The sequence below is a fragment of the Dromiciops gliroides genome, chromosome 1 (genome assembly GCF_019393635.1).
Source record: "Dromiciops gliroides isolate mDroGli1 chromosome 1, mDroGli1.pri, whole genome shotgun sequence".
NCBI classification, from domain to species: domain Eukaryota; kingdom Metazoa; phylum Chordata; class Mammalia; order Microbiotheria; family Microbiotheriidae; genus Dromiciops; species Dromiciops gliroides.
The window spans coordinates 65023191-65126403 of NC_057861.1; the positions used below are offsets into that span (position 1 = coordinate 65023191).

General features: G+C 41.8%; 2 protein-coding genes across 2 annotated transcripts; one reads left to right on the plus strand and one right to left on the minus strand.

The window, feature by feature from the left end:
• The first annotated feature begins 813 nt into the window (after nucleotides 1-813).
• CHAF1A (chromatin assembly factor 1 subunit A) lies at nucleotides 814-58616 on the plus strand. The gene is made up of 15 exons (XM_043975551.1): nucleotides 814-1054; nucleotides 3863-3913; nucleotides 6996-7840; nucleotides 30923-30979; nucleotides 35099-35328; nucleotides 35727-35787; nucleotides 40361-40429; nucleotides 41542-41768; nucleotides 42910-43078; nucleotides 43484-43564; nucleotides 43737-43829; nucleotides 51081-51339; nucleotides 52760-53250; nucleotides 55222-55318; nucleotides 57368-58616. The coding sequence occupies exons 1-15, from the start codon at nucleotides 1003-1005 to the stop codon at nucleotides 57469-57471; spliced, it is 2886 nt and encodes a 961-aa protein (XP_043831486.1). The 5' UTR covers nucleotides 814-1002; the 3' UTR covers nucleotides 57472-58616.
• Nucleotides 58617-67421: 8805 nt separating this feature from the next.
• UBXN6 (UBX domain protein 6) lies at nucleotides 67422-85017 on the minus strand. Its single transcript, XM_043977271.1, has 11 exons — nucleotides 84831-85017; nucleotides 79009-79172; nucleotides 75423-75487; nucleotides 73469-73597; nucleotides 72060-72157; nucleotides 71055-71130; nucleotides 70420-70504; nucleotides 70043-70262; nucleotides 69814-69944; nucleotides 69451-69596; nucleotides 67422-68191 (listed from the first exon to the last, which is right to left on the minus strand). Exons 1-11 carry the CDS (start codon nucleotides 84911-84913, stop codon nucleotides 68063-68065), a joined length of 1326 nt encoding a protein of 441 aa, XP_043833206.1. The 5' UTR covers nucleotides 84914-85017; the 3' UTR covers nucleotides 67422-68062.
• Between the last annotated feature and the right edge of the window lie 18196 nt (nucleotides 85018-103213).

Genomic DNA, 103213 nt, shown 5'->3' on the forward strand with positions numbered 1-103213 from the left:
ATTCTACAGATGAGGAAACTGAGGCAAACGAAGTTAAATGACTTGCCCAGGGTCACAACGCTAGGAAGTGTCTGAGACCAGATTTGAACTCCTTCAGTCTTCCTGACTCCAAGTGAAGCGTTCTACCCACTCGATACCCAGCTACCCAATGGGTGAGAAGTCCTGCGTTCAAATCCAACCAACACTTGTTGATAGCCTAAGCTTGGAAATGTCGCATAACCGCTGCCTGCCTCAGTTTCCCCATCTATAAAATGGGGATAACGGTGGCGCCTATTTCCCAGGATTGCTGTGAAGACAAAACCTTAAAGCCCTATATAAATGCTAGTTATTATTATCGATAGGGAGTCCCCGGAAGGACTGCGCCGTTGAAAGATCAATAGGGCAAAGGAATGCAAGGCCCGCGTCAGAAGCCTTAGTTGACTTCTACAATGCTCGCAGCGAACCCACGCACTCCACTGCAGCACACGCAACTGCACTACGCGTAAGTGGCATCTGGACGTCTAAAGGTCCTGTTTCACTCCAGGAACGCCCGCCCCTTCTCCAGGCTGTCCAATCCCGAAGCTGAGCTTTCACGTTGACGCCTCCGTCAGCCAATCATTGGACACCTCCTCCTGGGCTTTGAGCCAGCTGTCGGATGATTTATCAAGCGGTGGAAGAAAGAGCCCTCCGCCCTCCCTTCAGGAATGTCAATAGGCCGGAGGAAGAACTTGATCTCGCGAGGTTGCCTCCTCTCCGTCCCGCCTCCCTGTTCCCTCCCCAGGGGCCCCTGAGCGGGTCACGTGGCGGCTTCTTGCCCTATCAGCGGGTCGCATGGTGGGGTCGCCGAGGTTCCCGCCAAATACGAGCCGCGGCGGCTGGAGCAGCGGCGCCGGTGGGCGGGCGGGAGGTCGGGCGAGAAGCAGCCGCCGCGCGGGCCCTGCTTCACCGCCGCTGTGGTCGCTGCTGCCGCTACCGCCGCCGCCTGAGGGGAACCCGCTCCCGTGCGTCGCCACCGCCGGGGCGATGCTGGAGGAACCCGAGAGCCCGGCGCTCGGCCTGAGGGGGGTGGTGACAGGTACGGGAGTGGCGGCGGCGCCTCTCGGGCCCGGGGAGCGGGCGGTGGGGGAGCGGGGAGCGGGGCCTGAGCGCTGCGCTGGGCCGTTGGGGGAGGGGGCCGGGGCTCGAGGCAGTTGGGGGCCGGAGCTCCCCCGCTCGCACCCCAGGATGCCGAGCCCAGGTGGAGGGCGTTAGGGCCCTCCTGGGCCAACCCCTTCTAGACTTACAGATGGGGAAACTGAGTCCCAGAGAGTAGAAGCGGGAAAGACAGGATGCTGATAATGGGAGTTGACATCTAGAGCTCTAAGGTTTACATACATTATTCATTCCTACCTGAGCTTCGGAACCACACTCTTGGCTGTTATTGTCTCCATTTTACAGATAAGACAATTGAGGCTTGGAGAGGCAGAGGGTTGCCCAGCTAGTGAGGGTCCGAGGTAGGATTCCAGCCCAGGTCCATTGACTCCAGGTTCAGCATCCCTCCGGTTAGGCCACACTGGCCCTAGAAGGGCTTACCTGGAAGGTCATTTAACCCAAGCCCCTCATTTTACAAAGGCATAAAGCCCAGCCTCAGAGAGGAAGGTGCCTGGAAGGAATTTGAGAAATAGGCTTGTCCAGTCTCTCTGTCCATTCTGTAGAGGGGATAATTGGGCCAATAAGGTGAAATATCATATGGGAGAAAGACAAAATATGTACAGAGATCACTTAGTCCAGCAATTCTCAAAGTGTGTTCTGGGGACCCCTGGAGGGGGTCTGGGAAGTGAAAAACTTATTTTCATAATAATATTATTTTAATTTATGATACAGTAAATATCGCTAGCTATAACCCACATAAATAAAAGCTCTATGGGCAGTCAAGAATGATCTTTAAGAATGTAAAGTGGTCATGTAGACCAAAAGGTTTGAGAACTGCTTTGTTTTACTGAAGATATAGATACTGTAATATTGTGTATCATGGTTTCCAGTGTATGTCATATCTCCCTACTGGACTATAAATTCCTTGAGGATAAGGTCTTACACTTACTCTTGTCTAGTGCCAATGGTTTGAGGGTGGAGAGAGACTGTGATTTCACCAGCACCAACGTTATATGACCAATCCTTTGTAACTTGTAGTCTTAGAGAGTGGCTTGGGGCACTCAGAGGTTTAATCGACTTGCCCAGGCTCACACAACTAGTTTGTGTTTGAGGCATTTCTTTCTTTTTGGGGGAGTGGGGGGGGGCAATGAGGGTTAAGTGACTTGCCAGGCTGGATTTGAACTCAGGTCCTCCTGAATCCAGGACGGGTGCTTTATCCACTGTGCCACCTAGCTGCCCCTGTGTTAGAGGCATTTCTTGAACCCATCTTCCTGACTGAGGCTGGCCCAATATTCACTGTCTCTCTAATCAGTAAGCACCTAATGTTCTTAATTGAATGAATTTTAATAAGTTTTTGTCATTAGGGTTGTTGGTGGGCCTAGGTGATGCTGAAGAGCTAGCTGCCTGAGGCAGCCAGTATTTAAATAGCAATTTGGGTAAATTATCTCTCTTGGGCCTCATAGCAACCCAGTAGAAGAGGTACTATAGATGTTATTATCCCCATTTTAGAGATGAGGAAATAGGCTTAGAGAAGTTAAGTGAAGCCTTATTTGAACCCAGCATTCTCCACCATTACATCTTTGATAATTCAGTGAAATTGTTGATATCCTGTGGAAGCCAGCTGGCACAGTTCTTCTCTTTCTGTGGATGAATGTTGTGAAGGAATACAATTTGAAAGATGAGGTGGCTGAAAATTTCATATCCCTGAGCTGAGAAGAGATAAGCAGAAAAAACTTTTTGTTTTGATGGTATTAGTATCATGCCATATTGGACCTCATTCATTATGCATTAATACCTTCTTCATTCCCTTTGGATACCTAGATGAAAGAGGATGCTGATTCTGGGTCTGCTTTTATCATTTAAGCCTTGGAAGGAGGGTTTTGTTTTGATTCCATGGATAGCCAGCTAGCTGGTGCTTGCTGAATATCATAAAAGGCTCCATCTAATTTTCTGTTTTGTTTTTAGCAATAGTGCGTGTATTTTTCAACTTTTTGTGGTGAAAATGTGGTGTCAGTTGTCCATTGGCATTCTATTGTTCTGAAACTCTTCGGAAACGACATAATTAATTGTCTTTAAACAATAAACAATAGACTTTGAAGATTTTGTTAGAGGAGATTGATAACAGTCCGGTTTGGGATGATTTATTTAGGGTTAATTTGACAGTGAATGTTTTTCTAGAGCTTTTTCATTTTAGTTTGGTATATACTTCATCATATCAGTTTCCAAGCAAGGAAACTGAGCACACTACAGATATTTGTTATTCTCATAACATTCTATGAAATTGTATGCCTTCCTATTTTATAGATGTGAGAAGTTGAAACTGAGGCTCAGGGAGTTTTTTTGTCCTTAGAAAAATTAACGGTTATATAATATATATTTTTTCTTTTCCCAGTTCAGCTATATTACATTAACATACCACATTATCAAAGTATTATAGAAGTCATCCTAAATATGTATATTCATATCTCCTTGTCTAATTCCTACCTCTTCTTCTAGATGGAGCTCAAGTTCCAGTCCTTCCTTGAAGCTTTCCTTTCTTCCATAGTAATCTACTCTCCTGAATTTTCGAAGCACATATTTTCTGGACCACTAATTTGCTACTTATGTTTTGCCTTGAGGACAGCTTAGTTTTATGCTTTGTATTACTTGTAGTTGTATCTATACCATACCTTGCATACATCAGGTGCTTAGTAAATATTTGCTGATTGATTTCAATGTTTAGTAATTTATTTTTTGGTGCCTTTATTCACAGCCATGGAGTGCAAAGACAGACCAGCTTTTCCAGCCAAGAAATTAGTACAAGGTAAATTATTGGGATGGGATAAAGAATCAAGTTTGAAACTTTTTCTTTATTAGTATCTTTTAATGTAAATCACTGTGACCTATTGTTTAACTGTTATACATACATAGATGCATACACACATACACACTCATATATATTCCTCCTCTGGTAAACTGGACTTACAAGCTGCTTATAGGAGGAGGCTTCTTATTGGGTCTTTAATGTTTTAAACAAAGAATTCAGTTTAAGAATATCTCTTCTTGGGGCAGCTAGGTGGCACAGTGGATAGAGTACCGGCCCTGGAGTCAGGAGGACCTGAGTTCAAATCTGGCCTCAGACACTTGACACTTACTAGCTGTGTGACCCTGGGCAAGTCACTTAACCCCAATTGCCTCACCAAAAAAGAAAAGAAGAATATCTCTTCTCTTACACAGAAATGGTTTGCTTACCCCGTAGTCATATTTCAGGCAACTTTAATTGCCTGAAAAATGGTGGAAAAGTTCATAAAGTATCATACACTTTATTCTGTAAGAGAAGACCATAGATACTTTCCCACCAGATTTAGTATCATATGTAAAATTAATGTTTCTGATTTATCAAATTTTATTATCTGGTTCTTCCTAGCAATTTTAGTTCTCCAAAGATTAGTGGATAATTTTTATTGAAAGGATATTGCTACTAGAAGGAAACACACTGATAGCAATGAAATGTTACATCTTTCTGTGTGGAGGGAGACAGAAGTACTTCTAACAAAAAAAGCCCAGTAGTCTAATACCATGTACTGTAGGGATAAACAATACATTTTATTTCCTCCCATGTACTCTATTAACCAGCTACCTGGCCAACTTCTTGTTCCTTGTTCTTGATACTAATATCTTCTTCTTTTTGGTGGGGCAATGAGGGTTAAGTGACTTGCCCAGGGTAACACAGCTAGTAAGTGTCACGTGTCTGAAGCTGAATTTGAACTCAGGTCCTCCCAAATTCAGGGTCAGTGCTTTATCCACTGTGCCACCTAGCTGCCCCCAATACTAATATATTCTTACTTATACTTGGAATACTTTGACTCCTCAACTCTGTCTCTTAACTTACCTAGTCCTTTCAACTGCTAAAACCTTCCCTGATAAGATAACCTTCCATCTACTCTGTATATTTGCATGTTCTCTCCTTTCTTAGATGTGGACTTCATGAGGGTAGAGATCATATATTTGCCTTTTGTTATATTCCCAGATTTTAGCTGAGTGCCAAGATCATAGTAAGAACTTATTGAATTCTTGTTGACTTAAGTACAACAATTGATTATCTATTGAAGACTCTGGGGTGTCAAGGTTAAATTGTTCTGAGTGTACTGTATTGAGACACTGAGTCTGTAGTATATTTGAGAATGATTCCATTAAGATGGTTAAAAAAAAACCCACATGGGGCAGCTAGGTGGTTCAGTGAATAGAGCACCAGCCCTGGAATCAGGAGTACCTGAGTTCAAATCCGGCCTCAGACACTTGACACTTACTAGCTGTGTGACCCTGGGCAAGTCACTTAACCCCAATTGCCTCCAAAAGGGGAAAAAAAAAATTAAAAAAACCAAACCCACAGTTTAAGATGTCTGTTGTTTGGAAAATATATCTAAAAAACTCATTCTTTAAGAATGCTAGATAAAATTTAAAAATAGCTCCTATGTTTATAGCACTTGAAATTTACAAAGTGTATTCTTTATAACCTTGTGAAGTAGATTGTGCAAATATTATTATCCTCATTTTTACAAATGAGGAGACTGTGAGTTGAGCAGGTTAAGTGACTTGTCCACAGTCATAGCTAGCATTAAGGCTTGAGACTCAGATACTCTCTCTCTCTTAGGCCTCACTCAAGACTAAATTTATTTTTCATAGCAGCTGGATCATGTTCAAGGACTCATCTGTAAAGAGTAGGTAGAATTTGTGATAGACGAATGTGGAGTATGAAAATTATACTCTTACATATGTCTTCAGTTGATCCAGAAAGTCTCAAATTTTTTTGGAACTCTGAAATAACCTTGTTAAAGGGTTGTCAGCATTCTTTTTCAGGACAAGCTTTGATGGTAAACTAGTAAGAAAAAAGTATTGCTTTTTTCCCTTCACTTTCTCTTCCTTTTCTAAGTTTGATAAAGTCAATAATTTTAAAGGCAATAACATTAAGTGACAATAAAATAAAATGCAAACAGCGTGGCATTTTGTACCATTCACCATTTAGCTCCAACCTATCTTTCCAGACTTTCTGTCATAACCCTTCATGTACACTATGATCTCTCCAAATTGGTTCACTCTCTGTAACCTGGAATGCTCACTCCCCACACTTCTGCCTTTTTAGCTTCAAGGCTCAGTTTTGGTCCCATCTTCTATCAGAATGAGGCCTTTGTTTAATCCTCCAGTTGTACTTTTCTTTTTTAGGTTGCCTTGCATTTGTTTCTCAGTTATATGTCCCCAATAGAACATAAACTCCTTAAAAACAAGAAATGTCTTGTTTTTGGCTTTGTATTCTGAATGTTTAACACAGTGCCTGCCAAAGTGTTTGTTGAGTTGTCTTGGCTTTTTTTTTTTTTTACTCTTAATGTCTCAACATGATCCCATAATCCGTAGAACTTTAAGGGTTTCAAGTGTTTTCCTCACAATAACTTTGTGAGGTGGGTAAAATAGGGATTATCGCTCTGTTATTGAAACTGAGGCTCAAAGGGATGAAACCATTTTCCAAAATTCACTTGCTAGGAACTAAACGGAACTATAATCCTGGAACCTTGATCTTCTGATTGCATATCTGGGCCCTTACTCACACACAAGATGGCATATAGAGAACAGTGTTGAACCTGGGTTCAGAAAGACCTGAATTTAAATTCATCTTGCTCTAGAAATTGACTAGCTGTATGACCCTAGGCATCACTTAACCTCTTTCAGTCTCAGTTTCCTCATCTGTAAAAAGGAGATGATAATAAATAATAGCACCTATTTTCACAGAGTTGTGGTATGGGTCAAATGAAATAATATATATAAAATGCTTTGAAAATTTTAAAGGGCTATATATATTATTACTACTTACTAAATGGTAGTTTTTTGGTTTTGGTTTTTTGCTATTTCAGCTCGATTGCCTTTCAAGAGATTGATTCCTGTACCAAAGGAGAAAACTGATGGACACTCAGATAGCAAGAAATCAGGTTCTCAAAGTGTTTCTGTTGAAAATAAAGTCTCTGATTTAGATACACCTTTGGAGAACTTGGAAACTGACTGTCAGTTGAACTCTGGAGTGGAGTTCACTTCAAAACTTGTGAATGGGAAGGGTCCATTAGATAACTTTTTAACAAGAAAGGTGAAAAGCCAAATTGACCAACCACTGGTCATAATTGATTTGACAGAAGACTCTAATGACAGACTGGTCAGTTCTATGGACCACAGTAAATTAAATTCTGAAGCATTTTCATCCAGAGAGACCATAAATGGGATCAGAGAAAAAGAAGACAAAGCTCTGATGGGGCCATCAAATGCCATTCAGAATCACAAGGTGGCAATATCAGAGAAGGCCAGTTCCGAAGATTCCACTGTAACACATAAGAATGAAGTCTTGAAGGATGAAGACTCAAAGAAAGGCTCATTCACATCCCTCCCTGAGTTGATACATCTTCCAAAAATGTGCTCAGAAAAGAAGCAGGACAGTTGGAGTAAAGTCGAGGGTATCCTTTGTAAAGGGAAGGTGCCTGTAGTGGTCTTGCAGGATATCCTGGCTGTCAAATCACTTCCAGTGGCATATTTGGATGAGAGCATTACCTCTGAAAGTGAGGTCCTAGAATTATGCCCTGAAGGTGACTCTGTACTTAGTCACTCCTCACTGAGCTCTCCCTCTTCCACTAGTTCACCTGAAGGACCATCTGTATCTGAGAAAAAGAGAATCAATATTAGTCCTTTATCTACCACCACACCTGTACATAAGGTAAGTATCTTTCAGTATATTTCAAAAAAAGCCTTTAAAAAACCACCATGCATTGTGGTGTGCTAATCACTGGCATTGAGGAGACTGTTCTAAGTGCCTAATTTGCATGTAGTTATTGCCAACTCAATTAGCTGTGGGTAATTGGCCTGAACAGGTACCTCAGAAACCTCATTTCAGATACTGGCTTCAATCTATTTCAGCAGAGTGGCAGTTAAATAAAAAATAATTCACTTCCTGTCCCTTTCCTTATGGAATTTGCCGACAGGAACTGAAATGATTAGAAACTGTCAGAGGTAGGGAAAAAGAAGAACACAAAACTTGGATTGCCTTGTCAGCTTTATGAATTCTGTAGCATCAATTTTAGTTATTTTGGCTGCCTGTTTAGAAACTTCTAGCACATTTCTTATTTTTTTCTCTTGTCTCTTCAGACTAGTTTTGAAAGGCCCCAGAAGTACTGCTTCTGTAATGACATTTTATATGTCTGTTAGTTATTGATGATGGCCTTGTTAGCTCATTTAGTTGTCTTCTTGATAGCTTTCTTTTATTGTCATTTAGATAAAGTTAATAGAAGATTTTGAAAAATGACTAACAACTCCTTTTTATGTAATGATTTATACCTCAAATTGGATATTCATATCATGCTGTTTGTTTAAACAAAAAAAGTTAATGTTGCTGAAACCTATCATCTTAAATGGCTCTGTTTTCTTATTTCTCCCCCAAATTATTACATTCTTTGGCCTTTTTTCAGCTTGTATCTTTGTGGTTTCTTTCCTTTTATCCTTTTCTCAAGGGGTATGGTAGTAAAGAAGGAATACGTTTTTTCTTGCTTTAAGAAAAAGATTTATTTTAAATTTAACCTTAAACTGTAACAAAATCAATTAACTTTGTAAATATTTACATTTAAATAATAATATGGATCTCAACACATAAAATATCTATAACAGCATGTCATTTTCTTCATTTGGAGTTCATTGTAGTTTTTTAAAATCTGTTTATATCACACCTTTTCCTATTAATCAGGTTGAGGTGGTTTTTTTTCCTTCCATTTTTTCAAATGAACGTTTAGGTTTGTATTTCCAAGAATGACTTTCTTTAAAAAAAAAAAAGTTCCTCAAACATCAATCAGGAATGGTAGAATATTTCCTTATGGCCAAATGATCGTAGGGGTTTTAGTATGATTTTAGAAAATAAATGCTGTAATTTTTAGTGTGAACATTACCCCTAGTGCCTCTATTTTTCAAGGGAGAATGACTCACCAGAGATCAGTTTATTTCAAAAGAAAGGATAAAGGAAAATTCTTTGAAATTTTAATGTTCAAAAAAAATTTTAATGTAAAGCTCTGGGATTTATATTAAATTCCTGTCACAGATGTATTTTATAAATATCTAGTGTTTTTAATAAAGTCTGATGTCAGCCATCTTGTTTTGTAAAGCACTTTGCATCCATTTGTAGACTTATCAATTATTTGGATTTTTTCTAGGCTACTGTGGGAGAACTAATTTATCACATGATGTATTGCATCCAGTGAACACTGAGAAAAAGAAATGTACATATCTTCATTTAAATAATTTACTTTTGATTCCCATTTCCTCTCTACAAGATTCTTTTTTACATTGAGAACACCAAAAATGGTATCTTTGGTGTAGAGTAATGAAGTAAACATCTGACCTTGTCAAATGCACAAGTACTACAGAAACATTACCAATTATATGAATGAATTATTATGGATTTAGGAATTAATATGCTACATCTTACATAGTTTAAGTGCTGGAGATGTAATTTCTCTTGTATTAAGTACAATCTTTTTCTTTTTTAAATAGTATTTTTTTCTAATTACATGTAAAGATAATTTTCAACATTCTTTTTTATAAGATTTTGAGTTCCAAATTTTTCTCCCTCCCAAAGACAGCAAGAAATCTGATATAGATTATAGATTTACAATCATGTCAAACAAATTTCCACATTAGTCTTGTTTTGAAAGAAGAATCAGAACAAAAGGGAAAAACCATGAGAAAGCAAAAATAAGCCCCCAAAGTGAAAATAGTATGCTTTTATCTACATTCAGACTCTGTAGTTCTTTCTCTGGATGTGGAAAGCATTTTCCACCATGAGTCTTTTGGTGGAATTATCTTTGATCGTTGTATTGCTGAGAAGAACTAAGTCTGTCATAGTTGATCATTGAACAATGTTGCTGTTACTGTATACAGTGTTTTCCTGGTTCTGCTCACTTCATCATGTACAGTTTTGAAGCTTAATTTCACCTTTGAATTGTTAATTTTAATTTTTTTTGTGATGCTCTAGGAGAAAATTCTAGTAGTAATAACATTTTGATTTTTCCACGATCTCATTGCTGTGGTTATCTTTTCCACTATTGCAGATTGTAGTTAATTAATTATTATTATTATTATTATTTTTTTTTTTTAGTGAGGCAATTGGGGTTAAGTGACTTGCCCAGGGTCACACAGCTAGTAAGTGTTAAGTGTCTGAGGCTGGATTTGAACTCAGGTACTCCTGACTCCAGGGCCGATGCTCTATCCACTTCAACACCTAGCTGTCCCTCAGATTGTAGTTAATCCATGTCTTCTCATCCTCTGTTCTTCTTCACTGAGTCTTTTTTGTAAATTTTCCTTAGATCTACCCAGGGTTTAGAGGTCTTTTTTTCGTCTTCTTAATATTTTTTTGTGGATTGGGTTGTCCATGTGCTATTTTGTTGCCATTTATTTAAAAGTTCTCCCCAAATAATAAGTCTTTTAACTAATCTGGAGGCTATTATAGAAATATTACCCTAGATACTGAAAAAGTAGAACTTTGTTTAGAAGTAGGAAGTTTGGAAAAACACCCAAATTCTAACTTTGAGGTTGAGTTTTTTGTTTTTGTTTTTGCGTGAGGCAATGGGGGGTTAAGTGACTTGCCCAGGGTCACACAGCTAGTAAGTGTTAGGTGTCTGAGGCCGGATTTGAACTCAGGTACTCCTGAATCCAGGGCCGGTGCTTCATCTACTGCGCCATCTAGCTGCCCCCTGAGGTTGAGTTTTAAAAGAGTAGATAAAGGGGCGGCTAGGTGGCGAAGTGGATGAAGCACCGGCCCTGGATTCAGGAGTACCTGAGTTCAAATCCGGCCTCAGACACCTAACACTTACTAGCTGTGTGACCCTGGGCAAGTCACTTAACCCCCCATTGCCTCACCAAAAAAAAAAAAAGGTAGATAAAGAGCAAGAAGGCCTCATTGATTAATGTTTCTGGTAGTGTCTTCCATTTGACAATTGTATCTACCCCATGTGCTCAAGGAAAACTTTAGTTTTGGCAACCTGACTTTATTGCTGGGGGGTTTTACTAAATATAATGTGATTTGGCTTAATGGATAAAGCCTCAACTTGCTTTGTGTTGATTATCATGAAGACTCAGTTCTTGGTATTGTATTTCTGGTATTGGAGTAAATAAATTAATTCCTTCAGCCTGACTCATTTTTACAAGATGTGTCCCACTTATCTCAGTTTAGACTTCAGGCTCCTGTAATCTCTTCTGTTTTTTCCTCTTCCCCTCCTTAAACCCCCACCCCCTCTTTTTCTCAATCTGCTCTTCAATGATTACCCCAATTTTAGTCAGCTACCTTCTGAAATTAAATGTTCTGAATTTACTAGAGTGTATTCCTTCTTCTAACACTTACCTCTCCCTTTTTTCAGTCCATCTAAAATTGATCCTTTTCCCTAACTTCTCTATTTTTGTTGAGGGAACAGTTAAGCAGGTTCCCAGCTTTTAACCCTTCACTCTCACCCCATTTCTCTAATTAGTAACTAAATCTTGCTTTTCTGCCTCCATATTTTTCCTATCCTTCCTCTTTTCTTCAGTCATACTACTCCCACCCTAGTTCAGACCCCCATCACCTCTTCTTGGACTGTTGCAGTAGCATCATATGTAGCCTTTGTTTCTATTCACTCCTATCCTAAATCCACAGTGTCAAATTAATATTCCAAAAGCATCAGTTTGACCATGTCACTCCCATACTGCTTGTTATCTCAAGGATAAAATACAAACTCCTCTGACATTTAAAGCTCTTCACAATCTGCTTCTAGTATCTTTCCAGCCTGATCTACACATTTACTCCCCCTCATTCCCTCTTTGTTCCACCCAAAGTAGCCTGCTTATTGTCTCTATATGAGATTCCGTCTGCTGCCCCCTCGTGCCTAGAATACTCCTGGACTCTACCTCCTAGGCTTCCTATCTTCCTTCAGAACATATCTCAGGTACCTTCTAGGAGGCCTGTCCTAATTCCTCTTCAGTTATTAATGCCTCAAGCCACTCCTACCTCCCAATACATTGTACTTATTTAGTGTAGATTTTGTATATACTTATGTGCATGCGTCTTTTCTCAGCATAATAATACAAGTCCCTTGAAGGTAGAGACCTTTTCTGGTTGGTTAGTTTGTTTTGGTCTTTGTGGTCTTAGTACCTAGCTAAGTGTTTGGGGCATAGCACGTGTTCAAATGCTTATTTAATTAAATTGAATTGCACTCCAAGAAGCAAAGAGTATTTGGACTTAGCAGTTGGTGCGGGAGCTATAGTTACCTTCCCAGAAGTAGGACTGTGCTTCCCATATGTCTGTAACACTAGGTGTGTTTGGGAGCTGGTTCTATTCTCCCTATCAACTACCCCCCCTCCCCCAGTTGTTCTATTTCCTAATTTGTAGGCTGAAACCTACTGAAAGCTATAGTAACCTTTCCCTACCTACTCGAGAGCACCCATCTATCCTGGGGCATCATGCATTGGAGTTATAATGTCTTAGCCCCTTCATTATCATCACCTGGGTCTGGTGCCCCCTTACTCATCAACCAGCTATATTCCCTCTGACTGGAAATTACCCTCGTCTCAGTGGGACTCATTCGGTATCAGTTCCTGTCCATAATTACCTCCAAAGGTAGAGGAAAGAGGGAACTACTCTGACCCCATTTGGGGCCCTTATATTAGTTTTCCCATATCCCAAAATCACTGGCACCATTCTCTGCCCAAGGCTGACCAATTCTGGTTCTCTGGCATCATTCCTTCCTCACTTTGGAGCAAGAGAATTTGTTCCTCTCCCAAACAGCTGACCTTAGTCTGTTTTCCCTCCACTTCTATTGTTCTTTTTTTTTTTTTTTTTGTTAGGCAATTGGGGTTAAGTGACTTGCCCAGGGTCACACAGCTAGTAAGTGTTAATTAAGTGTCTGAGGCCGGATTTGAACTCAGGTACTCCTGACTCCAGGGCCGGTGCTTTATCCACTGTGCCACCTAGCTGCCCCTCTTCTATTGTTCTTATATCTGCTTTTTGCAGGTTTTCTTGCTTTGTTTTTAGCTAGTTTTGTGTAGTATCTCTCTTTCACCCCTATTTGTTCTAATCTGCTCTGGACTTTGAAAGTAGCCATCTAAATTTGTTAGAATTGTATGTAAAATAAAAACAAAGAGACTTTTTAGAATTCTGTGTGAAATAAAAGTAGACTGGTTCTCTTAGGAGTAAAATATATTAACTGAGAGTCTCTATAGTATAACTATGGATCTCTATAGAGTCTTGTCTTAACACAACAAATCATTGAACTTTACCACAGGCTTGCAAAGCCCTTGATGTAGCATGTCTGTTTTGATCCTCTCACTAACCCCCTGAAATAAGCTTTATGGGTATTAGTATTATTAGCTTTTGTCAACTGGCTTCTGACCTCATCACCAAACTGAAACTGTTCTCTTATTACATGATCTTTTAATTGACACACCTGATAGTGTTTTCTCAATCCTCATCCTTCTGGACCTCTTTGTGGTATTTGAAAAATGTCGAACACCATCTTAATTATAATTTCTTTGCAGATGACTTGCATATCTATTTATCCAGCTCTCATCTCTCTTCCAAGCTCTAGTTCCATATTACTAACTGCCTAGTGGACATCACCCTACCCACCCCCTTTTACCTCCCTTCATTCCCAATTCAACATGTCTAGAACAGAATTCATCTTTTCCCCCAAAACCCACCCTTCTACCAGACTTTCCTATTCTCTTGAGGGTACTGTCATTCTTCCAGTCTCCCAGGTTCATAACCTTGTTGTTATGCTTGATGCCTTATTCTTCTTCACCTGACATATCCAATCTTGTCAATCTTTTTGCCTTTACTTCCTCTGCAACGATTCTTGAAACTGCCTCCTTCTCACATAACCACAACTTTAGTTAAGACTATCATCATATCTCACCTAAACTGCTGCGATGGACTCCTAATTGATCTCTCTCAATCCGTCCTTTACTCAAACCTATCATCCACATAGCTGTCAAAGTGATTTTCCTTAAGGGTAGCTCTGACTGTGTAATTCCCCTACTCAGTAAACTTCAGTGACTCCCTCTTGCTTATAGGATAAATATATAAACTCCTTTCCTTAGTTTTTTTTTTTTTTTTTGCGGGGCAATGGGGGTTAAGTGACTTGCCCAGGGTCACACAGCTAGTAAGTGTCAAGTGTCTGAGGCTGGATTTGAACTCAGGTACTCCTGAATCCAGGGCTGGTGCTTTATCCACTGCGCCACCTAGCCGCCCCAGTTTTTTTTAATCATAAAAATATTTTATTATTTTCCAGTTAGATGTAGAGATAGTTTTCAACATTTGTTTTTATAAGATTTCTAGTTTTAAATTTTTCTACCCCCCTCCTTTCCCTTTCCCCTCCCCAAGACAACAAGCGATCTGATATAGGTTTATATATGTACATTCACATTAAACATATTTCGGCATTAATCATGTTGTGAAAGAAGAATCAGAACAAAAGAGAAAAACCTCAAAAAACAAAAAAAAAGTAGAAACAGTATGGTTCAGTCTGCATCTAGATTCCATAGTTCTTTTTTCTGAATGTGGAGAGCATTTTCCATCATGAGTCCTTTGGAATTATCTTGGATCATTGTATTACTGAGAAGAGTTAAATCTATCATATTGATACTGTGTTCTGCTCATGTCATTTAGCATCAATTCATGTAAGTCTTTCCAGGTTTTTCTGAATCTGCCTGCTTATCATTTCTTATAGCACAATAATATTCCATTATATTCATATACCACAACTTGGTTAGGCATTCCCCAATTAAAGGGCATCTCCTCAATTTCCAATTCTTTGCTACCACAAAAAGAGCAGCTATAAATATTTTTGTACATGTAGGTCCTTTTCCCTTTTTTATGATCTCTTTGGGATATAGACCTAATAGTGGTATTGCTGGGTCAAAGGGTATGCACAGTTTTATAGCTCTTTGGGCATAGTTTTAAATTGCTCTCCAGAATGGTTGGGCCAGCTCCACCAACAATGCATTAGTATTCCAATTTTCCCACAGCTTCTCTAACATTTATTATTTTCCTTTTTTGTCATATTAGCCAATCTGATAGGTGAGGTGGTACCTCAGAGTTGTTTTAAATGTGCATTTCTCTAATCAATAGTGATTTAGAGCATTTTTTTCATATGGCAATAGATAGCTTTGATTTCTTCATCTGAAAACTACCTGTTCCTATCCTTTGACCATTTCTCAAATGGGGAATCTTTCTTTAGTTTTTAAAGTCCTTTACAACTTGCCCCACAGGTGGGTGGAGTATATTTAGACAGAGGGCACAGGTGTGAGTTGAATATGAAGGGATGATATCTTTTTTTAATTATTATTTTTTTATGGGGCAATTGGGGTTAAGTGACTTGCCCAGGGTCACACAGCTAGTAAGTGTGTCAAGTGTCTGAGGTCAGATTTGAACTCAGGTACTCCTGAATCCAGGGCTGGTGCTTTAACCACTGCACCATCTAGCGCCCCCCCCCCCTGCTTTATTCTTAATAGCAAAAAATAACCCTCTGTCCAATGACTGTGGTATGGCTGAATAAACAAATGCATCAGAGAATGGTTGTACCATGAGCAACACTAAGAAAGACGTTGATAAATTATAGAGTATCCAGAGGAAAGCCTCTAGGATGATGAAGTGTCTTGAGTCCATGTCATATGAAGGCTGTCTGAAGAAAGTGGGAAGGTCTAGCCTGGAGAAGAGAAACTAAAGAGGGATAGGATAGCTATCCTCACACAAAAAAGGTAAAAGTTCCTGCTCTGGACGATTGTTGGCCTGCCCACAGGGTGTTATGCCCACAGGCTGGAGTGTTAACAGAGTAAGTGTTGCTAGTAGCTCACTGCTCAAAGAATCCAAGCAGGCAGCAGTCAGTGAGTGAAGGTGTCTTTATTCATCTTCCTGAAGATGGGCACTCTTCTGAATGTGCCAGAGAGTGCATTGAAGTAAGGTCCTGCACCTCTATTTATACCACCAAGGGGAACCTTTCAACCAGTCACATTATACTATTTTATAATTCCTTATTTGCGCACTATTTCCCTTTCTACATACAGCATAATGGTAACAACCAATCAGATTGTACCAAGCAGACCAATCACAATACTAGAAACTAGTCAGGTGGTACCAACCAACCAAGCCGATTTTACAAACTATGATACTAGACCATAACCTATTCTGGGCAAGAGTGTCCCCTCCTCCTTAGAACAATGCTTTACATTGCAAAAGTTATTTACATAACTTTTCAAGAAAGAAAACCTAAGTCAGGGTTTGACCAATCAGATTGTAGCAGTTGGCCAATCAGATTGTAACACTAGGCCCCAACCTTATTCTGGGCAAGAATGTCCCCATTCCTTACTAAACTGGTGCTTGTGTAAATATAACTTGTCCAAAAACCCCCCCTAAAACCCAGGTCAGGGCTTGAACTCCGAGTTACCTGGGGATCAACTTGGGTGCCTCAAGGTGACCTCCCAGCCCAGCCTGATTCCCACAAAACCCAGGCCCTGCTTGGGCCTCAGGTCCAGGAGCCTCGGCTCCTCAGAGCCTAGTGTGCCCGGCTGCCCCCTACTGGGATGTTTGGGCGACAAAGCTGTAGGGTCTGAAACCAGACTCACTGCCCCATGGGCTCTGAGAAGAGTCCAGATATGGTCTTTTGTCTCAGATTGAAGGTTTACATATTTGGAGTTGCATAGGAGGTAAGAGGCCATTTAGTCTAATTCTTTGATTTTACCTGTAAGGAAACTAAAGGCTAGTTTGTGTTACTTCAGTAGTGAGTGAGTGAATGAGTTCGGATTTGAATCTGGAGCTTCTGATTCCAAATTCAGTGTTTTCTCAGTCTAGCTCTGCAATTTCTTTTATTTGAAATCTCACCTAATAGTAATCATATTCATTATTATTGTTGGGTCATTTTAGTCATGTCTGTCTCTTTGTGATCCCATTTGAGGTTTTCCTGGTAAAGATCCTTGTAAAGTTTCTATCTGTGAGGTGGCTAAAATTCTAGCTAGACTGTCTAAAAATCTAATGAGTGGTCACCAATAAATTAGAAGCTTTAGCAAGAGCATATTATTGGCCACCACTCATTAGATTTTTAGACAGTCTAGCTAGAATTTAAGCATTTATTAAAGACCATAAGAATTTGGTGAGGAGAAAGAGGCCAAGATGCCTTCATCTATCTATCTAAGGGAGCCAGCATCTCAGCTCCACTCCTCAGGAGGTCCTGGTGAAAGAGAGAGAGCCTCACCCCTTCTTTGTCCTAGAAGCCTCTCCAACAGGAAAAAGGGCTGTCCACATACACACAGCTCCAAGCTAATTGGCTGGTAGCTCTGATTGACAAGTCCCACAGGTAGTTCTATAGATGTAACTTCCTGACACAAAAGTCACATGGTTTCTAAATCACATGCTTTCTCCTCATGGTGGAGCTTCCCTACAGTATCTCTACAGTAGGGAAGTGCCAAACCAATTCTCACATTCTAGAGTGGTTTGCCATTTCCTTCTCTACCCTATTTTACAGATTAGGAAACTGAGGCAAACAGGATTAACCGAATTGCCCAGGGTCACACAGCTAGTAAGTATCTGAGGCCAGATTTGAACTCATAAAGATGAGTATTCCTGACCTCAGGCCTGGCATGCTATCCTAGCTACTCAGTAATCATATTTATCATGTCATTAATTTGAGTCATAGTAATGTATTATAGGAAGTTCACTGGATATGGGATCAGTTCTATTTGCTAGATTGTAAAATCCAAGGAGGCCAGGACCATTTTAATTTATTTTTTTGTATCTATTGCCTGGCATGGTACATTGCACATAATGTAGTCTTTCTCTCTGGGACCCCAGCTTTCTTTACTGTAAAATAAGAGGACTGAATTTTTTTGTCTAAAATGTTAAGTATGAAGTTGTCTAAAATAATATATGTATCCATCTTTTGGTATGAAAATAGGTTTAATATCCCTTATTTTGCTTCAGAATTTTCCTGACCCTACTTTATCCTAAATACTATTGCATTTGTTGGAGCCTCGAATCATTATATAGATTTACTCATTGTTCTGTGGCCAAATGATTTTTCACTACTTCATACCTATTATGGAAGTGTTAGGTATTGTAACGATTGGAATGACGCTACCTGATGGAGACTTACTGTAGAAGAGTTCTGCCCATGAAGCGAAGGTCTTTGAGGGCAAGACCAGGAGTCAGGAAGTGACGCAGGCTAGTGGGAGGAGGAAGGAAGAGACTGGCGCTCAGTCTCGGGGCTTTTTCCTCTGGACTCTGGCGGAGAAGGGAGCTAGAAATGTGCTCTCCCTTTAATAGATAGGAATCTAGGCCTTTCTCTCTCTCTTTACCAAATTCTTATTCTCCTTAATAAATGCTTAAAAGTCTAACTCTTGCTAAAGTTTATAATTTATTGGCGACCACTCATTATATATTTTAGACAGACTAGCTAGAATTTTAACCCTTAACAGTATAGAAAAGCCCTTAAAATAGAGGGGCTTAACCCTAATTTTTGTGTACTACTTTAAAATATTTTGATTTTGATAACTATATTTCATTTTAATTGATTTCTTTTTTTTTCTTTTTTCTTTTTTCTTTTTTTCTTTTTGCGGGGCAATGGGGGTTAAGTGACTTGCCCAGGGTCACACAGCTAGTAAATGTCAAGTGTATGAGGCCGGATTTGAACTCAGGTACTCCTGAATCCAGGGCCAGTGCTTTATCCACTGCGCCGCCTAGCCGCCCCCTAATTGATTTCTTTTATAATTGCTTTTGTATTTTATTTTACTAATTTAAAAATATTCTGAGAAGGATATTCATAGGTTTTACCAGATTGCGGAAGGGGTGCATGACTTGAGTGGGGGATTAAGGAAGAACCCCTGAAAAGATCATCCCCAGCATTTCCCAAATTTATGGTGCTATTCAGTTTGAGACTGTGGTGCCCTTGATACCTTGTCTAAAATAGAATAAATTTTCTTTTAAAAGACTTTTTTTGCAGTTTTGTTTAAAGTATCTTCCTAAATTATTCAGTGTCACGAACTTCAATGAGTCTGTGCACTGTGGCTATACTTGTTTCTCTGCTACCAGATCCTGGTCATGACACCTGGGACCTTGGGCTCTGATAGGTGAGCTTTTTGCCTTATCTTGCTAGGAACCAGGTCTCCATTTCCAAACTATGTTTCTGCTTGCATTAAACCTCCTTTTCCCTTCTGATTTGCCTTTATGTGTTGTCTTCTCTTTTGGAATGTAGTTGAGAATAGAAAGTCTTACTGGTTTGTATTCTTAGTGCTTACCACATAGTAAATATTTTTAATGATTGCTTTTTCATTCGTCATTTTGGGTATGCATATAGATTGTAATGCAGACATGTTTTTTCATCCTGTGATTCTTTTATCTATGTCTTGTCTTAATTCCTTCATAGAGGGTCCATCTATAGTGTTAGAGGCTTTCTCCTAAGTCTTTAATGTGTACTAGTTTTGGTACCAAAGTCAGATGGTGAGGTACTTCCCTCTTTAAAAAGAGTTAGCTGGGGGACGGCTAGGTGGCGCCGTGGATAGGGCGCGGGCCCTGGATTCAGGAGTACCTGAGTTCAAATCCGGCCTCAGACACTTGACACTTACTGGCTGTGTGACCCTGGGCAAGTCACTTAACCCCCATTGCCCCGCCCCCCCAAAAGAAAAGAGTTAGCCGACTACATGTACTACATTGATTTTGCTGTTTTTCTTTGTTAGGAGGTAGTGTTCTTTAGTGAGGAGATTATATCAGGAAATGACTAATTTTAAAAAGCAAAATAATAAGACATCAGTAAAAATTTATTTTAAAAGAAAATGTGAGTACCAGTGTAGCATCTGGGCTGTCCATCTCTTATCCTTGCCCTTTTTTACCCTATCTCTAGCATTTAGCACAAGGCCTGGCACGTGCTCATGGCTTAATAAATACTTGTTGATTGATCTCTGGGTCTTGATAAATAACCAGTCTGATTCCTTTTCTTGGTATACACATCCAGGGTGATATCTTTTGTGCTATATCTTTTGTTTTATTTTGTTTTGCGGGGCAATGAGAGTTAAGTGACTTGCCCAGGGTCACACAGCTAGTAAGTGTCAAGTGTCTGAGGTCATATTTGAACTCGGGTCTTCCTGAATCCAGGGCTGGTGCTTTATCCACTGTGCCACCTAGCTACCCAAATAGATGTAACTTTTTTTGTGGGGGGTGGGGGTGGGGCAGGGCAGTGACAATTAAGTGACTTGCCCAGGGTCACACAGCTAGTCAGTGTCAAGTGTCTGAGGCCGGATTTGACCTCAGGTCCTCCTGAATCCAGGAGGAAAGCAGCTCTTTCCACTGCGCCACTTAGCTGCCCCTTGTGCTTTATCTTTTGGATAATTCATTATTGGTGATAGGCTTCAGAGTACTTATACCTAGTATACTTCTTTCCATTGTTCTTGCCATTATCTGTCAAGATAATGGAATGTGGGGCAGCTAGGTGGCGCAGTGGATAGAGTACCGGCCCTGGAGTCAGGAGGACCTGAGTTCAAATTTGGCCTCAGACACTTAACACTTACTAGCTGTGTGACCCTAGACAAGTCACTTAATCCCTATTGCCTCACTTAAAAAAGAAAAAAAGATAATGGAATGTGATAGATGAGATTTGGCAGATACTCAGGAGCCCACCTGAGTGGATTACTGGCTGATTTGACTGTATTACTAGTTGACTAGATTCTAAGCACATCTGGCTGGTACTTGAAAGTACTTAAGAAAGCATGGTTCTCAGAAGCTAACAAACTTTGAACCTCCATCCCAGTCAACCAGCCAGCTTGAAGAGCCTCCCATTTCTGGGAGGGGACAGGAAGGAGAAAGGAGAGCCTGCACAGGGAGCTCTGTCTCTTTTTGGTTCCTGACCTCACCATGGTGGGTCAGATGATAGGATCTCTTAGAAATAGTTAGATTTTTACCTTTCTCTCTGATACTAATGCTCTTTAATAAATACTTAAACATTTAAATACTCTTGCTAAAGCTTATAATTTATTGGTGACCACTCATTATATTTTAGATAATTTAGCTAAAATTTTAGCCCCATACAATCTTTTGGGTCACTTGCAGTACTGGTGCTTTGGTTTAATAAATTACACATTGATAGCAGGCACTATTTATTTGAAATAAACTATAGTGAGTTCATTAATGTCCAAACAGTAATGATTGGAAGTTATTGTCCCCCAACCTGGGTCTCTTTTGTTTCAGGAGCACTGGAGTTTGTGCCCAAAAGGAAGTAGCATAAAGAAGTTTCCCAGCAAAGTAGCCTCTTTAGCGTCAGAAATGATATTAGTAATAATAACAGTTCACATTTTCATAGTAATTTAAACTTAATAAAATGTTTTCCACAAGAAGACTGAGGTAGGTGATAAAAATATTACTACTGCCATTTTAGGGATAAGGAAACATACTCAAAGAAAATGTGATGTGCCTAGGGTCAATTGACTAGAAAGCGTCACAACTGAGGTTCAAACCCAAGTCTCTCTGGATACCAAGTCATATGTTCTTTCCATTAAATCCCGCCTCTCTCAGAAAAGTAGAGTACATGTATATAAGCAATAAGAAGGCTGATATAGTTGGATCCTAGAATATATGGATGGGAGTAAAGTGAAAGAAGATTGGAAAGTCAGGAAGGGGCCTGATGATAGTTTTTAATATCAAACAGAGGTGTTTATCTTTGATCCTGGAGGTCAGGGGGAGCCATTGGAGTTTAGGGGAGGGGACCGACATGGTCAAACCCCAACTTGAGGAAAATCACCTTAGCAGTTGATTGGTTAGATGGATTGGAACTAGGAAAGACTTGAGACAGGGAGACCAACCAGAAAGCTATTGGAATAGTCAAAGCAGGAAGTGATGGAAGTCTGAACTAAGGTGGTGTTTGTGTAAGTGGAAAGAAGGGAGAGTTGTTGTGAAGGTTGTTAACAGATTGGATATGTGGAGTAAATGAGAGTGAGGAGGTAAGGATGGTGGTGAAGTTTCAGGTCTGGTTTATTGATAGGTTGGTGGTACTCTTGACAGTAATAAGGAAGATTGGGAAAGGGGAAGATAATGAATTCTGTTTTGGATGCATGGGTTAGAAATGCCTACTGGATATTCATTTCAAGATGTCCAAGAGATAGTGGGTAATTGAAAGGGTTAGGGTTAGAGTTTGGGGCTCGATAAACAGATGTGAGAATCATCAGCCTAAAGATGATAATTTAATCTGTGGGAACTGACAAGATCATCAAAGGAAATAATATAGAGATGAGGAGAGGGCTCAGTATAGATACTTTAGTTCTGTTAGTGGGTGTGACCTGGAAACAGATCCGGCAAAGGAGACTGAGGAGTGGTTAGGAAGGAGGACAACCAGGACAGAACTTACAAAAACCTAGAGAGGAGAAAGTATCTAGGAGGAGATGGAAACAACAGTGTTAAAGGTTACAGACCTTAAGAAGCATAAGGCTTGAGAAAAGGCTGTGAGATTTGGCACTTAAGAGATAGGTCATTGGCAACTTTGGAGTGAGCAGTTTCAGTTGAAAGCTGTGGTTGGAAGTTGAATTACAGAGATTTTAGAATTGAGAGAGATGAGAGGACATGAAGGCATCAGTTATAGGTGACTTTTCTCAAGAAATTTAGCTATGAAGGGAAGGATAGCTAGTAGGAATAAGTGGACCAAGTGAAAATTGTTTTGTTTTTGTTTTTTAATGGAATTATAGTTAGAGAAATGATTGATATTAAGATAAATGATCAAAGAATATGAAAAGGCAGTTTTCAGAGGAAGAAATCCAAGCTATCAACAACTATATGAAAAAATTCTCTAAGTCACTAATAATTAAAGACAGCAAATGAAAACAAGTGCGAGGTCCTACCTCACACCCATCAGATTGGCAAAGTTGACCAAAAAATTAAAATACCAAATATTGGAGGGGCTGTAGTAAAACAACATTATTTGGGTTGGTAGAGCTGAAAATTGGTCCAGCTATTCTGGAAAGCAGTTTGGAACTAAGTCCCCCAAATTAAACTGCGTACCCTTTCACCCAGCAATATGATTATTAGATCTATACCCATGAAGAGTTAAAAAAAATAGGGGCAGCTAGGTGGCGCAGTGGATAGAGCACCAGCCCTGGAGTCAGGAGTACCTGAGTTCAAATCCGGCCTCAGACACTTAACACTTACTAGCTGTGTGACCCTGGGCAAGTCACTTAACCCCAATTGCCTCACACAAAAAAAAAAACAAACCCCCCAAAAAAAAGAGTTAAAAAAAGAGAGAGAGAAAGAACTTCTATATATGACAATATTTGTAGCAGCTCTTTGTGGTGGCAAGTTACTGAAAACTAGGGAGTATCTGTGAATAGGAGAATGGCTGAACAAGTTATGGTCTATGATTGTAGTATAATACTGTTATGTTATAAGAAATGATGGAGGGACAGCTAGGTGGCGCAGTGGATAGAGCACCAGCCCTGGAGTCAGGAGTACCTGAGTTCAAATCCGGCCTCAGACACATAACACTTACTAGCTGTGTGACCCTGGGCAAGTCGCTTAACCCCAATGGCCTCACTTTAAAAAAAAAAAAAAAAAGAAATGATGGAGACAATTTCAGGGAAACTTGGGAAGACTTTAAACTGATGCAGACTAAAGTGAGCAGAACCAAGAGAAAAGTTTATATAATAACAGCATTGTAAAGACAAACAACTTTGAAAGACATAAGAATGCTGGTCATTCAATGATTAGCCTCTATTCCAGAGGACTCATGATGAAATATGCTACCTACCTTCTGACAGAGGTGATGGGCTAGTTCAGATTGAGACTTTTTTTTGGACATGGTTAATAAGTTCTAGGTAAAAGCAAGGATGTCCCATATCACAACTATTATTTGATACAGTTCTAGATAGTTCTAGGAATGCTAGTAATAGCCATAAGACAAAAAGAAGAAACTGAGGGAATAGGCATGGTCAAAGAAGCAAAATTATTACCAATCTTAATCTTTTATCAGTCCATCTTTCCTTCTGCAGTTGACCCAGAGATCCTGGTTTTGTAATTTTTCTCTAGTTCTGTTTGGCAGAATATGAATGGGAGTAAAGGCAGAGAAGGGTGGGAATAATGCAAGGTTGGGTTTGACAAGGTATACCTCAAGGGAGCAAAAAGCTCATGTATAAGATAGGATAGAGTTGAACTGGTGATAATGAGATAATATTTGTAAACTCTTAGTAGAGTATCTGGCACGTAGTGCATACCATATAAATGCTTATTCCCTCTCTTTCCTCTGGTTAGCCAACAGATCAATATAGAGGAGAGTGTAGACAGTACAAGGTTGATGCCCTAGAAGAAAACTGAAGGATGGAGGGATTAGATGTCACAGTAAGGATGAAGAACAGGGTTGGGTCAACTGCAAAATTATGCTATGTGCTCTCAACTGGGCCCCCATTGCAACAAGGTAATTTTTTTCTACTTCCTTCATCAATTTCCTATCCCACCCACTATTGCAGCTATTCCAGACCTTTTTATTCCTTCTCAAGTTTCCCATGGCATCACCTTCCAACCTTTTCGTTGAGAGTTCATCTCTTCACTAAAAAATGTAGGCTATTTACTACAGAGTTCCCCCCTTCTCCCCTCCTCCTCATTTCACACCATTGAGATAGATTCCCCTACTTATTTCTTCCTTCCTCCCTGTCTCATATGAAGAGATAGCTTTTCTCCTTGCCAAGATAAAACCCTTCTATATTTACCATTGATCCCATTCCTTCCCAACTTTATCAGTAGATTGGCCCCTCTATTATCCCTACTCTCTTACTTCTCTTCAATAACATAACTATTGCTAATAGCAGCAATGTTTTTTCTTAAATATTGTATTTTTTCCAATTACATGTGAAAAGCAATTTTTAACATTATTTTAAAAATTTTTTGAGTCCCAAATTCTATACATATATATTATACATAGCATGTTTTTTTAAAACATTGTTTTTGTTATTAATATGTCATGTTACATTTTAAGTTTTCCTAACATTGGACCAATCCTGAATTTTTGACCTAAATCTAAACTAGTGATATTGTATTATACTTTTAATATGTTATTGTAGCCTTTTTACTAATATTTCATTCAACATTTTTGCATTGATTTTCATTAATAAGGCTTGCATGAATTTTTCTTTCTCTGATTTATCTTTCCTTGGTTTAGGTATCAGGATCATATTCATTTCATTAAAAGATAGGATCCCTTCCTCAATTTTTTGTGACTATTCCCTCTCTGACTTTTTCTTCCCCCCTTAAATCCCATTCTCTTTGCCTCTACTTATTTCCCTATTGAGTTGTATAGAATTACTGAATTAAAAGTTAGAAGGGAACTTAGTGTCCATCTGGTCCAACCTATACATGAAAGAAATCCCTAGTCCAACCGATACATGAAAGAAATACCTACTATAACATAACCGTCAAGTGATCATCCAGCCTTTGCTTGAAGACCTCTGAGGAGGGGGAATCCACTACCTTTCTAGGCAGTCCATTCTATTTTGTGACAATTCTAATTTTTATGAAATTTCCTGACAGTGAGTTTAAATTTTCCTCTTTTCAACTTCTACCACTTGCTCCTGAATCTGCTTTCTGGGGCCAAACAGTACAAGTGCATGACAGACAGCCCTTCAAATACTGAGGATAGCTATCCTGTCCCTCTTTAGTTTCTCTTCTCCAGGCTAGACCTTCCCACTTTCTTCAGACAGCCTTCATATGACATGGACTCAAGACACTTCATCATCCTAGAGGCTTTCCTCTGGATACTCTATAATTTATCAATGTCTTTCTTAGTGTTGCTCATGGTACAACCATTCTCTAATGTATTTGTTTATTCAGCCATACCACAGTCATTGGACAGAGGGTTAATTTTTTGCTATTAAGAATAAAGCTGGGGGGCAGCTAGGTGGCGCAGTGGATTAGAGCACTGGCCCTGGATTCAGGAGGACCTGAGTTCAAATCCGGCCTCAGACATTTGACACTTACTAGTTGTGTGACCCTGGGCAAGTCACTTAACCCTCATTGCCTCTCCCCCAAAAAAGAAATAATGCACATCTTGGTAAGTGGTGTAAGATAGTGCCGAGTTTCTCCCATACTGCTCTCCAGTTTTCCTAACAATTTTTTTTTAATAAAAATATTTTATTATTTTGCAGTTACCTCTAAGGATAGTTTTCAACATTTGTTTTCATTTTTAGTTTTTAGTTCCAAATTTTTCTCCCACCCTCCCTTCCCTCTCTCCTCTCCAAGATGGAAAGCAATTTGATATAGGTTATATGTGTACAATCACATTAAACATATTTCTGCATTAGTCATGTTGTGAAAGAAGAATTGGGGGCAGCTAGGTGGCGCAGTGGATAAAGCACTGGCCCTGTATTCAGGAGTACCTGAGTTCAAATCCAGCCTCAGACACTTGGCACTAGTTGTGTGACCCTGGGCAAGTCTGCATCTGGATGTTGAGAACATTTTCTATCATGAGTTCTTTGAAATTGTTTTGGATCATTGCACTGCTGAGAAGAGCCAAGTCTATCACCATTGTTCATCATACAATGTTGCTTTTACTGTGTACAATGTTTTCCTGGTTCTGCTTATCTCAGTCAGCATCAGTTCATGTAAGTCCTTCCAGGTTTCTCTGAACTCCTCTAGGGCAGTGAGGGTTAAGTGACTTGCCCAGGGTCACACAGCTAGTTAGTGTCAAGTGTCTGAGGCTGGATTTGAACTCAAGTCTTCCTAAATCCAGGGCCAGTGCTTTAGCCACTGTGCCACCTAGCTGTCCCTGCTCATTGTTTCTTACAGCACAATAGTATTCCATTACATTCATATACCACAACTTGTTTAATCATTCCCCAATTGATGGGCATTCCCTCAATTTCCAATTCTTTGCCACCACAAAGAGAGCTGCTATAAATATTTTTATACATGTGGGTCCTATGATCTCTTTGGGATATAGACATAGCAGTGGTACCACTGGGTCAAAGGGTATGAACAGTCCCATAGCCCTTTGGGCATAGTTCCAAATTGCTCTCCAGAAAAGTTGGATCAGTTCACAGCTCTACCAACAATGCATTAGTGTTTCTATTTTTCCACAGCTTCTCCAACATTTACTATTTTCCTTTTTTGTCATATTAGCCAATCTGATAGGTGTCAGGTGGTCCCTCAGAGTTATTTTAATTTGCATTTCTCTAATCAGTAGTGATTTAGAGCATTTTTTTATATGGCAATAGATAGCTTTGATTTCTTCATCAGAAAACTGCCTGTTCATATCCTTTGACCATTTCTCAATTAGGGAATGACTTACATTATAAGTACATTATAAGATATAAATTTGATTTAGTTTCCTATATATTTTAGAAATGAGGCCTTTATCAGAAATACTGGTTGTAAAAAATTATTTCCCAGCTTTTTGCCACCCTTCTAATTTTGGCAGCATTGCTTCTGTTTGTACAAAAACTAATTTTTTTAATTAAAAAAATTTTTTTTAACTTTTTAATTTAATGTAATCAAAGTCATCCATCTTACATTTCATAATATTCTCTATCTCTTGTTTGGACAAAAATTATTTTCCTCTCCATGGATCTGAGAGGTAAACTACTCCTTCCTCTCCTAATTTGTCTTTGGTATCACCCTTTATGTTTAAATCTTGTACCCATTTTGACTTTATTTTAGTATACGGTGTAAGATGTTGGTCTGTGCCTAGTTTCTGTCATACTTTCTTCCATTTTCCCCAGCAGTTTCTGTCAAATACTGAGTTCCTATCCCAGAAGTTAGAATCTTGGATTTATCAAACAGTAGATTACTGTTGTCATTTACTACAGTGTCTCCTGTGCCTAACCTATTCCATTGATCCACCATTGTATTTCTTAGCCAGTACCAAATAGTTTTGATGACTGCATCTTTATAGTATAGCTTCACATTTGGTATGGATAGTTTCCCAACAATTTTTACCAAATAATGAATTCTCATCCCCAAATCTTTTTTTTTAGTGAGGCAATTGGGGTTAAGTGACTTGCCCAGGGTCACACAGTTAGTTAGTAAGTGTTAAGTGTCTGAGGCCAGATTTGAACTCAGATACTCCTGACTCCAGGGCAGGTGCTCTATCCACTGCGCCACCTAGCTGCCCCATTATCCCCAAATCTTAAGTCTTTACATTTGTCAAATGCAAGTTTATTATGTTTATTTGCTGCTGTAAATTGTATGTCTACTCTATTCCATTGATCTACTTTTAAGATCAAAATGGATACATGACCTAGATATAAAGAGAGATTTTACAAGGAAATTATAACATAAAGCAATAAAAAAAATTGGGAAAAAACTTATATAGACAGTATCAGATAAAGGTCTCATATCTAAAATACATAAAAACTATGTGAAATCTATAAGAATATGAGTCATTCCCCAGTTGATAAATGGTCAAAAGGATATGAACATGGAGTTTTTCTTTTTTTTTTTGTAATAAAGTATTTTATTTTTTTCCTATTACATGTAAAGATAGTTCTCAACTTGTTTATACAAGCTTTCCAATTTCAGATTCTTCTTCCTCCCTCCCCCCTCCCCTAGACAGCAGGTAATCTGATACAGGTTATATACATATACACATATATACATATATACATATATATACACACACATATATACATAATAACATTAAACATATTTCTGCATTAGTCATGTTATAAGAGAAAAATTGGAGCAATGACAAAAAACCTCAAAATAGAAAAAACAACAGCACCAAAGACAAAAGAAATAGTATGGTTCATTCAGCATCTATACTCCACAGTTCTTTTTTTTTTTCCCCTGGATTTGGAGATCCTCTTCTATCATGAGTTCCCTGGAACTCTTCTGTACCATTGCATTGGTGAGAAAAATATAGTCCATCACAGTAGATCAACACACAATGTCGATGATACTGTGTACAATGTTCTTCTGGTTCTGGTCATCTCACTCATCATCAGCTCTCGCAAGACCCTCCAGGTTTCTCTAAGCTCCTCCTGCTCATCGTTTCTTACAGCACAATAGTATTGAACATGGAGTTTTTCAATGAAGAAATCAAAATAGTTTATACTCATATGAAAAAATGCTCTAAATCATTATTTTTTTTCTAAATCATTATTGATTAGAGAAATGCAAATTAAAACAGTCTTGTGATATCATTTTATACCTACCAGATTGGCTAAAATGATAGAAGGGGAAAGTCACAAATGTTGGAGAGGATGTGGAAAAATTGGGACACCAGTTCATTGTTGGTGGAATTATGATCTGATCCAACCATTTTGGAGAGCAATCTGGAATTATGCCCAAATTGTCATTAAACTACCCTTTGTTCTAAAATGTTTAGCAGCTCTCTTTGTGGTGGCAAAGAACTGGAAATTGCAGGGATGCTTATCAATTGGGGAATGGCTGAACAAATTGTGGTATAATATTGTGATGGAATACTGCTGTGCTATAAGAAATGATGACCTTCCCAAGACTTTAGAAAAACATGGAAAGACTTACATGAAATAATGAAGAGCAAAATGAGCAGAAAGAAGAGAATATTGTATATAGTAACAACAATATTGTTTTAAGAACAACTTTGAGTAAATAAGTTATTTTGACTACTATAAATACTGAAATTAACTATAAAGGACATATGAAGAAAGATACTCTGCATCCAGAAAAAGAACTGATAAATGGAAATTTGTATAGAACAATTTTACATATTTTTACTTATTTGTGTAATGGTAGCCATCTCTAGGGCAGGGTGCTGGTGGCAGAGAGTGAAGGGAAAAAAAGAAATTTAAGTGATAATTTTGTTGTATATTTGAAAGGAATAGCAAGTTGTCTCTACTAGTAGATTTGAGGTTTTATGTCCAATTATCTTTTTTATTGCTATGATATGGAAATGCTTGACTTATTCTATAAATTAAAAATAAAATTTTTAAAGAAACAATGCATATGATGAATACAGAGAAACCTGTATTCTATGAACTAATGCAGAATGAAGTGAGTAGAACTAGGAAAACAATGTACACAATGACTACAACAATAACAATTCAACATTTATCAAATTCTTTCTATATTCCAGACACTGTTATAGGCTCTGGGAATACAAATACAAAAAGAAACAATTCTGCCTTTAAATGGCAGAATGTTGAGAAGACACTTTGTAGACTATAAAGGAATAGAAAGTATGTTGGGAAGGGTGTGATAGAAAAAGGACTAAATTTGTAGTCAGAGGCCACAAGTTTTGGAGAGATGGCACTAGTGCTTAAGGGCATTGGGAAGGTGGTACTCAAGCTTCATCTTAAAGAGAAGGACTCTGAGGTAAAGATGAGGAGGTAGTGCATTCCAGGCCTGGGGGATAGCCAGTGCAAAGATAGGGAGACAGGACATGGAGTGTCCTGTGTGAAGAACAGAAATAAGGTCACAGAGTGTGGGAGAGAGAGTCATAATGTCCAATGAGGTTGAGGAAAACAACAGAAAGAAACTGAATATGGGGTAATTATAATGATCAAGCCTGGCCCCAGAAGTAAGTGAGAAGGTATACCTCTCTTGTGCAGAGGTGGGTGACTATGAAGGTAGAATATTGTATATACTGTTAGACTCTATAGATGTGTTCGTTAGTTCTGCTCAACTGTTTTTTCATTCTTTTTCTATTTTTCTATTTTATTCTTTGTTGGGAAGGGTAACTTACCCCTGGAGGATATATTTGTAAAACAAAAAATAAATTTAAAAGAATCTTCTAATGAATATTTTTGTGTATATTAGGGCATAATCCTGTCATTTTAACGATATTGTCTCTTGTTTTAGGTACCTCGGAAACTCATCAAAAGTTCAGCAGAAAAGGGAAAGATGAAATTACAAAGAGTAAGACATTTTCACTGAAATAGAAAATTAACCTGCTGTGCTTTTGCATTAAATAGTAAGCAAAGCTCTTCCTTGCACTCCCATTGGCCCAGTTTTTACCTGCTTATTTTTTGGTTTTCTAATTTGTTTGTACTTCTTGAATCCTGTCTCTGCATAAATTACTGGGCTTTTGTGGCTAGTGAGTTGTCATTTTTGCTTTGTTAAATCTTGCTTTTTTGCCAAGTTTTAATTTATTTTTTTTTTTAATTTTTTTTAATTTTTTGGTTTTTTTGTTTTTTTGGTGGGGCAATGGGGGTTAAGTGACTTGCCCAGGGTCACACAGCTAGTAAGTGTCAAGTGTCTGAGGCTGGATTTGAACTCAGGTCCTCCTGAATCCAGGGCCAGCGCTTTAACCACTGCGCCATCTAGCTGCCCCCCAAGTTTTTATTTTTAACAAACATGTGGCTTTATATTCCTTCTAAAAATAACAGCCCTTTTCCCCCACAGAATATGTCATTGTACTGTTGTATCTACCAACTAATAAAAATAAAATTAGGTATATAACTTCCCTAAAAAAAGCCTTTTACAGATGATTATCATAGTAAAACATCATAAAGAGCCCTGATTCAATTATCCTACAGGTTAATTGCCTGACTACATAGTATGATAGATTGTTCTACATTCTCATTTGCATGGAGGGTTATAGCTAAGCCAGATGTTATTCATGATCCTTGACACCATTGTTATAAGGTCCTGTTGCATTTGCTACTGATGAAAGGTGGCCTTTTGTTGTTAATTTCATGTGTTTTCTATGCCTGTCTGAATGGTTTTTGGGGTTTTTTTTGTTTGGTTTTTTTTTTTTGGTGAGGCAATTGGGATTAAGTGACTTGCCCAGGATCACAGAGCTAGTAAGTGTCAAGGGTCTGAGGTCGGATTTGAGCTCAGTACATCTTTCGGGATTTGGGAATTTAGTACTGAAACGATACAAGAAAATAAAAAAACAGGTCAGCTAGGTGGCACAGTGGATAAAGCACTGGCCCTGGATTCAGGAGGATCTGAGTTCAAATCCGACCTCAGACACTTGACACTAGCTTTGTGACCCTATGCAAGTTACTTAACCCTCATTGCCTCGCAAAAAAAGAAAGGAAAAATTAAACATAAGACCGCTTCTGTGTATATTGTTAATAATCTGCAGTCTCCAGAAGATAATGTGTTTTCAAGGAATCTTAGAAATAATCTGGACCAATTACTTTCTTTTATTAATAAATAACAAAACTGAGGCCTAAAGAAATTGTAACTTGTCTAAGGTCACACAGGTAACAGCAGAGCCAAAATTTGAACCCAGGTTCTCTGACTACAAAATCTAGTCATCTTTTACCTCTAACACTTTTTTGTTTCCTTAGATAACTACAAAGATTCTTTTCTCACCAGTCTGCTGCTAAATCTAGATTAGATAATGTTTGCCAAGAGCCCTATATGTGTCAAAGACAAAAAGCCTGGATATTTGGTGCATCTATCTGTAACTTCACAGATGCACCCATGGGGAGGTGTCAGTTTTGCAAATGCTAGTGGAACCTCTGTCAGAATGCACAGAGGTGTATAGCAAGATTAAAATATTTGTTTGAAATATAATACTTAGAACTAAAAGTATAATATGGTCAAATACCCAACTAAATTCTAATGTTTCGAGCCACTAGTGTATGATATATTTTTTTTTTTTTAGTGAGGCAATTGGGGTTAAGTGACTTGCCCAAGGTCACACAGCTAGTAAGTGTTAAGTGTCTGAGGCCGGATTTGAACTCAGGTACTCCTGACTCCAAAGCCGGTGCTTTATCCACTGCGCCACCTAGCCGCCCCTAGTGTATGATATTTTAAAGTTTTGAAACCTTTTGTTTGGTAGGGACTAGTTCAGTGAGAATTTTGTACAGTGCCATGTCCCAAAATAATTTGCAATCCCTTTCATTCAGCATGCCTTAAAGCTCACTGGATCAAGTCTTAAGGTGATAGGATAATACGGGGAAACATTTAGATACTCTCAGGTCACCCAGGTAGTAATCCATACAGGCTAGATGTTTGACCCAGAAGCTAGATAGTGCATGACTTTTTTTGGATTATACACACACACATCATAACAGAGGAGAATCTTCTTGAGTTCCATTGTTTGGAATTTCTGACAGGGAAGTGGGGCTTTGGGTAGAAGCCATGATGTGTAGGGAATGGTATGAGTACTTTTTTCAAAAGGTTCTCTATGCTCCAGTCTGATTCAGGTAGAGTATTCTCACAAAGGACTGCTTGGTTCTAGCTGAGTACTTGCTTCCTCTTCAGGGGTCCTTAATCTGGATCCATGAATTTGTTTTTTTAAAAAAATATATGAGGGCAGCTAGGTGGCGCAGTAGATAAAGTGCCGGCCCTAGATTCAGGAGGACCTGAGTTCAAATCTGGCCTCAGACACTTAACAAATACTGGCTGTGTGACCCTGGGCAATTCACTTAACCCCAATTGCCTCACCAATATATGTGTGTGTGTGTGTGTGTGTGTGTATATATATATATATATGGATATATGGATAACTAATATACTTGTTTTCCTTTATAATCTTGTCTTTTATATTATGCATTTAAAAACATTATGAGAAGGATATCTGTAGACTTTACCAGTCTATAGACCACCACACTGGGGGGAGTCTATGACACAAACAGAATGTCTTCATTCTGTGGCATCAACTTCTAGCGGATGATTAAAAGGAGTTGTGGCATATTAAAAACATATTGCATTTAGAGTTAAGATCAGGGCTTGAATTACAGCCATGTTACTTTACGTGAACTTAGGCAAGTCTCTCTAACTTCTCTGGGCCTCAGTTTTTTAATCTGTAAAATGGATGAAATGATCTCTTCTAAGACATCTTTCTCTTTAATTTGACCCTGTCAGCTTATAGACCCACACAACTTTAGTTTCCAAGTAAATGTTTTTCAGACAACCACAGTTAAGTAGGTAAGAGAAAGAATTGTTTTTCTTGTTTTATAGATGAGGAAACTAAATTGCAAAATTATTTATTCACAGTGGCATGACTAGCAAGTGGTAGAGCACATCTTGATTTTCTGAGTCCAAATCCAGTACACTTTCCAGTAAATATAGAAATAAACACCGTACTTATTTATTATACAACTTACTATACTTTCAGAAACTTGGTAGTTTTCTTTTTCCTTTTTTTCTTAATTTAACTGTTGACATTTTTCACAATCTAAGAAATCATTTTTAAGATGGTGGTGTTGGTAGTTAAGTTTCTTTTTCTATATTTTTATAACTTATTTCTGATGTTTTAAAGCATTAAAAAAGTATTCCAGCAGGGTCCTATCTTCTCTCTACTTTACTAATCCTGTCTTTTTTTTGGCAGGGCAATGAGGGTTAAGTGACTTGCCCAGGGTCACACAGCTAGTAAGTGTCAAGTGTCTGAGGCTGGATTTGAACTCAGGTCCTCCTGAATCCAGGGCTGGTGCTTTATCCACTGCGCCACTTAGCTGCCCCTCTTCCCTCTACTTTAAAGAAAGTACAGTAAATACTGCTCTCCAGACTAGAAAGTACCCAGGAAGAGAGACATGGTTTTCATAAACCGTACTAATAATGTAATAATAACTCTTAACTTTCTGCCCTTTTGTGCTTTTGACACAATACTCCTGCGAGTTTGGTAGTTCAAAGATTGTTATGCCCATTTTATAGATGAAGAAGTTGAGGCACATAAAAGGGAAGTTATTTGTCCATGAATATATCTTTGTTCTTTAAATCCAAATCAAAGAAGGTAGAGTACTTCCTGGTATTTCCTTAATATGATGGCCTGACCAGGAAAAGTGTTAATGTTCAAACTTTTTTAAGGAGACCCATTTTATTAATGTATCTTAATTCAAAGAGTGAGAAGCAGAACCATATGCAATATTATTTAAATGTGCTTTTAAAATAGAAGGATAATTGGTGGTAGTGGCGGGGATGTCTGTGAGTGTCTGGATATCAGTGGAAGAGTCTTTTCTCACATACTCAATAATGTTTCCTTGCCTCTATTAAAATATGTTGGTCCTTTAGATTTTGACTTTAGATCTTTTTGTCTGATGTCTGAAACTCACCTGTAGAATTGTCATTTGGCTGCAGGATAAGGAACGTTTGGACAAGCAGCTAAAGTTACAGGCAGAAAAAGAAGAAAAGGAGAAGTTGAAAGAAGAGGCCAAGCGAGCCAAGGAGGAAGCCAAGAAGAAGAAAGAAGAAGAGAAAGAACTGAAAGAGAAGGAAAGACGAGAGAAGAGGGAGAAAGATGAAAAAGAGAAGGCAGAAAAACTGAGAATCAAAGAGGAAAAACGGAAGGAGAGACAGGAAGCACTCGAGTAGGTGGTAGTCTTCCCTCTGATATTAGATTGGCAGGAGCTGATTTCCAGATTCTTCATATTTAAATTCAGTGATGGCCACTATTTAGGTATATCCATTACCCTAAGATTAAGAAGACAAAACTATAGATTGGTTTTGCTTACAGGCCTTTCCTCTTCTTTCCTTTGGGTTATAAATTGAATTTCCATTTGTGAAAGGGCTGAAAAGAAGTCTTATACTCCACTGGGCTCTGTTCCCCTCCATCAAGCCAACTCTCTTGTCTTTGGTTTCCTGGGAAATGTCTTTGGCCATTCTGACCACCTTGCTTGTAAAGGATTGTAAAGTACTCTTTACAGGATTACAGTCTTGCCTCAGCAAACTGTGTGTCTATTTTTTAAAAATCCCTTTTTTCTTATAGGGCTAAACTTGAAGAGAAAAGAAAGAAGGAAGAGGAGAAACGGTTAAAAGAGGAGGAAAAGGTAAATAACTGTTCTTATCACCAACTTGCTGCATGGGTTGATAGCAAGTAATAAGTATGCTTAAGTACCTCGTATATGCTTTGTTAGACTCTTTCAGCACAATTCTCAGTGGTGTCATTATCCAGCATGGTGATCTCTTGTTTGATGGCAGTGTAAACAATATTGAACAAATTCGGAGAGGCATCCCTTGGGAGAGTGTGTGCATGTGTGTGTAAAAGATTACTTGTCACCCAATAATGTTGATTCTCAGTTCTTATCCTCAAATCAAGGCAACAACTTATTAAGCTTTTACTACATTAGCTACTGTGTTAAGCACTGGGCCATAAAGAAAGGCAAAAACCGTTCCTGCCCTCAAGGAGCTTACATTCTAATTCTAAATATCACTCACACAACTGTGTACAGATATGATTTATACTGGGTAAATTGGAAGTTATCTCAGAGGGAAGGCACTAATATTTAGGGGAACAGGAAAGGCTTCTTGAAGAAGTTGGAATTGGAGCTGAGACTTGAAAGCTGGAGTAGCCAGGAGGCAGAGATGAGGAAGAACATTCCAAGCATGGGGAACAGCCAGTGAAAAGGACTTGAGTTGGGAGATGGAGTGGCTTGTGTAGGAGACAGCTAGGATGCCAGTGTTTCTGTATCATAGAGTATGTGGAAGGGGGCCGAGTATAAGAAGACTGCAAAGGGAGGAAGGAGCTGGATTGTGATGGGTTTTAAAAATAAAACAGAAAGGTTATATTTGATTTTGGATTATGGGGAGCCACTGGAATGTAAGGTGTAGGAGCTGGCATGGCCAGCCCTAAGCATTGAGGAAGATTACTGTGGCAGTTGACTGGAGAGTGATCTGTAGCAGGGAGAGACTTGAGGCAGGGAGACCAAGGAGAAGGCTGTGATTATCCTTCCCCGACCTTGCTAAGAAGGATAGTAGGATTCATGTTGTCTTGATATCTGTCAGCCACTAAAAACAAGACCAACTCTTCCATGTTGTAAGACTAGTACTTTATTTTGTTGGGGTTTTTTTTGTTTTTTGGCGGGGCAGTGGGGGTTAAGTGACTTGCCCAGGGTCACACAGCTAGTAATTGTCAAGTGTCTGAGGCCGGATTTGAACTCAGGTACTCCTGAATCCAGGGCCGGTGCTTATCCACTGCACCACCTAGCCGCCCCCAAGACTAGTACTTTAAACACAGAAATCAAAATATTCTTTGGTGTAAAGTTTCTTAGCACTTCTGTATCTAGAAAACCTTTGTGGGAGCACTTTGAACATTTAAACAAGGGCAAAAATTCCACATTCAGCTTCTGAAATATTTACTAAGCAAAATAGTTTTTATATTTTGGAATTACAATGATGAAGTGACATAGTTCTTACCCTCAAGGAACTTCAAGATCTAGTTGAAGGGTGGAGGATATGACATCTACACAAATACAATTAAAGGTAGCAATGTGGTGGGAGCACTGGAGAGGGCCAGACAGGGTGCTGGGAAAATTTGAGGAGAAAGAAAACATTTTCAGCTGGATGGGTGAGTGGGGAAGTCATTTTGGAGATCAGGGCAGGCTTTGTAGAGGAGGTGGTAATTGAGCTGACTTGTGAATGAAATGAAGAATTACAGTAGGCAGAGATGAGGAGTCAGCCAAGGGCCAAGACTAAATCATCCCTGCCAGCTCTGAGATAGTGTATATTCCATGGATGAAGTAGCCTGCACAAATTGGGGTGGTGAGGTGGGATGAGTTTAAGGAACAGCTAATGGTTCAATTTAACTGGAATGTAGTGTCTTTGGAGAAGAAGAGTTTGAAACAAAAAAGGCTAGGAAGAGGTCCTTAAAATACTAGGCTAAGGAATTCTATTTTGTACCTACACACTAGTGGTTGTGCACAGTCTTTGGGCTGAGGACCCCGGGGAGGGCGGGGTATCTCACAGAATCATTGCAAGGGATCTGCATATCCATACACTTGGCAGGCATGATCAGTGCCCCAAACATACATTAATAAGCAAATCCCTGTTATGTGCTGGGTGGGAATACGGAGATAAAAATTAGATTCCCCTGCCTTCAAGGAGCGTATGTTCTACTGGGGGAATACCACTTATGTACAGATAAATAAAGAAAAGGGAACTTCAGGAGAAGGGGAACCACTGGTAGTTGGTGGGATCAGGAAAGACCTCAGTTAGGGGTAAAGCACCTGAGCTCTGCTTGGAAGGGAGCCAAGGAAGAAGTGCATTCTGGGCTTGGGAGATAGAGTACTGAGTAGGGAGGAACAGCTAGCAGGCCAGTTTGCCTGGAATAGAGAATATGGGAAGAGGAGTAATATGAAGTAAAACTGGAAAGGCATTTGAGTGGAGTGATTTTAAATGCTAGGCTAGGGATTTAGGATTTTATCCTACAGGCAATAAGGAACAACTGGAGATTGAGTCGTTTCTATTTTAAGTTAGTGCCAACAAAACATGCAGCATGATTTGGCTAATAAACAAATGTCACTTCTGTGGACTGAGTGTCTTGTGGTAGTAATACTAATAACTGACATTTACATAGTGCTTTGAGGTTTACAAAGCACTTTATGTATTTGTCTCATTTGATTCAGAACAATCCTAAGAGATAAGTACTGTTATTTTTATCTCCATTTTATAGATGTGAGGAAACTGAGGCTTAAAGAACTTGAGTGATTTGCTTATGATTACAGAGCTAGTAATTGTTAAGAGACAGGTCTCAAAAAAAAAGAGAGAGAGAGAGAGAGAGAGACAGGTCTCTCTGACTCCCAAATCTGTCACTCCATTTGCTCTGCTCTACTGTACTATTTTTCTAATATTCCTAAATGCTGTTGTGATATATATATTGTGTAATTTAAGATTCTAAATGTGGATTCTAATCTGTTCCCCCAGTTTTGGGGGAAACTGACTAAAATCACTGATAAAACGAGTTTAGGTTTTTAAGGGTTTATTGGAAAATAGAAAGAAAAAGATTGAGAACAGAATTCCAACAGCCTGGCATTCCTGTCTTTCCTCAAATTTCCTGTGAAGTCCTCTGCTGCCACCACCATCAAGTCAGGAACCCAAAAAGCCCCTGAGCTCTCCGCGCAGGCTCCCTTTCCTCCTTCCTGTCTCCTCCCAGACCATAGGAGGCTCCTCAAGTTGATTGGCTGGTAGCCTTGATAGACAGCACCCATGAGCAAACATCATTTCCTGATGCCAAGGAAAAGCCACAATGCCTCTGAGGCATTTTCCTCATGGCGGAGCTTTCCCACAGCAAGTCTCCAGTAGGTGGCATCATTCCAATATAGATATATAGTTAATTTAAAAGCATTTACTGAATTTTTATTAGCTACCTGTCTGGCTGTTCCTTCCCAGTTCCTTTACTGTATTTTCATCCAAGTCACCCACAAGGACTCTGTCCTCAGCCCTCTTCTCTTCTCCCTCTGTGCTGTTTCCCTCGGTGATCTCATCAGTTCCCATGGATTTAGTTATCCTTTATGTTAATGATTCTCAACAGCCCTAACTTCTCTACTACCGACCTCCAGTTTCACATCTCTAACTGCCTTTTGGACATCTTGAACTGTATATAGACAACATAAGCTCAATGTGTCTGAAACAAGAACTCTCCTCTTTAAGTAGTTTCTCTATTACAGTCCTCCCAGTCACCCAGTCTTATAATCTAGATGTCATCTTTGGCTCCTCTCTCACTCTTACACCTCACATCTGGACTATCACAATAGCCTGCTAGTAGGTCTCAGTGCCACAAGTCTTTCCTCTCTGCAGTCCATCCTCAACTCAGCTGCCAGAACGATCTTTCTTTTTTTGTTTTTGTTTTTTTGTTTTTAGTGAGTCAATTGGGGTTAAGTGACTTACCCAGGGCCACACAGCTAGTACATGTCAAGGGTCTGAGGCTGGATTTGAACTCAGGTCCTCCTGAATCCAGGGCCAGTGCTCCATCTACTGCGCCCCCTAGCCGCCCCCCAAGTATTCTTATATCATACTCACTCCCATGTAACTTTGCTGACCAGGGACACTGGCTTCCTTGCTTTTCCTCACCTACAACTCTCCATCTCCTAATTCCATATAGTTTTTCTGGTTGTCCTCCATGTCTGAAATTCTCTCCCTCCTCATCTCCACATCCTGGATTTCCTGGTTTCCTTCAAGTCCCAGCTAAACTCCCAGTTCTACAAAAAGCCTTTCCCAGTCCTCCTTAATTTTAGGAGCTTCCCTTTGTGCTTAACTCCAGTTTATCCTGTATATAGCTGTTTGTCTTTTGATTATGTTGTAACCTCGGTTCTTAACATAGTGCCTGGCATGTGGTAGATGCTTAATAAATGTTATTGATTAACCATGAATTTTCTTAGTCAATAGATGCTAATAGCATAACTATCTTGTTAGGTCTGTGACTTTTTTTTTTAATGTTTAAAAAAAATGTCCTTAGACTCAAAGATTGAGAACCACTTCTCTAGGCAGCAGAGAGCCGCTAAAGTGTGTTGAGTAGGGGAATATGGTCAGATCTTCCCATTAGGAAAATTATTTTGGCACCTGTGTAAATGATAGAGTGGAAATGGAGAGACATTCCACCTGATCTTGTTTAATCTTTAACTACAGCGCATTAAAGCGGAGAAGGCAGAAATCACCAGGTTCTTTCAGAAACCAAAGACCCCACAAGCCCCCAAGGTGAGAAACTTGTTCTCTTTCAGTTTCAGCTTTTTCTTGTTTCTTTAGTTTTTTTTGTTTTTGTTTTTGAATATGAATGAAACAACCAGGTTTTATTTCATCATTATGTGATCTATGGCTACAGAGACTTTATTTCTCCAAATTCAGAAGATATGATGTTATTCATTTGTCTACTGAAAAAGGCAAAAATGATATGCTTGTCACTTAACAAATATTTAGAAACTTAAATGATTACTAAATTCATGGGACTGTAACAGATGCCCTGATTGTGGTCCTTCATTCTCGAAGAGGACCAAAATGACATTACTATGTTAGTCAAGTTACAGTATATTTGACTGTGGCTGATCAGACCAATATGACCTTTGAATGCTCTACCACAGGTCGGGCACAAATAATCCATGTGAACATTTGAGTTGGATTCTCTAAATTTGTGCATCTCGAGTTTCTTTTGAGCTACTTCAATTCTGCTTTGCTCATAGAGCACAACACTTTCTCTCATGAGGGCATGCTGGTCAGTCCTGTGCCAGTGTATCCCCTGCCATGCAGTCAATTCTAAAGTTCTCGAGAGACCATGTGAGTGCTTGCCTTCTGTGAATTCTCCATAAAGTAATCTCTTAGGCAAGTGTACATTTGGCATTTGAACAACGTGGCCAGCCCATTGGAGTTGTGCTCTCTGCAGTAGAATTTGAATGTTTGGCAGCTTGTAGATGCCCTACAAACAATAGAGGCTTATAGCTGGGGGAATAAAACTAATGTGAAAGAAAAATAAACAGTACGACACAGTGTCGTTAAGCCATGTAGATGCTTAATTGTTATTGAAGTTCCAAGCATAGGAGCATCATACGTGCCTTTATTTAAATTACTACTAAAATTTGCAATCAGCCAGATGGTGATAGAACAGTACTTAAGAAATGTACATATTAATAATTGATATTTAGGTTTATGTGAAGAATTCATTCAGGGGTAGCTTTGTTAGGTCTTAGCATTCATCCCAAATATCTTGAGCTATAATCTTTTCTCTTAAAAAAAAAAAGTTTTAAAAAAGATATGGTTTGATATGGTATGATGTTTTGCATCAGCTATTTCAATTTTAGATTTATTCCTAATTTCAGACCCTTGCTGGCTCTTGTGGGAAGTTTGCTCCCTTTGAAATTAAAGAGAACATGGTCCTTGCCCCTCTCTGTCGAGTGGTTTTTGATCAAGACCTTTCTGATCAGTTTGACCAACTTCTTAAGGACCAAAATTCTGAATTAAATTTTCTGAAAGAGCTCAAGTGCCGGGAACCTCACAAATCTGGACCCACCTTGCCTTCTACCCGAAGTCCTAACACTATCAACAGGTTAGTATCTGGGAAGATAATTGTTTGTTTATGAATTTGGTGTAATTTGATACTGAACTGGGAGCCAGGAACCTGGGGCTGTAATCAAAGCTATGCTACTGACAGGTTGTATGGGATTGGGCCAGGCCTTCTCTTGTATTCAGTGGCTCTCTGTAAATGTGTGTCAGCCTAGAGGCAGTGTAATAGAATTAGCAATGGGCTTATTTTTAATTCTGTGGCCCTGGCCAAATTCTTTCACTTATTTGACTCTCATTTTCCTCATTTGCAAATTGAGGGTGATACTATTTTATTACCCAGGGATAAATTGCTTAATCTCTAGAGTGGTTGCTTAATCTCTAGGGGGTGTTGGTGTAGGTAGTCTAGAGAGGCAGGGCATCATAGTGGGTAGGTAACTACTGTATTTGGACTCAGGAAGCCTTAGGCTTAAATCCCACCTCTGATACTCAGATGCTGTGAAATCTTGGGCTTAATCTCTATGAATTTTGGTTTTCTTATCTGTAAAATGAGGGCAATAATAGTACCCCCCTCACAGTGTTGTTAAGGCAAGTTATTTAATCTTTCTGAGCCTTCATTTCCTCATTTGGAACCTTGGGGGTTGGACTTGATGACTCACCCCTTCCAGTTCTGATTTTTTGTGATTCTTTAAAAATTCCCTGCATGTTTATTGCAAAAAGGGCAGTGTTCCCTTGAGATTGTCGGTTAGATGGCATTCCTTCATCTAGAAAACATTGATAATTATAAAGCCTGTGTTAGCTCCCTAATTCACCAGTCTGTCCTAGCAGAAAGCTCTTGTTTAAAAAAATCTCTAGAGAAAAGACATCCGTCTTTTATCAGTTTGCGTGCACATAACTCAGCTTATTGAAAAAACTAAGCCATCCTTTTGCAGTAACTCCCCTCCCTTCCCCTTTTGGTTTTCCCTATATGATATACATGTATGTTTGTGTCACTCAGGGGGTTGTGCTATACCAAAGCTGTGTCTGTAGCTATAGGTATTGGTACTTTCTAATTGGGGCAGATCTTTTTAGAATTACAATTTATTCTTTTGGAAGGAGGTTCTTGCCTCTTAAGTGATGGTCACAGCCTCTCCGCAGCACCAGTTTTATATGCGATGAATTGCTCAATTCAGTCTTTCACTTAGCAGTGATGTAGTAATAGTGGAGAGTGGCAAAGTCAGTGATGTTCCTGAAAGGAAGAAATTTGGTAGGATGAAGCTCCTGCAGTTCTCTGAGAATCATCGGCCTGCATACTGGGGTACCTGGAACAAGAAAACCTCAGCCATCCGTCCACGCAATCCCTGGTCCAAAGATAATGTAAGCAGTTTTTTAAATTGCTTGGTGTTCAAATCCTATGTGGGTATATGTGTGGGTGGTATTTACATTTTGCGATCTTATTTGGTCTTCGAAGTTTCTTTGATTTTTCAGATGTTTTAGTTTCTTTTTTTAATTCTCATCCATCTCTAAAACAAAACAAAATGTTTCTCACATGCTATACACAAAGTGCAGTTCTCATGCTGAATAATGTGTAAAATTTAGATAAGCCATGGTTCTTTATAGCTTTAAATCTATGACCCTATGATCGCTGTCTTCAAAGAACTTCAAATTTAGTATGGGGCTAAGATGCATAGAAAGTGCATTAGTTACTAAACAAAGAGCTAAGATAATAACCATGAGGGAGAAGCCCTTGGTTCATTGACATTGGCTCATTTCTTCTTTTAGAAGCTGTTGGACTACGAAATAGATAGTGATGAGGAGTGGGAAGAAGAAGAACCAGGAGAGTCCCTCTCTCATAGTGAAGGGGTAAGGACAGCTCTGGAAATCTAGAAGAGACAGGTTCAAAATCAGCCTAAACTGGTTTGGTGAGATTGATGCCTGTCTATTCTGTGTGCATAAAACCATCAATGTTGTTTCCTTCTTCAGTTTTGGCAAAGGCTCATTGTACAAAAAAATGAACTTTATTTTTCTTTCTTAGGATGATGAGGATGAAGGGGGTGAAGATGAAGATGATGATGATGGTTTTTTTGTACCTCATGGGTACCTATCTGAGGATGAAGGAGTGACTGAAGTAAGTTTATAATAATTATTAGTAATAACTAAGGTATTTGAAATTTTAAAACATTTTTCTTTAGTTAGCAAAAAAATATTTTCTCTCCATTTCTGCTCCCCTCATTGAAAAAGAAAAACAAAACCTTTGTAATGAATATCAATATTTAAACAAAACAAATTCCATCATTAGACTTATATATGTCTCAGTCTGCACCCTTATTCCATCACCCTTCTATCAGATGGTAGGTAGCATACTTTTCATCACTTGATATTGTGGTTGGTTGTTGCATTCATTAATCAGAGTTCTCAAGTCTTTCAAATGAAGTTGTTTGTGTTTACAACATTCCTGTTACAGCATAAATTGTTCTCTAGTTTTTCTCGGTTTTTTCTGAACGGTCCCTTTTATAGTTTCTTATATTACAATAGTATTCCATTTTATTTTATTTTGGTAGTATTTATTTTATTTTCCACATGTAAAGATTGTTTTCAACATTAATTTTTGTAAAATTTTGAGTTCCAATTTTCCTCCCTCCCCAAGAACAAAGTGAAAATAGCATACTTTGATTTGTATTCAGACTCCATAGGTTTTTGGTTTTTTTTTTTTTCTAGATGTGGAGAGCATTTTCCATTATAAGTCTTTTGGAATTGCCTTTTATCATTGTATTGCTGATAAGAGACAAGTCTTTCATGGTTGATCATCACACAATGTTGCCATAATAGTATAGCATTTTAGTGATGACTATATAAAAGTTGAACTCAAAATTGTTTTCTGAAATAAGTTAGGTCATCAATTCCCCCATCTTGGTTGTCTGAGTTATCACAAAATTCTAAAAGTAAATGTTGATGTCTGCATTTAAATTTGTCATTGCAATACAAATGAAGATCCATTAAACATCAGAATAAGTGATCCTGCAGTTTCCAGCCTTCATTTTTAAAAAATGATGAAAAATAAATTAGGAGAGGGAGCATATCATAATAGAAAGAGCCCTTAACTGGGAGTTGTAAGGCTTGGATTCTAGTTCCAGTTCAATCATTAATTAGCTGTATGACCTTGAGCAAATTACATTTTTTCTATATTTTCTCTCACTTAGTGATCTCATTAGCTTCCAAGGGTTTAATTTTATGATTTACAGATCTATATATTTAGTCCTATTGTCTTTCTAAGCTCTAGATGCACACTGGACACTTCAAACTCGAGGTACCATGGACATTTCAAGTTCAGCATATCTAAAGGAGAACTTATTATCTTTTCTCTATAAATGCATCCATCTTCCAAGCTTCTTTATTTTCAGTTACCATCTACTCTTTCAACTTCACATGTTCATAACTTTGTCGTTATTTAGAATTCTGATCTTTAAGAAATTGATCAGACTTTTTATCAGGAATGCTTGGAAGTCCTCTATATTGTTAAAGGTCCCTTTTTCCCTCTAAGATTAGACTCAGTTTTGCTTCTGTTAAGGGCTAAAATTCTAGCTAAACTGTCTAAACTATTTAATGAGTGGTCGCCAATAAATTATAAGCCTTAGCAAGAGTTAGACTTTTAAGCATTTATTAAGGAGAATAAGAATTTGATAAAGAGAGAGAAAGGCCTAGATTCCTATCTATTAAAGGGAGAGCACATTTCTAGCTCCGCTCTCCACCAGAGTCCAAAGGAAAGAGAAAGAGAGTGAGCGCCAGTCTCTTCCTTCCTCCTCCCACTAGTCCGCGTCACTTCCTGATGCCAAAGAAAAGACTCCTGGTCTTGCCCTCAAAGACCTTTGCTTCATGGGCAGAACTCTTCTACAGTAAGTATCCAGCAGGTGGCGTTATTCCAATCGTTACACTTCATAGGTTATTCTTGGTTGTAAGCCTAAATTTTTGCCTTCTCCAGTACCTTGTTCCAGTCTCTCTATTCACTTATAGTAATGGCTGTTAAATCTTGTGTGATCCTGACCTGTGGCTCCTTAATACTCAAATTCTTTTTGGTTCCTTGCAGTATTTTTTTTTTTACCTGGGAGCTCTGGATTTTGGCTAGCATGTTCCTGGGAATTTTCATTTTGGGGTTTCTTTCAGGCGGTGATGGATAGATACTGGTCATGTAAAAGAAAACATAGACTAAACCCTCCCCACAAAAAATAAAGTTAAAAATAGTATCCTTCAGTTTGTATTCACTTCTTTGGAGGTGGATAGAATTTCTCATCATGAATCCTCAGGAATTATCTTGGATCATTGTGTTGCTGAGAATAGCTAATTCATTCACAGTTGATCATCCTACAATATTGCTGTTACTGTGTACGATGTTCTCCTCGCTCTGTTCACCTAGTTCTGCATCAGTTCATGTAAGTCTTCCCAGGTTTTTCTTTCTTTCTTTTTTTTTTTTTTTTGGTGAGGCAATTGGGGTTAAGTGACTTGCCCAGGGTCACACAGCTAGTAAGTATAAAGTGTCTGAGGCCAGATTTGAACTCGGGTCCTCCTGAATCCAAGACCAGTGCTCTATCCACTGCGCCACCTAGCTGCCCCCCAGGTTTTTCAAAAACATTTGCTTGTTATTTCTTATAGTGCAATAGTATAATAGTATTCCACCACAGTCATTTATCACAACCTGTTCAGCCATTCCCCAGTTGTTGGGCATATCATCAATTTCCAATTCTTTGCCATATCAGTTAATAATGAAAGATAGAAACTGTATGATTAATCCACTGAGTTCATCATGTACATATAGATTTGAGATTATGCATAGAAAATAAGTAGGGTCCAGAAATGAATAGCAAAAGAACAGGGGGCACTGCAGTTGGGGAAATTTAGGTGTACTTTTTTTTCATTCTTTAATATTTTATTTTCCAAATTACATGTAAAAGTACATTTTGACATCAATTTTTAAAAACTTTGTGTTCTAACTTCTCTTCCTCCCTCCCTTCCCACCCCCCAACCCAAGAACTCAAGCAATTCAATGTAAGTTATACATGAGTACTCATGGAAAACATCTCTACATTAGCTAGGTTGTGAGAGAAAACAGATAAAAACAAGACTTCAGATTAAGGAGTTGTCCAAAAAAAAATGTGTTTCAGTCTGTTTTCAGATACCATCAGTTCTTTCTCTAGATGGATTGCAATTTTCATAAGTCCTTCAGAGTTATATTGAATCATTGCCTTGCTGAAAATAACCACGTGCTTCCCAGCAGATCATTTTACTGTATTGCTGTTATTTTTTATACAGTACATTTCTCTCTGCCTCAGTTCATGTGGGTCTTTCCAGGTTTTTCTGATAGCATCCTGTTCATCATAACTTTTATATAGTACCTTAAACTTGGTAAAGAATTTTCTTTACAGTAGCCCGGCAGAGTAGGTACCATACGTTTTGACATTGTAGTCAATCATTAAAACTATTTCCCTCCATCCTATTCCCTTCCAATGATATTTACTCTGTTTTCTATCTTATTTTGCCCTATTCCTCCTCAAAAGTCTTTTGCTACCGACTGCCTTCTCCCCTGCTCTACCCTCCCTTCTTTCACCCTTGCCTCTTGATCGTCTTCTAGGGGTACTTTCAAAAGTCCTGTGCTGCTACATAGTACAAAATAACCCATGTTTTTTATACAAATGGTCTCTTGGAGATGCTGTCGTTTTTGTTTTTATTTTCTTTGAAAGTCTTTGTTTCCAAAGAATCATGGTTGTAGGTGACCCATGGAACAATGGAGAGATGTCTCATGTGTATAACTAGGCTGAGTAAATTTCTAAGAGATAAGGCATATCATTAAAGAAATGTCTGACTAGAGAAGGAAGTGGTGGAATGGGCATATAGTGAGAGAAGAATGATAAAAGGGATATGGGCTATTTTCTTTGATTTCTCAAGATAATATCTAAAATCTTTTTAGGTGATCAATGATTCTTAAATCACACCTCTTTTTTTTACATGTATGATTATGTAAAACATTACCATATTAGTCATTTTGTACAAGAGAACTTGAATTTTTAAAAAAGTGAAAGAGGGGCAGCTAGATGGCACAGTGGATAGAGCACCGGCCCTGGAGTCAGGAGTACCTGAGTTCAAATCCGGCCTCAGACACTTAACACTTACTAGCTGTGTGACCCTGGGCAAGTCACTTAACCCCAATTGCCTCACAAAAAACAAAACAAAACAAAAAGTGAAAGAGAGTGAAAATAGCATGCTTGTCTGTGTTCCATCAGTATTAGTTCTTTCTTTGGAGGTGGATAGTATGTTTCATCAGTAGTCCTTTGGGACTGTCTTAGATCATTGTATTGTTGAGAATAGTTAAGTCTTTTTCAGTTCATCATCAAATAATATTGCTGTCTCTGTGCACAATGTTCTCTTGGTTCTATTCTCTTCACCATACATCAGTTCATACAAGTCTTTCCAGGCCTTTCTGAAATCACCCTACTTGTCATTTCTTTTTCTTTTTTTTTGGCGGGGCAATGGGGGTTAAGTGACTTGCCCAGGGTCACACCGCTAGTAAGTGTAAAGTGTCTGAAGCTAGATTTGAACTCAGGTACTCCTGAATCCAGGGCCAGCGCTTTAACCACTGCGCCATCTAGCTGCCCCCACTTGTCATTTCTTATAGCACAATAGTATTTGATCACCATCATATACCTCAAATTGTTTAGCCATTTCCCAATTGATGGGCATTCCTTTATTAAATCACACCTTGATTACATTTCTAGAGATTTTGTTTTGCTACAATGTCTCATATTTTTTCAGTGTTTTGACTTTTCTATGGCGGGGGGGCAATGAGGGTTAAGTGACTTGCCCAGAGTCACACAGCTAGTAAGTGTCAAGTGTCTGAGGCTGGGTTTGAACTCAGGTCCTCTTGAATCCAGGGCTGGTGCTTTATCCACTGAGCCACCTAGATGTCCCCACTTTTCTATTTCTTGATGTCTTATTGAGTCATTAGCTTCTATTTGGTCAATTCTAATTTTCAATTGATAAACATATAAGCATCTACTAAATGTCAGGCACAGTGCTAATAAGCACCAGGGATACAAAAAGAGACAAAAGATAAGTCTTTCCCTTAAGGAGTTTATAATCTTGGACAAGGCTTTGAATACTTCCTGTTCCAAGCTGTTGATTCTCTTTTCATATTTTTCTTAGATGGTTCTCATTTCTTTCCCCATTCTTTCTCTATCACTCTTCATTTCGCTTTATTTATTTATTTGTTTGTTTGTTTGTTTATTTATTGTGAGGCAATTGGGGTTAAATGACTTGCCCCAGGGTCACACAGCTAGTAAGTTTCAAGTGTCTGAGGCTGGATTTGAACTCAGGTCCTCCTGAATCCAGGGCCATTCATTTAGTTTTTGGGTTTTTTTGTTTTTAAAGTGAGGCAATTGGGGTTAAGTGACTTGCCCAGGGTCACACAGCTAGTAAGTGTTAAGTGTCTGAGGCCGGATTTGAACTCAGGTACTCCTGACTCCAGGGCCGGTGCTCTATCCACTGTGCCACCTAGCTGCCCCCATTCATTTAGTTTTAAAAATAATTTTTAGCTTTTTAAAACTCTTTATCTCTTCCAGGAATTCTGGCTGGATTTGTGCCCAAGCTGCATTTTTTTTTTGAGGCTTTGCTTATAGATGACTTGTAGTCATTCTTTTCTGGATTTTTGTCTTGAGCTTCCCTGTTGCCACAGTAGTTCTTTATGGTGGAGTTCTTTTTTTGTTTGCTCATTCTTCTAGCCTACTTCTTGACTTTAGACTTTATGTTAGAGTTGGGCACTCTGTACCTCTGGGGTATTGTTGGGGCTGAACTTCTATTGTCTTGTGACCTGCTGCATTTCACAACTCATGTTGGGGATCTGCAAGCTTTCACTACTTCCAAAGTGATGTGATTCAAGGGTAAAGCTGATCATTGTCCTTCAGGTCTGAGCTCTGCAAGTTCCTGATCCTGATTTGGATTTGTCATCTTGCCCTTGGTTGGAAGTTTCAGTAGGACCATTGTTGGACCTAGCCATTAGCTTGCTAGGAGGCTTTTCAGGTTCAGAGTGACTGATTCTGAACTTGTTCCTTGCTCAGTATACACAGCTAGGACACCCCCCACCTCATGAATACACTTCCCTTCTACCTAGGGTTAGGTCCACTCCTCGGTATGCCCTAGATCTGTGAATTGGATTTGGGTAGTTAGTGAAAGTTGCCAGTTGTCACTCATTCCTGCATTCTGTGCTAGTTCAGTGATTCTCTGGCATTTCTTTCTATTTGGGAGGTTCCTACCTAGTATGCATTCTCATCCCCTTTTTTTCTTTCTTTTTTTTTTTTTTTTTTTTTTTTGGTAATGCAGTTGGGGTTAAGTGACTTGCCTGGGGTCACACACCTAGTAAGTGTCAAGTGTCTGAGGCCAGATTTGAATTCAGGTCCTCCTGAATCCAGGGCTGGCACTCTATCCGCTGTGCCACCTAGCTGCCCCTTCATACCTTTTTTAGTTCTAGGGCACAGAAGTTTCCATGAGTGGCACGTTTCCGACCAGACCCAGTCCTCTGTGTCTATCTCCCTAAGCTGATCTAGGCTGGAAAAACTACTTACTGTGGGGCAGCTAGGTGGTGCAGTGGATAGAGCACTGGCCCTGGATTCAAATCCGGTCTCACACACTTGACACTTACTAGCTGTGTGACCCTGGGCAAGTCTCTAAACCCCAATTGCCTCACCAAAAAACAACAAACAAACTCGCTATGATATTTTTTTTTTCCCCTTGAATTTCCTAATCAGAATTCAGTCTAGTGTTTTCTAAATCTTTGTGGAGTAGGTGTGGTGAGAGAACTAGGCTATACTTCTTCCTGCTACTCCACCATCTTGACTCTGCCGCTCTTTAATTTCAAAAGAGGTAAACTGGGGGCAGCTAGGTGGTGTAGTGGATAAAACACCAGTCCTGGATTCAAGAGGACCTGAGTTCAAATCCAGCCTCAGACACTTAACACTTACTAGCTATGTGACCCTGGGCAAGTCACTTAACCCTCATTGCCCCGCCAACAAAAAGAAGTAAATTTTCCATAAGAGCCAACAAGGGCCTGAAATTAAGCATAAATATAAAGTAGATAGTTGATGCTATACATAATACTCCATCAAGAAATCCTTTTGTTTGTTTGTTTTTAATTTTTGTGGGGCAATGAGGGTTAAGTGACTTGCCCAAGGTCACACAGCTGGTACATGTCAAGTGTCTGAGGCCAGATTTGAACTCAGGTCCTCCTGAATCCAAGGCCAGTGCTTTATCCACTGTGCCAGCTAGCTGCCCCCAAGCAATCCTTTTAAAGGAGCTCTAGTTAAGATTGGAATATTTCTTTCTCTCTCATGATTTGCAGGAGGGTGTAGATCCGGAGAATCATAAAGTTCGTCAAAAGCTGAAGGCAAAGGAGTGGGATGAGTTTTTGGCCAAGGGGAAGAGGTTCCGTGTTCTCCAGCCAGTGAAAATTGGCTGTATCTGGGAAGGCGAGAAGAACAGTAATGCCAGTTCAGAGCTAAAAGTGTTGCAGCAATTCACAGCTTGTATTCTGGACACGGTCATTCCAGAGGAGGAGCACACACCGAAGGCCAACAAGAGAGAGAAAAGGGACCGACAGAGTAAGCTCTGAGTTTAGGATGGGGGTGGCATGAGAAACTAAAAGCAGAGATCTTCCCATTTAGTCCAGAATCCTATGATTATAGGACTTAGAATTGTAAGGGACATTAGCAATCATTAAGTCCAATTCAGACCAAAACATTTATTCAGTGCCTACTTTGTGTTAGCCATAATGCCAAGTGCTGGGATACAAAATCTGTCTTCAAGGAGTTTATATTCTGTTGGGAGAATATATATTGACACAAATAGTAGACAAAAGTAATTTGAGGAAGTAATATTAGCTAAAATCAGGAAACCCTGGAGGGCTTCACAGAGGAGGTGACACTTGAGCCTTAAGGAAGAGAGGAGGATGTTGAGGTGGAGTTGAAGGCATAGAGTTCAGGCATAGAGGACACCTTGTGCAAATGTATGGAGCTATATCTTATAGATGGGGAAACTGAGGCTCAGAGAAAGGAAGTGACTTATCCAAGTCATATCAGCAGTGGGAATAGCCTTTCACATTGATATGGAACTCACTGGAGGAGCCCTCGGAACAGCCAGGGACTAGTGGAAGATGACCGTCACTCAGCAAACAATCACCTACTGAACCTAGCATTGTTAAATGATGGGCACAGGGAATAAAAATGAAATGGACAGGGTTCTCAGGGAGCTTACATTCCAGAGGGGAGACAACATGTCTGTCAAGTCAGCAAGCATTTATTTAGTGCCTGTGTTGGCCAGGCACTATGCTAAGAGCTAGGGACAGAAAGAAAAAAAGACAATCCCTGTCTGAAGAGGAGGTTTTATGCACATTATCAATGCGGACGGTTGGACCTGTCCATAATCACATAGCTACTAAGGATCAGAAGTGGCATTTCAACCCAGGATGCCTCTGACCCAAGGTCCAGCCCGTTTCCACTATACTGAGCCACACTCTAGGTTTTATCTATCGTGTCTGTGGTTTATCTTGGGCATTTGTAAAAGAGAGGTAATGTCTGAATGTCACAAATGTATGAATTTCAGTCTTGAATTTTCTAGCACTGAAGTTTCTGTGTTTTTTCTACAGTTCTTTCAACTATACAATAATAGTAATTATAACTTACATTTATAAATTGTTGAACTGTTTACAAAGTATTTGCCTCATAGTAACACTATAAAGGTGGATAGGACAAATAACATCCTCACATTTTGAAGAAAGCGAGGCCTAGAGAGATTAAGTTGTTCTTGGACGCACAGCTAGTAAGTAAGTAACTGATCTGGGACTCAGACCCAGGTCTTCAGGCTCTAAGCGCAGTGTTCTTTCCACTGCACAAGATTTTAAGGTAAAAAGTAATTATCCATCCCAGTTGTACAAACAGGGCCCAGTTCTACAAACAAAATATATAATGCACATCATATATTTTACTGCCATTCATTATAAATGTGTTTTTTTCTTCTTGCCAGTCTTGGAACAGTTGCTCCCATTATTGCATGGGAATGTGAATGGAAGTAAAGTGATCATTCAAGAATTCCAGGAGTGCTGCCGCCAAGGATTGTTTAGTAAGGGCACTAGCAGTCCTGATAGTGGCACAGCTAGCCCTACAAGTCCAAGTACCTCCCGGCCACAGACTCCAGTTGCTAATGAGGATGCTGCTATACCTTCCAAAGCTAGACTAAAGCGGATTATTTCTGAGAACTCAGTATATGAGAAGAGACCAGATTTCAGGATGTGTTGGTATGTTCACTTGGAGGTGCTCAAGAGCTTTGACCAAGAGCACTTACCTGTGCCTTGTCAATGGAACTACATCACTCAGGTCCCATCTGCTACTAAAGAGGACAATGGCAATGGGCTAAGCCTGGGGCCCACACAGACTACCCCAGTGTCACTAAAGAGAAAGAACACAGGCAGTATGTCCATCACTCATTTCATGAAGAAGCCAAGGCATGATGAACAGGTGAGAGTTCCCTTGGGAGCATCCTGATCATCTCTTCCCCAAAAGAAGAAGGAGAGTGACAATTAGTAATATAATATAATATAATATATGCTTCATATGTGGGTACTGAATAAAGCTTTGGGGATTGACACTGGAGGCAGGGTTTGAAAAAGCAAGAAAGGCCTCTTGATGTAAACTTAAAACTATTTCCTATAAGGGGAAAAGGATCCTGATTTTGAATTTTCAGAAATTAGTCCTTATAAGGGATTATTCATTAGAAGGTTCTAAATATCTGCAAAAGCTCTTTTTGTGTTCCTGAACTTATTTTCTGACTACTGTGGTATTCCTACTACATTGAAAACTGGTTGACCAAACATTCATCAGTCCATATAACAAGTCAAGTTTTTCAGAATTGAAGAGTCTCAGTGTTGAATTGACCTCAGAGATCATCTAATTCAACCTATACTGAACTGCCCATTGCATAGATCTAGTTTTTAGGAATTTGTCCTTATAGTGAACTGAATTCTGCCTCACTTGTGATTCTCTAAGAAAACAAATATAATCCTTCACCACCTTCCCCACCCAAATCTTCTGAAAACTAAACACACAGTTCCTTTTATCAGTCTTTATTTATATGGCATCACCTTCAGTCTTCACCAGCCTGGTAGCTGCCATCTGGACAGATTTCAGTAAATTGTATTTCCACACGTTTGCCTACCTCAGTTTCACAAAACTTAGCTCTGAATGACCTTAGGCTGTTTCTAGAAATTAAATTTACCTTTAAAAGCTAGAGAATTGACATCATTGAGGCTCAAGCATGTCCTGCAAACTCCAAAAGAGGAGTTCCCTAAATGTTTTGTGTAGCCTTGAAGGGAGAAGCACTCATTCCATGTGGTGGTTCTAACCCGTTTGTTTAAAAGTTGGCCATAGTTCTTTATATGGCAAACATACATATAAAAGTTTTCCATGAGTGATCTGAACTCAGCATATACTTAAATATAGCCTAAGTTTTTAACACCTTTGTTAAATCAACCTGAAAACAGTTGATGGGGTTTTGGTTTTGGTTTTGGTGGGGGGAGGGAACTGGGAGGAGATTCACAGACACAATAAGGTGGTTTTGGTTTTTATTCTGTCTTTTTGTTCTGATTCTATCAATTGTAGCATTCCCATGTGCAAAACTGACCAAAGTATGATAATCGGTGAAGGCCAATCATCCTTTGAATGGAAAAAAAACACCAACCATGTTATGCAAGTGGGAAAGAGAAGAGCATAATCAGTTTCTCTAAAAATTGTCCAGTTACATAACTTTGTAGTAAGCCCACTAACAAGGTGGGAGAAATTCTTTACTAACTCCTTGGACAAGTGAGACAGTCTGTCACCAGGCTTATACCTGAAGTCTTTCCAGCTTGGTAGAACTTAACTGAGTTTGTATTCTGCTCTCATTACTTTGGGACAGAGTAGACCTTCAGGGAAGTAGTATCACACATAATGGTTATGACGTTTTAATTTTAATTGTTCTAAAAGCACAATAATTCTGTTCCTTTTTTTTTTTTTTTGACCAATGGTCATGGCTTTCCCCTCAGACCTAACCTTTATAGGTTCTAAGAATTTGGTGCTGAAATGGGTAAACGGGGTCAAAGGAATGCAGCTAGAGCTAGGTCTTTAACGGCCATCTAATCCAACCCCTTTGTTTTATAGATGAAGAAACTGAAGCTCAGAATTTGCCTATAGTCACACAGCTAACACGAAGCCAAAAAAAAATTCAAACCCTGATCTTTTGACTAGAGATTCAGTGTTCATTTTTGCCACACTTCACTAAATTTGTAATTTCTGCAAATGACATAATATTTTCCTGACACATCCAGTAATCCCTCTTCTGACTACTGTCTCCTTTGGCAAGGAAATGTTGTACCCACCCAGCATTTAAAGAAAATTACCCCCATATCGGTTTTGCTATTTCTGTTATAAGATACATCTCATTGGATGCTTTAGGTTGAAACTGTGGAAATGGATGGATTCCAGGCAGACACTGAAGAGGAGGAAGAGGATGACACTGACTGCGTGATTATAGATACCCCAATCAGCAGAGGTGAGAAGAATAGAACTTGAAGCTGTTATTTCTCTTTTAAAATTTTTTTTCCCTTTTTTGAGGCCTGAGCCCTTATTTTCTCCTTCATAGAAGAAATATGATGTTAATGTAGCCACTTTTTTGTTTTGTTTTGTTTTGTTTTGTTTTAGTGAGGCAAGTGGGGTTAAGTGACTTGCCCAGGGTCACACAGCTAGTAAGTGTTAAGTGTCAAGTGTCTGGGGCCGGATTTGAACTCAGGAACTCCTGAATCCAGGGCCGGTGCTTTATCCACTGTGCCACCTAGCTGCCCCAATGTAGCCACTTTTTAATTGGTAGAATACTTGAGTGACATTACTTTGGTGAATCTGTGATCTCTATTCCCTGGTGCAGGTTGCTGTCCTACATCATTCTCATCCATGTTTATCCAGTGCCCTGAAGGCCTCTTTAAAAGAGAAAAACAAATGTGACTTTGGTTCACTTCTTTCAGTAGTTACAAGTTCATTGGTCATCAGACAAAAATTTTAAATTGCTGAGATGTAATGCAGCGTGAGACTAGTCAAAAGAGAAAACAGCATTTGTAGTTAGGAAGACCTCGGTTCAAATCCTGCCTCCGAGATATCCTGACTATGTGGCCATGTTGAGTCAGTGCCCAGCCAACTCTTAACCCTACCTGTTGTAGAACAGTTACTGATCTACATTGGAGAGAATTTCCTCACCAGTGAACCAGACCAAAAAAAGGACCAGCAGTTAAATTTCTGTCTTAAGTGTCTAAAAACTGATTCTTTGTCTCCTTTTCTACCTTTCTATTGCTGTCACTTCAGAGATGTAAGGGGGCAGCACAGAATGGAAGGCTGCTCTGGTCTTTTTTTTTGTTTAAAGGGTGGCCTTGACCGGGGAATTCATGACCTATTGCTAACCTCTAGGTTGGACTTAGAGCATCAGACTTGCTCCACCACTAGTCCCTATTCAAAGCCTCTCCAGCAGCTTGGAAGTGATTTGAGTTTATGATCTACATCAGAGCCTTTGAAAACCTGGAGTTGCCTTCATGCTAGATGAGATGGTGACTGGCTTTCTAAGGAAGAAATGCTAAGAGGAGTAGCTAGTTAATTGCTGAACCTAGCAACAATAATGATAAGTAGTAATCGTGCTGACCTGCATTAGACATTTAAAAGTTATCAAGAACACTTATATACACATATTTGGACTTGATTATTTCTTTTTCTCATGTTAAACTCTTTCCAACAAAGCCAACAGTCTCTGAAAAAAAAATTGGATTCACATGCATGAAGGTGGAGAAAAGGAAAGAAATAAGCATTTATATAGCACCTGCTATATACCAGGCACTGTGTTAAGATCCTACAATTACGATCTTGTTTGATATGCATGAGACCCATATGTGCAGCTCTCCCTGGCACTGTGTGGTATTGGGTTAGATCAATACCAGACCAACAAGGAGTGCTCTGGCCTGGCCTGAGGCATTTATCTGGTTCTGCCACTTAATAGTGAGAAATTATATCTTTGTGGTTTCCCACAGTTTGTGAAGAATGACCCCATAATGCCAGAAAAGCCTAGTAAGTAAAGATGTTATTGTTGTGAGGGGCTCAAACACTTCAATATTACATTTCATGTTCTGCTATGACTTTAGGTATAGATGTGACACACACACACCCCCTCCCAAAGAAGCAGCTAGTCCTTCTTTATTTTCTTCATACCCAGGCTGTGGGTGTCGGCAAGCTGTTGGTCACTTAGCAAGTGTTAGGACCAGGAGAACCAAGCAGAAATTATTAGGCAGAAATAGGTGGAGACAGGACAATACAGTTATTATTCTTAAAGTAGGGGCATGGACACCCCCAAACCTGCATGTCAGTAATTATCAGATTGTAATAGGACAACGATTAAAGGTAGAGTATGCTACTTAGCTTTTTCAAAGAATCAATTCACTCTCGCATGAGAATACTGCATCTTCTCTTGACTCTTCTGCCAGGTGACAGAAGAGAGGGGAATTTTGTTGGCTGCTTTGATGTCTGAAAGTGACAGAAACCCAGCTTAGCCCTCACTCTTCTTTTCCAGAGGCTAAATCCCCTTGCAGACTTGATTCTAAGTTTGACGATGGTGCAATGGAAACGGAACCCAGCGAGGAACCCCAGCCTGCCAGCCCATCTAACAGAACTTAAGACCATAAACTTACTAATCCCGTAATGTATGTATGTAGAATTCTTTAGACTATTTTAAAATGTGTATCAGATACTTGAAAATCTTCCCATTTCTTTTGTAAAGAGAAGACAGCACTTTGTCCTGCTTCACAACCCCTTTGGAGGTTTGAAAGTTTATATAGAATGACTGATTAGTTCTTTTGATAACTGTAAAAACAAAAACAAAAAACACACGCAAACCAAATTGCATATTAATCTGTCTTTAATAAAGCATTATTGAAATTTGATGTTTTGTATGAGAAATAACTTGCTCTCTTCTCCAGCCACAGAAGGGTAGCCTGTGTTACTGGATTGTAAGTGTCCTGAAAACCCCAGCAACTTAAAGCCCCTTATCAAGGACTTTTTATAATTATGTATAATATGGGCTTTTGGATATAATGGTGGAAATGTATAAATTTTTATTCTGTAGCCCTGACTTGGTCTCTTTTTCCTATTTTTTATTTAATTTTTAAAAATTATAACTTAATAGGCATTAACAACATACTCTACTCCTTCTGTTATATTTGGTTTGGCATGTCAGTTTAATTCTTGCCAATCAATTAAAAACTCTTGAATGTTTATTGTAGTCCCAGCTTTGTTCAGGGTGCTTTGGGACTTCAGAAGAAAGAAGATGAATTTGACAGCTTGGGGAAAGTATGCGTGTTGCACAGATGTCAGTATTCACTCACAAATCCCTTGCAGTACTCTGGCCAGGATTGATTGAGCTAACTGCAGCCCAGGAAGGGATCTCCAGTGCCCACAGCTGGTTAGTGGGAAACTAACTGGGTCTCTTCACTTAGTCCGGTTTTCTTTTTCCTACCCAACATTGGTGAAGATGTGGTGCCTATATATAACCAAGAAATGTGCATTGTAGTTGGGAAGGCAAGGTTAAACTCCGTGGGACAAGCAGGGAGAAGTGTGAGACAACTAGAAGCCATAGCTGTGGGGTAGGTAATGAAAGTAACCCAGGATTTAGCCAGGACACTAGGCCTTGGTGACTACCTCTGTAACCCTGGGCAAGGCTCTTGGTCTGTGAGCATTAGGGACTGGCCCAGTTTCTTGCACAGTTAAGGTAGAGATCCCAAATTCACCTTTACAAGCCATATGACCCAAAGCAGGTCATTTCATCTGTCAAAAATTCAGTTTTTGGGGGCAGCTAGGTGGCGCAGTGGATAAAGCACCAGCCCTGGATTCAGGAGTACCTGAGTTCAAATCCAGCCCCAGACACTTTGACACTTACTAGCTGTGTGACCCTGGGCAAGTCACTTAACCCCCATTGCCCCGCAAAAAAAAAAAAGAAAGAAAGAAGAAAAAAAAAATTCAGTTTTTGGGGCAGCTAGGTGGTGCAGTGGATAGTGCACTGGCCCTGGAGTCAAGAGGACCTGAGTGCAAATCCAGCCTCAGACACTTTACTAGCTTTGTGACCCTAGGCAAGTCTCTTAGCCCCAATTGCCTCACAAAACAAAACAAAACAAAAAACCCCCAAAACTCAATTTTCTCATTTGTAAAATGGGGCTAATAGTAGTTGTACCGCCTAAGAGAATGGTTGTGAGGAAAATGCTTGGGAAATGTCCAAGTGCTGTAGAAATGGGAATTACTGTGATTCCTTCCTTACTGAGCCAAAAAGGCTGGTTACTAGACTCTTTTGAGGGGAAGGAGTGTTCCCACTTTCCTTAGGCCCACGTCTCCCACTGATATTTGTAAAAGAACATAGGGAGAATTTGTTCATTGAAGGTCTTTTGACCTTCTTTCCATTTCAGTGAAGAATTAATTCCCTTAGGGCACTTATCACTGGGTCTCTGGCCAAACTTTCTGCAAACTTAAAATTTTTTTTTCCTCTCTACTACTTGCTTTTTTTTTCTAATGAAGAGATAATGCCCATAATTTTCTAACCTCCATAAGATTCTGCGAATTACTTTATATTCCAAATCCATGTCTTTGGCAGACGTGTCTCTCCACTTGGCAAAAAGAACAAATGTTTGCCCCCTGAGGTTTTTGACACTTTTTTATCTCATCATGAATGTGACTGGTTTCCATTGGTTGGATTTCTTTAGGAAATGATGAAAGTAATGTCTTGGGGTGGGGGGGGCAATGGGGGTTAAGTGACTTGCCCAGGGTCACACAGCTAGTAAGTGTCAAGTGTCTGAGGCCAGATTTGAACTCAGGTACTCCTGACTCCAGAGCTGGTGCTTTATCCACTGCACCACCTAGCTGCCCCCGAAAGTAATGTCTTAATGTCTACTGTTTTTATCCATTTTCTCTTTTAAAGAGTCAACAGCTTGTTTAATTTGCATACTGTATCCCTTTATTCTACTTTGGTATTGATTTTGATTTCTTGCTCTAATCAGTAATCTCAGTGTACTCAGTTCATCTGGGAATGACTTTCCACATCAGTGACCAGTTGTTTCCTGTCTGCTAAAATACTGGTTTCATTTTTTTTGTGATGTTATTTGTTGTTTGCCTCCTGACTCCCTTCAAAAAAAAGTATTCATTATATAAAGACATGATCCTTTGGTCTCTCATTTTTGATTCCTGAATTGCATTTTTATGAGTTTTCTCCTATGCCCACCTTTTGCATTGAAGACAATGTAGTATTATGATTAACCACATGTTAACACACTATTTCTTGTTCCCTTTGATACATGATAAAACCAACTTTTTTTTTTTTTTTGCCTTTCCAGAGAGAGCCTGTTAAGTCATCCTTCTATTTAGCTATAACCTCTTTTTGTCCTTTAGTTTACAGTGAGAATGTTAAGATAAATGGTTGTTTCTCTTATAGTAGGTACACTTGGTCACAGGGCAAGGATCTTAATTTGCAGTAGCATCAAAGTTAATGTTTTAGACAATCTAAAAACTGAGTTACAGCATCATCTGCTCCCTTTTTTCCCCCTGCCACTGCAGGTTAATAAACTGAAGGACATTTTTTCCTTTGTTTTGTGGTTGGTGTAACATAGGATTTTATCACCAAATGGCTAACCTACTGGTAATGAGACTTTCTGTCCATGGCTGAAACATTGTCTGTTGTTGGCTCTTTTGGTATGTAGCCTTCAGAAACTCACCTCCTCCATGCCATAATTATGCCCCAGAGGACCTTGTTGTGATAAAATAATGGGATTTGGCAAACGCCCAGGGGCCCCACCTGAAGATTGAATTGGATGAGACTGAGAAACTGACTGAGTATCTACTTAAGAATGATTAAATTGAGACCATGCCTGGCTGGCCCTGAGTGAGGTGTTGTTCTCAGAGTCTGTGGACTACTGACATCAGCAGGAGACCACTCTCAACCAATCAGCTTGAAGGACCTCCCTTTTCAGGGAGGGAAAGAGGAAGTAGGAAGCAGAGGCTGGCTTTGGGGGGGGGGGTAGATTAGGACCCACATTACATTTTATTTGTTTTTTGTTGTTGTTTGGTGAGGCAATTGGGGTTAAGTGACTTGCCCAGGGTCACACCGCTAGTAAGTATCAAGTGTCTGAGTCTGGATTTGAACTCAGGTCCTCCTGAATCCAGGGCCAGTGCTCTATCCACTGCGCCACCTAGCTGCCCCGCCACATTACATTTTAAACATCACATTGTGGAGGGACATACAGAATTTTTAAATGTCAGAGCCAAAAGGAACATCAGTGCTCCCCCCAAGTCCAAATACTAAAATCCAAACCCGCTGACTATTGATCCAAATTGTCGATGCATTTAAAATCACAGCTGAAAGTGACCTTAGTATAGAATGTTGGGACTGGCCAGGACTTTAGAAGATGAGTGCTGCTGTGTAAAATTTCACTCCCTTAGAGAATCACAGTTACCAGGTCATCCTTTCTTGAACTCTGACAGAGTCTTTGGCTTTGCATTAAAAAAAGGATGACCAGTATAAAAAGCTGAGGCATGACTGTAACTCAGTACATTCAGCCACAATATTGTCGAGAAAGCATGTAATGAATGGGTCACATGGGACCAAAATGTGACCTGTAAGTGATTCTGAAATCCCATGGAGGTACTTTAAGGTAATAGATATCACGTAGGTGATTGTAAGGGGGTGTCAGAACTAGTAGGTCAATGGGAATACTTTTCTATTTTGAAAATGTACCTTTCTAGGGGGTGGCTAGGTGGCACAGTGGATAAAGCACTGGCCTTGGATTCAGGAAGATCTGAGTTCAAATCCAGCCTCAGACACTTGACACTAGCTGTGTGACCTTGGGCAAGTCACTTAACCCTCATTGCCCTACAAAAAACAAACAAACAAAAAGAAAATGTACCTTTCTTTGGGGCGGCTAGGATAAAACACCAGCCCTGGATTCAGGAGGACCCGAGTTCAAAATTTGGCCTCAGACACTTGACACTTACTAGTTGTGGGACCCTGGAACAGCTAAAGTGGTTTGCATTACTCAAAATATAAGTAAATCAATTGGGCAGTATATTTACTTTGTGTGGACAGATGCAGCAGTGGCTCCTTTTCTTCCTCCAGATCCTCAGTTGAGGCAGTTAAGTGGCACAATGGATAGAGCACTGGGCCTGGATTCAGAAAGACTTAAGTTCAAGTCTGGCCTTAGACATTTACTAGCTGTGTGACCCTGGGCAAGAAATGTCACCTCTGGGGGCAGGTAGGTGGTGCAGCGGATAAAGCACCAGCCCTTGATTCAGGAGGACCAGAGTTCAAATCCGACCTCAGACACTTGACATGTACTGGCTGTGCCACCATGGGCAAGTCACTTCACCCTCATTGCCCCACCAAAAAACAAAACAAAGAAATGTCACCTGTTTCTTTCCTTAACTGTAAAATGGGGATTGTTGTGAGGATTAAGTGAGATAATATTTGTAACAGTGTTTAGTACAGTGCCTGGCACATAGTAGGTGCTATATAAATGCTTATTCTCTTTAATTGAATATCCACAAGGTTTTGTGTATACGAGACTACACAGTCTAGGAAGTCCTGGCATTGGCAGTGACCTTAACCTAAAGGCAATATGTCAAAGTGCCTGGTGTCTCATTTTCTATACTTGTAAAATGGACATAATTTTTGTTGCCTTCGAGGGGCAATCATGGTGATGTGAAAGGATACTGAGCTCTGTGTGCTAAATAAATTCAGCCTGATACAAGGTAAAACTGATAGCAATTTCAACCATCTAGAACAGTGATCTCTGAAGTGCTTCCAAGGCACGACCCCATGGAGTATGTGGTCAACCATTTGGAGGGTGAAATGATCACATCCCACCAACACAACTACACCACCATCACAGCTTGACACTCCCCCCTCCCCCCACATCATTTTTGATGGGAAAAAGTAGCCCAGGGCAGCCATGGGTGGGTTGTTATCTCTTTTACAAATCTCATTACATCATCTTTTTCCTCCTCTCAAACCTACCATCTTTAATGAAATTCTCTATCTCTGAGGAAAATTTCCCAAATTAATGGTTTCAGTGAGTTTTGCACCCACTTGCTAGAAATATAAAAATGGAACACTTTCCAATTAGTTTGGCAGAATGGCTGATTGACATTAATATAGAAATTTACTAACCAAATTTCAACAAAAATTGGTTTTTTTGCATAATTGGTAAATAGGATTTTAAAATGAGCACAAATACTTAGTGTGTACAGCCAACAATGCACTTAATCCATTTGGATGTACGTGTCCTTGTAAAATGTCTTTTTTCCAGCAATGACAAGCTGTTAAAGCTTTATTAAAATAAAGTGAGTTTGGAACCAGACCTATGAATTGCTGTATCCAAGTGTTAAATAAAAAAATTCAAAAATAAAGCCTATTCAAATCATTGCTTTCTCTAGAATATCATTATATGATTTCATCTTTCTCATCCTTTTAATTCCAATTTTTTTTGTCTTCTAAGTTAGTACGTTGTAGTATAACATAAATAATAATAAATAATGTCATAGATGGTGCATGCTCAAAATGATTTTACTGCTAGGAATTCATGATAGATGTTTGAAGACAACTTCTTTCTCCACCATGCTCTCATCATTTTCCATTTTCTCCTTCCCTCTTTCAGATTCTTTTTATTTGTTGCCTTCTCTCCAGTTACATGTAAAGATAATTTTCAACATTTTTTTTTTTTGCGGGGCATTTGTTTATAAGATTTATGAGATTTTGAGTTCCAAAATTTTCTCCCTCCCTTCCCCTCTCCAAGACAGAAAAATCTGATATAGATTATATATGTACAATTACATTAAACATATTTCCACATTAGTCATGTTGTGAAAGAATCAGAAAAGGGAAAAACCTCAAAAAAGAAAAAAAAACCAAAAAAAGTGAAAATAGGATGGTTCAGTCTGCATTTAGATTTCAGAGTTCTTTTTTCTAGATGTGGATAGCATTTTCCATCTTGAGTCCTTTGAAATTGTCTTGGATCATTGCACTGCTGAGAAGAGCTACGTCTATCACAATTGATCACACAATGCTGCTATTACTGTGCACAATGTTCTGGTTCTGCTCACTTCACTTAGCATCAATCCACTTGTCTTTCCAGGTTTTTCTGAAATCTACATATGTTGCCTTCTCATTAGAATGTAAACTTGTGGGGCAGCTAGGTGGCACAGTGGATAGAGCACCGGCCCTGGAGTCAGGAGTACCTGAGTTCAAATCCGGCCTCAGACATTTAATACTTACTAGCTGTGTGACCCTGGGCAAGTCACTTAACCCCAATTGCCTCACTAAAAAAAAAAAAAAAGAAGAATGTAAACTTGTGGGCATGGATTCTTTTGGGGGGGGGTGCAATGAGGGTTAAGTGACTTGGCCAGGGTCACACAGCTAGTAAGTGTCAAGTGTCTGAGGCCAGATTTGAACTCAGGTACTCCTGAATCCAGGGCCCGTGCTTTATCCACTGCGCCACCTAGCTGCCCCTCTTTTTTTTTAATTTAATTTTTTTTAATGTATGTTAATGTATATTCTAGCACTTAGCACCGTGCCTGGTTGCATAGTAAGCTGCTTAATAAATGCTAATTGGGCAGCTAGGTGGCACAGTGGATAGAGCACCGGCCCTGGAGTCAGGAGTACCTGAGTTCAAATCCAGCCTCAGACAGTTAACACTTACTAGCTGTGTGACCTTGGGCAAGTCACTTAACCCCAATTGCCTCTCTAAAAACAAAAAAAACCTATAAATGCTAGTTGACTAGTCTTGGGAATAGGAGAAGGGGATAGAAGGAAAAGCTTGAGTAAACAAATAATTTGGAAGAACCTCTGTGTGGAGACTATCAATTCAAGAGTAAATCAATTAAGTCTTTGCTGTGCTAAGAGCTCGAGAGGAGGTAACAAATCTAGTGGACCAAGCTCCAGCCATTCAGAAGCATGTGAGTAGGAGTGGAAGATTTCATAGGAGTCAGAAATGGTATGTAGGCTCTTGTGGCCTATACCTACCTATACAGGCTCTATAGGGAGGGTCAGCATAACAGGGCTGGAAAGCTTTCAAGCATAGAATTCTGAAAACAAATAATTTGGATGAGGATGAGAGTTGTCTAGAAGGGTATATACAAGCAAGCAGCACAGTTCTGTAAGAATAATGAAATTTGGGGGTGGCGCAGTGGATAAAGCACCCGCCCTGGATTCAGGAGGACCTGAGTTCAAATATGGCCACAGACATGTGACACTAACTGTGTGACCCTGGGCAAGTCACTTAACCCCCATTGCCCCGCAAAAAAAAAAAAAAAAAGAGATTGAAACCTAAAAGTTAAAAGTATGGTGAGGTCTTGGGTTCAAGTCAATAGGCCTAGAAGACAGACATGGCAAAATATTGAAATGAGTGGCAGATGTGATGGCTGGACCATTCTGAGCCATCTTTGAAATGTCAGAGAGAGGGAAAGGTGAGCTTGACCTTACTATTGGTGACATTCTAGAACACCTTACGGAAGGGATGGTTTGCAGATACTTAGAGAAGCAATAATCTTGAAAAGCCAGGTGGCTTCATCAAGAACAGTCATGTCAGACTATGAAGTCTATAGAAACAGTATACTTGGATTTCAACAATGACTAAAAGTCATTGGGTTAATGTCAACAAGGAAGGAAGTCTTTATTATACTGGTACAGCAACCTGTCAGTCCCTCAGCTTGCATTTTTGATCAGACATGAAGGATGGTGTGGTGATGACATTGGCAGATCATACAAAATAGTGAACACAGCGAATGACAGAATCCAAAGCTATTGATGGGCTAAATCTTTTTAAGAGAAAACTATTCTGAGGTTAAAACTCAACTTCACAAATACAAAATCAAGGGAATATGATTAAGCAATGGTTCTTGTGAAAAACAAAAAAACTGGGGTTTTGGTGGGTAGCAAGTTCAGTGCAAGTCAACAGTGATATAGCAACTAAAAAAACATGGATGCCATCCCAGGCTGCATTGAGAGGCATCCAGTATTCAAAATGAAGGTGGTCATTGTTCTGCTGTGCTGTTCCAGTCTGACCAGAGGGCTGTGTTCAGGTGTGAATGCCCCATTTTAGGAAGGCCATCGGCAAGCTGGAATTCTTGTAGAAGGAGGCTTCCAGGATAAGGGAAGGCTTGGAAACTGTACTTTATTCAGATGGTCTGAAGAAAAGAAGGCTGGGGTCCGGAAACACAATAGCTGTCTTTAAGTATTTAAAGGACTATCAAATGGCCGCTAGGTGGCACCATAGTGCACAGAGCACTGGGCCTGGAGTCAGGAAGACTCCTCTCTAGGTGCAAAACTGGCCTCAGATACTTAGTTGTGTGACATTGGGCAAGTCACTTAACTGCCTCAGTTTCCTCATCCTTAAAATGAGTTGGAAAAGGAAACGGCAAACCACTCCGGATTCTCTGCCAAGACATTCCCAAGTGGGGTCAGGAAGAGTCGGATACAACTGAACAAGAGGAAGAGTAAGGATTCGGCTTGTTCTACATGGCTATGGGCAGAAATAACAACACTAGGTAGAAGTTGCAGAGAGACAATTTTAGGCTTGATGGAAGGAAAAAACCTTTCTATTAGAGCCTTCCGGAAGTTGAAACAAACTAGCTCGAGGAGTGGGTTCCCCCATCACTGGCCACCTACCAGCTGAGATGGGACAAGCACTTGTCAGTGATACTGGAGGACACTTATTCAAGGCACAAGTTGGACTAGAGAGCCTTGAAGTGCATGCCCACTGGGTTCTTAGATCATTTTGCCCATCCTGTTGCTGGACCCACCCTTTTCCAACTTGGAATCAAGTCAGAATCTGTACTTAACTCATCATCCCAAGCCATTGAGGATTCCCACTGATGAATGCTCTCTATCCATCGAAGAAGCTCATTCTGCTCAGAAACAATTCTAATTGTTAGGAAAATTTTCCTCACTTTGAGGGGGAATCCGCCTGAACAGGCATCAGCTGTTCTTAAGCCCCCCCCCCCCCAAATGTAGCTCCTTTGCCCCAGGACTAGTTGCTCATTAAAGACCTCAGACACCCAGAAGATTCATTTGTGCTCAACATTCTGTTTGGTGAGGTACAGGGAAGCAGAATCCAATTTAAGAATTTTACCATTCCAAAGATTAAAGTTTTTCTTGTTTAAAATACTGGCACTTGGGGCAGCTAGATGGCGCAGTGGATAGAGCACCAGCCCTGGATTCAGGAGTACCTGAGTTCAAATCTGGCCTCAGACACTTAACACTTACTAGCTGTGTGACCCTGGGCAAGTCACTTAACCCCAACTGCCCCTTACTTGTAACTTTCCAGAGCTCTAGAAACACGACTCCTTGTTACTCTAGTAAACTGATGGGGGAAAGTTACAAGACACAGAAGGGTCACAAAATATTATTCGAATTGTTATTCCTATGAGAACTGAAGGATTGTTGGGGTTTTTTTTATCCCAAATCAAACAACACATCCCAAGTCTATACATCTGCTGTCCACAAAAATACCCCTTAGCCCCACCAAGCAAATGATTTGTCAGAAAAGTGCCATCTCTAGGCTCTGTTGCCTTGAATAAATGAGTTCCGGGAAGCTGTATTCAAATATTCTATTTAATCAAGTTCATAATTTAGTGTTTATAGGTATCATGTAGTGACATAACAGTCGCTTCTTTGTGCATTTTATATACACTAACATAAGAGAGTAGCTGAAGCCAGTTCTGAAGTCAATCCCATTTGCCAAGTCCTTTCCTCATGCCCCAGACCTGCTCCCCCACCAATGAAATGACCAGCATCTCTCTACTCAAACTATACCTTAAGTTAAATAAACTGTACATTAATAGCTACTTAGAGCCAAGTTTTAAAATCATGTATACAAAAAGCAGCACAAATTTAGCTTTTCCAAGACAGGTGGGGAGCCTCCACAAAGCTCTATCCAGTCATTTTCTCTGGGAGCAGGGGACGCTCTTATGACCCTGGTCCCGAAACCAAAGTGTCAGGGTACAAGGAAAGGTCTACCACAAATACATCCTAGTCTGCCTATGCTGAGAGGACAATTCTTCTCATTCTTGAAGCAATTCCACCTCCACGTTGCGGCCTGCCTCCCCAAGCGAAAGGCCATGAGAATCAGGCAGTTTTTGCTTGGAATCTGGGAGACAGAGGGGGCAAGGGGAGGGGTTACAGGAGGGGAGGAGCATGAGACAGAACCGACGCTGGGCCAAGGCCAAGCCTGGTTTTATTTCATGCGAGGTTTTCCACAGTTGCAAGAAGTTCAGGTTTCAGAATTCCTGGGGACTGCTCAGCCCCTGATGCTTTGACATCTTCCAAGATGGCTGCGTCCCAACTGAAAGTCAGAAGAGCTGAAGGTACCTGCAACCAAAGCCATGCATTTGCTGAGTGGCCCCCAATGAAGGCAGAGACTTCTTGGGCAGTCTGTCCTGTTCCCCCCTCCCCCAGTTTGCTAGGGTACTTGATGGAGATAGGCTTTGGCAGCACTTAAAGTTTTACCAAACACCTGTCTGCCTACATTTTTAAGTCCCATTTTACAGAAGAGGCAAGTGTGTTTTGAGCAGAAGTACTTAAGTGAAAAACATTCTGTGTGTGTGTGTGTGTGTGTGTGTGTGTGTGTGTGTGTGTGTGTGTGTGTGTGTGTGTGTGTGTGAGAGAGACAGAGAGAGAGAGAGAGAGAGACAGAGACAGAGACAGAGACTGATTCAAACCCAGGTCTTTGGATTTCAAACCCAGTGCCTTTAATAATGCATCCTTACAAACAATTCAGAAACTGGGTATTTGGAGAATCAGGTGTTTTTAGGCAGCTGGGAATGACTGTGACTATTGTCAGAGCCTCCCAAGCGCTAGCCCCTCACAGCCTCCAGGTTACCTAAGGAGTCTTGGTTATTGGCCTCAAGCCACAAAAATGCTCTCCATTTGACTGGAGTGGTTCAGGGCAGTCCTGGTCTCAGACAGGAAGCTGGACATGTGTCATGGAAAGATCCCTGGTCACTGGTTCAGTCTTGGCTTAATAATAACTGTGTGACCATGGGTTAATCACAACTTCTGAACTTCAATTTCCTTATCTATAAAATGGGAATAACAAGACCACTTCCCCCTCTCTCTTTCACAGACTTGCTGGGAGGAGCACACTGGGGAGAGGCTGCAGAAGCTCTTTCCCATCCAAAGGATTCCACTACATGTTTGCAGAGAGTGGGGAGTCATGGGGAGCTGGCCCTCAGGCTCTACAAAAGCCAGAGGCTCCCTACCCCAAAATTTGTACTTAAATGGTTATATTAACTTGAGAAAATTAGTCTTTGGAACAGACTAAGTGCTGGCTAGTTCAAAGGAACCCCAGAGGATATACAAAATTACAGAATGGCCCAGAGCAGGCACAACATGTCAGGGTTATCCAGTGAGCTGTCGCTAGGGCAGGACTCAAGCCCAGGGCTTCAGACTCTAGACAGGCCCAAGGCTCTTTGCAAATATCATTATTTGTTTAAAGGAAGACCCCTCCTCCCAGAAAATGTGAACTATGAAGCCTGCCTCCTGGCTTCTGAATCAGAGCCAATTTATACTTGGTCTTGGCTGAAGGATCCCCCAGGGAGGCAGGAGGCCAGGCTTCCCTCAACACTTACCAGCCCACACTCGTTGAAGGCTAAGTTTTCATCCAACACTTTGTGCCCGCCTGCGGGAAGCAGCTCAAAGGGCAGCCAGTCGTTCTGCAGTGCCTCCCTCACAAAGCTGTAGAGAGCAGACAGCCGCTCCCGAGCATAGAAGGTGCCTGGGAAGGGTGGGGGATGGGGTAACAAAGCACAATTGGTATGTTCTGCATCACCATAGCAACATGAATGGCCTGGCTGCCCTCTGCTCACCCTCCTAGGCCCCTGCCCTGTTCCACCCCTAGACCTGGTGTCTCTCCCGTGATCAGGCCCGGTGACCAGCTTGGCCCTTCCCTGCCACTGGGCCCAGGGAGGCTGGAGACAATGGGGAGAGTTTACCCTGCAGGATGTGCCCATCAGGAAAGCGAACCCGTAAGAGGGTATAGGTATATTTCCGCATTTCCCGCTGCTCCTCCTTCTCCCGCATGGCTTTGGTCCGAAGCACAGTCAGCCGTTCCACAGTGTCCGCCCTAGAAAACACAGAAGGCTTGGCCTGAGCCTAGGCCAACCTCACCTGGCAGGCTCTCGCCCTCTGCCCTCTGCCCTCCATCCCAACAATCTTGCCAACCTTAGCTTCTGCTCCCGTTTGAGCTCCTCTGCTGTGAGGTTGAAGAAGTCCCCAGGTAGGTCGAACTGGGCGGCCAGAGGGGAGGGCTTGAAGATGCGTTGCTGCCGGGCCAGCTGAGCCCGCACGGGCTCCGAGTTCTGCAGGGTCACTTTGTGCTGGTCCAGCTTGTCCACGTTGGCCAGGGCATCCTCATTCAGCACGTAGTACTCCTCTGAGGTGTCTGCAGAGGTACATGTCTGGTTCTCAGGCTGCTTCCTGAGCCCCTGCCTCCCAAAGGACCAGGGCCTAGTCTGTCAGGCTTATCCTTTGGATAAGACTGTGTTCTCCCTCCCCACACTGGGAACAGCTGAGGCCCATGACCCAGGCCAGCCCCTTGCCTTTTTCTGGAACAGGGAGAGTCATCTTCTCAAACCCAATGGCCTCAAAAAACTCATTCGCCCCTTCAAGGCAGTTGATCCGCTCCTAAAAGAGAAGTGGGATTGTGGTGTAATGACTTGGCCCCCTCCAGAAAAATTAAATTCATGCATTTATTAAGAGCCTCTTTGCACAGGTACTGTCCTTAGAGAGGACACAGTCCCCTAACTGCTGTACAGGCTCTTACACAGAACACTAGAACACGTAAAATTGACAACTGCTATGTGAGACCCAAGAGGGAAGGGCATTACGTAGGGCAGAGGCTTCTTGGAAGAACAGCACGTGCAGCATTTTAGAGAAGAGGCAGGAGTTCAGAAGGGAAAAGGGAACAGAGAGTAGCCCAGAGCATGCGGTGGGGAATCTGAGATCAGGCTAAAAGGCAAGGTGGCAGGCTTCTGACTCCTGGCACAGCAGTCCAACATGATGGGCAGAAGGGAATCAATGGAAGGCTATGAGCAGAAGACTCCTACGACAAGGTCCATGTAAAAGAAAGAGTAGTATGGAGATGCCGCAGGAGGAGTCTAGGCAGTGAGAGTTGACACTGGGGCCGTGACGGTGTGAAGAGAAGGGAGAGGGGAGGGAGGGAAGTGAATGCTACCTGAAACACCTTGTTCTGCACTTTGATTTTCCTATATTTCTCCTCCTCTGGGTGGAGATGGATGTTGTCCAGGTACCTGTGCAGAGGGAAAAGAAGACTGGGTTTTTCAGTTTGCAGATAAATGATGGCTACTGTGCTTTCGCTTCCCTGGGGATCTGTGGGCTAAGTGTGGTGAGAGACACGACCCACCAGCTTCCACTTCTGCAGCCACCTGTGGGAAGCCCTGCTGTGCCAGGGCAGGAAAGGACCGCAGGTAAATGGCTCCTTTCAAGGAGGCCAGAGTAATAGCCCAGAGTGCCAAGCTCTGTGTATCTGCAGCTGGGTCTTTAGGAAGGTACACCAACTCCATATAGAAGCAAAGAGGCTTTAGTCACCCCCAGAGTGACCCTAGGGCACTCAAGGATTCTGGTCCCCTGGGGGGACGGCCCATCTATCATTCTCCTGCCTAGGAGCCAAGCACTGGCAAACTCAAGCCTCTGCCCGTTTTAAGCCATGGGGCCCCTTCCTGCCAACAAAACCAGAGAACCCCGGTTCCCTGGGGCCACAGGCAAGCCCAACAAACAGCACAGGGGAAAGCACCTTGGGCATAAAGTCCCAAGAGCTGAATTCTAGTTTTGATTCTGGGTGACTTTCATCAAATCCTTCTTTCTCTCTGGTCCTCAGTGCTCTGCTATCCACCTTAGGGCATGAGTGGTCACAATGCTGGGCCTAGAGTCAGGAAGACCTGAGTTCAAATTTGGCCTCATACACTTACTAGCTATGTAACCCTATGTAATCTCTGCCTGTCTTGGTTTCCTGAACTGTAAAATGGAGACAATAATAAGATGACCCAGGGGTGCTGCAAGGATCAGATAAGAAAGTATCTGTAGAGCACTTAGCACAGTGCTTGGCAAACAGCAGGTGCTCTATAGTTTATTATTGTTATCATCACTGCTATGCGAGAGACGCCATGCGATAGCTCTGAAAACACCCCAGGGCTGCTTTCTATGCTATAAGGAGTCTTACTTGGCAATGGTGTCCACCCCCAGTTTCACTTTCTCTCGGTCCCTGTTGAACGTATGGATCTTCATGATGGAAGCAGCCACTGGGTCTTTGTCTGAGTGCTGGAAAAGGGACAACAACAAACAACAACTCATTTCTATAGCAGGTTCAGTGTCTCAATTGCTTTCCTCATATTGGCTCTAGGGGACAAGGAACAGAAGTCCTTTACGTCCTGTTTTACAATGAGGAAACTAAGGCTTAATGAGGGGAACTGACTTGCCCAGGATGTGAGAGGCAGGACTCAAGCCTGGGTCCTTCTGGTGCTAAGCCCAGCTCTATCCATTAGGCTATGCTGCCTCTCAGGCTGGTGAAACATTTTCTTTCTCATGTCACATGCTCTGAAAGACCTGGGGCCCCACAGATTTGGAGAACATACAAACGACAGGCCAGCAGGCCCAAAGAGCTAGCACGGCTTCATTGAAAAGGTCCCTGGATCCAGGTTTAGTGCTAGAAAGGATGTCATTCAATGCAGCCCTATCATCATTTGACAGATGAAGAAGCTGAGGCCCAGAGAGGGAAGGACATGCCTAATGTCACATAGGAAGGACCCAAGGTTTCTCTGCCTCTACATTCAGCCCTCCTACCACCATCCCATGCCAGACTAAGCTCATTTCCTTTGTAGACAGAGTGACTTGGGCAACAGAGCAGGAGAGCGCTCTGACCACACAGCACAGGTGTCATTTAGCAGGGCCCCAATGGTATTCTTGGGCACAAGACAGCGTGAGAGCTAAACAGGAACACAATGATCAGTGGGGTTGGAACTAGCTGATGGGAATGAATGTAAAAAAGTCTGTGTCCCTGTAGAGTCTCCAGGGGAATGCCCCCGGGCCTAGCCTTTATGTTAATGTTTTTACAGCGCAGGAAGTACGGTTGTCAAATCTGCAAACAACACAAGCCAAGATGGGTAACTAAGCTCAAACAACAGCCAAGAACTAAAGAGATCTTGACAAGTCAGAACACGGGCCCAAGGCTGTGATGAAATTTACTAGGCATAAATGTGAAGTGTTATGTTTGGACAGAAACGGCTTCGGAGCCGGTGGGGTCCCTAGAGGCCCTCCAGGCCAGCCACCACATCTTACAGATGAGAACACCAAAGGCCCAGAGAAGAGAAGTGATCTCCTGAGGTCACACAGGGAGAAAGCAGGAGAGCCAGAGTCCGAATCCAGGTCCGAAGACCCCAGGTCTGGGACTCTGTCGACTCCAGCACCCTGAACTTCATAGGTCTGGAGTGAGAGCGACGTCATCATCAGAGACAGTAGAGCAGATTCTTGTCCAGGGGAGCGAGGGGCATAAGCACTTTCCTCCCAAAAACTGTTGGAGGGAGGGAGGGCAGTTTGGGCTCCCTGTGAAGCTGTGCCACAGCCCCTCCTCACCTTGGTGATGGCCTCTTTGATGTGGGCCTCCCGCTGGTCTTTTCTCAAGATGGCTCCAGTGAAGGGGCAGGTAAAATAAACCCCACTCACAGACAGGTTTGAAGGTCCCTCCTCTTTAGCCTCAGGTACCTGGGGGAGAAATAAGAATGAGCATGTGGGCCATGTGCTCCCTGCCCTCCTGGTGGGATCAGACTCCTTGGGCTTCATTCCGGTCTGTCTGCTCACTCTTTCTGGAACAATAACAGGTCTATCCTTCCTCTGGGAGGACTCAGGCAGATAATAAGACCTCTCCTCCCACCTGGCATAGGCAGGGCTTTGCAGTAGCATAATCCACCTGCAAAGTGTTTCGTAACTTTATCATAACCGCTCACATATTTCACAGTTGTCTGGATCTAGAAAGCTCTCCACAAACCAGAATGATGGACTGGACAAAATTTAATAGGGACAAATGTAAAGTTCTATGCTTACTTTACAAAGAGAGGACAAGTGAAGAAGGGTGGCTAGACAAAAGATCCTGTGAAAAAGATCTTGGGGTTGTAGTGGACCAGAAGCTCACTGAGGCAAAGTGGGATATGGCATCCCAACAAAGAGCTAATGGGATCCAAGGCTGTGTAAAGGAGTGGCCTGAAATCTGTCCTGGTCAGTGGAGTGCCCCTGGAATGCTGTGCTCATGGGCAGTGCTGGGTACCCCACTTTTGGGAAAGTCAGGAGCATGTTCAAAAAAAAGGCAACACCTGTGGGGAAACCACATAAGGACCATGTAAAGGCATATGTAGTCTGGTGATGTCTGGCTTGGAGAAAGACTTCAGGCGTGTAAAGGACTATCATGTGGAAGTAGGGAGAGGCCTGTTGTGTACCCCCTAAACACAAATGAGGAGCAAGCAATAGCTAGAAGCTGCAAGGCAGGTGTGTGGGACTAGATCCAGAAATAACTGGTCCCAACAGTAAAGCAGAGCAGGTGCCTCGGCAAAGGGGATGTCTTCCCCCCCACACCCTCCCAGGGAAGTCTTCAGGCAGAAGCTGGATGGGCGCTTGTAGGGAAGTTTGGACAGAGAATTTTGGTTTAGGTACTGGTTGCTCTGGATGGCATCAAGGGCACTTTCCCTTCTTTTGAGACTGTGTGAGTGCAGAACACCAGAAGGTTTACAAAGCACTTTCCTCACAATGACCCTGTAGGGGAGGGAGGCGAAATATTTTTATTCTCTTCCTTTTACAGATGAGGAAAATGAGCCCCAGAGTGGTTAAGTGACTTGTCCAAGGTTAAAGAGCTGAGTTCAGAGGCTGATTTGAACCTGGGTTTCTCAAGGCCAAAAGTCAGAACTAGATCACTCTGTCTTAAAAAAAAAAAGTACCGAAATGTAAGCTATCATTGTCGTTGTATAAACCTGTCTCCTACGGCTCCGTGTGACTGAAAGGGGACCTGAATCACAGGCTTGGGAATGAATTCGTTTGTCATTTGAAGAGCAGCCTGGCTCAGTTTGGAGAAGTTGGTCCGAGGCCTGGGTCCAATCTACTCAGGGGTATGTGAGAGTGGGGAAGGTAATCTGCCTCAGTAGGAGAAGCACCCTCCTCCCCCGCCCCAGGCCATCTTAGATCTTCTGAAGTATAGTCTTAGCCATAGCCTATTCTTTCAGGAGGGTATGGATGTTCTGAGATATCAGAACTGGGAGGGATCTTTGAAATCAATCAATTTATTCATGATAGGGAAACTGAGACCTACATAGGTAAAAGTAACCAAGTTCACAGATAGTACAGACATACTAAGGTATATCTTCCACCAGTCTGAAAGCTGAGGGCAGGAAGCATGTCTTGGATTCCATAGATAATCCCTCTCCACAGTGCCTAGTAGAGGCTGAGCTCTCAGTAAATCTCTGTGGAAGCCAGGGAGGTGGATGCCAGTAGATGGGGCCCTTTTCAGCTATCCAAGTTTGGTGACCCACACTCATCAACTTACCACATTTGTTCCAGAAGACTCAGGGCTCTCACTAATGGTGGCTTCTGCTTGTAATTCCTTCTTCACTGAAAAACAGAAACCAAAAAAGGGAAGGAGAGGTCAGACCAAGCATGCACCTATAGATTCTGGTTGCGTCTGTCCTACCTCAGCACAGAGCTGAGGTCTCCTCTACCCAGTACCCTTCCCCCATGCCTCCCTGGCTGCCCCCCCACCCCCACCCCGACTGAGCCATGTTGGGCATGTGTTTTTTGTTTTGTTTTGGTTTGGTTTGGTTTTTTTGCGGGGCAGTGGGGGTTAAGTGACTTGCCCACGGTCACACAGCTAGTAAGTGTCAAGTGTCTGAGGCTGGATTTGAACTCAGGAACTCCTGAATCCAGGGCCGGTGCTTTATCCACTGCGCCACCTAGCCGCCCCCGCATGTCGGGCATGTGAACCACACATGGTCCTGGCTGTTTAATGCAAACCAGTCACACCTGCCTTATGCCGCTGGTTAGAGCCCCAGTGGTCCAGCAGGGGGCAGTGTGACAGAGGGACTGTCAGGCTCGAGGTCTGACTACCTTTTTGGGTCTGTGGGCCTTTGAGCTGAAATGACACCTCACTGCTCTCAGCCGCCTCCTCCTCTTCTATAAAAGGCTGATACAGTAGGTGCCCAGAGCTGCAGGTACCAACCCACAGTGATAAAACTGATGTCCTCATGGCATGCGGCCTCCATATGTCCCAAACAGAACCCATACTCACCCACCCCCAGCCCCCGCCTCTCTTCAAAATGTCCTCCTTTCAGTCAAGGGAACACCCCCCTTGAGTCCCCTAGGTCTGCAGACTTGCCACTCTCCTTCAAATGCACACCTAACCAGCTGCCACATCGATCTCTGTGCCACCTCCTGTGTCCCCTTCTCTCTCCTCACACAGGCACGACCCTAGTTTAGGCCCCAATCCCCTCTCAGCTGGTCTACTCTCCAATGCACCCACCCTCAGTCTAGCTTTGATGGGGCACCATGGCCTTCCCCTACTCATGACTCATGACCGCCTTTAGCATTGCCATTCAACTTCCCTGGTTTGGCTTTTAGAGATTTCCCAGACTGGTGCCACCCTCCCTGCCTCTCCAGCACGCCCCACCCCACCCCCTTCGGTACACTCAGGTCCAGTGGCTTCGCATCCTGTCTCTGGCCCTTTGTTTGGGTCGTTTCCTACCTCTTCAAATCTTGTTTCCTTCAACACTCAGCTCTGGACACCTCTATGAAGCCTTTCCTGGTCCTCACTCCCTATTCTTATTGGCCTCGCCACCACAAATCATCTTCAATTGAGTGTGTGTGCATAAATATACGTCTACATCTATGTATTTCCGTGTCTGTCTGTGTATGCACATGCAGGTTTTCCCCCCAGTAGGATGTAACCTCCTTGAGGGCAGGATTGCTTCCTTTCTGTCTTTGTACCCCTAGTGCCTGCCACTGTATATCACATGCTTTATAAATGTTTGTTGATCAACTAAGGCCAGTACCAGCACCAAGAAGAGATCACAAGTTCCATCACAGCAGGGGATCGGAGCTCTAATACAAAGGCAGACAAAACCCTAGGTATCCCAAGTCATGGTGAAAGTGGCAAAGTTTGTCTTCTACCATCCCACCTTATCCATCCATTCAGCCCCCTTTTCTCTTGCTGGCAAAGGGTGCGTACCCCCCACTGGGCACTGCTCCTGCACCACAAGCCTACTCTAATCTACTCCCCATTTCATTTTCTATAAAACTCACGTCAAAGCTTTGCTCCTCTGCTCCCCCTCCCTGTAGCCACGGGCCTCACCCTTACAGCAGATGACCCAGCCATTACTGCCAAGGAGATCCAGGGCTTCTGACGTGAGCTCCCTCCCTCTCTCTGGCTGCTGAAAGAGTCTGAGCCCTGCCCCCTTAATCCCCTTCCTTTTCTCCTCTAAGACCTCTTTCAAGCAGGCAGCCCTTCTTTCTCACAGACCTTCAATCTCTCCCTGTCATCAGCTCCTTCCCATTCACTGGTCTCTCCAGTTCTAAAAAGGCCCATCAAATGACCATCCCATCTCTCCCTTCCCCTTTACTACTAAACTTATGGAAAAAGTTAAAACCTTGTGTGTTGCCACCTCCTCACCTCCCTTCTCCACCCCTTAGATTCAGGTTCCATGTGCCGTGCCTACAAACAACTCCCCAGACTCCATAACCAGTTCTTTCATCAAGGCTCTTCCAAGCACCAGACTGGCACATGAACGTCTTCCCTCAGATGTCCCAATGGCGCTTCAGATTCAACTTGTCCAAAAACAAACTTGTTTTCTTCCTTCTAACTTCACTATTTTCATCAGAGATACCACCACCTACTACTTTGGTCACCTCTGATTTTTCTCTAAACTCTAGTACTTAACTACTGTGTCTGCCTCCACGTGATCTCTTCCATCTATCCTCTTATTTACTCTCACCCCCACAGCCGTGGGGTGATTCACTTCCTGCTAGGTCTTCTGCCTCCATTTGCCTTCGTCCCTCTGATCTCATAGCCTTATTGTACTCCAAGTGATCTTCCTTCTGCAGAGAATTAGTCATTTTATTTAATTCCTCTATTCAAAAACCTGGTCTCTCTATTGCTTGCCAAGTAAACTGCACTTCCTTTAATAATACTAGCTACCATTTAAAGTCTGCAAAGCACTTTACAAATATTAACTCCTTTGATCCTCACAACATCCCAGGGAGGTGGGTGCTGTTAGCATCCCTGTTTGACAAAGGAGGGAACTGAGGCAGGCTCATGTCAGTGGCCACATCTGAGCTGCAGGCCCAGGGTTCTGTGTGCCATGCTGCCCTCTGGCGGTGACCAGCTGTACTAGTTGATGTTCTTTTACAATCTGGTGTCTGCCCCATGTCTTACCCAGTCTCATCTATTCATCTTCTTCCTATCCTGCACATCCTGCACTCCAGGCAAACAAGATGGCCCCGCCCTTCGCCCACTAAGACTGGAAAGTCCTCTTCTCTCAGAGGCCTCCTTCAAAGCTCAGCTCCAGCATACTCTACTTGGAAGCTTTCCCTGACCCCTCAGACCCGACACTGTAATAACAACAGAGAGGAAGAAAACAGGCCTGCTGACCCTGCCACGGGCACAGAAGGCACCACACACAGGCTCACACATCCTCATAATTGCCCCGTGAGGGAGGGAGGGAGGGCAGGGGATATCACCCCCTCTCCCCCATGGAGGAGAAGGAAGAGGCCTTCCTTGTCCAGCCAGCTAACAAAGGGGGCTTCTCTCCATGCGTGAGGCTGCCAGTTTGCTGACATGATGCTGAAGAGCTGGCTCCTGACCTCATATGGCAGATGATCTCTGACCTTCCTTTTTTTGTTTGTTTGGGGTTTTTTTTGCAGGGCAACAGGGGTTAAGTGACTTGCCCAGGGTCACAGAGCTAGTGTCAAGTGTCTGAGGCCGGATTTGAACTCAGGTCCTCCTGAATCCAGGGCCGGTGCTCTATCCACTGCGCCACCTAGCTGCCCCCTCTGACCTTCCTTTTGAGGTGATGTCACTCAAAGGACCCCATGCCCTCCCCTGAGGACAGTTGTAAGCCTGGGCAGGAATGCCCAGTCCTCACCTTGGTTCCGGATGGAATCTTGGGACGTAGGTCCCCGGGACCGTGGTTGCTTCTGCTCCAGCCTGGCCAGCGCCGCCGCTGCTGCCATTTGGGCCTCATTGGTGGGTCCTTGGCGGGCTTGCTTGGTAACTTGCTGGCTCTGCCTTTCCCTGGAGACTTTTTCCCTAAAGGAGAGCCAAGGAAGCAGGTGAGCCCAAGGGGACTTCAAGAACCTCTAGTCCAAACCCTTAACCTGACGGGCAGGGAGAGCTCTGCCCCCAGGGAAAGTGACTTGCCCAAGAACATTCTGGGGAACAAGTAACAGGGCTGCGATTGGAATGTGAGTCTTTGAATTCCAAATCCAGTGCTTTGTGCTGTTCAGTGACTGAGAGCCCATTTGGCAAAGACACTGGAGCAGCTGGCCATTTCCTTCTCCAGCTCATTTGACAGACGGGAAAACTGAGGCAGACAGGGTGAAGTGACTTCCCAGGGTCACAGAGCTAGCAAGTGTCTGCGGCCGGTGCTCTATCCACTGCACCATCTGGCCATCCCCTCTGACTCTGACCATGCTGCACTGTCCCCATGGCCCCTCTACTGATCCTGACCAAGGATACAGCAAGGATTGACACAAGTGGAGGAAACAGAAGATACCAAGGCCTACCTGCTAACAATGGGGGCAAGAGCTCAACTCCAAACTAGGTGGGAGGCATTGTGGGACATCACTCTTTTGCTTTCAGCTCACTTTATTCTACTCTCCAGTTCCTATAAATCTCTGCTCTGGCAGGGCAGGGGACGTCTGGGGTTTATTTCTTCTAGGGCCCAACATGTTCAACAAACAGGAGAAGGGGAATACTACAAATGAATGCTTGAGGCAGCCAGCATGGGACTTCCTCGCTGCTGTATTCTCACCTTGGTTTCTTGCTCTCACTAACCCTTTCTCTGAATTCTTCCCACCTTGTAAGACTTAGCTTCCCAGTGCAGCTTTGCCAAATCAGCAAATGCTCCGAGGCAGCGTGGCTGACGCCATCTCACATCAAGCACAGCAGCTAGAAGACACCACAGCTCTCTACAAACCCATAAGAGCCTTGTCGCTACTCTTTTTTTTTTTTTGCAGGGCAATGAGGGTTAAGTGACTTGCCCAGGGTCACATAGCTAGTAAGTGTTAAGTGTCTGAGGCCGGATTTGAACTCAGGTACTCCTGAATCCAGGGCCGGTGCTTTACCACTGCGCCATCTAGCTGCCCCTCTTGTCTCTACTCTTGACAGGAACCAGCCTTTACTCTGACTCCTGCCTAACTGATTCAATGATCATCTTCATATTCCAGAGCACTTGACAGTCTGGTTTACAAAATACAAGCACCCTGTGAAGAAGGCAGAACAGATGTAATCCCCACTTGACCAAAGAGGAAACCAAAGCTCGGGGAGAAGTTCCTTGGCCCTGGTTACACAAAGTGTCAGAACCAGCACTGAAAGCCAGCTCCTTCTGACTCCCAAGGGCAGGCAGCCTTCTTGGAATTCTCTGATGCTGCATCTCCAAAAGAGCCCTACATCTTCTCACAGGACCCAGGTTATCTCAAAGCATGCCTCCCATCATCCTTACCGTTTCTTCCAGCCTCTAAGATCTTCCCTTTCCCCGCTACGGACCTCCTTCATTTCCCTCAGGTGTGTTGCCTCCCTGCCAGGTCCTGTCTCCCCATAGACCCAGCCTGCCAGGCCCCTGGCTCCCTTGTGAGGGTCATTCCCAAGCCTCTTCAAGACTGGTCTCCCTGCTGACACAAACTACCACCACAACCACCTAACATTAGGCACCTACTATGTGCAAGGCACCACACTAGGTAACCAGTCCCTGACCTCAAGGAGCTTACATTCTACTGGCAGAAACAATGTATAAACAGATAAGTTGTTTGTCCCTCATTCAACATCAGGGAGGTGATGTCATGACTTGCACTGAATTGGACTAAGTGAGGGAGGCTGTGCAAGGTCACCAACATCACTCTCTCCTCCAGAGCTATGTAGTCTAGTGGCAAGATATAGATCAGGACGACTGGAGATGGTCTTGGATGTTTGAGGCAATCAGGGTTAAGTGACTTTCCCAGGGTCACACAGTTAATAAGTGTCAAGTGTCTGAGGCAAGATTTGAATTCAGGTCCTTCTGACTCCAGGGCCAGTGTGCTACCCACTGCATCACCTAGCTGCCCCAAACAGATAAGCAGATATAATAGGAAAAGGGAGGCACCTGAACAAAATGAGTTAGAAATGAAGAAGGAATACATTTCCAGGCTTGGGGACAGTCACAGGAAAGCATGGAGACAGGTGTTGGAAGGCCAAGTCTGGGGAACAGTGAGGAGGCCAGTTTGGCTGGGTGATAGAGTATGTGAAGGGGAACAATGTGAAATGAGTCTGGAAAACTAAACTGGAATTAAATTGGGGAGGACTTTAAATACCAAGCTGAGGAGTTTGTATTTTATCTTAGGTACAATAATAACTGGGAGCCACTGAAGATTTCTGAGCAGGGGAGTAACATGGTTAAACCTGCCAGAAGACATTACTTTGACAGCTGTGTGAAAGACTGATTGAGACATTGATTCTAAATGGTGAGATAAAGGGTCATGTGAATGGAGAAAAGGGAACCCATCAGAGAAATGTTGTGCAGGTCAGACTGAGGGGACTGGGCAACAAAATGGATGTGGGGGAGCAAACCTGTGTAAGTAAAAAGAAGTCAGGAAGGCCATACAGTGGATGCCACACTGGACCCAGAGTCAGGAAGACTCCCCTTCTTGAGTTCAAATCTGGCCTCAAACACTTCCTAGCTGTAAGATACTGGGCAAGTCCCTTAACCTCTGTTTGCCTCAGTTTCCTCATCTGTAAAATGAGCTGGAGAAGAAAATAGCAAACCACTTCAGCATCTTTGTCAGGAAGAGTCAAACACAACTGAAGAACAAGAAGAAATCACTAGAGACAGTGATGTTCCTCAAGAGAAATAGGGAGGGGGCAGCTGGGTGGCACAATGGATAGAGCAGAGTCCCTGGAGTCAGGAGGACCTGAGTTCAAATCCAAACTCAGACACTCGACAGATACTAGCTGTGTGACCCTGGGCAAGTCACTTAACCCCAGTTGCCTCACCAAAAAAAAAAGAGAGAGAGAGAGAGAAAGGGAAGTTTGGAGGTGGGGCGAGTATAGAGAGAAAGAAAAGGAGTTCCATCTTAGATGTGGAGTTTGAAACTCCAATGAATATCCAGATAAAGGTATCTAGCTAGTCAGCTGGTGATTGCGACTGTAGCTTAGGAAAGATCTTGGGTTGGATTATATACATATAGGGGTCAGCTGCAAAAAGATGATAATCATACCCACAGAAACTGATGAGATTAACAAGAGAACAAAGAAGAGGGCCCAAGAAAGAACTATGGAAAATACCCAAGAGGATGAGAGAAAGGAACAATTAAGAAAAACCTCAAGAGAACAGTCTCATGAAAATAGGGAGGTTGACTAAGAGGTGATAAGTAGTGACAATAGGCCAGAGAAGGGTTAAAATAGAGAAAAGGTCGTTAGAATTAACAATTTAAAAGATCATTCTTAATTTTGGAAAGGGCAGTTTCAGTTGAGTGTTGGTATTAAAAATGACTGGAGGGGCAGCTAGGTGGCGCAGTGGATGGAGCACCAGCCCTGGAGTCAGGAGTACCTGAGTTCAAATCCGGCCTCAGACACTTAACACTTACTAGCTGTGTGACCCTGGGCAAGTCACTTAACCCCAATTGCCTCACTAAAAAAAAAAAAAGACTGGAGGGGGGCAGCTAGGTGGTGCAGTGGATAAAGCACTGGCCCTGGATCGAAAGATACTAGCTGTGTGACCCTGGGCAAGTCACTTAACCTTCATTACCCCTCAAAACAAAAACAAAAACGACTTGGAAGGGGGTTGAGTGGGAGGTGAAGAAATACAGGCAATGGAGATGACTATCCAGGAGTTTGGAAGTGAGATAAAATGACAGCTATAAGTGAAAGCATGTGCATGAATATTTTTAAGAATGGCAAACCTGTTTTTCCCAAAGAAATCATGGAAAGGGGAAAGGGACCCACATGTACAAAAAATATTTATAGCTGCTCTTTACGTGGTGGCAAGGAATTGGAAGTTGAGGGGGTGCCCATCAATTGGGGAATGGATGGACAAGTTGTGGTATATGAACACAATGGAATACTATTGTGCTGTAAGAAATGATGAGCAGGAGGAGTTCAGAGAAACCTGGAGGGTCTTGCGTGAGCTGATGATGAGTGAGATGAGCAGAACCAGAAGAACATTGTACACAGTATCATCAACATTGAGTGTTGATCTACTGTGATGGACTATATTCTTCTCACCAATGCAATGGCACAGAAGAGTTCCAGAGAACTTGTGATGGAAGAGGATCTTCAAATCCAAGAAAAAAAAAAAAAGAACTGCGGAGTATAGATGCTGAATGAACCATACTATTTCTTTTGTTTTTGATGCTGTTGTTTTTTTTCTATTTTGAGGTTTTTCATCACTGCTCTGATATTTTCTCTTATAACATGACTAATGCAGAAATATGTTTAATGTTATTATGTGTGTGTGTGTGTATATATATATATAAAACCTATATCAGATTACCTGCTGTCTAGGGGAGGGGGGAGGGAAGGGAGGGAGAAAAATCTGAAATTGTAAAGCTTGTATAAACATGTAACAGAAAAAAAAATAAAATACTTTATTAATTAAAAAAAAACAATTGAGAAAATATTTTCTAAAGAAAAAAAAGAATGGCAAACCTGGAGGCAGCTAGGTGGTGCAGTGGATAGAACACCGGCCCTGGAGTCAGGAGTACCTGAGTTCAAATCCGACCTCAGACACTTAACACTTACTAGCTGTGTGACCCTGGGCAAGTCACTTAACCCCAATTGCCTCACTAAAAAAAAAAAGAATGGCAAACCTGGACGCATCTGTACGCAGCTAAAGTGGGGGGGGGGGGGACGACAAACTAAAAATCTGAGACCTATTAGAAAATGACAGACGGCGGCAGTTCCTGGTGGAGATGAGGTAGGGTCGAGGGTACAAGCTGGCCTTGGCAAGAAGGACCACTTCTTTGTCAGAGACCACCGCAAAGAAGAAGAAAACGGGAGCCCCGTTTTGCAGGGGTTTTCCCCTGAGGACAAGGATCGAAGGGCACACGGCCTTCATTTTCCCAGCAAGATAGGAGACAAGGACCTATGATGAAGAGGAAGAGCCAGGGAGAAGGGTCCGGTGGCTGGGGCAGAGAGGATGTTTAACAGGCCCTTTGGGAAACGCAAAGGAATCGATCAAAGAATAAAAATCGATGGCCTTGCAACCGAGTGGGCTGAGAGAGCTGGGAAGGATAGCGTGGGGAGCCTCGTCCGGCGGCGAGCCCCCCCAACTTCTCCTCTCGTAGGATTGGGGGGTGCGGTGGGATGGGGGGCCAGGATTAGGAGAGATCGCACTCTTCCACAGAAGGAGGCTCCCGAGCGGTGTTGGGAGGGAGGTCCTGGATACTAGGGGGCAGAGGCCACCGAGCAAAGAGTCCCCGGCGTGGGGGGCGGGGGAGAGGGGGCACACACCGCGGGCTGGCCAAGCGCCGGAAAGGGTCAGGAGGTCGCCCGGGGGAGTGTCCAGGGCGGGACGCGGAGGGATGCGTGATGAGCCGGGAGAGGACGGCACGCACGTTCAAGGCCAGCCAAGTCCGAGTTTGAAGCGCGAGGCAAGAGGGGAGCCACTGAGCAGGATCCTTGAGCACAGAGGGTGTCACAGTCAGCCCAGCGCTTCGGAAATAATAAAGGCCGCCCCCTCCCCTCTCCCGCCCCACCGCCTCCAGGCCAGCTCACCCCGCCGTGTCCGCGAGTTTCTGCCCGGGCCCCGCGCTCTTGAACTTGATGTCCGCTTTGATCTCCTGAAAGAATTTTTTCATGGCGGCCGCGGGGAAGGGAAAGGGGCAGCGGCGGCGGGGGCTGGGACGGGCCCGGGCCGGAGCAGGTCCGGTCAACAACCGGAAGGAAAATATACCACCCAGGAAGTCCCGCCTTCCCTCCCACCTACCTATCCCCCTCTCCTACCCCACCCGACCACGTGACAATCGGCCGTCCCGGCCTCTCCTTCCGTTTCGCGCCTCTATGGTTGCGGTGGGCCGGGGGAACCGGAAGGCGCCTCTTGGCGCTCTGGCTCCATAAGCCCCACCTCCTTCATCCTCGCTCGTCGTGCGTCTCTATGGTACAGGAGCCGCTCTGGAATCTCTTTCCTCCTCTCGTTGATCTTCCGGTCCTGTTGCCATAGGTGATAGAAGCCAAGGGGCGGGGCGAACGCGCACGCTCCCTAAACCCGGCGTCTGCCCTTGGTGCTTGGGTGGGGCTGGATAGCAACTGGAAACACCCCTCCCTGCCTCCTTCCCTCCCTCCTTTCTGTCCTCTGATTTTATCTCAGACATATCAGCGATACTTAACGTGACTTATCACATTAAGACCAGTGACTAGTCTATGGCTCTAGAAGGATGCTGGGCTTAAATGGGAATCAGGGAGACCAGGATTCAAATTCCACTTCAGGTATTTACTGACTATGTGATATAGAAAGAGTCATTTAGTCTCCCTGAGCCTCAGTTTCCTCATTTGTAAAATGAAGATAGCAATTGTACCTACCTCACAGGGTTATTGTGAAAAAAAAAGTGGTCAAAGGATGTGGACAATTTTCAAAAGAGAAAAATGCACATTATTACCAATTATATGCATCATACTACAGTGAGAAAATGCTAGATTGAGTCAGGACACCTGGGTTCAAATCCTGGCTCTGTCACTTACTACCTGTGTAACCCTGGGCAAATTACCTGTGCCTGTGCCTCAGTTTCCTCATCTTTAAAATGGAGAGAATAATAGCATCTACCTCACTGGGTTATTTCGAGGACCAAATGAGATAACATATGAATTTGCAAACTTTAAAGTGCTATATAAATTCCATTTAAATTATTCTATATATTATAAATATATATTTATACATGTCTATAAAATTACAACAAGGGAGTTGGACTAGATGACCTCAAAGTTCCCTTCTAGTTCTAAATCTATGAACCTATATGAAAAAAAAAGTCATGTTAATAATAGTAAAAGAAATGCAAGTTAAAGCAACTTGGGTTTCACTTCATACCTGTCAAATTGACAAAAATGATCTTCTGTTTTTCATATGGACTTGTAATTTCACTATTGTGGGGAACTCCTGGTGTGGAAACTTCCTCTACTAATGTCAGTCATCAACTTCTCTGTAAGCCCAAAGTCTTAGAAAATTACTGGGAGCACTAAAGGTTTAAATGACTCACCTATTTGTCAGAGGCAGCATTTGAACACTGACTACTGAATTTTCTGACTCCAAAACTGGTTCTCTGCCTACAACTTTAAGCTTTCTCACAGGAAATATTCATAATAGAGATTGTCAGTGTTAAAGGGACTATGGGAAGACAGACACACTAATAATGTATGTTGGAGCTATGAATTGGTCCAACCATTCTGGAAAAAAAAATTGGAAGTATTCAAGAAAAGTTCATTCACTAAACATTGATTAAGTGCCTACTATGTGCCAAGCACTGGAGATACAAGAAAAGGCAAAAGATAGTTCCTGCCCTCAAGGAGCTTATACTCTAATAGGGGAGACAACATGCAAACAAATATATACAAAGCAAGCTATATACAGGATAAATGGGAAATAATTAAGATAGTGAAGGCACTGGAAATGAAGAGGGGTTGGGGAAAGCAATAAATGCATGGCTGGGAACCTGGACTACCTCTACCTGTTGCTTAAAGACCCTTAATTAAGGATCTAGGTTATGCTGACCAGAAACCCAGTCAGATCTGAAGATTGATGCAAGGAGTTTTCTCACAGTTATTCATCTCAAACAACTTATATGTTTTATTTGAAAACTGGCTTTGTACTGGTTTATCAGTGATTGTTTCCATGTTCCTTTGATTGAATACAGTTACTTGGGGGAAGTGGGGCACCTCTTTTTCTGATTTCTGGGAATTGCAGCTGTTTTCTCTCCCCCTCCCAACTTGAAAAGCCCTAATCTTTCATCCAATTAGAAATCAGAGTACTTAATCTTGTATCCTGATTTATAACTTGTTAATTTGTTTTCTTTTTTTTTCTTCTTTTTTTTGGTGAGGCAATTGGGGTTAAGTGACTTGCCTAGGGTCACACAGCTAGTAAATGTAAAGTGTCTGAGTTTGGATTTGAACTCGGGTCCTCCTGAGTCCAGGGCCGGTGCTCTATCTACTGTGCCACCTAGCTTCCCCCAATTGTTTTCTTTTAATGCATAAAAATATGTCTTCTCCCCGACCGCTTACCTCCCCCGTTTGGGGTTCAGTGCCAAGCTGAGGAGGCCTGGTCTAAATTTGTTATGTAATTGGTCATGCATTGCTTAATAAATCAATATACATAGAAGGTTGAACCTTTGTTTCCTCAGTTATTTCAGATTTCATCTGTCACAGAGAGAAGACATTAACAGTTGGGAGGAACAGGCCTCCTATATAAGGACAACTTGAGATGAGTCTTTTTTTTTAAAGGTTTTATACTTCTTTTTATTTTATTATTTTCCAGTTACATGCAAAGATAGTTTTCAACATTTGTTTTCATAAGATTTTTAGTTTAAAATTTTTCTCACTCCCTTTCCCTCTCCCCTCCCCAAGACAGAAAGCAATCTGATATAGGTTATAAATATACAATCACAGTAAACATATTTCTGCATTAGTCACGTTGTGAAAGAAGAATCAGAACACAAGGGAAAAATCTCAAAAGAGAAAAAAAATAACCAAAAAGTAGAAACAGTATGGTTCAATCTGCATTCAAAATCCACAGTTCTTTTTTCTGGATGTGGAGAACATTTTCCATCATGAGTTCTTTGGAATTGTCTTGGATCATTGTATTGCTGAGAAGAGCCAAATCTATCACAGTTGATCATCACACAACGTTGCTGTTCCTGTGAACAATGTTCTCCTGGTTCTGTTCACTTCACTCAGCATCAGTCCACTTAAGTTCTTCCAGGTTTTTCTGAAATCTGCCTGCTCATCATGTCTTACAGCACAATAGCATTCCATTACATTCATATACCACAACTTGTTGAATTGAGTCTTGAAGGATGTCAGAGAATCCAAGAGGCCACAGGGGAAGATGAAAAGCATTCCAGGCACAGGGCTAGTGCAAAGCAAAGGAGACTAGACATAAAAGGTTGTGTTTGAGGAACTTGCAAGGAGGCTACTATGGTTGGATTGTGAAGTATATGGAGGAGAATAAGAAAGGGAGGAAGGGGCCAGATTATAAAAGAGCTTTCCATGTCAAACTGATCGGCTTGTGTTTTATTCTGGTGGTAAAAGGAAGGCACTGGAGTTTATTGAGTAAGGGAGAAGGCAGATCTATGTTTTAGAAAAATCATGTTGGCAGCCAATGGATGAAGTGGGGAGAGATGAGGCAGAGAGACCAGTTAGAAGAATAATGAGGGGGCAGCTAGGTGGCGCAGTGGATAAAGCACTGGCCTTGGATTCAGGAGGACCTGAGTTCAAATCTAGCCTCAGACACTTGACACTAGCTGTGTGACCCTGGGCAAGTCACTTAACCCTCATTGGCCTGCCCCCCCCCCAAAAAAAAGAAGAATATTGAAATAGAACAGGCTTGAGGTGAGGAAGGCCTGAACTATAGTAGACAGGGTGAGACTGAAGAGAAGAGAGGAAGTAGGGATGACAGGACAACCTAATGGAGAGTATGGGAGAGCTTGGTATCAAGGATGCATGTAGAGAGTTGACTCTGATAGTGACAGAATGATAGAAATGGAGAAGGGTGCAGGCAGAGTGGTTTAGTGATTCCCTTGAGCCCTCTTCAGTAGCATGAGAGTAGGAGCTGAAGAAGATAAGAGGGAATAATCCACGCTGGGAATTTGGTAAAGCATGACCAGCGATAGGATGAGAGCAAGTCACAGACTTGATATTTTAAAAGTAGTGCAGGGGGCAGCTACATGGTGGAGTGGATAGAGCACTGGCCCTGGAGTCAGGAGTACCTGAGTTCAAATCTGGCCTCAGACACTTAATACTTAACTAGCTGTGTGACCCTGGGCAAGTCACTTAACCCCAATTGCCTCACTAAAAAAAACAAAAAAAACAGTGCAGGGCAGAAGCCATTATGTTATTGTCCATCAATTTTGAGTTGTGTCCTTGGGGAAAGAAAAGGATCATTTACATGGCCTTCAAGGTCGGAGGAGCAATAAAGGGTACACATGACTTGGGGAAGTAAAAGATCTAGACCTTGCTACTCCCTGCTGTCACAGTGAGTTATTCTGACAGTGTAGGTCTTAGGGAGAAGGGTTTTTGCTGTTAACACTCTGAAAAGTGTTTCTATTCAGGAGAATCCAAGCTCTCAGAAAGTATCTTTTTGGTTAAAGAGGGATTCACCAAGATGTTGAAATTACTGTAAATGTTCTATACATTTCTGTCTCTGTTGATTGGCTCCTGTGCATCCTTTGTGTCTTATATTTTCTATAGGGTGAAATAAAGGCTACCCTACCCCATGTGCATTTTTTTTTTTTTGCCATTAGTGGTTTGTATGGAATCTAAGGAACCTTTTTTTTTTTTTTTTTTTCAGGGCAATGGGGGTTAAGTGACTTGCCCAGGGTCACATAGCTAGTAAGTGTCAAGTGTCTGAGGCCGTATTTGAACTCAGGTACTCCTGAATCCAGGGCCGGTGCTTAATCCACTGCGCCACCTAGCCGCCCCCTAAGGAACCTTTTATCAACATTTAAGGAAACCTAGACATGTGCTATATTTAAGCTCTGTTTGGAGAATCTCCTGGGGAAAAACACTAGGTTTACTCTAGGGGCAGTTAGGTGGTGCAGTGGATAGAGTACTGGGTCTGGAGTCAGGAAGATCTGAATTCAAATCCAGCCTCAGACACTTTCTAGCTGTATTACCTTAGGCGATTCTCTTAACTCCTATTTGCCTCAGTTCCCTATCTGTTCAATGGAGACACTGGAGACAGAAATGTCAAACCACTCCAGTATCTTTGCCAAAATAAAGTAAAATTACTGAACAACAACAAGCTCTAGGTGGGGTCATAACGAGCCAGTGAAAGAAAATAAACCTTTTAGGGTCAGTGCCCAAGATCAGATATATTATAAAGGGATGACGGATGTTAAGGGTACCCTGAACTTGTCTTTTTGAGTTGCCATACTTTTTCAGAAATACTGGACTTCAGAGCATGCAGGAGGCCCTGAATGTGTCAAGGACGATGCTCCCCCTGAAATGACATAATTTGTTGTTGTACCCCAAGCTGAACTCCCTGAGTGTCCTTGGGAGGCAAAACAGGCACCAGCCCATCTGTGCCAGGCTGGGAAAGTGCTTGTGCAGCTGGAGTCTTTTGTAGTTGAGGGGACCCTCCTATCTTCATTGTTTAGCAGGTCCCAAGGGAAAAGAATGTGCCCATCAACCTGCTCCTCCCCTATGAGGACTGGTTTTGGTGTCCTATTGATGTAGGAGTTAAAGAGGGGGTTAACAGACAAACCTAAGACCTAAGCTCTAATTTAGATCTGAGCTCCAAGAGGGGCTATAACTTACAGACCCCAGTTCTGAAAGGGATTAATGGATAACTTAAGACTTGGGCCCTCATCAAAGTCAGGGTCTAGGTTCTTGTTAACTGGTACCTACAGGTCTGACTCCTATTAATTGGTCCCATTAATCACCACCCACAACAAAAACATAAAGAGGCAGGTCACGGAGACCTTAACTACAACGAAAACATAAAGAGACACGTTATAGAAATCCTAATTGATAAATGTTAATACCCAGAAACTAGGCCTGAGACTGAAAAACACAGGGACACTCTGACCTTGGCAAGTTGAGGTAACATGCGCAGAAAAGGCCAGATTTGTCCCCAGTTCACCTTATGATGAGTAAACCCCCAAAACACACCTCCATAGGAAAAGGTACCTGCCTCAGGGGTTGGCTTCGGACCCCAGGAAGTCCAAATTAGGATAAGCCCTCCCGTGTACCTCCCTAAAGTGGAGATTATCATAATGAGACTGATAATCAATTTATCCATACTATAAATATAACTATCTTCTCTTTCCCTATTCGAGAGATACCTCCATGGTTTTCTCCTTGTGGTCACTCACAGTATTGCAATAAAACTCGGGAAACTAAGTCACTGAGTCTTAGAATTCTTTGGGATGCCTCATGATCAATTTGATCAATTAAACCCACCCCAGATCACTATGCCTTTGATGCACTGTTCCCCCTCCCACGTTATACCCTTTCCTGGAATCCCCTCCTCCCTCTGTCCTACTATTATAAAAGTGTAAAGTTCTGTAAAAACCTCCAGCCCACTGAGTTTGAACATGCATGGGCATGTTCATTTCTCTTGTAATAAGCCTGGTTTTCACATAAGTCTCGTGATGTTGTGATTGCCTGTTGTCACTAATGAGCATCTAGAAAAGGAAGCTGTAATCACAGATAGCCAGCTTGTCTTCCTCAAGAATAGGTCATACTGCATGTCACTTAATCCTCATTGCCTTGGGGGAAAAAAAGAATAGGTCATACCAGACTAACCTGGTTTCTTCTTTAATGAACAACTAGAATGGGGAATTTTTGAGGGTTAGTAAACTCAATCCAACCCAGATTTACTAAGTCTACAATGGCAAGCACTGGGAATGCACAGATTTTAAAAACAGCTAACTTTTATAAAGTATTAACTATGTGTCAACCACTGTGCTAAGCACTTTACAATGATCTTATTTGGTCTTCACATCAATCCTGGGAGTCAGATGCTATTATTGGGACAGCTAGGTGGCACAGTGGCTAAAGCACTGGCCCTGGATTCAGGAGGACCTGAGTTCAAATCTAACCTCAGACTCTTACTAGCTGTGTGACTCTGGGCAAGTCACTTAACCCTCATTGCCCTGCCAGAAAACAAACAGAAAACAAAAAAACAGATGCTATTATGAAGAAACCAAGGTTAAGTGACTTGCCCAGGGTCACACAGCTAGTAAGTGTCTGAGGTTAAATTTGAACTCAAATCTTACTGACTTCAGGCCCAGCGCTCTATCTACTGTGCCACCTAACTGCCAAAATAGCCTCTCTTCTCAAGAACCTTATATTCTGTAAGAGGGAGTAAACACACACTCAGATAAGTAAGTAATTACAAAGTGATTTTGAGAGGGAAACAGGACTAACCAAGGAATCATAAGTGCCTAGGTTTAGAATTGGAAAGGGCCTCAAAGGCTGGGCCTGGAGTCAGGAAGACCTGAGTTCAAATCTGACCTCAGACACTTACTAGCTATGTGACACATCACCAACGCTGAGTTCCAGAAGGATCTGGGCTCAAATGAGGCAACTGAGGCTCAGAGAGTTTAAGTGATTTGCCCAAGGTCACAGGGACAAATGTCAGAATAAGGATTTGAGCCCAGATCCATGGATTCCAATCAGTGCTCTTTCCCCTATATTGAAGAAAGGTCTTGTATAGGAATTGGCACCGAGGCCACACTTAAAAGAAAGTTAGGGATCAGAAGAAAGCTAGAGTTGAAGAAATACACTGGGGAACTGTGAGAAATATCATTCCAATAACTTCTGGAACTCTAGCTAATCAGAACGCAATATTCCTTAGCCAATGGGGGAGGCAATTCAGGAACAACTCTTCAACTCTTCCCCAACATGGACACAGCTCAGGAGCAGATCTAATTGTGACCAGACTAAGGTTTCCTAGAATCATGTGATTTTGTTTGCTGGGGGTGGGGGAGGGAGGGAGGAGAAGCAGACCTTTTCCAGATTGGGAGGAGCCCAACCCCCATCTCCTCACAGGAGCATAAATCACAAGAGGGAGGAGATGAAATGTACTGAAGGAGGAACAGCTAAAAAGCCTGATTTGACTGGTATGCAGAGTAGGGGAGTAACATGAAACAAGACTAGAAAGGTAGGCAAGAGCCAGATTGTTGGGAGTTTTCAACACTGGACTGTAGTTTATATTTTATACTAGAGGCAGAAGAGAAGCATTTTTGAGTAAGGGAATGACATGATCCAATCTCTATCAGAGGAATATCCATTTGGCAGCTGTGTGTAGTATCGATTGAAGGAGAGAGAGATCAGACTCAGGAAAACCAATTAAGAGGCCATTGCAGTAATCTGGGTGACAGGTGAGGAGGGCCTGTGTGAATGCGTAGAAGGGGACCCATGTGCCCCTCAGCCCCACATCACCCTCACTCCCCCCTCCCTAACTACAGTGGTAGATCAGGCAAAAACTGTAGGTTTAGTTTAGCTAGATTTGAGCAAATCATTTGATGAGGTCTCTTGTTCTTATGAACAAGATGGAAAGATGTAGATGGGATCTATACAGTCAAGTGGATTGGAATTAGTCAAAGGCCTGGATCCAAAGATTAATCATTCTAGAAGGTCTGTAGTAGAGTGCTACAGGTATCTCCACTTAGTCCTGTGTGGTTGACCTTTGTTACCAAAGACTTAGAAGAAGGCATCGATGAAATGTTTATCCAATTTGTGGATGACACAAAGCTGAGTCAGGATACCATAAGGTCTTGTCCAGCTAGAGCTGGACAAGTTTTCAAACTTGTGGTTCTCAAGATCCCTTTACATTTTTAAAAACAATCAAGGTCTCTCCCAAAGCTAGGAGTTCTATTAGGCACAGGTGAAGAAATGCCTTTATTTATGTGGTTCATACCTATTATAAGGGGGGTTTTAAAAGATCCCTCAGGTTCATTAACCCCAATACAGGCCACCAATCTGTAAGGGCCTGCCCCCTCCCCAACTGTTTCTCCCAGACTGATAAGAAATGAGATTAAAAAGCCTCTTTTCAAAAAAACAAAAGAAACAGTAGAAATAAGGACAAAGAAAAGCAGGAAATACAACCTGTAAGCTCATGCTTCATGTTTAACTCTCTCACCTGCTGCCATGAACTCTTCTCTCTCTCTCTTCTTCTCGTCTCCTCCTCCTTTCTCCTCTACCACCTGCCCAGATCAAAAAACTGTTGTGGGCCCAAAGTACCCCAGAAGTTCTCTGGGGCACATCAAGAAATCTTCTCCTTAAGAAACTAAATCAGAGGACAGATATGCCTAGAGAGATAAGCGGAACCAGATCAGACTAAGCTAGTTTGGGATCTCCATCCTTCATTCTGATCTCCCTTACCCCTGGAGAGATAACTTTGGGTGTGGCTCCGGCCTTTGTGTCCTGAAGAGAGAGATGGCTTGAGAGATCCCTAGCCACCCCTCACCCAATTCCTCTAGTCACTACCAGTGGGGGATGGTCCTCCCTCACTAAAGGAACTTTCTACAGTCAAATGGTACCCCGCCCCCCATCAGTCCTCTATAAAAGTACCTGCCAGTCTCCTGCTCGAGGAGATTGGTACCTCAGAGCCACATGCTTTGTTCCATACCTCTCTCCCCATGAGAAGTCCAAGGATTTCTTTCATGGTTTCCCTCCCCTCACCCTCCCTTCCCCTTCTCCTAAATAAACTACCATCTTAATTCTAACTGCTTTTGTGTGCAAGAGGGTGTAATTCTTTAAAGAGGAATTCCTAAGAACCCCAACCCCTAACCCAAACCCCATAACCATTTTCCTCCATAACAAAACCCTTTTCTCACAGGAAACCTGGGCCAACCACCCACACACCCCAAGATAATTTGTTGGCACCTCAGGGGCAGCACCCAAGGCCGGCTGGGGAACGGGGTTTCCTTGCATACCCCCGCTTAGTGGAGGGAGCCAGGGCTTGGGTTTTCCATGCATACCCCCACTGGGCGGAGGGGGCTTGGGCTTGCAGGGGTTGGGGGAGCCATGGGAGGCATGTCTGAGGCTTTCGAATTTTAACCAAAGATGGGGTCCCCCAAATCACAATCAATTCCTACACTATTGATAGTTAATCACATTTAAAATGAAAATTTAAAATGAAAAGTTTTTACCTCACAGACCCCCTGAAAGAGTCTTGGGGAACCCCAGTGATCCACAGACTTATACTTTAAAAACCACTGAACAAGGGCAGCTAGGTGGCACAGTGGATAAAGCACTGGTCCTGGATTCAGGAGTACCTGAGTTCAAATCCGGCCTCAGACATTTGACACTTACTAGCTGTGTAACCCTGGGCAAGTCACTTAACCCTCATTGCTCCACAAAAAAAACCACAACAACAACAACAAAAACCACTGAACTAGAACATTGGCTCAAATCTAATGAAATAAAATTTAACTGGGATAAACATGGTTGGTTTATAAAAAATCAGTTTCATAAGTACAAGGCAGGAGAGATATAGATAAAAAAACCATGTAGGAGGCTGACATTATAAAAGGTGGCGAAGTAGACTATTATTGTATTGCTGTCAGGAAGACCTGAGTTCAAATCTGGCCTCACTAGCTGTGTGAGGCTGGGTGAATCACTTATCCTTTGTCTGCCTCAGTTTCCTTATCTGTAAAATGGGGATAATAATAGCACTTACCTTCCAGGGTTGTTGTGAGGATCAAATGAAATAATATTTGCAAAGTGTTTTTGCAATTCTTGTTGTTGTTGTTGTTGTCCTTAATAGTGGGAAACAACATCTATTTGAGGCTATTGCTATTCTCAGGCTCATAGGAACAGGATCTTGGCCTATCTACCCTGGAGTCTCAGAGTAGGCAGTGGCAGTAGTTTGACCTGCTTGGCACATGCCACCTTAGGTCTCATCTTCAGGGCAGCTTGCTGTTTTGGCTAGGCTAGTTTGTCTTCCCCATAAATGGCATTTACTTGGCATTTGCTGCTAGTGGTGATTGAGTAGGAGAGGAATTAGGTTTATTTTGTTTGGCATCAATGGGCAGAAGTAAGAGCTATGTCAGTCACTTGACCAGCAAGCACTTATTAAGCACTTACTGTGTACGAAGCACTGTGCTAGAGGTACAAAGTAAGGCAAAAACAGTCTTCATCCTCATGCAGATCACATTCTAAGGGGAGAACAACATGCAAATCGCTAGGTACATACAAGATATATATGGCATAGATGGAAGGAAATCTGACAGTGGAAGGTACTAGCAGTTGGGGGGTTGGGGGTTGGGAAAGGCTCCTATAGTAGGTGGCATCTGGGTTGAGTCTTCAAGGAAGCCAGAGAAACCCAGGAAACTGAGATGAGAGACAGAGCCTGTGAGGTCTGGTAGACAGCCAGTTCAGAGTCAGCAAGATCAGAGTCAATATTATGTTCAAGGAACTGCTATTAGGCCAGTTTTGCCTGGACTATAGTGTGTGTGGAAGGGCATAAGAAAGGTAAGAAGGGACCAATTAATGAAGAGCTTTAAATATTTTATATTTTATTTTGGAAGTAATAGGAAGCCATTGGAGTTTATTGAGTGAGGCTACATGATCAGACCTATTCTTTTGTGAGAAAATAATGGGTTTGGGAATGCCCAGAGGGCCCCCCCCCCCTTCAGAGCAGATTGTATTAAGATTAATTGGATTGACTTTGCTGATTGACTTACTTGAAGTTGACTTGATTGAAACCAAACCTACCTGAGGGCCTGGCCCTCAGGGGGTGTGTTCTCTGAACTCTAACCTCAGCACATTCTGCTCATGGAGCACCCTCAAATTCAGTGAACCAATGGATTTGGGTGATGCTAGCCAATTAGCTTGAAGCAGTGTGTAAGGACCGCCTCTCCTCCAGACCCAGAGGAAGCTTCCACATGCAGTTACTCTCTCTGAGGTGTTCTTGGTGGCAGAGGACTTGGAGGAAGAAGCAAGGCCAGGCTGAGCTCTATTCTCTCCTCTAGGCTAGATAGGCCTTCTGAACTTTCAGAGACATGTGCGTTCTTTTTACTAATATTTAATATACTTTAATAAATGCTTAATGCCCCAAAACTGGTGCTAAAGCTTCTAATTTATAAGTAACAACTGTATTAGAAACCCCAGCTAATTTTCCCTATACTTGGGACAGAAATAGGGTGATCACATATAGTTGTTTGGGTTTTTTTGGGTTTTTTTTTGCGGGGCAATGGGGGTTAAGTGACTTGCCCAGGGGCACACAGCTAGTAAGTGTTAAGTGTCTGCTGGATTTGAACTCAGGTACTCCTGAATCCAGGGCCAGCGCTTTAACCACTGTGCCATCTAGCTGCCCCGATCACATATAGTTTTGTTTTTTTTTTAGTGAGGCAATTGGGGTTAAGTGACTTGCCCAGGGTCACACAGCTAGTAAGTGTGTGTTAAGTGTCTGAGGCCGGATTTGAACTCAGGTACTCCTGACTCCAGGGCCGGTGCTCTATCCACTGCGCCACCTAGCTGCCCCCACATATAGTTTTACACGCCACACTTTATAAAAATCACTTTTGAAGATGACTGGAGGCTGGATTGGAAGGGGAAAAGATTTGAGGTAGAAGCCTCTTGCAATAAATATTCCACTTGAGAGGAGTTGAAAGCTTGAAGTGGGATGGTGGCTATGTGAGTAAAGAGGAGGGAAAACATGTGAGAGATATCATTAAGGCAGAGACAACAAGTTCTAGGAATGGATATTTAAATATGTTAATATGTTAAGTGAGTAAGGAGCTGAAGGTGAGACTGAAGTTATGACCCCAGGGTAACTGGGAGAAAGAGAATGGCCTCAACAGTGATAGAGAAGTTCAAAAGAGAGGAGGGTTTGGGGGGAATGATAAGTAATGAGTTTGAGATGCCTATGGAACACTGTCTGAAATGTTCAAGAGGCAGTTGGCAATGTAAGACTAGAGCTCAGGAGAGAGGCTAGGGCTGGATATATTGATGATGGTTCCAAGTTATAGAGAATACAGATTTCGATTAACTTGAGGAAAAACTTTCTAACAATGAAACAATGTCTAAAAAGGAAATGTTGAATAGTCAATGTTGGAGGGGCTGTAGGGAATACAAATGGGCTGTTGGCAGAGTTTTGAAATGATCCACTATTCTGTTTTCTGTTTGTTTGTTTGTTTTTGCAGGAAATGGGGGTTAAGTGACTTGTCCAGGGTCACATAGCTAGTAAGTGTCAAGTGTCTGAGGCTGAATTTGAACTCAGGTACTCCTGAATTCAGGGCTGGTGTTTTATCCACTGCACCATCTCGCTGCCCCCTTGATCCACTATTCTGAAGAACAATTTGAAATTATGCTGAGAAAGGACTAAAAATGTTCATAGCCTTTGACCCAGAGATTCTGTTGCTAGAATATACCCTTTGAAAGTCAAATAGAGAAAAGTTGTACATAGAGCAACATATTTATAGCAGTACTTTTTGTAGAATCAAAGAATTGGAAACAAGTATATGCCCATCAATTGGAGAATGGCTAAAGAAGTTATGATACATGAATATAATGGAATATTACTGCACTATAAGAAATGATGAGTATGAAGAACATAGAGAAGTATTAAAAGATTTATATGAATTGATACAAAATGAAATAAGCAAAAATAAGACAACATTATATCCAGTGAGTACAACAATGGAATGGAAAGACCAACAAGAATAACCAAAAAAAAGACATGTAATTTGAATGACTACTCTTTGCCCAGAAGAAGAGATTCAAAATTGTACCTCCCTCCCCTCTTTTTTTTTTTTTTTTTAGTGAGGCAATTGGGGTTAAGTGACTTGCCCAGGGTCATACAGCTAGTAAGTGTTTTATTTTATTTTTTTAATTAAAATTTTTTTTTCAGCAAGTAAGTGTTAAGTGTCTGAGACCAGATTTGAACTCAGGCACTCCTGACTCCAGGGCCAGTGCTCTATCCACTGTGCCATCTAGCTGCCCCCTCTCTCCCCTCTTTATAGAGGTGGGAGCTATGGCTTTTGAATATTGTCAGACTTGACTATGTCTTGCTTAGCTTTGCTGAACTACTTTTTTTTTTTCTTCTATCATCTCTCTTCTTTTAAAAAAAAAAACCAAGGTGTGGCTCTCTAGATAAGGGAGAGAGAAAGCATATATTTGAAAATAGAAAATTTGGAATTCAAAAAAAATTTCAAGAGATTGGGGGTTTTTGTGTTTTTTTTTTTGTTGTTTTTGTTGTTATTTGTTTTTGGTTTTTTTTGTGAGGCAAGTAGGTTCACACAGCTAGTAAGTGTTAAGTGTCTCAGGCCGGATTTGGACTCAGGTCCTCCTGACTCCAGAGCCGGTGCTCTATCCACTGTGCTACCTAGCTGCCCCCCCCCTTTTTCTAACCTTTTCTTTCTTTCTTTCTTTCTTTCTTTCTTTCTTTCTTTCTTTCTTTCTTTCTTTCTTTCTTTCTTTCTTTCTTTCTTTCTTTCTTTCTTTCTTTCTTTCTTTCTTTCTGGTGAGGCAATTGGGGTTAAGTGACTTGCCCAGGGTCACACAGCTAGTAAGTGTTAAGTGTCTGAGGCTAGATCTGAACTCAGGTCCTCCTGAATCCAGGGCCGGTGCTTTATCCACTCCGCCACCTAGCTTCCCCAAAGAGATTGTTAAGAATAAATATATCGTGGGGCGGCTAGGTGGCACAGTGGATAGAGCACTGGCCCTGGAGTCAGGAGTACCTGAGTTCAAATCCGGCCTCAGACACTTAACACTTACTAGCTGTGTGACCCTGGGCAAGTCACTTAACCCCAATTGCCTCACTTAAAAAAAAAAAAAGAATAAATATATCTACTTCATGGTGGGGGGGGGGAAGAAAATAAAAGTGATGCAAAAACAAAAGATAGGAAGAATAAGAATACTTGAATGACTTTCCCAAGGTCACACAGCTGGTAAGGGAACCAGACCAGAACCTAGATCACCTAGGTCCAAGTCTGGGAAATTTCTGCTACAATCTTTTGCACTTCAGCAAATATTCAATATTTTTTTTGGGGGGGTGAGGCAATTGGGGTTAAGTGACTTGCCCAGGGTCACACAGCTAGTAAGTGTCAAGGGTCTGAGGCCGGATTTGAACTCAGGTCCTCCTTAATCCAGGGTGCGCCACCTAGTTGCCCCATATTCAATATATTTTTGCTGATTTCACATAGGCATTGGAGATGTCACACTTGGAAGGCAAGAGACTCTGAAGAAGAGCTCCATAGTTCACCTGCGAACTTGAACAATTCAACAAGCATCTGTTGCTGTTGTGTTGTTGTCATTCAGTAGTGTCTGAATCTTTCTAACCCTAATGGCCCATAGTATGCTAGGCCCTTCTATCCTTCATTATCTATTTATTTATTTATTTTTTTTGGTGAGGCAATTGGGGTTAAGCGACTTGCCCAGGGTCACACAGCTAGTAATTGTTAAGTGTCTCAGGTCGGATTTGAACTCAGGTTCTCCTGAATCCAGGACCAGTGCTTTATCCACTTCACCACCTGGCTGCCCCTTAAGTGATTAAATCGAGACCACACCTGGCAGGCCCTGAGTGGGGTGCTGTTCTGAGGCTGTGGACTATGCCATCAACAGGTGCCCACTCTCAACCAATCAGCTTAAAGGACCTCCCCTTCTGGGGAGGGAGACAGGAAGTAACCGAGGCTAGCTCAAAGTACCCTCCTCTTTTCGTTCAGGAAACATGGGGGGAGACAGAGAAAAAGAGATGGCCTCTTTTCGTTCGGGACTTAGGCTTGGTGGGAGAGAGAAAAGGCGGACAGAGAAAGAGAGGAAAGTAGATAGACTTTTCTGCTGTTATGGGATCCAATGTGTTGTCTTTACTCTTGTTTTGGTTTTTTTTTGGGTTTTTTGCAGGCAATAGGGGTTAAGTGACTTGCCCAGGGTCACACAGCTAGTAAGTGTCAAGTGTCTGAGGCCGGATTTGAACTCAGGTACTCCTGAATCCAGGGCTGGTGCTTTAACCACTGCGCCATCTAGCTGCCCCATCTTTACTCTTTAATAAATCCTTAAAAGGGGGATAGCTACTGCGGGGCAGCTACGTGGCACAATGGATAGAGCACCAGGCCTGGATTCAGGAGGCCCTGAATTCAAATCCAGCCTCAGACACTTAACACTTACTAGCTGTGTGATCCTGGGCAAGTCACTTAACCCCACTTGCCCCGCAAAAAAAAAAGGGGGGGGTGGAGCTAGGTGGCGCAGTGGATAAAGCACATTCAGGAGGACCTGAGTTCTTATCTGGCCTCAGACACTTGACACTTACTAGCTGTGTGACCCTGGGCAAGTCACTTAACCCCCATTGCCTGCAAAACAAAAAAGAAAAAACAAACCAAAAACAAACAAAAGCCTAAACTCTTGCTGAATTTATCAGTAATTTTAGCCAGTTTCTCCCCAAAAACTGTGTGTGTGGGGCAGTTTAGGACCCACATTAGATTTTAAACATCACAGTTAAGCCTCATCAGACAGCCATTTTGCTTTTTTGCTCTTTTTTTGTTGTTGATTTCTCCTGTACAATGATGCCACTCTCCGTCCATAATTTTTCAGGCACTCTATCTACCAGATCTAATCTTTTAAATATATTCATCACCTTTACTTCATATTAATAAGGGATGTTATTTAGGAGGAACTGAGGCAAAGAGGGGTAAGTGACTTGCCCAAGGTCATACACCTATTAAGTGTCCAAGTAGTAAGGCCCAATTTAAAGTGAGGAAGATTAGTCTCCCTGACTCCAGGCCATTCTGTCTCCTGTACCACCTAGCTGCCTAGAAGGTAGCTTAAATATCATCCAACCCAGTCTACTCTTTTCAAAGGGAGAAACTCAGCATTTAAGGACCTCAGACGTTAACTGTGTGACCCTGGGCAAGTCACTTAATCTTGTTTGCATCAGTTTCTCATCTGTCAAATGAGCTGGAGGAAAAAAAAAAGGCAAACCACTCCAGTATTTTTGCCAAGAAAACTCCGTATGGGGTCCTGAAGAAATGACTGAATAGCAAGCAACAAAGGTCCCTTCCATCTCCAGCATTCTAGATATGTATGTATATTGCATTTCCTCTTTTGTCCTCAAGCCTGACTTCACTCACAGATGGTTTTCTGTAGCAAAGAAAGAACAGGAAGTAACCATTAGTCTCTTCCTCAAATAGCGACTAATTATTCGACTGCTAACATTTTTTTTTAATTAAGCGGAAGTAAGTACTATTTTTGGTCAGGGATTGTCTCTCACCTGTGAGAAGGTTGAAGTCATGTTGCCTTCATTGACGTTAGAACCCGTGCCTGGTGTGGTCTCCAGGATGTTTGTGTGTGTGTGTGGGGGGGGGCAATGAGGGTTAAGTGACTTGCCCAGGGTCACACAGCTAGTAAGTGTCAAGTGTCTGAGGCTGGATTTGAACTCAGGTCCTTCTGACTCTAGGGCTGGTGCTTTATCCACTGTGCCACCTAGCTGCCCCCCAGGATATTTTTTAAAGCCCTTAATAACCTGGTCCCAACCTATCTTTTCAGAATCTATTACCCCACTTCTTGAACTCTAAAGTCTTGCCAAACCTCTCTGGATGTTCTTCACAAAGGATACTTCATCGACTCTGCACTGTCTGCCCCCTATGACTGGAAGACATTCCCTCCTTATAATCCCTTATTTCCTTCAAAACTCTGTGTGAGGGGGCAGCTAGGTGGCGCAGTGGATAAAGCACTGGCCCTGGATTCAGGAGTACCTGAGTTTAAATCCAGCCTCAGACACTTGACACTTACTAGCTGTGTGACCTTGGGCAAGTCACTTAACTCCCATTGCCCCGCAAAACAAACAAAAAACAAACACAAAAAAAACCCTCTGTGTGAATTGTGGGCAGCTAGGTGGCACAGTGGATAAAGCACCTGCCCTGGATTCAGGAGGATCTAAGTTCAAATCCGACCTCAGACACTTGACACTTACTAGCTGTGTGACCCTGGGCAAGTCACTTAACCCTCACTGCCCTGCAAAAAAAACAAAATAAAACAAAAACAAAAACTCTATGTGAACTGATCCAATCATTCTGGAGAACAGTTTGGAACTATGCCCAAAGGACTATAAAACTGTGCATACCCTTTGACCCAGTAAGACCACTACTGGGTCTGTATTGCAAAGAGATCATAAAAAAGGGAAAATAACCTTTGTGCTGGCAAAAGAACTGGAAATTGAGGGAATGCCTATCAACTGGGGAATGATTGAACAAGTTGTGGTATATGAATGTTATGGAATACTATTGTGCTGTAAGGAATGATAAGCAGATAAATTTCAGAAAACCCTGGAAAGACTTACATGAATTGATGCTGAGTGAAATGAGCAGAACCAAGAGAACATCGTACACAGCATCAACAACATTGTGTGATGAACAATTGTGATAGACTCAACTCTTCTGAGCAATACAATGATCAGAGACAATGCCAAAAGACTTATGGTGAAAAATGTTATCCACATCCAGAGAAAG

Excerpts from the sequence above, each read along its gene's own strand:
- CHAF1A (XM_043975551.1), top strand. The coding sequence starts at position 1,003 with ATGCTGGAGGAACCCGAGAGCCCGGCGCTCGGCCTGAGGGGGGTGGTG. Across the intron at positions 3,914-6,995 it reads AGCCAAGAAATTAGTACAAG|CTCGATTGCCTTTCAAGAGA; the intron begins GTAAATTATTGG and ends TTGCTATTTCAG. Across the intron at positions 51,340-52,759 it reads AGAGAAAAGGGACCGACAGA|TCTTGGAACAGTTGCTCCCA; the intron begins GTAAGCTCTGAG and ends TCTTCTTGCCAG.
- UBXN6 (XM_043977271.1), bottom strand. The coding sequence starts at position 84,913 with ATGAAAAAATTCTTTCAGGAGATCAAAGCGGACATCAAGTTCAAGAGC. Across the intron at positions 75,488-79,008 it reads AGATTCCATCCGGAACCAAG|TGAAGAAGGAATTACAAGCA; the intron begins GTGAGGACTGGG and ends TCTGTTTTTCAG. Across the intron at positions 68,192-69,450 it reads CCTTCAACGAGTGTGGGCTG|GTACCTTCAGCTCTTCTGAC; the intron begins GTAAGTGTTGAG and ends CTTTGGTTGCAG.